The sequence below is a fragment of the Protopterus annectens genome, chromosome 2.part1 (genome assembly GCF_019279795.1).
Source record: "Protopterus annectens isolate FY-2018-M chromosome 2.part1, PAN1.0, whole genome shotgun sequence".
NCBI lineage: Eukaryota > Metazoa > Chordata > Ceratodontiformes > Protopteridae > Protopterus > Protopterus annectens.
In genome coordinates this window covers 1,267,802,228-1,267,946,406 of record NC_056729.1, presented here as the reverse complement: position 1 = coordinate 1,267,946,406, position 144,179 = coordinate 1,267,802,228, and positions in this window count along the sequence as shown.

Sequence of the window (144,179 nt, the reverse complement as noted above, 5' to 3'; positions counted from 1 at the left end):
TATAAAGGCAGAAAACTCAAAACAGAGAATCACAGATAATAGAACAAAACATACTTCTCTCCCACTAACAAAGCTGTATATCAGTGAATCCCAGCTACAAAAACATGATCAAGTGCCTTCGTGCTAGTGATCATGTTAAGGAAGATGTGTATGGTTATGGGCAGGGAAAGGGTTATGGCTATCATGCACATATGAGTAAGGTGGGCAAGATGGTTTTACATGTAAATAGCATGTAAAAGAGATCACTGTCCTTTAATTATCATCTGGACTTTACATCGCAGTACACTGATATGAAAATGATATATTTGGTTTTACACATTATTATAATTTGTACACTTTTGTTATATTCTAAAAGCAAAACTGTATAAGTGAAACATAATGGACGAGCATCTTAGAAACTAATGCTAGTAAAGTAAGCAGATAACACCTGCTTTTAACTTGTGTCCATTTATTCTCTTACCTGTAAGTATGTTATTGGAGTAAATACAGTAACTATCTTCTATAACAAATAATGTTTCTTATATTGCAAAAAAAAGAAACTGGTCACTGTAGGGTCTCACACATATATATTTATATCTTTACATTTCTGACAATATCCTGTTGTATCTGTTCTTTAACTTTTTCCCTCTGTGCGTCAAACTTGTTTTGAAGCTATTGCTACAGTTTTGGTGTGCATAATACATGAACTTATGGTTACTATTACTTGTTTCATCAGCTCTAACTACTTTATTACTTGAAGTTCACTCATTTTGTCTTTATCATTGCAACAGCAAAATATTCTGATTAAGCAAAAAACTCAAAAGGCTAGGATACTAAAGGATCTCTCAAAGTGCATGTTAATATAAGTATGAGATATTGTTTTTCATGTTCTCAGGAATATGCTATGAAGTTTTACATTTAACAACACCAGATAATAATGGGATCACAGCTGTGAGCCTAAGAGAGGTGGCAGTTTCCAGAGTGTCATTTAAGGAACAGATGCTTTTCTCTTTGATGCAGAAACTAGCATTCCAGACACACCAGACCAGTAAACCTTATGAAGGTTCATGCAATGAAAAGTGTTTCATAAACAGTTTAACTACATATAAAATTGATCAGCAGAAGGCAAAATACCATAGTAATGACTGCAGGTGGAAACAAAAGAGGCACACTTAAGTAGATTGCAAAGCATTTTGTATTCTACAGACTATTGCAATTGGAGGATCCAGTGTTATGTAAGAGGTGGTAAAAAGAAGTCAGATGTAAAACAGCTTTGCAGAGAGGGGTAATGATTATAAAAGAGGAATGCCGCAGACACTTTTGCTGGAAAGACCAACCTACTGCTTTCTCTTTTTATTTAACACATCTGCTTTCAAGGCAAGTTTGAGATGTGCATAATATATTTGAGAAGTCTGCCTTAGTTCAGGCTTCTCCTACAACAAACAGATCATAAAGTTTATTTTATGAACTGAAACAGCATGTAAATCATGGCTTTCATTAACTTATACTTTTTTATATATCATTCTTAACAGTGACAGTCAATATGAACAATTGCTCTATATCCCTGGTCCTCCATGCGTAATACAAAATATCATTCCCTGAGAAGAAAAAAAAAGAAGGAAGTGTCACATTTTAATTTACTGGCTTTAATAAACAGGACCCCAACAGCAATTTATTTTTATTGTCATTCTCATATTGCACAGAAGTCATGACCATGAAAACGTCAGTTCAATGAAAAAAATATAATCATGTCAGTTATTGACTAAATCCTCCATACCCTTCATTTCAAGCTGGGTTGAAGGTTATAGTAATGTAGTGCAGGGAAAAACAATGTCAGTCTTTTTATTACTGTTAGCTCTTTTTACACCATATGTGACCATGTTATTGATTGCATGAAAACTGGAATTGTTCTACAAATGTCAGTTATACTCTTCCGTCATCTACCATTTTGTTTGCAGTAGTGTAACAGAGACTTCCTGAATGTCTTACACACAAAATATTTGACTTTTTCACTTTAAACTTTTATGTTTATCTGCAACCAGTGAATACAAAAGACAGCAGATAATGGCATATTTGAACCTTAAAGTAATGTATCAAAATGCCCATCCCCTCCTAGGAAGGACAGTTAGATGCCTTTGTAGAACTTAACCCACATTATTTACAGGCAACGCCCATTCTATGTTAACAGAATAGTTCATAGGGAAAACAAATTAAATGGGGCTTTGATATAAATCTCAACATTTATGTCTTCTGAGTTGAAACATGTCCCATACATTAGTGCAAGTTCCATTACGATAGTAATCTTTCTCAAAGCAACACCAGATCTGTAATAAAAAAATAAAGGTTTAGAAAGACCTCTAGATGTTCAGCTAGTCATTGTAAACTACATTCAAGGACAATTAATAAATCAGTAAATATGTCACTTGCCAGTCTGCACTGACAGGGAAAGTATTTCAGACTATTTCTGCGGGCAAAATATTGTCATTTGGATCATCTTCTGGCCAGTCTGTCTACATTCACAACAGTTTCCTAGGGATTTCAGCATATTACAAAGAAACTGACATACATTCTAATAAATAAACAAGTCAGCTGATTTACACAAATAAACAAGTCAGTTGATGCAAACTCCCTGCTAAAACAAAAGCAAAACCTACTGTATCAAAGTTGCTACAGACAGTACTGCCGTATGAACCTAAAGACATCACATTATATCTGCAATGTTATTTCAGGGAGGTGCATCATTTTAATGCTGCTGTTTTTCATCTTCTGAATCACTGGTTCATTCCTGGTCTACTGATGGTATCTGTGTGGGCTTAGCATTTTTTCTTTGTGTCTGCATGGGTTTCCGCTGGGCATGTCAATAGAATTCCTATGGAATCATAGTACTTACGTTAACAGGCTACACCAAAAATCTTTGTCAAGCTTTATACCTTAGCTCTTCTAAATTCAATAAAAGAGTCTGTAGCTCAGAGTGGTTCAAAAATTTAAAAAAATACAGTAACTTATTTATATTTCCACATGGCAGCATTATGAGTGTTCCAGGAGGTATCCATGATTATCTAAGCAGCATTTGACAGAGTTCTAATGGAGGGCATTTGTCAACTGTGGGTCTGAAGGTCAACATGTAATATTCTGATATGACATATCTTGATTGAGAAGGAGTGCAGGAAAAACAAACCAGATAGGAAGGAACACTGGTTAGCTAATAAAAAGATAGCAAAGAACAAGGCATAAGAGGTACTCTACCAACTCCTGGAAATACACTTAGTATATGCCACAAAGAAACTATATCAGGTTGCAAGGCAAAGATAAAAAAAAAAACAAGAAGTTAGTCAGACACCCTTCACAAGGCATGCCAGCAACAGCTTTCTCATGAGTTAACAGGACATCAAAGGCAGATAGAAGGAACACTTCCAGCAGCTTCTGAATGAAAAAAAAAAAAAACACAGGAGCTGTACTGCCCAGACACAGCCTACAATCAGAGAAGAGGAAGAGACCACCATAGAAGAAGTAAGAAAAGCACTAATGAAAATGAAGTTAGGGAAAGCAGCAGGCTCAGATGAGATCACAACACATATGATAAAAATGCTGGTTGAGATAAGACAGAAATACCTCCTGAGGGTACTCATAGCAGTATGAAGAGATAGGCTTATCACAGATGACTATAAAATATCCCAAACTGAAAGCACAAAGCATGGAGTTGGAGGGAATCAGTAAAAATCAAGTTTATTAAAGGACCACAATATAAAAATAATAAATATAAGGTTAAGCACTTTCGCCTTAGGAATACAAGACTTCATCACAACAAATAAATGAAAAAATAAAATACACATATATATTCCCCTTTCACCATATGATCTAAAGTAACCAGTCATGAAATTCCATCAGTTAACATCCCATTCATCAATTAAATATAATTAATTAAATGAACCACTACCTATAATCATCACTGTTATTTAAAATTGCTGAGACTTGTTTATAAAATAAATATATAAATAACTAAATACCAACCTATTCAAAGAATTTTTCAAAAAAATATTATGCATTCTAAAACACTTTCACAACTTTGCCACATGCAGTTTCAGGACACCGACAATTGAGACATTGTCATTCATTCCTGGGGGTGTCCCTGCATCCAATTTATGCTGCCCCATCAATTCCCTGTACTCGATTCTGTTCTACCAGGACCCCCCCCAATACACAGGGGGTAATCTGTTCAAGTACATAAAATGAGAAGACTGAGAGGCATCTTAAGAAATGTATTTATGAACATATGTATGACATGTATGACACTGAACATGGGAATGGCAATAATGCCCTTTATAAACACACTAGGGCATGCACCCAGAGTAAATTCTCATTTTCAATTATACCATTTCATTCAACCCAAAGCCTGGATCTGCTTGATATGTCAGGTTCCCTCTGAGTTGATTTCTCTCAGTTAAATTAAGTCACACAAATTCATACTTTTATCCAATTGTTTCAAAACCAAAAAGACAAAAAAGTATGAGGTTAGGTTCATTCGCTGACAATTGATGCCTTTGTTTTGTTTTATTATTTTTTAAAGTTATGTCTTAGGATTTATGAGGCATTGAAGATTTGCTGTGGTATGTGAAATTCATTCCAGTGTCATTCATTTTAACTGTTAGGTTTATTATTATCATACATATACCTTTTCAAACTTGCATTTGTTTTCTAGAGTTGTTATTCTGTTGTGTTCCTTTTTCATGTGATGTGTTAATTGTATTTTGATTTGATATTACATAATTTGCCAATATATTTAAATGTCACAGTTGATTTCTGTTTTAGTAATCTGAAGAAGCGCCCTGGTTGGCGGGCAAGTGCTCATTATATTACTAAAGGTTTTGATGGTTTATACTCGGCTGTGTTTCTCGTCCTCACTTGTTTATTTTTTGAACATGATTTTTTTCAACAAAATACAAATGCAGTGATCAAAGGTCAAGTTTCCGTCAACATGTGTTGCCAAATCCCTGACCACTGCGTCTACTTTTAGGGATGCATTATAAATGTGGTAATTTCCAGGGAAGGCAATCTTTCCAAAGAGTATTATTAAGCATTTTTTTTCATATTGAGCTTTAATCTATGGCTCTGGCATGACCTGTTTATTTGTTTTTGTCAGGTATTCCTGTGGATGTGGTCTGTGTGTTACTGACAACCTATCTGGTGTTATTTGTATGGGTAAGTGAGAACATTGCGTCCAGTGAAAATGTGTAACTACATCTCTCATGTACCGCATCAGTTTGTATTAGAATTAGGTTGTTGTCAATAAGCATGAGATAACTGCTACATTGCCTCAAGATACCCATATCCAGCAATTCAAGGGTTTAATAACACAACAGCAAAAACAGAGTGAGAGGAAAAAAAATATTAGACTCCTAGCTCTGAGCTGACTGACCTGGAAGTGCCTTGGTGCAAATACAAGTCCTGAACTAATCTGACACATGCTCACTGCATAAGAAAGAAACTAAAGTTTAATACCAACAGTTATTCTATTTAAATAGCAAAATGCAGTACAACTATGTACTGAAATTACTACTATAGGCTTAAAGACCTTAGCTAAAGCAAATGCAGACTGCTAAAATGAATTTAAAAATGGAAAATGAACATGTGATAGTATAGTGAAACCACAATGCTAAATAAAAAGCTGCTCATCTAAAGAGGAAACTTATTTTGTTTACCCAAAATGACAACATTTGTACACAAATCACTGCCCAGTACCTGCTGCAGTAACATTTTGTGGATCTAATTATAGAGAACAACTGAATAAACTATGAAACTAAAAATAAATGAAACAACACACTATTATCTTCATTTTCGCAAATTCACTTTCAATAAATTTGTTTCATTGGATAGTTTCCTGTGATCATGTTCTTTTTTAGGTTTTCTAACATTTACTTATTTTTATTGCTTGTAAAGATTGACCAGGTAACCCAAGGATTGCGCTACATTTTGTTTAAAGATTTCCTGATTACCATTACTTAATATCTGAGCATATTTCAATGCTCATCTACTCCAGTATGTGTTTTCACAATGTGAGCATTGAATGCAAGAATATCCCTTTTGCTTACTCTCCCTCATATCTTGACTATTTTCAATATGGGTGATGAAACACAGAAACCTCTCACTTAAAATCATAGTTGTTTCCCAGACTAATGTACATTAGTCTATTACACCAGCATAGATCTGCATCTCTCCAAACTAGTCCTTTGTCACTGGAGGTGTTAACACCTAATGCTCACTACCAGATTTTCACCCTGTTGTTGAAACCCATTATACAATGTCTCACACGTATACTCATGTTATATATGAGTAACTTCCCAGGGAATTGTACCGTGTCTGCTATTAGAGAAAGACTCGCTTCCCAAAATTTATAAGGTCTTACTGTATTTCTTGTTGTTTTTTTTTTTTTTATGATGGACAATGATATACTTCTATACCCCCTGCACTTAGTCCTACATTTCTTAGGATTTAGTCCTTCTCCAACCTTGTCATGGTATGAGGGAGGCAGCCTATATTGCCGTCATCACTTTGCAGTAGTTTTACAACCGAAATAATGAACTGTCAGTCAGAACTTCGTTTTTTTTTTCTCTTTTGTCCCAAGTCTTCTTGTCTGTTTGTATTTTCAGGAATAACCCTGTATGTACTTGTATAACAAAAGACTTATGAAGTTGTGCATCTTTGGGGTTGCTCTTCCCTGTCACCATCAACACTGTCCCAGATCCCACGTCTTTCATGGCAGCACTTGAGGTAGCTGCAGAATCATATGTAGTTCCTGTGTGAGAAAAATTGCACCCTGTGAACCAGGGCCATCTCTAATCAAAGACATGAAACCTTTCTTCTTATTCCAGAGAGATGCCCACAGAAGGTGCTATATGACATCTTCAAAAATGCCTCCTAGAATTTTTGCCACATCTCATTTCTGTGCAGCTATTTTTTTGTATCTGCATTAAATGTACATCAAAAACACTTCATACTAATGGAAACAAAAATGTAGCTGAAGAATAAAGGGTATTGCTAATGCTGGTGCTTGAAAAGTAGTGGCACCTTAGCTGGTAGAAGGCAGAAATTGGGAAGCACTAAAATGGAAGAAGCAAAAGAAAAAAGAAAAAGAAGATCAAATTTCAGACAATGAGAGGAATGGGTGTAAAATCATGAAAATCTAAGAAGTATGGCTACATTATTTAGTGGGAAAAACAAGGTATAAGTACCCGTTTAGAATTGAAACATAGCTTTTTTGTTTCAGTATGCTTATACCTGAACATTCTTTATTGATTTCTCTTGCATAATTGCATAGTAATGCAGACTATTTTGGAGAGTCCAGTGTTTTTGGTTTACAGAATATAAGGCCACCAGTATGTCATTACAGTTTTCAGACCTGAAGGCCAGTTAAAGAAATTAACTGCCGTTTGGCATGCATCAGATGGTCAATTGGCCATCCATTTATTTAACTTATATTTAGATAAAATTATATTTTCTGAAATATGCATTTTGTATGGTAATTTTTTCCACATGCATTATATGCCTCGAGTCAAATATGACACCATTAGTTTAGTTTTATTTAATGGTATGACAAAATTTACATTCATAAGCGTATGCGCAGAATTATGGTACATCACCAAAATTAAGCTCACTTGTAGAATTTCATCCCTAAAGGCTTTGTAAATAACATAACTTTTCTTATAAAATAGTCATACTGAATTGTAAACAACTTTAAGTTATTGCATCGATTCAAGTAATATAATTCAAGAAAGAAAGAACTGTAATAAATTGACATTGGACCAATTCAAGCTTCTTAAGTTGTTATACTGAGGTTGTAAAAAAAATATTACATTTAATTATTAGGCAAATGTGTTATCTAATAATTTATTCTCATCACATAAAGAACTGTTTCTTAATATCAATCCTAATTGCCTCAGAGCTTAACATTTTATATATTGTTTGATGAAAGTAATTTATTCAACTTAAAAGTATTCCCAGATCACTGTAATCAGTTACCTCATCTAAAATATTTTCTTGAAGAATGGCAGTCTTTTGCATGTTACATTATACAAATATCATTCACACTTCTCAGGGCTAAATCGTAATCCTGTATCAGTTACTTGCTTTGCAGTTTCATGCAAAACATTTACTATGAATTAACCTTCTTTAGTTTCCAATGTGAATCTTATTTTGCAGTTATCTGTATATGTTCTTATCCAGCAATGATTATTTCTTCAGAGATCTGCAAAACCTAGATTATACAATGTGAGACCCAACATCCCTATATATAAAATTCACAGGCAATTTTGTTGTGATTTTATGTTGATATATTGGTAATAATAAATGATCCTACAGAATCTTGTCTTTGGTTTGAAAATGAATATACTTTCTGTAAATTTTTTGTATTCTCAGTATCACATGCATGTTTTCTTTTAAACCTTAATTTTTCATCTTTTATTTCATATTGCATAGTTTTGAAACTTTATGTTTGCTGTATTTCTATTAGTTGTGTATTTGTTATTATTGTTTTCTTTGTGTATAATGTTTTGATCTGATTACTATATCAGTGTGGTAAATGTATGCTGCCTTTTCCAAAATTAGTGATTTTTGAAGTAGATTCTAATGATTAATAAAATATGTTTTCTAATTGTGTATATCTATAATCTGTACCCATATTTCACATAAATATGCATAGCCTGCCCTCTCCTGTTCTGTCTTTGCAGATTTATAATTTTGCTTTTCAAAATCTTATCTTTTGTTTTTGTGTGTTAGCCTTAATTGACTCTTCTTTTCAAATGTGAGTACATTATGATGGGATATCCTAAGGTTAAGTAATACTAAAATTGATAAAATTACTAGCATTTGTTGTAACAATGTCTAGTATATTCCTTTCCATTGTCTTTCCTTTAATTAGCTGTATAAGACAATGGAAAGACATAATATCAAAAATAAATCCTCTTCAGACTGAGTTACTGCAACTTGTTTAGTCAAATCAATGTGGGGGTAATTAAAGTCCCTTAAAATTAATAAGCATTTTGAATCAAAAAATGTTTGTCTTAACTATTTTGGAGAAGAAGTCATGAGGTATCTTTGCATTCATTGAGGGCCTCCAAAAATTGTCAATGTTTTCTAACTTATTGCAGTCTATAACATTAGTACTTTCCACCACAATTATTTTGAATTAACTGTCCATCAAGACATAGTGAAATTGGATAGATCAATGAATACAAAGTAATATGCCACTGACCTTTGAAGTTTCTCTTAACCTTTCTAATTTATTAAAACCTGGCACTAATATATTAATGGAATCCCAAACATCAACTCTTCCAACAATCATATATATTTTTCTAAAACCATTGTCACAGTTATTATCATTTGTTCTGAATGCTTCTTGCATTATTTGCATTATAATAGTAACCTTTTACAAAACAGTAGAACAAACTAATTATCTGAAGCAAGTATTAAATCTAGAGGATTTGTAGTCTCATAGGTAAGTGCTAATCTAGCTGCCCTTATTGGCCATGTTAAGTCTTGACAAGTTTCCGTTTTTATAGTTGAATTAAACTATCCCATTTGGTGCTACATTAGCCTTGCCCAGCCCATGGTTGACAATTATATATTGCCACTAGAGAAAATCATGTCATATATAATTTGCAGGGACCCATATCTGATATAAAACATTTGGAAGCTGCTTCTTTCAATTAGTAGTACTACAGGGGAAAGTTGTATGTTAAATTTCTATTAAAGTTGCACTTGAATATGGACAGGGATGTGCATTGATTTATGTGAATGGGGATACTGTTCTAGAGCAATGGTGTCCTCTGAATGCTATACCTGTCCCATTTTAGAAGAAATATAATCATTGCTTCTTACTGATGGAATTAGTTCATTCATCACAACATCAACTTTGTATCATTGAAGATATTCTCCAGTGGCTAATATTGTAGGCTTCATGCGATTTGCTTGTGTTTTCCTGAGATCATTGAAAACAATGTGTTTGCATTTATATAAACCCTTTGATAGTGAGAACAATAATTCAACTATAAGCATAAAATAAAGCACTTGCTCAAGATCAAAAACCAGGCACTTAGTTCATATAGGTAACACTATTCAACTTCCTTTAAGGTATTATCAGGTTATTAGGACCGGACATATGTCAATAAAGGAATTTGCTATATACAGTATTCAAGATGGTCTTGAGTTCTTAATTTAAAGGTGATATTATATATGGTCTGAAGAGACTCCTAGTAACTTGATAATACCTTAAAGGAAGTTTTTTTTTTTTTTTAAATACAAGTTTGGAATACTTTTTCGCTGAAGTCTGAAAAGATTTTTTGTGTGCTCTTATATGCTGTAATGTTACCATTGTTGTGGTAACTATCCTGAATGGACTGGTCTGAAGAGACTTGAATCATTACTACTATCCGAACTTGAATAGTGTTTCCTATATGAACTAAGTGCCTATTTTTTTATCTTGAGCAAGTGCTTTATTTTATGCTTATTTTTTTATCTTTTCTGCTCAAGACCATTCATTTGTTTGTGGTATTGGTTTTTATTTGGTTTACTAATAATTCAACTATATCAATTAACGTAGACCAGAAAGTGAGTAGAATGTTATTTCATGCTTATTTATTTTATCCCTTTTCCTACATATTGGTTTTAATATTGAATCATGTAATGTATGTAAGTCACTTTCAAAACCATTTGTGTCCACCGCTACTATACGGGTAATAGAAGTGCTATTCATCTGCACTTTATGGTTATTGTCTATAATGTTTTATCATTTCTACATATAGTCTTACTAAAAACATCTATTTTATTCAATCCACGCAGGGCATATTGTTTCATCATTTTGTAACTAGCTTCTGTGTCATACAGCTGCTCTAATTCACTATCTGATTCTCTTACAAGTTTGCTAGTGCAAAGAGTATCCTTACTTGCCTTGAGATTCATTTTACTTGCTAAGGAAGTATTTTGTTTTGAGGAATGCCCTCTCCTAGTACAGCACTATTTGTATACAGTACTGATGGTACTAAACTAGCAAATTCATTTGCATACCCTAATAAATTATTACTGAGCCATGGGTCACATTAAGTTACAATGTCTTATTTTGTCCACAAGGGTATGTATTAATGGATGCCACCTCAGTTTCCTGTATAGAATGAATTACATTGTTTGAATGCTAACTAATTTACCCGTTAGTCACTAAAGCTCACTTTCAGACTATCTAGTAATGACCCTGCCTAAGTGCAGATTAAATCCTTAGTAGTTTTTGTTGTTTTACTCTTACTTAGAAATGTACTTTTAGTTTGTTCACTTCAGAAAGAAACATACATGCATACACATTAATTTATGAGTTTATTTTTTTTTTACTTATTTATGTATTCTATTTGATGACCAGAAAACTCTGACTGGACATATATCACCTTTCCATCCAAGGCCCAAGGAGAAAAGCTCCAATAAGATAGTCATAATAACATGACATAGAATGCAGTACATTATATTCTAGCACTGACAGAGTCATAAACATTGTATATAAAGGTAAGGGTATCTATATTTATACAAATTAATATAAGCATATTATGTAGGGTGCATAAATAAGCTGTTGCAAAGAGTAAGAAGTAGTTCTTGAGTAGAAATTGTTAAACAAAGTTAGAATGATGAAAATATCAAGCTTACCATTTTACCATGTTGGTAAAACTATGCCAATGGAGTAAAATGCAAATAATGTAGGCTGGGTTTAAGGAAGAGATGTGAGATGTGGTATAGTAGGACATGTTGCTGGGAGATGGGGACTTTTTCAATTAAGATAGACCTGTTTTCCTGGTATATCACAGAGGCAGACTCAGGTATTTTTGAGATGTTTTAGCTTAGACTTGAAAGAGCTGATGTTATCTATTTGTTTCACAGTTAATGGGAGGATATTCCATTTTTTTGGAAACATTATTTGAATATAGAGCATCATTTCTGGTTGTAGATATGTTAAGTAGCATTTTGTTATCTGACTTAAGGGCTCTGCTCGGGGAGTAGAGAGAGAAGTGGTTGAAGGATAGGACATTTGTCTGGATTATTAAACTGTTTATATGTGACAAGAACCTCTGTGCAAGTAAGGTTATGCAGGAGTTCAAGCTAGTTGAAATTATTTAGAAATGTGCAGTGGTGGGATCTGTGCGGTAGGTTAGTGGCAAATTTGGCAGTTTTATTATGACACTGCTGAAGCTTCAGTTTTAAGGAAGAATTGTGGTTTGTTATGATAGGGGAGACATGTAGTAAGGTAGGGAGAAGATCATTTGTTGCAATGGTTTTCCCAGCTGAGTCCAAAATGGCTTGGCTCGGTACAGACTTCTGAGTTTCTGGTTAGTTTTTTTTTTTTTTTACTACTTGTAGGATATGCTTATCACAGTCAAGAGGAGAATGTTAACACCTGCACCACACCACACTCAACACATAGTCCTTCAAAACCCACACTACAAAATCCACACATAGAAACACAAAGCACACACCTACATTCACGGAGGCTCTCAATAAAAATCTGCCCAAGCAACAGAGACCTCCCAAGCTGAAATGCAGACAATCACCACCCCCCCAACACTACCCAAATGACACATAGCCCACAAAATCAGTGTGCCACTCAACCTCAGTCCATAAGGCAAAACAATGTACCAAACACACTAGTCATAGGTGACTCTATAGTCAGGCACACTGATGTCCCACTTACCGGGCTAAACAAGGAGAAAGTTACTGTCAGCTGCCTGTCAGGTGCCAGGATCCACCATATAATGCACGTACTCAGGTCACTCCACAACAAGTACAAATATGACTCTGTCATTGTCCATGGGTGTGAATGCCCTGAAACATTCCTCCCTGGACTACATGAAAAGAGACATGAAGGAGCTCTCGGATCTTCTAGCTGAGGCAGGTATGATCCTAGCCCTGAGTAGCATCCTGAAATCACCCATAATGATAGCACAGTACAAGGGCAAAATGATTGACTTCAACAATTGGCTAAGCTTCTGATTTCATTCTAAGGGGATCCAGTATCTGTCTGCCTGGGACGACATGGTCGACAGACCACGATGCTTTGCAGAGATGGCCTGCAACTGTCGCCCCTGGGATTCTGGATACTGGCTAAGGCTCTTGCCACCCCTATAGTGCCTTTTTTAGGCAAGGTTCAAATGCTAAATTCACCACCGCAACAGGTACAAGCAAGAAAACTCTGAGGGTAATGCTACTCAATGCTAGAAGTCTAAACTTCAAAATGCATTCACTTGAGTTATTCCTTAAAATGGAGAACAGCGACATCTGTGCAGTGACAGGGACCTGGTTCAAGGCTCCAGAGAGCATGCCTGCATTACTGGCTATAACTCATACCACACCTTTCGGCCACCTAACCTGGACCAAAACACTAAAGGTGGAGGCGTGTCCATATTCTTTAAGGATATCTACATCTCCAGGCTAGTTGCTCAACATAACTCATCTGAAATTATCCAAATGCAACTAACACTGGGCAAGAATGCAACCCAGGTTGTAGCTTGTTACAGATCCACCACCATGCCCCAGGATTCCCACTCTTCATTTCTTAAGATACTGGAAAATTTTAAGGTACAACCCAATACCTTAATTATGGGCAATTTCAGCTACCTCACCATCAACTGGGAAAACTACTCATGTACCAACTCATTTCCTCAACATTTTCTGGAATTCATAAATTCCAATGCCTTGGATCAGCTTGTCCACACCCCCACCAGGGGCAGCAGTATCCTGGACCTGGTCATTACCAATATGGATAACCAGTGTTCCACACCAGAGGTCAACTCCTCGCTGGTCAGATCCGACCACAACCTAATCACCCTAGACATCCATATCCTACCCCCACCCCCCATTAAGGAAACCACCATCAACAACTACACCAAAGCCAACTTAATGCTTCTTAAGACATAAGTGGCAAACTTCATGACACCCAAGCAGACGGAAAATAGTGGTACAAGTGCGGAATCTTACACAAATGCACTGTATAAGCACATACACGCCTGCATGGATTGTGCCATCCCCAACAGAACCAAGATGCTATCCTCCAAAAAAACAAAGCCAATCTGGTGGTCCCCTGCCATAAACAAACTCTACAACAGAAGGAAGAAGCTGTTGCAAAAAAGAGTAAAATCCCAAGATTGGAGGAACTCCCTGGTCAGCCTCTGCAAGAAGCTGAGATCCCTCATAAAATCCTCCAAAGCCAGTTCTGAAAATAAAATCACCACTGATTCCAAAGACAACCACAAAGCATTCTACAGCTATGTCAAGATTCTCAATGGCAACACTCAGATCTGCTCTGAGCTACAGCACAATGGCAGTAAATATACAGAACCAACTGATATTGCCAACATCCTGGCAGATAGGTTCAGTGCTAACTTTACCCTCCTCTCACCCTCCAAACGCCCATCTTAATACCAGAAGAATACAAAGCCACTGTAATCACAGATGAACAAGTAAAGACCGCACTCTCCAAAGCCAAGAACACAGCATCCATGAGACCAGACAACATCCCAGGCTTCATACTGCATGAACTACAGAACGAACCGGCACCCCACCTAAGTACCATGTTCAATCATAGCCTCATCTCAGGCTATGTGCCTACTGAATGACAGATAGTGATGGTTATCCCACTCCACAAAGGGGGTGCAACCACAGACCCCAGAAACTACTGCCCCATTAGCCTGATGAGCCTGTTCTGCAAGGCCATGGACTGTATCATCTTGGAGCTTATAAACAAAGACACAGGTAACCTCCAAACCCTGGACCCCACTCAGTTTGGATTTGTAAAAGGTATATCATAGGTTCATAGGTTCATAGGTTTATACTAGGCTATCTGCCCTAAGGCATTTATAAGCCTAAAGTTTTTTTTGGCTACTGCCCCCCCTTATATGAAAAAAAACTGCCCATTAGTTTGGTTGTTGTGCTCTGTCCAGCAGTGACATGAGAGAGATCAACCTACGATCTCCATCTACGTCTAGATTTCTCTTAGTCAGAGTCAGCGAGGGACAGTGCCTCTCAGCCAGTGTGGATTTTATTCCACAGGATTAGGAGTTTATGAGTGATAGGGAGTCTCTCCTCTCCAATCTATTCCCATCAGCGTCGTAAGTTATATCGATGCGTGCTTGCAGAGTGGTTTGCTCTTTGGTTTTTTTGAGGTGGATTTGGTTTTATTCATGGCCTTTGATCCGGGTTGGATGGGACCTGGCCTGTCAGGCACATGTCATGAACTGAGCTGGAGTTTCTTCAATCTGGCAGCATTGGACAGATTTTGGATTTGGTGAGGAACTTTGGGTCTCTCCCAATTTGCAGCAGATGTCGGTGAGATACATCCCCCGAATGGGGCGTATACTGATCATTGGTCCCCAGTAAAGAGAAGAGTACAGAATAACAGCCTCACTAGATCTGGATGCTTCCTGATCTTCATGATCAGGTGGGCAATGTAGAAGGTCTTTCCTATGTGGAGTAGCAAAAAAGTGTGCGTCAAAGAGGGTCCCTGTGTCCCTCTGATAACCCTTCTATGCTTAGTGGATTGCCAACTATATGGTAGCTTGGTGGCTTTTTTCCTTCAGACCATGGCTCTGGCACCAGCTATCTGTTTCCGGTGAGTCTTCTCTGAAGGATCCGTGTTGGTTCGCACTTTCCACTATGGCGCCTTAGTTGCAGTCGCCTGCACTTGTCAATAGCTATCCTCCTATGTTGGGACTACTTTCCTGAAGTAGATGCCAAACAATAGGGGGGGGGGGAGACTGAGCCCTGTGGGGACACCACTTGTGACCCGGCTTATGGCCTGACATGACTTTTGCCTGCTTAACCCTGTGGGTTCTGTCCTTAAGCAGTTTTGCAACCCATCAACCCATCATATGGGTTTGGTTTTTCAATGGTAAGCTTTTAGTTACCGAGTGGTGAAAGTATTGTGTTTCAAAAGGGAGGCAAGGTAGGCGGTATGTGGGCTGTATGGCATGCCATCAATAGCCTTGGTGACTGTTTCTGTTTCAAGAACAAAACCAAGTCTAAAAGGTCTTCCCTTGACAAAGCCAAACTGGGCGGGTCGTCCATAAAGGCCTCGGAGGGTGGTAGGTTTAGAATTTGAGCCTTGCCTAAAAAAGGCACTATGGGGGTGGCAAGCCTTGCCCAATATCGAGGAATCCAGTGACAGGTGCAAAGCCGCCCTGTTACTTGAGCAGCAAGTTGTCAAGCATGTCATCCCAGGCAGATGACACTAGCAGCTTACTGTGACCCTCTCCTTTGTCAGCCTGGTGGTGGGGACATGGAGTGTCGTGTCCTGACTATGGATGACAAGTATGTTTGGTGTTGTTTTGGTTGTATGGCTGGCCTTAAGCTGCTTTTGTGACTGCTTTTTTGGTTGTGTTTGTTGTTTGTTGGTTGTCTTGGGGGTGTGTGTGGGGTGGCAGTTGTTAAATTGTCTGCTTTGGCCTTTGCTAGAGTTTTTACCCAGAGCCTCCAATTATCCAAGTATTATGTATTATGTTCAGTGTAACATTATGTGAGGCTGTAGCATTATTATGTGAGGCTGTTGTTGTGGTGTGTGTAGTTGCCTTCTCCTCCCTGGTGGAGAGAGCTCAGCCCTCAGTTTGGAGCTCAGCCTCTGTTTGGCTAAATAGTATTTGTTCTATGTGGGAGGAGGAACATTCACCAGCTGGACCGAGAAGATTGACAACTGACCTTTGGACATGCTAGAATAATATTGGGAATTCCTTAATTGAAAAACAGGGCCAGTGGGGAGTGAGGGTGTAGTGCTTTTAATTTTTAGTGCTGACTTATATAATTGCTTTAGTGAGCAAGTGCCAGGTAACAAGTAACTAAATGCAAAACGACAAACAGTTTCTTTCAAGTGAAACAAGGAAATAAGTACAGTAAGCAATGCAGATATCACTAGTGATCCACAGAAGCGCTGAGAAAGTTATTAGGTGGAATTAGCTTCCAGGAAATAACAAGCAAACAAACAACAAGCATATAAACAAAGCTAGATTCAGCAGGCCTGGATCTAGTCTATGCTAGAGAGCACAAGGTGAACCAATTTCAGTAAGATACAGTTCAAATATTCAGGCACTATAAACCTTTAACCAGAAATTCCCAGCTCAGAAGGGCAGAGTCCAGCCTCTTCTCCCACAAGAGTGCAGACCACGAACCTTCTTAATGTAAAATAACTGGCCTGAAGCCCAAGTGCCTAAACCAGAACTAATACACTTGGACACTGGGCTCTCAATCAGCAGTTCCCAACTTAGAAGGATGAAAGCTACCTGTCCTGCCACCACAGTGCTTGCCACAAACCTTCCTAATGTAAAACAACTGGTCTGAAGCCCAAGTGCTTAATCCAAAAGACTTGAATGATAGCTACACTTTAATCAAGTTACAACCAAGCAGTAATAAATACCATTGAATACTTTAGAGAATGTCTGGATTAGTGCTCAAGTTACACAAACAAAGCTAGATCCAGCAGGCCCGAATCCAGTCTATGCCACAGCAAACAAGGCGCACCAACTTTCAGTAAGAAACAGTTCAGATATGCATGCACTATAAGCCTTTAACCAGAAATTCCCAGCTCAGAAGGGCAGAGTCCAGCCTCTCCTCCCACAAGAGTGCAGACCACGAACCCTCTTAATGTAAAATAACTGGCTTGAAAGCCCAAGTGCTTAAACCAGAATTAATACACTTTTAGAATAACAGACACTGAGCCCTCAATCAGCAGTTCTCAACCTAGAAGGATGTAAGCTACCTGTTCTGCCACAACAGTGCAGACCACAAACCCTCTCAGTGCAAAACAACTAACTGGTCCGAAGCCCAAGTGTTTAAACCAAAAGGCTTAGAATGAGTTACACCAAGCAGTAATAAATACAATTGAGTATTTTAAGATGATGCAAAAGTAAAAAGAAGTAGGTAAAAACACAAGTACAGTTTTTTCTGAACAAGTGCTGAGATCAAAGAAACAGATTTGAGTGCTGAAACTAGAAAACTGGCTAGTTATAAGAAAAAAAACAAGCTAGAAGGCTTCCCTCAAACACAGAAGGGCTTGGGGGCTCAGAAGCCTACAAATAGTCTGTACCACTTAACAAGAAAGGCAGGAAATAAGCTTAATTTTTTTTTTTCCCAGATGCTCTCTTTGTACACAGTAGGAGTGCCTGAAATCAGAATATGATCTCACTGCACTCAGTTGAGTGAGCAAATGAGATGGGCCCAGAGGCAGGCTGAGGGGCTGGCAGTTTCAATGCCACTAAGATTAACACCAAAACAAAAACAGGGCTATCTACTAAACTTTATTGACTTCTTTGAAGCAGTCACTAGAGCTGTAGATGATGGCAAGCTAGTGCACATAGCCTATCTTGACCTCGCCAAGGCTTTTGATACCATTCTCCACTCTGGAATTATAGATAAACTCACTAAACTGGGCATAAATCCCTATGTCATAAGATGGGTGGCCAACTGGCTCACTGACAGAACCCACACAGTAAAAGTAGCTGACTCCAAGTTCGACTTCAGACCAGTGATGAGTGGAGTGCAACAGGGTTCATTCCTGAGTCCTCTCCTGTTCAGCATCCACTTCTCTGAAGTGCAGGCCAACACAGAAGGTCTTTGGCTAGCAAAGTTCACAGATGACTGCAAACTGGGAGCCATAATAGAATCACCTAATGATGTAGACATTCTGCAAAAGGGCCTCACAGAGACAGATGCTTGGTGTCAAAGTCATGGCCTCAAGCTGAATGCCAAGAAGTGCATTGTCATCCACTTTGGGAAAAACTAGGTACCCATGAACTACCACATAGGCGGTAGTTCACTAAACACTGAAAGTGTGATAAGAGACCTCGGGACACAGGTGAACAGTAGTCTCTCCTTTGATAACCATATCGCCACAGTAGTCAGGAAATCCTTCTATTTGGCACACCTCATCACAAAAGGGTTCTCCTCTAGAAAAAAGGAGGTCATTGTTCCTCTCTACACATCGCTCATCAGACCGATTATAGAGTACAATGCCACATTTGGCATGTATCTCACAGGACACCTACAACAATTGGAAAGGCCACAAAAATACCTCACTAAGAGGATTACCAGCCTCAGACAGATGCCATATGCAGACCGTAACAAAATACTTCAGCTCTACTCCGTTGCATATCGCCTACTCAGAGGCGATCTATGCCTAACATACAAAGCTATGTAAAACCCAGAGCTGTTGGACATGCTACACTTAAAGAAATCCCAATCTCTCTGAACCACATGCTGCAGGGACGTAAACCTTGTCACCACAATAAACAGAACATGCTGGAAGGATAGATTCCTGTCCCAGAGACTTCCCATACTCTGGAACAAACTACCTGTTCATGTCAAGCAAAGTTCCTCATTGGCCCTCTTTAAGAAAAATCTTGATGACTGGATGGGAAATAGAAAATTCACCCCGGGATCACTTCTGTGGCACTGCTTGATAGGGACACAGGAAAATAATTTTCTTGGGTGGTGAAAGCCAGGGAACCTTTTTGGCTAGGCTGATATATGCTCCAGGGCCGATAGCCTAGTACCTACCTATGAACTTATAAGTAGGTGATCAATGTGAACAATGAGCAGTTTGGAAGTTGGCACTATTTCTATTTTTGTATTGTTTTTTGAGGAAATGAAGAACTGATCATATTGCAGGTTGAACTGCTCTGTGTTAAAAAAAATGAGTTTAGCTTTGTTGGTGTTGAGTACCAGTGCAGATGTTTCTATAAAGCTTTCTGTTGAAGAGAAAGATTTCTGTGTTAGTTGCTGGAGAGTAGGGAGATCTGTCGCTGAGCAAATCAGTCATATTGGACAATTGTGGCATGTTTTGAGACCATGTTCAAGTAATTTATAAATACATTAAAGAGTAATGGTGCCAGGGTGGATCTCTTAGAGTCACCCAAGTGAAAAGACTGGAAGGAAGAGTATTCATAGGTTCATAGGTTCATAGGTTGGTACTAGGCTATCAGCCCTAGGGCCTATACAAGCCTAGCCATAACAATTCCCTGGCTATTTCTTCCCACACTATTTACTTCCCTGGACCCTTGTGTAGCAGGGCGACTGATGTGATCCCTGGGGTGACATGCTACACTTAAATATCCTTACTTCCTCCTTGCTAATCCACTGCACTTCATGATTCACTATCTGCACATCATCCAACCTTCTCTCCTTCTCATTTTCTTCATTCATCAGCCCCCTGTCTGACTGATGTTTATTTGTTATGTAGCTGTGAAACCAAGGTAGGGCTGGATTACATAGGCCTATTGAATTAAGATTATTTAGTATTTTCTGGTGATTGACAGTATCACATGCTTTGGAAAGGGCTAGAAATAGAGAAGATTCCAGGTTACCTAAGCTTCAAAAGTGATTGATTGTATTGGTAAAGCTTAGTAAGGCTGTGTTGGTAATGTGATAAGACCTGAAACCGTACTGGGTGTGGGGAATGAGATTATTCTGGAGTATGAATTTTAGAAACTGGGTCACTTTTGTGCAAAGGAATAATATATGATTTTCTTTTTTACAGAGAATGAGGATATAATTTCCATTATAAAGCTATTAGTTAATATAGATATGGGGTAAGAAATGGCTTTTAGCAGCTATTCTGATGTATTTAGGGGGAAATTGCCAGGAGCTACAGTGGTGGGTATTAATTTAAGGAGAAGACTTTTAATAAAGGCGGTGGGAACAGGTATGATGTTGAAAAGATTGTTAGAAGAAACTGTTGATGGAGGCAGTAGTGGACTTACTGGGGAACCTTTTGTTATTATGGATGTTACAAATGATATAAAGTGGGAGTTAAAATCAATAGCAATGCTCTCATTAGATATCAGGATGTTTGGTGTAGTTTGTATTTTGTACTGGGTTTTATTAGATTATTGATTTATGACCAAATGCTTTTGGGCCAACTTTTTTCAGAAAATTAATATAGTGACTTGTTTGCCCTGCCTCATACAGTGTTTCATTTTGGTTTCTTATTTGTATGTGACATCTGGAAAGAGGAAGGAGGACAAGGAAACCTGGTGGTGGAATGAAGAACTACAGGAGAGTATACAGAGAAAGAGATTGGCGAAGAAGAAGTGGGATTGTCAGAGAGATGAAGAAAGCAGACAAGAGTATAAGGAGATGAAGTACATGGCAAAGAGAGAGGTGGCGAAGGCTAAGGATAAGGTGTATAACGAGTTGTATAAAAGGTTGGACACTAAGGATGGAGAAAAGGACCTGTACCGATTGGCTAGACAGAGGGACCGAGCTAGTAAAGATGTGCAGCAGGTGAAGGTGATAAAGGATAATGAGGGAAACTTACTCACAAGTGAGGAGAGTGTGTTGAGCAGATGGAAAGAGTACTTTGAGGGTTTGATGAATGAAGAGAATGAGAGGAAGAGAAGGTTGGATGATGTGCGGATAGTGAATCATGAAGTGCAGTGGATTAGCAAGGAGGAAGGAAGGATAGCTATGAAGAGGATGAAGAACGGAAAGGCTGTTGGTCCAGATAACATACCTGTGGAAGCATGGAGGTGTTTAGGTGAAATGGCAGTGGAGTTTTTAACTAGATTGTTTAATGAAATCTTGGAAAGGGGGAGGATGCCTAAGGAATGGAGAAAAAGTGTTTTGGTACCGATTTTTAAGAATAAGGGTGATGTGCAGAGCTGTAGTAACTACAGAGCAATTAAACTGATCAGTCACAGCATGAAGTTATGGGAAAGAGGAGTGGAAGCTAGGTTAAGAAGGGACGTGATGATTAGTGATCAGCAGTATGGTTTCATGCCAGGAAAGAGCACTACAGATGCAATCTTTGCTCTGAGAGTGTTGATGGAGAAGTACAGAGAATGTCAGAAGGAGTTGCATTGTGTCTTTGTGGATTTAGAGAAAGCATATGACAGGGTGCCTAGAGAAGAGTTGTGGTATTGTATGAGGAAGTCGGGAGTGTCAGAGAAGTATGCAAGAGTGGTACAAGATATGTACGAGGGTAGTGTGACAGCGTTGAGGTCTGCAGTGGGAGTGACGGATGCATTTAAGGTGGAGGTGGGATTACATCAAGGTTCAGCTCTGAGCCCTTTCTTATTTGTAATGGTGATGGACAGGTTGACAGATGAGATCAGACAGGAGTCCCTGTGGACTATGATGTTTGCAGATGACATTGTGATCTGTAGTGAGAGTAGGGAACAGGTAGAGGAGACCCTGGAGAGATGGAGATATGCTCTAGAGAGAAGAGGAATGAAGGTCAGCAGGACTAAGACAGAATATATGTGTGTGAATGAGAGGGAGGATAGAGGAATGGTGATGATGCAGGGAGTAGAGGTGGTGAAGGTGGATGAGTTTAAATACTTGGGATCAACAGTTCAGAGTAATGGTGAGTGTGGAAGAGAGGTGAAGAAGAGAGTACAGGCAGGATGGAGTGGGTGGAGAAGAGTGTCAGGAGTGATTTGTGACAGACGAGTACCAGTAAGAGTGAAAGGGAAGGTCTACAAGAGGGTAGTGAGACCAGCTATGTTATATGGGTTGGAGACAGTGGCACTGACAAAAAGGCAGGAGTCAGAGCTTGACGTGGCAGAGCTGAAGATGTTAAGATTTGCACTGGGTGTGACAAGGATGGACAGGATTAGGAATAAGTATATTAGAGGGTCAGCCCAGGTTGGACGGTTTGGAGACAGTGCCTGAGAGGTAGGATTACATTGGTTTGGACATGTGCTGAGGAGGGATGCAGAGTATATTGGGAAAAAGATGCTAAGGATGAAGCTGCCAGGTAACAGGAAAAGAGGAAGGCCTAAGATAAGGTTTATGGATGTGTTGAGAGAGGACATGCAGGTGGTTGGTGTGACAGAGCAAGATGCAGAGGACAGTTAGAAATGGAAACAGTTGATCTGCTGTGGCGACCCCTGATGAGAGCAGCCAAAAGAAGAAGAAGATTTGTATAAACTGCCGGAGTTTAAGTTCTGTTTTTTTTTTTGTTTTACTTTAGTACATTTTTCATATTTTGTGCTTTTGACAGGAGCAACGTTATTCAATGTTTTTAGGAATATGTTGTTAAATTCTAGAACTACATCTTCTAGAGGAAGCTGTTTTGGCATGTTCCATTTCCACTGTTGCAGGGAGTTAATGAAAGCATCTTTTCTGAAAGTTAGTCAAGTTCCTAGCTTCTTACAGAAGATGCTTACATAGAGTATGAGTTTGCTGTCGAATAAGATGGGTGGGGAAATAATCACTTAGGAAAATTTGTAGTGTACCTTCTGTTGAATACTTATCAAGAAGTGAGACGAGTATCCAGTCTTATATGGTTTCCTTGGATGAGCATAACAGATTGGGGTGTTGATAAGTTGCGTGAATCCATATAACTGAAGAGACTGAGCAGTGTTGTGCACATTAAGTGTAATCCAATATATATTAATCTCAACTGATATAATGTTTTGCTTATGTTAGAAGAAATCTGATGTAGAATGCATTTTAGAGTAGTGATGTTGTTTTCTGCAGGAATGTATGGTCCTATAATAGCTAAGGTTTTGTTGGGGGTTGAGTCTGAGGAAGGATATTAGTAGTTCAGTATTCCCAAAACTGAGGGATGATGAATTTGGCTGGGGATAGATCAAGATTGTGTTTTATTGGATGGCTACACTGCAAGTTTTCTTGTTTATAACCAGGTAGAAGGATTTCCTTATCTGAAATATTGTGTGTGAGCCAAGTCTCAGTTGCGATTAGCATGTCTGGGAAGTTCATATCTATCTAGTCATGCACCTCTGGTAGTTTGTTACACATGCACCTTAGATTGTAGTGCAATATTTTTAGACTTATGCTTGGGTGTGAATTACTTGCATTTAGGGCATTATTTAATTGTTTACATGAATTGCTATTATTTTTTCCTGGGATGGGATGCATAACCCCACTAATTTTGAGTCTGATTAGAATGCTTTGATAATAGGGGTACTGTGTATGTTTATTAGTAAATTTGCTTTTACGTTTAGGTATTTGATATCTTACAGTGGATATAAAAAGTTTACACACCCCTGTTAAAATGCCAGGTTTTTGTGATATAAAAAATGAGACTACAATAAATCATTTCAAAACTTTTCCTAACTTTAATGTGACCTATAACCTGTACAATTCAATTGAAAAACAAACAAATCTGTTAGGGGAGAAATATAAAAAATAAAAAACATGCAATAAGCCTGTTGCATAAGTGCACACCATTACACTAATACTATGTTGAAGCACCTTTTGATTTAATTACAACATTCAGTCTTCTTGGGTAGGAGTCTATCAGCATGGTACATCTTGAATTGGTAATATTTGCCCACTCTTCCTTGCAAAAGTACTCCAAATCTATCAGATTGCAAGGGCATCTCTTGTGCACAGCCCTTTTCAGGTCACCCCACAGATCTTCTATTGGATTTAGGACTGGGCTCTGGCTGGGCCATTCCAAAACTTTAATTTTCCTCTGGTGAAACCATTCTTTTGTTGATTTGGATGCATGCTTGGGGTCATTGTCATGTTGAAAGGTGAAATTCCACTTTGTCTTCATCTTTCTAGCAGATGCCTGAAGGTTCTGGGCAAAACATGACTGGTATTTGGAGCTGTTCATAATTCCCTCCACCTTGACTAAAGCCCCAGTTCCAACTGAAGAAAAGCAACCTCAAAGCATGATACTGTCACCACCATGCTTCACAGTGGGAATGATGTTCTTTTGGTGATACAGTGTTGTTTTTGCGCCAAACATACTTTCTGGAATTATGGCCAAAAGGGTTCAACCTTGGTCTCATCAGATCATAACACATTTTCCCACATGCGTTTTGCAGACTTGATGTATTGTTTTGCAAATTTTAGCTGGGCCTGGATGTTTTTCTGTGTAAGAAAAGGCTTCCATGTTACAACCCTACCCCATAGCCTAGACATATGGAGAATATGGGAGATTGTTGTCACATGTAGTACACAGCCAGTGCTTGCCAGAAATTCCTGCAGCTCCTTCAGTGTTGTAGGTCTCTTCGCAGCCTCCCTGACCAGTTTTTCTCTTGTCTTTTCATCAATTTTGGAGGGATGTCCAGTTCTTTGCAAATTCACTGTTGTCCCATATTTTCTTCACTTTTTGATGACTGTCTTCACTGTGTTCCATGGTATATCCAATGCTTTGGAAATTTTTTTGTACCCTTCTCCTGACTGACACCTTTCAACAATGAGATCCCTTTGATGCTTTGTAAGCTCTCTGCAAACCATGGCTAATGCTGTTGCAGGGAACTGACTTAATGTCAGGGAAATCCTACTAGGACAGCTGGACCTTATTTGGGGTTAATCAGAGTCTCTTTAATTGATGTCAGGTGTGTACTCAAGAAGACTGAATGCTGTAATTAAATCAAAAGGTACTTCAGCAAAGTATTAGTTTAAGGTTGTGCACACTTACGCAACCAACTTATCGTATGCTTTTTTTAATATTTTTCTCACTAACATATTTGTTTTTCAATTGAATTGTACAGGTTATAGGTCACATTAAAGGTGGGAAAAGTTTTGAAATTATTTATTGTGGTCTCATTTTTTTATATCACAAAAACCTGGCATTTTAGCAGGGGTGTGTAAACTTTTTATATCAACTGTATGCTAGCAAACTTTACTCTAAAATAGTCTTCCATAGTGAAATTACAGGAGTGGGGTAAAATGGATGTTATTGTAGATTGGGATTTTCCTGGAGATAATAGAAGTAGAGGAAGTAGGCATGAGGAGGTTGAAAGAGTGGGGGTAGGTTGTAAGGCAAGCAGCTGAAGTTGAAAGAACAGGATAATTAAGGTGACAGGCATAGTAGTGGCAGTGTGATAGATACTAGTTGCAGATAGTCCAAACCTGCTGTTATAAGTTTTACAAGGTGAAGTTGGAAAAGGAAGACGGAAGAGGAATTGGCACAATGATAGGATAGACAGTAAATGATGTAAGTAGGGGGAGAGATAATGTTAGGGGCACATGTTTTGGAGTATGTGAGGTTAGGTTGGAATTGAGGATAGGATAGGGTAGCACAGTGAGCCCAAAAGGAGTGAGAGAAATGCCATCCTCTGCAAAAAACTGAGATTACCAATTTAAAAACAAGATAGGTCACTAAAAATGATGAGAGAAAATATGACAGTGATTTACAAGAAAAAAAGTGGTAGAAACAGACCAAAAACCTGACTGTAATTACAAATTAAACTACTGTAGATGAATTAAGTATAAACAAGTAATCACTAAATTCAGTTTTAATATAGTGAACAAGAAGAAAGCAGCATTCACATAAAGCCAGCATGTGATACTGACTAGGAAATTTATCAAGCCAGCTGATGACATTGTCTAGGCAATAAATCTGGCTTGTTTAAAAGCAGAATACTGTTTTTTCTGCTTAGAAACTATCCTCTATTATTAGTGGAGTTATCAGGCCACACTATTTCTTAGTAAATGCCTATTTGTCATGGGCCATTTGTAAGCATTTATACCTCAAGTTTAATACTGATGAAAGGGAAGAAGAGGGTTAGATAAAAATGCAATTTTGCAGATGCTGGCAGCATGTCTATGGGGCTTCTAGAAGCAGAGAACGATGTGATTAATGAAGCGAGTGAGAGCACTTTAGTTGCTACAAAAGCTTCTGTTTTTACAGCTGCGAGCACTCTGATTTCATTTCAATTACTATCACATCTCAGTGAAATTATATCAAGATAAAACTTAAAGGAAACTTAAGGAAAACTTGCTATTGATTGGAGTGTGCTGTACTATGTAATTCAATAATTCAGATTAGGTTAACTGTGTCAAGAAGCATCTGCTGAAAGCAACAATTTTTAATGACTAGTTCCACACAGAAATCAAACTACAGCGCAAATGCAGAATTTAAAAGATGATTAGCCAAGCTGTTTCAGCTACTTTAACAATTCATTCTCTTAGCTATGTGATTGCAGAGTCTACAATTAGTATGCTATACTTCATTTTTGTTTAGTAATCAGAAATTGTTCGTCTCTTAGAAAATGTTGTAAGATGCTTATTTAAACATAATATGAGAGATAACGACTACATTACATAAATATACAGGAAATTGAGAAACATGTCAAGAAAAGCACAACAGCTCAGCATTTTAGCTACTTGAGCAAATAGTACAGAAAACAAAATAAATAAATAAATAAATGCATACATAAATAAATTAGCAGTGTACAATGCCACCAATAGTTCTAGAGATATTAACAAATAGAGGTGAGATGCAAGTAACATTCGCTCTTTAAAAATGTTCAGATCCATATATAAAAACATATGCTTAAATTTGTTACATTAGAGATGCAATGGCTGGTTGACATTATCATTATCCTAGGTTTGTGTTAAGATACATGATTACGGATTTTATACATAACACAAGCAAAAAGGTACAATTCAAATTGGAAAGGGATGATGATAAAATGGAGGGGGGATAATTGAAGTAAAAAGGAAAGAATGGAATTTTGGACACAGATCCTCAAGGAGAATAACAACAGTCATGCATAATATTATATTTATAAAGTAGCAGGAAGCATACTAAGAACTAAGCCAACACAGTAGTAATTAAAGGAGATTCTGCCAATAGGGATGACTGCAATTAGGGGTACAGAGAATAGACATGTAGGGGCTGGAATTTACTTGAGGAAGCTGACAAAGGAATCAAGGTATTCAAAACAAATAATTAGAGAAGGAAAGGTAATAGAATGGGAAGAGGCCAAGAAGACATTTGGATTGCAGGCTACTGATTACCTTTCCTATCAATAATTGATATCAGACCTGTACTGGTTGAGTTTTAACTGAATCTAGAACAGAAGCTTCAGTTAAAAAGAAATAATTAGGGAATTTAAAATATTGCACAATAACTGTAGGAATCAATCAGAAGAGGTCAGAAAAGATTAGGAATAGAGATTAGATATGCAATTCACAAATAAATAATGGGAAGACACCTGCATGGCTCCCAAATATGCAACAAAATCCAGAAGATTTAGAATTTATGTCTGGAATTGTTTGCATAGATACTTTTTATATCTTAAGCAGATTCTAAAGAATTTTTCATCTGATAGATGGCAAAAGTTGGAGGTGTGATAGGGAAGAAAGAAGTAACTAGGAACATATGTGTTGGAAGTATAATGAGTTGGCAGACTTTAAAAATTCCCTACAGAGTACTTTGTTAGGAATACTGGGCAAGCAAATGAGTGTAACTAAAGAAATTATTTTTTTCCTTTCAAAGCAGCTTCATTCTTGTTACTATTGTTACAAAATACTTTGCAGCATTAATGTTGGTACTCTGTTTTCTGGTCTGTGACCCTTTTCTTCTTTTAACGGTCCATTTTAAGTTTTATACATAAGGGTCACCCTTTTAACAGATCATCGTTGCAATTCTTTTTATATTTTTCAAATATTGACAGTGTTATTAATCACATTCATGCCTGACCTTTTAAGAAAAACAGTCAATGTACCCAAATCTTAATCATGATATTGCTTTGGTTATATCCTTCTGATGAGTGACCCTGGTTTATTATTATCTTTATTGTTGCCAAACTTGTTATGTAAAGGGTACAGTGCAGAAGCAGATCATTCCTCTTGTAATGAAATATTATTTTTTACCTGTAATGTGCCCTCTTTTGCTTGATTTGTTTTAATCTGTTGATGTCTAGTTTATTGCTTCTCCGTTACCTTCTTTTTTCCACTGGTCTCCATGCTACATTTCCTTCCTCATTTACTCTCTGTTCTAATTTTGCCTTTGCTTACTGCCAAATAATCCATGTTATAATATTAACTGCTCTTTTTTTTAGCAATTTTAACTCCCGCTTACTTCTCTATCATCACTTCCTTTACTTGTTTTATTGTTGGGAGTAGAGTTGACTTCCATCTTCTCATGATTGTATAATCTTTTCTTTCTGCACATTTCCTGATCTACCTTCTCTTAACGCTGCACTTATTAAACTCACTCATTTTTTCCTGAGTTGCATTTATTGTTCTTGCCTCAGCCAGCAATCATATTAATCCTCGTCTTTCTTTGCACTCCTTCTGTGTCTTTTTATCATATTTTAAAGTTGTAATTAGTACCTTGTAATATAACCATTCTATTTTGTTTTTTTGATATAGTTGCTTGAGCTCTATCCAATATATAATTTCCCTGCCTGTCCGTAACTGTTCCAAGAAATGTATTGTTGCCTTCCCATGGGGCATCCCCACTTGAGGTCTTTCTGAGCATATAGACCTGTTTGACTTATTCCTGTTGGTTAGAGCTCCATTACCCAGCAGTTATTTGCTCCAGTCCTAATATATTTATTGATTAGGTTTATTAATCGGTTCCAATATTCTGATTTTATTGCCCTGTCTGTTAACTTTCCCCAATATTATGCACTATCACTTATCATCTTTTCTGCTCTGTTTGTCTTAATAAGTCTTTCTAATTTACACTGTATTTATTGCTTGGCAATCAATAAATTAGTTTTTTTTCTGGGTCATCTTAAAATATTTTTCTTATTCTGGTACTCCTCTACCACTCCTTCCTGAGTTTCCACCATATATTCCCATGTTACCCTTGGATTCTTTTTAGACCATATAAAGCCTTTAATCAGGTTGTTCAAGTCTCTCCTTTCTTGTGATTCCATTGTGTACAGAAAAGATTGGGCTAAATATAATAGTATCAGAGGGATCACCAAACATTTTTAATGTCTGTATTCGCATTTCTAGGTCCAAAGTTACTGTTTTCAACTTCTTTATTAATCCCTTAAATTTGCTCAGCACCTTATTCCATGTTTTTACTGGGGAGTTTCTTCATTGCTTAGCCAGCCAAATGCCCAAATATTTTAGTTTGACATGCCCCCATAAATTGGGAAAGTTTATACTAGTTGCATTGGTGGTATATTATTTACTGCTATTGTTTTTGTCTTGCCCTCATTCATTTTGTAACTTGCCATGCTGGTAACTGTCTTATTATTTCAAATAACTAATAAATATGATCCCTGTCCAGATCAGTTAACATTAATATAACATCACCCACAAACATGGACATTTTGAATTATCTTTCTTCCTCCTGCCCAGCCCTTTATGTCAGACTGATTAGTTTCTCTGTGAGCAGTTCTAGATATACCACAAAAAGTAGGGGAAAGAGAGCACACCCCTGTTTAGTGCCCCTACCTATTTGTGTTTTATTCTGTTACTCTGCCATGGCTTTTTAATCTGGTTTCTGAGCCGGTATGCATATTTTTTTATTCAGTATATTAAAAGTTGGGGCAATCCCATAATCAGCAGAATTTCCCAAAGATATTTCCATTCTCCTCTTTCAAAGGCCTTTTCCACATCCTAACTTATTAGACGCTGCTTTTTCTGCCATTCTACCATCTACCATTTGATTTGCCAGATGTATATTGTCAAACATTTGTCTGTCTTTAATGAACTATGACTGATCTTGATTTATTAGGCTGTGTAATATTTTTGCCAGTCTCTCTGCTATAATACCTGCAAATATCTTATAGTCATGATTTAGTATTACTATTGGTCTATATGACGCTGGATTCAGTAAATCCCTGTCTTCCTTGGATATAGCTGATATAATCACTTGCTTCCATGTGTTGGGTATTTCATGCTGCCCCATTATTTGGTTAAACGAACTGTGCCAATTCTGTACCACTATCTCAGATGCTATTTTCCATATTTCTATCTGAATGCCATCTAGTCCTAGTGTTTTCCCTTTGCTTGCTTCACTATTAGCTGGTTTATCTTTTCTAGTGTTATTTGCCTAAGAATCTCCTTCTATTCTATTTCAGTAATTCTTTTCATTTCAAAATCTTCTATAAAATTTTTCAAACATGGTTTCCCAGTTTTCCCTCTCCCCTTGAATGTCAAAAAAACTTCACATAATATTTTTGAAATACTTTCCCTGTAGCTTCTTGGTGTCAAGTTATCTCTCCTTTTTTGGATTTCTAATTTAATTTTTTTGTCTTTCTATTTTTTTGTCTTAACCTCAGTGTTCATACTTTTTGAAATCTTGAGGAATGCATAAAATATATTTGGCTACTTGCATTTTGTTCAGCTCGAATTCCTCCCACTCAAGCAAATTCCCTTCCAATTTCTGTAGCTCTTCTTCTTTTCAAGTTAGTTTTCCTCTTTTTTTCTGGATATCTCCTATCTCTGCTAGTATTCTCTTTTGCCACATTTTCCTGTTCTATTATTCTGAGTTTACATTTCAAGGAAATCTTATATGCATCCCAAAGTTCTGTTCCTTTTTTCTGTTTTGAGCTCAAAGTTACTTTTCCCTTTTAAAGGAAGCCTATTAATTTCTCCCTTTTCACCAGGTATTCCCACCAGCCTGTTCTTGCTCTCCATTGCCTTTCAGTTTCTATTACTTTGGGTCTTTTAATCTTAATTTCCACTGGCACATGATCTGACAATAGTATGGAATGGGTACTTATACTGTGTACTAAATACCCATGCTTTGCAGATACATAGATTGCATCTAGCCTTGCCTTAGTTGTATGTCTGCCTGAGTAAAATGCAAATTCGTGATTCATTGTGTGCCTCCAGTACCATGCCAGCCAAATGCCTGAGTAAGTCTCTTTAAGAATATCCCTTCTGTTGTTAGGTGCATCCTTTTAGGGGCCCCCATCTACATCTTGTTTGTTTGTTATAAGGTTTCAGTCCCCTGTGACTAATAATATGCCTTAGTCTGCCTTAATGTGCCTCCACTATCTCTTGTATTGTCTAATTTCTGTCTTGTAACTTTTGGGAGGGGTGTAAACATTTGCTAATGTTATTCTGTTGTTGCCCCAATATCACTGTAAAAGTAAATATCTACTTTGTTTATCTCTGAAACATTCTTTAATTTCAAGGCATGAAATGCTTCTTATTAGTGTCATTAGTCCTCTCTTTTATTTTTTATTTTTATTTTACATTTGTTAACTGGGGGTGTGACTGAGCCAAAAAGGTCCTTTTTCAGCAGAGGCCTGGGGAGACAAGCTCCACATAGAAAAATTACAGATACATTTAGTTATTTAGACATGATCAGTATACACAGAAATTACAATAGACATGTTTTTACAGTGGTATGGAGCACATCAATAGTTACAGTGGAGAGAACAAACAAGAAAATATTAATTTAGAAATAAAGGTAATTAATAAATTTGTACTGTTGGCCAACAGGGTGCTGGTGGAATTTGGGCTACTGTTGGCCGAAAGAGGAGGAGGAGAAATGGTGGAAGGCATGCCCAAAGACAGGTAAGGGCTAGGACTGTGATAGTGAGGGTCAGAACTTTGAATGTTGGCAGTATGACTGGTATAGGGAGGGAGCTAGCTGGTATGATGAACCAAAGGACGGTTGGTATATTGTGTGTGCAAGAGACCAGATGGAAGGGGAGCAAGGCTAGGTGTATCGGAGGTGGTTTCAAACTGTTTTATCATGGTGTGGATGGGAGGAGAAATGGCGTAGGCATTATCCTGAAGGAAGAGTATGCTAAGAGTGTTTTGGAGGTGAAAAGAGTGTCAGATAGAGTGATGTTTATGAAGCTGGAAAGGGATGGTGTAATAATGAATGTTGTTAGTGCATATGCTCCACAAGTTGGGTGTGCGATGGATGAGAAAGAAAAAATTTTGGAGTGAGTTGGATGAAGTGGTGATGACTGTACCCAAGGGTGAGAGACTGGTGATTGGAGCAGATTTCAATGGGCATGCTGGTGAAGGGAACAGAGGGGACGAGGAAGTGATGGGTAGGTATGGTGTTAAGCAAAGTAATGCAGAAGGTCAGATGATAGTGGATTTTGCAAAAAGGATGGACATGGCTGTGATGGATACATATTTTAATAAGAGGGAGGAGCATAGGGTGACATACAAGAGTGGAGGAAGATGCACACAAGTGTATTATATCTTATGTAGAAGGGCCAATCTGAAGGAGATTGGAGACTGTAAAGTGGTGGCTGGGGAAAGTGTAGTTAGGCAGCATAGGATCTTGGTTTGTAGGATGACATTGGTGATCAAGAAGAGGAGGATGAGTGTGAGGGCAGCACCAAGGATTAAATGGTGGAAATTGAAAAAGGGTAATTGTGAGGTGAGGTTCAGGGAAGAGTTTAGACAGGCACTGGATGGCAGTGAAGAGTTACCGAATAGGTGGGTAACTACAGCAGAGCTAGTAAAAGAGATGGCTAGAAGGGTGCTTGGTGTGACATCTGGAAAAAAGAAGGAGGACAAGGAGACCTGGTGGTGGAATGAAGAAGTACAGGAGAGTATACAGAGACAGAGGTTGGCGAAGAAGAAGTGGGATTGTCAAAGAGATGAAGAAAGTAGACAAGAGTATAAGGAGATGAGGTGCATAGCAAAGAGAGAGGTGGCAAAGGCTAAGGATAAGGCATATGAAGAATTGTATAAAAGGTTGGACACTAAGGAGGGAGAAAAGGACCTGTACTGATTGACTAGACAGAGGGACTGAGCTAGTAAAGATGTGCAGCAGATAAGGGTGATAAAGGATAATGAGGGAAACGTACTCACAAGCGAGGAGAGTGTGTTGAACAGATGGAAAGAGTACTTTGAGGGTTTGATGAATGAAGAGAATGAGAGGGAGAGAAGGTTGGTTGATGTGCGGATAGTGAATCATGAAGTGCAGTGAATTAGCAAGGAGGAAGGAAGGATAGCTATGAAGAGGATGAAGAACGGAAAGGCCGTTGTTCCAGATGACATACCTGTGGAAGCATGGAGATGTTTAGATGAAATGGCAGTGGAGTTTTTAACTAGATTGTTTAATGAAATCTTGGAAAGTGAGAGGATGCCTGAGGAATGGAGAAAAAGTGTTTTGGTACCGATTTTTAAGAATAAGGGTGATGTGCAGAGCTGTAGTAACTACAGAGGGATTAAACTGATCAGTCACAGCATGAAGTTATGGGAAAGAGTAGTGGAAGCTAGGTTAAGAAGGGAGGTGATGATTAGCGATCAGCAGTATGGTTTCATGCCAGGAAAAAGCACTACAGATGCAATCTTTGCTCTGAGAGTGTTGATGGAGAAGTACAGAGAAGGTCAGAAGGAGTTGCATTGTGTCTTTGTGGATTTAGAGAAAGCATATGACAGGGTGCCTAGAGAGGAGTTGTGGTATTGTATGAGGGAGTCGGGAGTGTCAGAGAAGTATGTAAGAGTGGTACAGGATATGTACGAGGGTAGTTTGACAGTGGTGAGGTCTGCGGTGGGAGTGACAGATGCATTTAAGGTGGAGGTGGGATTACATCAAGGATCAACTCTGAGCCCTTTCTTATTTGCAATGGTGATGGACAGGTTGACAGACGAGATCAGACAGGAGTCTCTGTGGACTCTGATGTTTGCAGATGACATTGTGATCTGTAGTGAGAGTAGGGAACAGGTGGAGGAGACCCTGGAGAGGTGGAGATATGCTCTAGAGAGAAGAGGAATGAAGGTCAGCAGGACTAAGACAGAATATATGTGTGTGAATGAGAGGGAGGATAGAGGAATGGTGAGGATGCAGGGAGTAGAGGTGGCGAAGGTGAATGAGTTTAAGTACTTGGGATCAACAGTTCAGAGTAATGGTGAGTGTGGAAGAGAGGTGAAGAAGAGAGTACAGGCAGGATGGAGTGGGTGGAGAAGAGTGTCAGGAGTGATTTGTGACAGACGAGTACCAGTAAGAGTGAAAGGGAAGGTCTACAAGAGGGTAATGAGACCAGCTATGTATACGGGTTGGAGACAGTGGCATTGACAAAAAGGCAGGAGTCAGAGCTTGACGTGGCAGAGCTGAAGATGTTAAGATTTGCACTGGGTGTGACGAGGATGGGCAGGATTAGGAATAAGTATATTAGAGGGTCAGCCCAGGTTGGACGGTTTGGAGACAAAGCCAGAGAGGCAAGATTACGTTGGTTGGACGTGTGCTGAGGAGGGATGTAGAGTGTATTGGGAAAAAGATGCTAAGGATGAAGCTGCCAGGTAACAGGGAACGAGGAAGGCCTAAGATAAGGTTTATGGATGTGGTGATAGAGGACATACAGGTGGTTGATGTGACAGAGCAAGATGCAGAGGAATGGAGGAAATGGAAACAGTTGATCTGCTGTGGTGACCCCTAACAGGAGCAGCCGAAAGAAGAAGAATAAATTTGTGGTGTACAGCTGAAATTTGGAACATAGTTAGAATACATACATAGTACACAGGTATAGTACATACATTGTACATTAGCCAGTGAAAACTATTATCAAGTACTCTAGGTTTAGTATGTGTCCTTATCCGCTTTCACTAACCTGGGGAGCAATCATGGCACTGCCAACTTTGCTTGAGATGTTGCCTAATGAGGTTTTTAAACTAGGCTTTGGACGATATGTTTTGTATGCTAGTGGGGAGAGAGTTCCATTTTTTAGCCACTGAGCTACTATATAGTGTGTCTCCAAAGCTATTGTAGCTGTTAGTGACTTCTAGCAGTAGTTTGCTTGATGATCTAAGAGGCCTTTTGGCTGAGTGATGTTCTACTAAGTTTGACAGAGGCAGAACTGATTGTAGTTTAAGAGGTTGGGCAGTTCAACCTGTGGAGCTGTCTCAAAGCAGTACATTGATGAGTTCTATATGAGCAATTTGCAGAAAAGCAGGCAATTCTGTTATAGCAGGCTTCCATTTTGCTTAGTTCAGTTTTGTTGAGATTAGTCAGAATGGGAGATGCATAGAGTAGGGTGGATAGAAGTTGGGAGTGAGCAATGGCTGATCTTGTGTTGCTGGTAAGATATGGTTTGATACGGTAGAATGATCCCAGTTTGGCATGTACTTTTTTAATAGTTACGTTGAGATGACTATCAGATTTTAGGTGGGAGTCTATGGTTATTCCCAATAGCTTAGCCTGTGCCACTGGAGTGATTTGAGTAGCATTAGTGGAGTAGATAGAGAATTGACTGTTATCAGTGTTTTTGTTAGAACTGGTTATAATCATAAGCTGAGTTTTCTTTGGATTGAGGATAAGTTGGGCTTTGGTAAGGTAGTTTTCAACATCAGAGAATGCTATTTGATTTGTTTGCAGGAGGGTGGGAATGTTTTGTGCAGCACAGATTAAGGTAGTATCATCTGCATACTGAATGATAGATGCATGCTGTGTGGAGGTATGGAGGTCATTTGTGAAGATTGTAAATAGTAATGGTCCTAAGACAGAACCCTGTGGGACTCCTATAGTTATGGGCAGCTGAGGAGAGAGATAATTTTTCCATTTCACAGCTTGGTACCTGTCAGTTAAGTCGCTTTGGAACCAGGTAAGAGTGGAATTTGATAGGTGATATTGGTTTAGTTTGTTTAGCAGGATTTGGTGCGAGACTGTATCAAATGCTTTGGACATATCCAAAAAAAGAGTTGACACCTACAGGCCTTCATTTTTGAGATGGTTTACTGTATCTGTGAAGCAGAGGAGGGCTGTAGTGGTACTATGGGCAGGTCTGAAACCATGTTGAGTAGGTGACAGGATGTCGCTGTCTAGGAGATGGTTTAGCACCTGGGTATGGATGCATTTTTCTAGGATTTTGGCCAGGGGGAAGAGTAAATCAATGGGTCTGTAGTTATTCAGTTCAATGGAGGTCCCATCTTTATGTATGGGTGTAACATAGGATATTTTCCAGAGTTTGGGCACATATTTTTCAACAATTGATCTGTTTATGACAGCGGAGATTGGGATAGCAACAGCATCTGCTGTGTGTTTCAAGAAATAGCTGGGGAGTAGGTCGACTGCTGTTGATGAGGTTTTTAGTTTGGAGAGCATGCTTTTGATTGAAGTGGTAGAAACTGTTTTGAGCTCTTTTGACCACCCCATGCTTCAAATCCATATCTCTGCTTTACTTCCTCTGCTGTATGTGTGTTGTTTCTTCTTCTGATAAATGCGTTTTTTTAAAATGTTGCTACACTAAAATTTCCCCTTCTTGTATAGTTAAATATCTCTTATCTATTTATTTTGCCTACTATTCCATTTACATTCCAGCGCAAAATAAGAAATGTCATGCTTTGTGTACTCTGATAAAATTCTGCCCTTCTTCCCCTGTGTTTGCTTTCCACTTATTTTATATCCTACCAAATCTATGTGTGGTGCTGTGCTTTCCTTGATTTGTAACATTAGTTATTAACTTGTTTCTTTTTGATTTCCTTCCTTGATTTACAATACTTTTTGATCTTTTATTATGTTGCTGTCACTGGTCCCTCTCTAACATATATGACAAGCAGGCAGGATAGTTTGTTTTGATGCTTTAATACATAGAAACACATCAGGATGGATAGCAACATAATAAAATATAAACAAACTGATTAACAGAGACATTACATACATACATGCTGACATTTCAACAGCTTACTACAAAATGGCAGTCATGCTTACACATGCTCACTATTTATGCACTTGTGCAAGCCCCAGGATAGTTTCTTAATGATATATGCACACATATTGATCTACATCCTCCCTCTTAAAAAGCTTGCCCTTTGTAAAAACAATATTAGTGTTAGACATTCATTACTATAGACATTAGAAACAAAACACAGTGTTCATGTCTAAGTTGCCGTGTATCTGCTTTAAGGTTTGGAGATATGACCAAATCTCATAACATAACAATCTTTACTGAATTTAGCAACAAGGATAGTCTTCAGTGAACAACTCATATCAGAAACTTCTGAATTTGTCACCGGAATGGGAATAATCTCTGGAACTTTCTCAGGAATTGGAACACCAGACAACTCATTCTGAGATAAAAAGTCTTCCTCACAGGCTATGTGTTGTGGTATTGGCTCGCACACTGGTCTCAAATGTTTCCAGTTCCACCTAAACTCTGCTCCTTGTGATTCCACAATGTATGATCTCAGCTCTGGGCAAATATTCTTCACAACTCCAATCTGATCATAACCTCTGGACGTTTGCATCCTTACCACTTCTTATAATGGATTGAGTGGTTTGCTGGTCTTATTGTAGTAGGGCTTCTGGATTAGGCATTTCTTCAACAAATTGCTTTTCACTGACTTGCTGTTCTTGACACATGGAACCAACAATTAACTACTGATTGGTAATGTGGTTGTGGATTGTCTCGACAGAAGTCTCTGGGCAGATGAACCAAGACGTTATCATGAAGAACATTTCTGAGATTCAAGAGATTCAGGAAAACATCACTATTATCTTGTTTTGACTTTCCTAGTAACTGTTTTGCACTTTGAACTGCATGTTCTGCCAAACCCTTTGACTGTAGGTACTCAGGGCTACTTGTGATATGAATAAAGTCCCACTCTTCAGCAACTCTTTTGAACTGTTGGCTTATAAACTGCATGCCATTGTCAGACATAACTTTGTACAGACTACCATGTACTGCAAAACAATGCTTCATCTTAGTAATGACAGTACTGGATGCTACATTGGGAAGTTGGTCAATCTTGAACCAGTTGGAGTAAGAGTCGACTAACATCAAATAATGTTGACCATTCCACTTGAAGATGTCGGTGGCTACTGTCAACCTAGGTAGTTCAGGAATCTGGTTTAGCTACAGTGGTTCCTTCTGCTGATGTGGCTTTGTACTATTACACACAGAGCAAGATGAAAATGCTCTCTCAATGTCTAGTGACATAGAAGGCCAAAATACTAGTCCCCTCACCCTTCTTGGCAGAGTCAGTTCCTGGGTGACCACGATGCAAGATAGTAATGCACTCTTGTTGCATGGACTTTGGAACAATTACTTTTGGACCTTTCATAATGATACCATTGTCAGTCAAAATCTCATCCCTGTAAGGAAAATAAGGTTGCACTATTTGAGGTAAACTAGATTGCTTTGATGTCCATCCTTGATTGATAAAGTGGTTGAGCCTTTGCAAAACTGGATCTGTGGCTATGTGATCTCTCAGCTCAAGACGTGTGGAAGAAAAAGTGAATTAACAGAAAGACCTTACATACATACATGCTAACATCTCAAAAGTTGACTACAAAATGGCAGTCAAGCTCGCTCGTGCTCAGTATTTATACACTTGTGCAACCCTTAGATAGCTTCTTAAAGATATATGCATGCATATTGATGTACTGTTGTCATCCCTTTTTACTCCCCAGTTGTTTCACTAAACTTAATTCCCCAGAACATAAAATAAATATTGTTCTAACTATATACAAATACTTCAAACTTCCTGTTATATCCTAAAATGGGTATCTGAGTAGGTACTTTTCTTATGCTGCTTAACCTGTTATACCCCTCTCTGCTTGTGAGTTGCTCCTCTCCACAGTGGGACTTCCTTTTTCATAGCTCACTTTTTTATTGCTAATGTGTGAGTGTAAGATCAGATCTGCATATTATCAATTACTTTTTAATTTTACATACATTTTATTTTACAGATCAACATGAATGTTAATTATAGTCTCAGTATCCATTGAAATGACTTCATAACTTTGCAATAATGTCCGTTCTTTTTTCTGTTTGTTACAGTTATCTATTTTACTGCACTACCCACCAACTATTCTAGTTGTGTTGTTTTCCATTAATTCCTCCTCTTGATCACTGTCTGCTTTTCTCCCTCTTTGCTGATATCAGTTTTATGTCAGCTGTGTACTAGCCAACCTTTGGTTGACTTCTCTGCAAGTCAAACTTCCTCTACCCTTCCGTTATTCCTTCTCTTTCTTATTCATTAATATTTCAGATGTTGTCTGTCAACCTTTTCATGAACTTCTCCATCTCTCTTTTCCTATCTAGTAGTTTTTGTCAAAAAAAAGGAAGGATTTTATCAGCCAGTGTTGTCTCATACTCATTTTGTTTCTTTTAACTTGCATTTGCTTGGTTTGTGTTGTTTCTTCAGTTGGAGTTGAAGAGATAGACTGCTTGACCCCTCAGTTCAGTTCCATAAACGTTTTGGATCCTGATGGAATAAATATTATAATAACTACAGGGTATATCAATTTAAAGTATAGCCCCTAGCCTCGGCACAGTTTGAAATATGGTATGAACCTGGCACTCTTCATTAAGGAATGTGTTGAGAAGTCTTGGTCAACAAAAATTCCATTTGCACCTATTCTTAGGATTTTGTCTTTTTTCCATTGTGCTGCCAGTGACTGCTCTTTTAGTTGGAATCTTTGCCGGTTGACTACTATAGGGTGTGGAAACTGCCTTTTCTTTCCTGCTGGCATGTACACCCTGTGGGCCCATTCTATCTGCTGGTATGCCAGTCCATTTTCCAAATGTTCATTTATGCATTCTTTACAATTTGTCCCTTCTTCTCCTTTTGGTATGTTAATGAAATGGAAGTTTTCCCTCCGCTCCCTATCTTCCAGTTCTACCAGCCTATCATGCAAGACTTCTTACAATGCTTATATTGCTTGCCTCCTGCTTACTGTTTCTTTGCCACCCTTTTTTAATTTCTAAATGCATGAGAAAGCTCTCTTAATGCTCCTTCTGTTTCTTCTATCTTAGAATCTTTTCATGTAGTTCATCAGGGTTTCTCTCGTTTTGAATAACAACACAATGGTGGAGAAAACAGAGAAGAACCAAAAACACTAATAACACAAAAACTCCTCCGCTAGTACAGGATCCCAATAAAGGCAGTCCCACAAAGGTTGATTCGTGGTAGTGCGACAAACACCAAACCAAAAACGATGCAGTCACTAGCCGAATAGTATAAAATAATTTATTGAAACAAAACAGTCAAATGAGTAAGCGCTTTCATTTCCAACCTGGAAACTTCATCAGAATGAACAATACTCATATGCAAACACATTTTATACTAAACTAATTGATTCCATTTATATTAGTTATATTTCAATTAAGTAGTCATTATGGTTGTCATTTTGACCATTTCTTCAAAAAGTTTGTCTATTGTTCCTATAAAGTCAACATTTCTACTACTGGGGCCTTCTTACCTCAGTGGAGTGGCATGCTGTTTTGCTGTTGTGCAACCAGAGGAGACATTTTTAAGTTTTGCTCAATTGTTTTCTTCACTTTTTTGATTTTATCCTCTCTCTTCAACATCTAACACTTCTGTTGATTTTTTTTTGTCACCAAGACATTATTTTTCTACTATTTCTGTTCGCCGATGCAGGGAGTATGACTCATCTACCTCTTATCTGCTGAGAGTCATACCAGAAGTCTCCAAGGAAATGATTTTTTTGAGCTGGGATACAGGATCTGAATTGCCTAAACATAGTAAGGCCTTTTTAAGTTTAATTCTGGTGGCTGCCAGAAAAGAAACTACTGGAAAATGGAAATCAAAATTTAAACCAACTATACTCGAAGTAGTGAATATTGTAACAGAGATAAAAGAACAAGAGGTGGGTTCTACAGAAATGATATGAGTAAATTACATATAAAAATGGAAACTGTGGTAACAATACATGCAGAAAAATGTTTTGGAGGAGGAATGAGGTTTAAGAGAAGGTACAAAATTTAATAATTTATGTAATGTTGCTTAGATTATATGATATATAACAATATATTTGATGTATAATGTTTGTAACTGAGGTAGGGATTTTTTAATTCAATGTAGAAATGTCCTTCTTATCCTCATTTATTACTATCACATCTAGACAAATATCCTTTTTCCAAGTTGTAATGAATTCACAAAAATTTCTGAATGCAGTGCTGGCCCTGCATGAACCTTCTGTGATATGGGGTCATAGGAAGTTACTAGGATATTAGCCCTGAGACCCTTACAAGCCTAGCCAAGAATTTAGCCCATGTTCCAACAAGTCAGCACCCAATGCCCATGTCCAGTAGGGACACAGGTGGAATCCCAGGGGTGTATTTTCTGTTCCCCATTCAGTTATCCAGGTTGCACTTAAAAAGGGTTAATGAGCTACTCTGCTTGTCTCTGGGACACAAATCTGTCCCGTCAACACGTCCTATTGATGTCACAGACCAGGTTGATGATGTGCTTGCAGGTTACTCAACTGGAGCTTGACTTGCGGATATGCAGCAGTCTCATCTGAGATTGCTTTGTATGCCAGAAAGAAGTCACCTCTGATGAGGCTGTAGGAGACAGAGTAGAGGGACAGGGCTTTTAGCCTATCTGTGTAAGGTAGATGTTTGAGGCCCTGGATTCTCCTGGTGAGGAACCTCTGTGGTTTGTCCAGCTGCTGCATGTGCTTTGTGAGGTACATGCCGAAATGGCATTGTACTCAATAATGGGTCTTATAAGGGAAGAATACAGGGCTGTTATGACCACCTTGTTCCTGGATGAGCTACCCTTATTAATGATGTGGGCAATATAGAAAGCTTTGTATACAATGGAGGCAAATATGGTGGTCAAAAGTCAGTTTGCTATCAGTCTGGGTGTCCAAGTCCCTCACGACTGATTGCGTGCTTAGGACCTTGTTATTAATGTGATATTTTATGGAATGGCACTCTCTCCAAGGGGGATGATGATGCATTCTTGGTATTCAGTTTGAGGTCATGTTTCTGGCACCAGTCATATATTTGGGTGAGACCCTCTTGGAAGAGGTCCACATCACTAAGGGAGTAGATGACAGCACCCAGCTTGCAGTCATCTGCAAACCTGGTCAGTCATAGCCCACTGGTTTGGGCCTGCACCTCAGAAAAGTATATCCCAAACAACAAAGGTCCCAAGACCTATCCCCAAGCAGGGGACTGAATATCATCTTGCTTCTTCCTTTCCAAGACACAACTTAGTTCCTCTAACTTGGGGTGCAAGATGCTATTCTGGAATGCTCATTATTTTTAATAAATTCTCCACAATGATCACTTTGAGGTAAACATTTACATTGTAACAAATCTTCTAACTTGTAGCTGTTTAAGAGGTGTGTGACGTCCACCAAACTAGTATTTTGAATATTTATTTATTTATTTCCACTTTGATTACTGGGGAAGTCCACTGGGCACAGGGAGACCATTTTCAGTGGACACCTAGAGAGAAAAGCTCCATATTATAGAATATAGTAGAAATTACAAACAGATACTTAAAAATGTGCCTAATATTTGCATAGAACATGATATTATGTGTATTACAGATTTCAGTTACATCTAACAAAGTATTAAATCCATCAAATGAAAAACTATTTACAATATTTACATTAAGCAAGATAACATATGGGAATTATCAGCTGTTAGATAAAGCAAGTTTGTAAGAGGCTTAAAGCCCTAGGATGGTCATTCAAATTATAATGCCTTATTAAAAAGTAATACCAAAATAAAGTAGAATTACCAAAGTGACTCCAGCTGACACAAATCACAAATTTGTTCTAAAAATTTCAATAAACACAATTATCACATAGCAGGCAAAATACTGTTACTATTTCAAAACTAAATAAACTTGTTAAGTTCAAGTGTTAATGCTATCATGATCCTGAAAGATAAAAGTCTCAGCACAAAGGTATTTATGTTCATAGGTTCATAGGTGTACAGCAGACTAGTGAACATAAGGGCCTTTTAAAGCCTAGATATGCATTCCAAATCTCTGACAAATTTGGGTACCTGTGTCTCCAGCAGGTCCTATTTATATCACAGCCAAGGTTTAAGTCTTTAGAACAGGTAATTCCGGTGCTGTTTGCTTTGTCGATATCCAGGAGGTCCATCAGAGTGGAGTCTGATAATGAATTGCATGCCAGGTATAGCTCTTCCCTCAACAGCCCATAGGAGACAGAATATAGGGATAGGGCCTTGAGGTGGTCTGCATAGGACATGTTACTTATTCTGTGTATTCTTTTAATGAGGAACTTTTGTTAATATTCCAGTTGCTGGATGTGCCTGGTTTGGGTACATACCAAAGGGGGCATTGTACTCAATGATAGATCTGATGAAGGACAAATTTAGTGGAACAATGACCTCCTTGGACCTAGATGACATATTTTTTTTTATACATTGCACAGTGTAGAAGGATTTCCTCACTATTGCAGACATGGAATGGTTAAAGGCTAGATTACTGTCTACGTGCGTCAATAAGTCTCTGACTACTGGATCAACTCTTAGGGGTTTGTTGTCAGTATGATAGTAACCAGGGATGGATGACTTCCTGAAGGATACTATTATGCATTTCTTGACATTGAGTCTCAGTACATGGCTCTGATATCAGTAATTTGTCTGTGTCAATCCTTCCTGGAGAACATTTCTGTCAGTGGGGGGTTCTGTCACTGCTCCTAATTTCAATAATCTGCAAATTTAGTCAGCCAGAGGCCACTGACATTGAACTTGAATTCAGAGAAATAAATGCCAAAAAGGAGAGGTCTCAGGGCTGATCTCTGAGGGATTCCACTTGTGACTGGCATCTTTGTAGAGGTGAACTCCCCAATTCTAAGTTCCTAGGTCCTATCTGTAAGCCAGCTGGCTATCCACCAGGTGACATAAGGGGTCATATCTAACCTCATGAGTTTGTCAACAATGCCCAAGTGGGGTATTACGTCAAATGCCATGGCCAGGTCAAGGTAGACAGTGTGAACCATTTTGCCCTCATCCATTACTTTGGTGACTTTCTCAAAGAAGTCCACCAGGTTGAGTAGGCATGACTTGCTCTTTACAAAAAACAAACTGGGATCGGTCCAGTGTCTGGAAGTTTCCTATGTCATTACTGATCATTCCCATGATAATTCTTTCCATGGCTTTGCATATGAGACTAGTGAGACTTATGGATCTGTAGTTTCCAGGGTTAGTAGATAGCCCACCTTTGTGCAGAAGGATGGCTGTTGCTGTTCTCCAGTCATGAGGCATGAAACGTGTCTGGAGGCTGCATTTGAAATGCAATTCCACATGGCCTGACCGGTCATGATTCATGCTATTTTGAAGGCATCCTATGATATTGCTGCAGTATTCTTGGCCTTAGAGAGACAGCATTAAGGACTTGTTCCCTAGTGATATTAGGGGGAGCAATATTTCATGGCATTTCCTGAGGGGAGGTTGAGGGGGAGAGAGGGGTAAAGTTGGAGCTGAATTTGTTTGTCAGTAGGGTTACTTTATTTTCTGGTTCAGTACAGGTGACTCCATTAACAATGAGCTCTTTACACAATTGTGGACATAGATAAATAATGCTTTGTAGTTGTCCTTGGCCTGGGAGGCCAATGTTACCTCAAATGTGGCTTTGGTAGCCTTTATTTGTCCTCTGAGCTGTTTATTTCATTTGATGAATGCGCTTTTATCCTGCTGGATGCTATACCTTCTCATTTTTGCTATGATTTTCTTGCTTGTGTTATACAACCTATTGATGTGATTGCAACAGGGTGGCTTGTTTTTTGAGTTCCTTCTATTCTTTTTTCTGGTGGGTATAGCTGGCTCTATACAGCCATTAACATGCTTGTATAGGGTTTCTTAATGCTTATGTTATTAATCACTACAAGTATTCTAATTTGTAAAAAAAAAATCTTTTACTTATATACTTGAAAGTATAGTCTTTCATATATTGATCTGTCATATTAATTACTATTATTATTATTATTATTATTATTATTATTATTATTATTTATTTCTTGGAGCTTTTCTCCCCGGGCCTCTACTGAAAATGGACATGTATCCAGCTAGACTAGCCCAGTCAACAAATGTAAAATAAAATAAAATAAATAAATAAAACAAGCAGAGAAAGACTGCCATCCTAGAAGTACTATGCTATTTATATTCAATATTTTTCTGTGAATATTTTGCTAATGGTAGTATGCTGTTTCATAGCAAATTGTGAGGTTACCCATTGTCCCTAAAGCACTTACATTCAGTTTCATTGTGCAAGCATTTGGAAAAGGCTTTTTTGAACTCTGAGAGATTCCGGACTGCTTAATTCAGGTGGAGTCTGTTCCATAATGCTAGGTCTGTTAGGAAGAAGGTTCATTCTTCAGTAGCCATTTTATATGGAATTCTCCTTTATGTGATATTTATTTTTCCTGGACACTTCTTAGAGAGCAAACCCGGTCTAGATTTAATAGCTTCTATCTCAAAAGTATGCAATAGCCACTGTTTAGTATTTTGAGAATAAGAGTTCCTAGCAAATAAGATGACCACCCAGTGACAGGAAAGCATTTTAGATATCATTAGAGGGTGCAATGGTAAGATTTGCTGTTGGCAAGGAGGGAAAATCTGCAAATGATATGTTCTGTGATCTGAACTCTTTGGTAATTTTCTGCTGATTAAAAGATAATCAGAAGACTATATTCCAATTTTGGGAGAAGAATGTATTTGGATAGGGAAAAGTATACTGAAATATAGAGTAAATGAAAGATTCTATAGTAAAGGTTAAGTTGTGATAGTCCTGTATTATTTATATTGTATGCATGATTTGAATAAAGCTAGAGAAGGACCAAGGTTATGTCTTACATATTTATACTCAGAAATTAGAGGAATTTGGTTATTGTGATTATTACTGATGTAAAAAAGAAGTAGATGAGGGAGTTTTTAAGGGGCTGCAAAGAGTGTGAATTTATTTTTTTCGCTTGTTTTTAATTTAAAAATGATTACAATCACCTTACAAAATAACAAACTTAAGAATATAAAGATTAGCATCAAAAGACAATCACGCCTGTCACCTAATAGACTAGCAAGGTTAGAAGGTTAGGTACCGTATCATGAAAACATGAATTAGATGCATATAAATGATTAATCTTCTAAGCTAAAAATGTTTTAAAGGGAAAGAATGAACAAGAATAAAATGTAAACTTAGTCATGTAACACCAATAATATCAGCATATAACAGCATTTACTTTTAACCCAGTATTTCCTTATTGTTGTTTCCCTTTGGATTACTGTAGGCAAGAACAAGTACAGAAGTTTACAAATAATTCCACAAGAACATGAGATGAATGCCAATTAAAAGATAACCCTCATAGTGGAGCTATGCCACAGAAAGAAGACTGAAGAAAAATAAAGTAAAATGTCTTGAGCAGCAGTAAAACGTAAACTTATTAAATTAAATTGAATTATATTAGTAATGTCAGGATTTGATTAGAGATTACTTTTTAACCAATGTTCCATTAATGAGGTCTGCCTTCTGATTTGTATAATCAGTAACAATTTCACAAGGCCAAATATAATATTACAAGTTCATGAGGTAGATGCATACAAAGATATATTTTCTATCAGAAATATGCCACGATGAACAGCTTAGAGTAAGATAAGTGACAGTGCTTAAGTAACTGTAAAATGTGAACTCATTAAATTGTTTAACTGGAGTCATTTTGTTAGCAATAAAATATGCAGTTTAGCTAAATACTCTGTTGAGCCAAAATATGCTACCATACATTTTAAAAAATATAGAAATTAGCCGCAGGATAGTGGAATATGCTGTTTACCATCACCCATTCCTGGTTTACTAATTCATACTCTCCAGTGTACAGATTTTTGAAGAATGTCCAGATTTTTGACTCATATTCTTGGTCTGTTTCTCATAAAATTCTGGTTTTCTGGCAAACCATTGGTAAATAATTGAGGGTTGAAGTCAGAAAATACTGACAGACATTTGAGTTTCAGACTTCATACCCATCAGAAAATTCATGCTAATGCAGACCTGTTATTTATCAACTTTCTAAGTTTGTAGAAGCAATATTTAAAGAGTGTTTCTATCTTTGGGCCTTTGTCCTCCATTATTTATGGCTTTGTCAGGATTTTTTGTTCTAAGAGGTTGAGAGGTATGTTTATGATTATAATATTATCATGCAAAGACACACAGTCTTTGCATCGTTAAGCTAAATCTTGTCTTGCGTCCACTAAACAAGCGATTGTCTAAATAGTTGTTGCAGTGTGTCTACTGGCTGATTGATCTGTCTGTGAGCTTCTGCATAACTGTCCACCCTGAAGAAAAAGAATAATCAAAGAGTTTTCCAAGCAACTTTAAAAAGAGGTAAAGAGAGCATTAAATAATATAATAAAAACACGAATGCTATATCCTCAGTATCCTTAACAGAATATGAAAGAGGACGCAAAAAATGTTGGCAGCAGTTTACTTCTTATTTAGATGTTTATATTGTCTTTCAAGTGCAAGTCAAACACAGCTGTAAACCATGTCAGGAAAAACAGCTGCAGATGTAAAAATGAAAATCTTACTACTGCATATAGCTAAACACACAGTTACTCAAACTTGCTTTGTAGTTATTTGCTGCTGCTGCTGCTTGCATTTTATGTCTGTACACTACCCTGATGAATTGCTATCCTTACATAGCTTTTCCTACACTTTAAGCACATGCCTTAATACTGTATCCTTATCAGACAGGTTTCAGGAGAGCAGTTCAATAAAATATGTACTGGATTCAATCACTGAAACAACTATGTTGATGGCAAATGTTAACTTGTATTAGTGAATTGCTGTGCAATATGGTCTTGATTACTGGGGCAGGAATAATTAAGAGGCAACATGCATAACAAAAGTTGTAGTATGTAAAAGTAAAATGTCAGGTGACACAGCTTTTGTAGCTAAATGGCTGTAATATGAGAAACCATTTGGCATAATGGCTAAGATCTTCCCCTCCCATGCACAAGATATAAGGTTCAAGCCTGACCTCTGGATAATGTCAGGGAAAGCAGTCTATTTGGAGTTTGAATGTTCTCCTTGTGTCTCTATGAAGCTATTCCCACCTCCAAAAATACTGAGTGTTTCTATCTAAAACTCACCCAAGAATGGAGCTGTGGGTAGCAGCAAAGACTCTACAGCGTGCATGGGGTGTATGTACCCCTATTGGCCATTGTGTGCTGTCATAAAAGCCTAACAGCCCTGAGACAATAAGGTACTAGCTGGCTGGTGTCCAGTTGCCCAGATTGGGTTACCTGGGGCAAGTTAAAGCTGGGCATAAAACCAATCAACCTGCCAAACATAAACTAAGAATTGCTACTCTTGATGAAGTTTCACTGACAGGATAGAGCTTGGAAGTGGATGACACATTGGTAAGGAGAATGCTGGACATCCTGTGTATACAAAAGACAAGATGGAATGGCAGTGCAACAAAACCAATTGGCTTGGGATCCACAGTTTACTACTCAGGAGGCGGACAGGATAGAAATGTTTTGGGAATTGTGATGAGGGACAGGCTTCAGAAGGCAGCGAGGGAGGTTATTATATTTAGTGACAGACTTATGGCAATCAGACTGCAACCTAATGATAGGGCAGTATTCACTATGCTGCACAGCGGCATTATGATAGTGAGGAAAGCAGTGTGTTCAGACAGCATTTGCGGCATGTACTAGATAAGGTGGGTGACATGATTGCACATATTGGACAGACAGACAAAACAGGGTATGAGGAATGTCTGGGTCCATATGAGTGGGGCAATGGCAATAAAGAAGAAGAAGCCATTCTAGACTTATTGCAAATGGCTTGATAGTAACCCACACATGGTCCAGAAAGACAGCCAGTCACAAGTTCACATACAAGAGTGGCCGACATGCAAGTAAGACTTCCTCCTAGTAAGAAAAGGGTAGAATCAATAACTGCAAATTCATCTCCAGTAAAACAGCAAGCCCACAGAATAAACCACTGTTTGCCATAATCAGCTGCAAGCAGTGATCAGAAAAGTCTCTAAGGTTGATAGACATGAGGCTGAAGACCTAGAAGTTGACTGGAGAGAATGCACAACAATAATTACTCAGGCTCTAGCACCTCAAGAAAAGGAGGTCCCACTCTGATGGACCTCCTGCATATCCACAAAGCAAACAGCACCAGAATTACCCATTCTAGAAACTTAAGCCTTGCCTGTGATATAAATAGGACCTGCTGGAGATATAGGTATGTTTCCCAGAGACTACACCATCTATGAAACAGGTTCCCCGCCCATGTGAAGCAGAGTTCCTATTTAACCCAATTCAAGTGCAACTTGGACAATTGGATAGGAAACCGGAAATTCATCTTGGTTTGGCACCTATATCTCTAATGGACACAGGCAGCCTGTAAATGGTTCATCTCCCAGGCCTACACTTACACTTATCAAGGGTATCAGAGCTTGTCAGAGATTTGGGATGCATGGCTAGGCTTGCGTTAGTCTAGTAAACACCTATAAACCTATGAACTTATGAACCTAAATAGGTGAACAGCAGTGCCTCAAAACTGCCATGTGAGAACTATATACAGCTCAGCAAGCTCCTGCCTCGTGCCCTGCAGAGTTCTGCAGTAGCAGAGAGACAAAAGAGAGACTTTAGATTGATTAAGTATAATTTTTCTGCATTTTCTTGCTGCCTTTAGCTAATTCTGCCTAAAACGCAGATTTGTTAGAGTTTCTGTGATTTTAAATGCTTGTTTCATCTACATGTTGTACTTATTTTAATGCCTGCACTTTAAAAAAGTTGTTTTTTTACTTAAATTACCTGTTTAACTGTTGTAGGCTACACACTCAAGTGTGATAGCCATTAATGTGAATTTAAAGTGTTTTTTTATTGTATCTGCTTTATTTTCAGAAAAAAAAATACTTGTTTTCCCACCTTTCTAAGCTAGTATAGTCCAGTTTTCAGGTTAGTGCTGAATTCAAGGCTGTGTTACAAGTTTCTGTGTTTGCCCATAGCTTACTTGGATAGAAGGACATTTCTCTGTTCACCTGTGAGAGAGGGGAACTTTGAGCAGCCTATCTGTCTCTGGAGGTTTCTGCCCAGAAATAGTAGTTTACTGGCCATTTTGGGCTAATATCTATCTCTTTCATTTCCCTGCTATAAAACCTGCATTTGCGAGGTGTTTGTGCTTGGATACAGCTCAGCAAGCTGCTGCCTGGTGCTCTGCAGAGTTCTACAGCAGCAGAGACACAAAAGAGAGAATTTGGAGGGATTAAGTATCATTTTTCTGCATTTTCTTGCCGGCTTTGGCTAATTCTGCCTAAAACGCTGATTTTTTAGAGTTTCTGTGATTTAAATGCTTGTTTCAGCTACATATTGTACTTATTTTACTGCCTGCACTTTAACAGAGTCGTGTTTGTGTTTAAATTGCCTGTTAACTGTTGTTGGCTACACACTCAAGTGTGATAGCCACTTCTGTGCATTTAAAGTGTTTTTTTTTTTTATTGCATCTGCTTTATTTTCTGAAAAAAAAAAAAATATATATATATATATATATATATATATATATATATATATATATATATATATATATATATACTTGTTTTCCCACCTTTCTAAGCTAGTATAGTCCAGTTTTCAGGTTAGTGCTAAATTTATGGCTATGTTACAACCCATACCTTACTTGGATAGAAGGAAGTTTCTCTGTTCACCTGTGAGAGAGGGGAGCTTTGAGCAGCCTATCTGTCCCTGGAGGAGTGGTTTCTGTTCAGAAATTAGTAGTTTATTGGACATTTTGGGCTAATTTCTATCTCTTTCATTTCCCTGCTATAAAACCCACATTTCTGTGGTTTTGCGCACCGGGCAGCACCGGTTAACTAGGGTATAACTATTCCCAGCACCACAAAGTCTACTCTTCAATTTTTCCCTTTGAACTAGACAAACTTTCCACTTAAGCACTCAAACCATTCACTTCTCAGCCTAGCACTTGCTCAAAACTCATAGCAAGCACTAATAAACCTTAGCACTAGACCCCCCCCCCCATAATGTAGAGATGGACAAGGCTCTCTATTCGACCCTACCAGCCATTCAGTAAAACAGTTCACTGTACCTATCCAGGCATGTCCAAATGGCAGTTTCAGGTGTACTCTCCAGTCCAACTGGTGAATCTGGGCATTTTGAGGCAGGGTTACAACTGTCTCATGTACACAGACAACCTTTTCCTCCTACCACCAAACACTAATACATGCAAGAGATGCAATTATACAGCCAAACTGGAGGCTAAGCTCTCTCAACCCAAGACTGGACCAGACAGTCTGGAGGAGAAGGGAACTACTTGCATCACACCACCAGTCTCACATAGACCTATGAAACCAGCACCGGTAAAAACACACACATAAATGCAGGAAAACATACTCGGAGGGTCTAAATAAAAATCTGCAAAAGCAACAGAGACCTCCAAAGCAGACACCCAAGCAACCTCCACCCTCTAACATGAACCATGAAACACATACTTTACAAAATGTGTGTGACACTCAATCACAGCCCTTAAGGCAAAATAACATACCCAATACACTAGTAATAGGTGAATCTATAGTCAGGCACACTGACGTCCCACTCACTAGGCTGAACAAGGAGAAGTTTACTGTTAGCTGCCTTTTGGGTGCCAGGATCTGCCACATAACACAAGCATTCAGGTCACTCCAGAACAAGCACAAGTACAAATACGACTCTGTCATTGTCCATGTTTGTGTGAATGACCTGAACCGTACCACCCTGGACTACATGAAAAAAGACATGGAAGAGCTTTCCGGTATGACCCTGACCTTGAGTAGCACCTGCCTCACCAAGAATGATAGTACGGTATAAAGAAAAATTATCAATTCCTACAATTGGCTAAGCTTCTGGTGTCATTAAAAGAGGATCCAGTGTCTGTCAGCCTGGGATGACATGCTCGACAAGCCATGCTGCTTTGCTAGAGAGGGCTTGCACCTGTTACCCTTAGGTTTTGAATACTGGCCAAGCCTCTTGCCATCCCCATAGTGCCTTTTTTAGGCAAGGCTCAAAAGACAAACTCACTGCCGTAAATAGTACAAGTAACAAAAAACTGAAGGTAATGCTGCTTAATGCCAGAAGTCCAAACTTCAAAATGCATGCACTTGAGGCACTCCTCAGTATGGAGAAAATCGATATATGTGCAGTAACAGAAACCTGGTTTAAGGCTCCAGGGAGCACCCCAGTACTACCAGGCTACAACTCATACCATACATTTTGGCCACAAAACCCGGACCGAAATACAAAAGGCGTGGGGGGGGGGAGTATCCATATTCATCAAGGATACCCACACCTCCAGGTTAGTGGCACAGCACATTGCTTCAGAGATCATCCACGTGCAACTTAACAATGGGCAAAACTGCAATTCAGATTGTAGCTTGCTACAGATCACTCACCATGTCCCAGGACCCCCATTCCACATTTCTGGAAACACTGGGAAACATAAAGGTCTTACCAAACACCCTGATATTGGGTGATTTCAATTACCCAAACATTAACTGGGAGAACTACTCAAGTACTAACTTCCTTGCCCAACATTCCCTAGAATTTATAAAATCAAATGCCCTGGATCAACTGGTCAACACCCCCACCAGAGGTGACAACATATTGGACCTGGGCATCACCAACATGGGTGACCGTTGTTCCACACCGGAGGTCAACCCCTCACTGGTTAGATCTGACCATAAATGAATCCCTCTGGATATCCATATTCCACCCCAACCCCCGGGTAAAGAAACCACCATGAAAAACTTTTCAAAAGCAAACTTCACATTACTTAAGACCGAGGTAGAAAGTTTCAAAGCCCCCATGCTAAAGGATAATGCTGTCCAAGCTGCAAAATCATTTACTAATGCACTCTATGGGCACCTACAAGAATGCATGGATCATGCTATCCCAAGCAAAACCAAGATTCACTCCTCCAAGAAAAGGAAACCAGTCTGGTGGACCCCTGCCATAAACAAGCTATACAATCGAAGGAGGAAACTAGTACAGAACAGAGTAAAATCCCAAGAAGGTAAGACATCCCTGATCAGTATCAGCAAGAAACTACTAAATCATCCAAGGCTAGGTTCGAAAGAAAAATTGCCAAGGACTCCAAAGATAACCACATGGCATTCTTTAGCTATGTCAAGAATCTAAGTGGCAATTCTCAGATCTTCTCAGAGTTAGTGCAGAATGGCACAGAATACACTGAACCGACCGATATCGCCAACATCCTGGCAGACAGGTTCTGTGTAATTTTCATCCCCCTCTCACCCCTAAAAGGGCCCATAACTATACCAAAAGAATGTAGTGCCCCTGAAATCACAGACACTCAGGTTAAAACAGCCCTCTTCAAAGCCAAAAACACAGCATCAATGGGACCGGATGGTGTCCCAGGCTGCGTCCTACATGAGCTCAAAGATGAACTAACCCCTCACCTAAACACACTATTCAAACTCAGCCTCTCCACAGGCTGCATGCCCATAAAGTGGAACACAGCAACAATTATTCCACTCCACAAAGATGGAGCCACAACAGACCCCGGGAACTATCACCCTATAAGCCTGACTAGCTTGGTCTGCAAGGCTATGGAGCATATCATCATGGATCTCATTAACAGAGACATTGAGAACCTCCAAACACTGGACCCTACCCAGTTTGACTTTGTTAAGGGCAGATCATGCCTCCTAAACCTGGTGGACTTCTTTGAGACAGTTACTAAGGCTATAGACAAGGGAAGGTGATTCACACAGCCTACCTAGACCTAGCAAAGGCCTTCGACACCATTCCCCATTTTGGTAATATAGACAAGTTCACCAGCCTGAACATAAACCCCAACATCACGAGATGCATTGCCAACTGGCTCATGGACAGAACCCACATGGTAAGAGTTGCGGGAGCTAGGTCTGACTCTAAAATGGTTACAAGTGGCATTCTACAGGTCTCAGTCCTAGGACCCCTCCGGTTTGACATATATGTCTTCAAGGTACAGGCAAGCACAGGAGGTTTATGGCTGACCAAGTTCACAGATGACTGCAAACTAGGGGCTATAATTGACTCTCTGTCAGACACAGACATCCTCCAAAAGGGTCTCACTGACACGGATACCTGGTGTCAAAACCAAGCCTCAAGCTAAATGCCAAAAAGTAAATAGTCATCCCCTCTAGAAAAAACAAAGTACCCACAAACTACCACATAGGTGGTGGCCCCCTAAATACGGAAAACGTAATAAGGGATCTGAGGACCCAAGTAGATAGTAATCTCTCCTCTGATAATCACATTGCCAAAGTGGTTAGAAAATCCTTCTATGTGGCCCACCTAATCACAAAAGGGTTTGCATCCAGATCAAAAGAGGTCATTGTGCCCTCTACACATCACTCATCAGACCCATCATTGAGTACAATGACCCATTTGGGATGTATCTTACAAGCCACCTGCAACACCTGGAAAGACCACAGAAGTACCTCACCAAGAGGATCACTGGCCTCAAACAGATTCTCTAAGCAGCTTGACTGAAGAAACTCCAGCTGTACTCAGTTGCATACCACCTACTCAGTGGCGATCTATGCCTGACAAACAAGACCATATCCAACCCAGAACTGATGGAAATGCTGCACCTAAAGAAAACCATATCCCCTCGAGCCACACGCTCTAGGGATCTAAACCTCACCACAACAATAAATAGGATGTGCTGATGGGATAGATTCCTGTCCCAGAGACTTCCCATGCTCTGGAACAAGATTCCAATCTACGTTAGGCAGAGCTCCTCAAAAACACTCCTCAAGAGAAACCTTGACAAGTGAATGGGAAATAGTTTACCCCAGGGATCACTTCAATGGCTCTGCTGGACAGAGGCACAGGGAACTAATCTAAGGGGGTGGTGAAAGCCAACACATTCTGGCTAGGCTTATAAATGCCTTTGGGCAGATATCCTAGTACCTACCTATGAACTTATATGCAGTTGAGCCAGGTATGAAAATAAGGTACATAAGGAATACTGCTGGGGGAATGCAGAAGTCCAGGACATCATCAGAAAAAGGGAGTGCAGGAAAAAGTGGGGGATAGAAAGGACAGATTATCCTAGGAAGGAATAGTGGTTGGCAAAAGAAGAGGCTAAGGAAGGAATTGCAATAGTAAAGAATAAGGAAAAAGAGGCACTCTTCCAGATTCAGAAAAGTAACTTAGTAGATGGCACAAAGAAACTATATCAGGTTGCAAGGCAAATACAGAAAGATAAAGAAGATAGTCAGACACTCTTCATAAGGGATACCAGCAATAATCTGCTTAACAGCCCACAGACATCAAAAGTCAAATGGAAGAAGTACTTTTAAACAAAGAAAACCCCACAAAAGCTGTACTACCCCAGACATGCCTTCAATAAGATAAATAAGAACAGCACTAAGGAAAATGAAGTCAGGGAAAGCAGCAGGCTCAGATGATATCACGGCAAATATGATAAAGATATTTGGTGAGATAGAAAGGAAGTGGTTCCTGAGGATACTTAATGTAGTGTGTAGTGAAAGGCATATCCCAGATGACTTGAGAATAAGCATACTCTTGCCAGTGTACAAGAAAAAAGGGGACATCCACAACTGTGGGCAGTGCAGAGGTATCAAACTCCTATCACACTGCATGAAAATTTTGAAGAGGGTGATTGATATATGGATATGCCGTGTAGTATAAACTACGATGGGAAGTGTCCAGTTCAGATTCAGATCAGGATAAAGCACAACTGACCTGATATTTGCAGTCAGACAGATAGGTTCATAGGTGCATACTAAGCTAACGGCCACTAGAACCCTTAAAAGCCTAACTGTGCAATCCATATTTGATCCACAAATTTCATTTATATTTGATTTATAGGGAATGATTTACTGACTGCCTTTGTTCATCAGAGACATAGAAGCCAGACCAGGGGTGAATTTCTGTTTACACATCCATTGGTCCAAGTTGTGGTTAAACAGGGATAGGAAGGAACTCTTCTTCAAATGAATGAGGAGCCTTTTCCAGAGAATGGGAATTCTGTAAGAAACGTAGCTGCATCTCCAACATGTCCTATTTATGTTGCATGCAAAATTTAGATCATCTAATCTATAGTTCTGATGCTGTTTGCTTTGTGGATGTGCAAAAGACTCAACAAAATGGGGCCCTATTAGAACCAAGAAAGTGTAAAATGTCGAACGGCTGAAAAGTCGAATATTCAGTTACTCAAAATCAGTTTTGTGGGGGGCTGTGCCCCCCAACCCCCTGATAATTATATATACCAACTCCGAGATCGCACTCCAGTGAGGAAAGGGCAAATTTTTAGACCAAACTTAGCTCTCAATTGTAGTTTCCCTTTTTTCCTTCTTAGGTGACTACTCTGCCTCACACTATTTATAATTTCCTCCAATCTATACTACCATCTCTGTTTCTTCTTCCTCACTCTCTAACTGAAAATTCTCATCCTTCAGACACACCTCTCTAAAACTAGTTTTCCCTGTGTTTTTACTGCCTAAGCAATAATGTTTTTATCTCCTATCTATTTATAACTAATATATATCTTTTGTCCTTGCCCAACTATTAACCTTATAGAGATCCTTGTAACCTGCATTTTTTAAGTAGTATAAATAGATTCATTGTGAAATTTTAGATATGCTATTATCTAAATTTTTATTGTTACTAAATTTTTCATAACTTGGAGCTTTTCTCCCCGGGCCTCCGCTGTAAATGGATATATATCCAGTCGGACTTTTCCCAGTTAACAAATGTAAAATAAAATAAAATAAAATAAAATAAATAAATAAATTTTCCAATCTTCACTGTACTGCAATCTCAGAAAAATGATCTCGATTAGCTGAAAATTTGGTTTTTCAGCCATTCGACATTTTACACTTTCGTGGTTTTAATAGGGACCCAACAAAACAGGATCCAGGGATGCCTTGTATGCCAGGTAAAAATCACTTCTTAGAAGTATTTATGATACTGAATAAAGAGACAGTGGTTTGAAGTAATCAGTGTAGGACATTGTGTTTACTCCCTGTATTATTTTTGTAAGGAAAATTTGTGAACAGTCCAGTTGCTGCATATGTCTGGTCATACCAAACGGGGCATTACACTCTATGATGGGCTTGGTAATGGCAAAGTACAGTGGTATGATGACCTCACTGGACCTAGATGCCATGCACTTGCTTATAAGTTGAGTAACACAGAAGGATTTTCTTACTACCTTGGACACATGTTGGTCGAAGGTTAGGTTACTATCTACATGAGTTCCCAGATCGCTCACCATGAATCATCTTTTAAGGGTGTGTTATTCATGATGTAGTTAACTAGGGTTTTAATCTTCCCAGCATGTATTATAATGCTTTTCTTGGTGAACTGTTGGAAAACAGGTGCTGACTTTGTGGGAACATGGGAAAAATTCTTCGCTAGGCTTATGAGGACCTCTGGGCCAATAGCCTAGTATATGAACCTATGAACCTATTGAGTTTTAAGCCATGGCTTTGGCACCAAGAATTTGCATTAGACCACCCTGAAGGGTGTTTTCATCTTGGGAGGATTCAATGACTGCTACAACTTTGCAATCATATGTGAAAATGGTTAACCAAAGGCCTTTGACATTTGCTTTGACATCCGAGAAGTAGATGCCAAAGAGGAGTGGACCTAGCACAGCTCTCTGGGGGACTCCACTGGTGACCAGCATCTTTGTGAAGGTGGCCTCACTAATTATAATGTCCTGGCTCCTATCAGTGAGCCAGCTTGCTCTTCAGTGTGTTATAAGTTTGCTTACAATGCCCGAATGGGGTATTGAAGCAAATGCTTTAGCCAGATCTAGATAGGCAGTATGCAGAGTTTTCCACTCATCCATTGCCTTAGTGACCTTTTCAAAGAAATCTTCCAGACTCAGTAAGTATGACCTACCTTTTACAAAGCCAAACTGGGATGGACACAGTGTCTGGTGGTCTCTTAAATCATTACTGATAATTTCCATGATGATTCTGTTCTTGGCTTTGCAAATAAGACTAGTCAGACTAGTGGGTCTGTGGTTTCCAGGATCTGTTAAAGGTCATCTCCTATAAAGAGGCATTACCATCAGAATCCATTCACATGGCATGAAGCCTGTTTTAAGACTATAGCTAGATAATGACTCCAGGGGTCCTTATAAGTCATTTTAGACTATTCAGAAGGCATTCTGGATATTATCAGGGGCAATTGAGGCCATGCTCTTGGCTTTAGTGAGTGCATCCAGTACATACTTCATAGTTATATTTGGAGGGGTTATCTTTGAGGGTGTTATTGGGTGGATGGTCAGGGGTGAGAGGGGATAAAGTTGGAACTGAATTTGTCCACTAAAAGATTTGCTATATCGGCAGGCTCAGTAAATGTGGCACCATTAACCAACAGTTCAGCACATTGCTGTGTGCTAACCTTGAGGTTTCTGACATAGCTGTAGAAAGTCTTGTGGTTATCTTCAGTAGGGAGGATATCTTACCCTATCTTAATCTCAAAGTTTGTTTTGCTTGACAAAATAGAAAGATAGATAGATAGATAGATAGATAGATAGATAGATAGATAGATAGATAGATAGATAGCCTCTTAGTTGCCTATCTACTTTGATGAGAGTGTTCTCATTTTTATGGGAATTATCCTCCCTAATTTTTGCCATATTTTTATTTCCTTTTGTTGTATATCCTGTTTAATTTGGGCTGCCATCAGGGCAGTTTGTTTCTGGAGCTATCTCTGGCTTTACTTTTGGTGGGTGCAGCAGCCTCTATGATGATATTTATATGGTCGTACCGAGTTTCTGAGAACAATTCAACAAAGCTGGTGTGTTCTCGGGGTTTGGAAGAGGACTGAGTTTTGACAAATCATCACTTTATAACAGGTAATTTGCCTTAGAATACTTCTTAACTGTTATTGTTTTTAATTGGATTTTGGAGTTGATTTTGATTTCAAAGGTGACAGCTTTATGGTCTCCAGGGAGGATGAGACATTTGGGGGTACAGCATTCTCCCATGTTTGTGAACATGAGGTCCAATATGTTGGAGCCTCTAGTGATTATATTCACTATTTGGTCAAAGGTGTTTGTATTTATAAAGTCCAGGAATTTCTATGCCTGTAGACTTGAGGCTATGTAGGATTCTATATATATAGAGGGGTAATCAAAGTCTCCCATGAATAGGGTGTTAGGTTGGATAGTAAGTGTCTCTAGTAGATCCAAGTATGCATTGTGAGATTTTTGGGATGTGAAGGGTGACCTATAGCTGGCTAGGATATGGTACATTATTTTGTCTGTGACGATCTGTATGTGGAGGAACCCCAGCACATCATCCTGTTTGACCACCCTGTAGGTATACTTGCTATTGATGTATATTGAGACACGTCCAACTTTAGCCCTTGTCTGTGCAGCTACTGGTCTAAAAGTGTGGAAGGCACTGAAACCTTGTACTGCCAGGATACTATCTGCCACTTTAAACCATGCCTCAGTAACTGCACAGATATCTACATCTCAAGTATGAAGAGTGCTTGGCAATAGTTTATTTTTTTTATTTGAGAAGAAGCTAGAGATGAGGAAAGAGTCCAACTGGGCATTGCTAGACTTGGAGAAAGCATATGACAAGGTCCCAAGAAAGCTGATTTTGTAAGTCTTACTGTGGTAGAAAGGCCCAGATACATTGGTAGAGTTAGTTCAAGCTATATACAAGGACCCAGTGACTCAAGAACAAGCAGTATTCAGTTACATAGTGGAGTTCCCAGTTGGAATGGATATCAATCAGTGCTAAGCCCACTTCTGTTCATACTGGTGATGAACTACTTTAGCAAACAGGTCTGCAGACAATGTGGCATCACAGACAGACTCTGACAGGAACTTCAGCAATGGTTAGGGAAATGGAATACAAAACAGAAGGCACATAGGATGAAACTCATTACAGATAAGACACTTGTAATGGCAGCAAATGGAGGAAATCAGAAGAAACTGAGAACTGAGATAGAAGGAAAAATAGTGGAACAAGTTAACAGCTTGAAATGTCTGGGAGATGTGGTTGAGGAAAAGGGAAGTCTGAATGAGGAGGTAAAAGGTAGAATCAGAGGGACTGTAGCCAACTGGCACAGAGTGCCAGGTGTAGTGTATGACAAAAGAAAGCCAAAGAAGCTGAAAATTAAGGTGTTCAAAACAGTGGTGCAACCAGTACTACTGTATGGTATATAAACCTGGGCATTAAAAGCAGAGCAGTTGAAGAAGGTAGAAGTGATGGAGATGAAGTGTCTGAGCTGGATGGTAGGATGCACACTGTGGGACAGATGAAGAAATCAAGATGCAAGAGCAGAGGCGAAAATAGCTCCACTTGCTGAAAACTTCATAGAGAACAGATTATGATGGTTCAGGCACATGTGCTAAAACACAGAAGACAATCCAATGGATAAGATTTGGGAAAGACAGGAAGAATGCAAGAGGAAATGAGAGTACTCAGCAAAGAGGTGGGTGGTCTGTGTGAGGGAAGACCTGTAGCAGTGAGGCATGAGTGCTGAAGAGGGTAGAAAAATGGCATTGAGTAGAGCGAGAGATAACAACAGCTGATGTAACACCCAAAACCCATATAGAAAATGGAAAAAGGGGGTTGCTGCTGCTGCTGCTCGTGATGATGATGAGGATGATGATGATAAAGGCTGTATGATATTCATTTTTATGTAATGCTTCCCTGTGTGATGCATTACGCAGCTTGTATAACTAATGTACAAATTAATTCATCTAAGTATGCTATATTAACTGCTAGCTGTTATGTCTTAAACCCTGCCTCGAGTGTTTGATGAGAAGGCTGATTTTGCTGTTTAGATACGTCTACATTGTATAGTTCTTCTTAGGGGGACCATAATCAGTGCACTTTCCTCAAGTTATATTACTGAATATGCAGCTTTCTGTAGTGACTAAGTTAAATAAGATACCAATGCTTTAACTTTAACAATACTTTACTTGTGCAGATTAAACCAGGCACCTTTTATGCATTTTTATCATAGACATTCCCTGCCTTACCTGATAGCACAGAGGCATTTTACACATCATTAATGCAGTTTTGGCAGGTAAAATGCTTAAGGAAAAGATGGAAAACAAATGTTAAGTGTAACATCCAATGTGATTCCACTGGGTAAAAAAGTAACTTGTGTTGTCCCAGAACAAATTAAATGATTATGTTTATGAATTAATTTTTACAACATGACCTGTATGTCACATGCCTTTTTATAATTTGCAGTCTATTGCCCTTATTCATGACATGTAGCAGTGAGGGTAGGAACTTTGAATGTTTGCAGTATGACTGGTATAGGGAGAGAGCTAGCTGATATGATGGAGAGAAGGAAGGTTGATATATTGTGTGCGCAAGAGACCAGATGGAAGGGGAGTAAGGCCAGGTGTTTAGGAGGTGGGTTCAAATTGTTCTATCATGGTGTGGATGGCAGGAGAAATGGGATAGGGATTATCCTGGAGGAACAGTATGCCAAGAGTGTTTTAGAGGTGAACAGAATGTCAGATAGAGTGATGTTTATGAAGCTGGAAATTGATGGTGTAATGATGAATGTTGTTAGTGCATAAGCTCCGCAAGTTGGGTGTGCGATGGATGAGAAAGAAAAATTTTGGAGTGAGTTGGAATAAGTGGTGGTGAGTCTACCCAAGGGAGAGAGACTGGTGATTGGAGTGGATTTTAATGGGCATGTTGGTGAAGGGAACAGAGGGGATGAGGAAGTGATGGGTAGGTATGGTATTAAGGAGAGGAATGCAGAAGGTCAGATGATAGTGGATTTTGAGAAAAGATGGGACATGGCTGTGGTGAATACGTATTTTAAGAAGAGGGAGGAGCATAGGGTGACTTACAAGAGTGCAGGAAGATGCACATAGGTGGATTATATCCTAAGCGAGTGGGTCAGTCTGAAGGAGATTGGAGACTGTAAAGTGGTGACAGGGGAAACTGTAGTTGGGCAGCATAGAGTGGTGGTCTGTAGGATGACGTTGGTGATCAAGAAGAGAAGTGTGAGAGCAGTGCCAAGGATTAAATGGTGGAAGGTGAAAAAGGGTGATTGTGATATGGAGTTCAGGGAAGAGTTAAGACAGGCACTGGGGGGCAAGAGAAGCGTTACCGAATAGCTGGGTAACTACAGCAGAGCTAGTAAGATAGACAGCTAGAAAGGTGCTTGGTGTGAAATCTGGACAGAGGAAGGAGGTCAAGGAGACCTGGTGGTAGAATGAGGAAGTACAGGAGAGTATACAGAGGAAGAGGCTGGGATTGTCACAGAGAGAAAGAAAGTAGACAAGAGTATAAGGAGATGAGGCACATGGCAAAGGTCCTGCTTATGTCACAGGCTAGATTGAGGTCCCTGTAATGGGTGACTCTTTGGGTTAGAGATAGCCCTGTAAACCAGACATAAGTTTCCTCTAAGTGGTCTATATGCTACTGAGTACAGTGACAGTGACTTCAGTCTGTCAGTATAAGCCATGTGTTGGAGACCCTGAATTTTCTTAGTTAGAAATCTCTAGGGTCTCTCAAGTTGCTACAGGGTTCTGGTAAGGTACATTACAAAGGGAGCACTGTTGTGAATAATAGGCCTGATGAGAGATGAGTATAGGATAGTTATAACCTCTTTTTGCCTTTGCTAATCAGGTGAGCAATGTAGAATGCCTTCTTCACCACAGTGATCACATGGCGATCAAAGCTGAGGTCACAGTAAACTTGAATTCCCAGGTCTCTCACTACTGAATTGGTAATTAGGGCATTATTGTTTATTTTGTAATCAGCAAGGACATTGTTTTTACTGAAGGGAATGACTTTTTAGCATTTAGTTTTAGACCATGGCTATGGCACAAATCATTGGTCTGTGGAAGCCCTTTCTGAAGTACACTGACACCACTAGGGGACTAGGAGATTCAATGACAGCACCTAATTTGCAGTCATCCACAAACTTGGTTAGCCACAGCCCCACTGTTTTGACCTGGAATTCTGAGAAATATATGCCAAACAAGAGGGGGCCCAGCACTGACCTTTATGGAATCCCATGGTGACAGATCTGCTGGTAGAAGTAAAGTCTCCCACTTTGACTGAGAGTTGTCAATCTGTAAGCCAGTTTGCAACCCAACTGACAACATAGGGGTTGATATTCAACTGGGTTAGTTTTGTCATTGATGTCTAAATGTGAGATACTGTCGAAGGCCTTGACCAAGTCAAGATAGATTCACTTGTAATAGTAGGCAGACAAACTCTAACACGCATCCATGCACACCAGCTGCATTCCCACGTGTACTGCAGTGGGTGGTGGTGCTCCACCAGGAGGGAGAGTCACCATAATTACAAGACTCTACATGGGCCAGTCAGTCACGGACATCATCATGTCCAGCTTCTGATGTCCCCACATCATTAGAGTGGCTCACCACATTATCCTCCATATCTTTGGCTACAGCATAATACATATGGCTGTCCCCTTCAGGGCTGGACAATAAAACTAATTCATTGGCTTGTGTGCCACTGGCCTTGCTGTCACAGTGAGGCACATCACATCCCACTACAGGAACAATGGACAGGCTACTGGTGGAGGCAGGCAGTAAACATGCTACAAGAAGGGAAGGGTAATACAAGTTACAAAATTTCATACAAATGAAATAATCCAGCTTAGTAATGACTTCTGGGACAACTATATAACTAAAAAGGTAATGAGGATATGAACTAGCCAGAAAGTCATGGCTGTGAGTGGTTCAGGGATCCTATATAACAGAGACAGTGCACATTACATACTGAACACATATGTCCCCTTGTGACCACCACTAGAAGTGAGGGTTGAAATGCAATCAACATGGAGAAACATAGACATAAATGCATCATCATTATGCACATAAGGGACATCATGCAGCATTCCAGCAGAGATATAACACACAGGAGATAATATAGACACATAACAGATTGCTGGAGCTTGTGTGCAGATTGCTGGTGTCCTAGGCAGGTAAAGAAGAGCACTGTACTCAGAAAGGGCACAGATGGGATTGTCAGTATTGACATCTAGTAAGCCTATGCAATAATTTACCATTTATGTCTTCCCTGTTTGAGGAATGTATCACCTGTCATAATGTGGATCCTGTAATATAACAAGGTACACAAATGTTAACATCTAGGTATGCTCCGCAGTCATGAATACAGGCAGAGGCACAAGTCTTCTATGGTACGCAGTAACAGGATGTGGAGGTGTTTAAGTGAGAAATGGTGCACATGTCTCCCAGATATGCCTGTGCAGGGAACATGGAAACATGAATATCATACATCTCAGGTGTGCTGCAAAGTGCTTCATCCTATAAACAAGGTGGCCAATTATACCTGCTCTGTCTGCAGCTGCATGGCCCATGTCTTGCGACAATGTATCTGTAGGTTATAATGGCTGGAAAAAAATCAACATGTGAGTATACTCCACTGTCATGACAGGTGACAGAGGCAAAGAAAGCTATGGATCATAGTTATAGTATATGGAGACACTTAGCTGTCAAATGAGGCATATGTCATTCAGATATACTTGTGTATGGAACACATTAAAATTAATATCATACATCACACTCACGGTGTTGCATCCTATAAACAAGGTGGCCAACCATACTAGTCTGTCTGTCTGTATGTACAGCTGCAAGGACCATGTCTTGCAATTATGTATCTGTAAGTTAGAATGGCAGGAAAAATCAACATGTGGCTATACTCTGTTGTCATAACAACAGATAGACACACAGAAATGTATGGATTACACTAAAAGTATATCGTAACATGTATGCGATATGTTGTTACTGTGCAGATGTTGATGGACTATGCAACTGAAAAACAAAGATATACTTGTTGCTGGGAGTGTTGCGTATGTACTGTGTTGGAATAACATGCCATAACACTTACGTTGTGCATCCACATCATGTGAGTGTTTCCACATTCTCAGTGTAATTCTGCTACTGCAGCACAAATATAACAATACATTAATATTTGTGAAATAATGATCCTTAATGAGGTAGTGTGCATACTCAATGTTTTTGAACATAGGACATACATGTACATCCTGGGCACCTGCTTCATTACCTTCATGGGTATCTGACGATCATGACTCATACATAGAAGGCAACAGTCACTAACCTCCAGTGCATTTCTTGCCCTCTCATAACAGCATATTCTGTCAGAGCAATGCCTCCGACAGGCCTCCCTAGATCTGTTGTGACCACTCACAGTGCTTACCATGTTTGTCAGGTCTGTCTACACATCATTTCTCCACACAGTATTTCCATTCCTCCAAGAATGTTGCGGCCATGCTGGCATAGAGCCTCAATTCTAATTTCATTCTTTCTGTGCGAAAAATTGTCTCCCCATCCTCTGCTCGACATCTAGAGGACAGTGTGATATGTACATGTTATACTTGATATGAGGGCGCACATATTGACATGATGATGTTACAAGCATGTGGCAGTTGACTTGCTCACCTGCCATTTCATGTATATTACTGTTATCTATAGAAAAACAGAAAGGACAGTAAAACAATGTCTGAATATTTAATACATGTAACAATATCATCACATGTAGCAATCAATTAAAACTATTGCATAGATTATATGCAAAATTTGAACACATGGCAGTGGATATCACAACAAATAAAGAATAACCACACAACCCTTGTGCCACACGCCCATTGCTATTTTAGTGGTGTTTCAACAGTTATATGCACATCCAAACATAATGAGCATGTGTACTCAGAATGTCAGATGCCTCCCATATACATCCAGAGTCAGTGACACAAATCATAGCAAATCTTACTGTTATTATATGGTATGCAACACACATAGTGGAAGTTATACATAAATAGTGCAGTAAATAGTCATTTATAGTAAAATGAGCTGTTATGCACTCGTGGCTACATATCAAAACCAAACACTAAAAAAAAGTCACACAGGCAAACCATTCAGCAAAAACTGCAAGTAAGACTCAGCCAAGCTAGACTTTTTCTTGAATGGCTACATATCAGTACAATAAACAGTGAACAACCAAAGCCATATTCATGTTGCTTCTATCGGACTGAATGTACTAACAATGACTACTATATTACCAAGCATCACATAGTATCCATAAACTAATCAGTGAACATGTAACTTATGGAAATTCTCAGAAGTCATCAATTTCCATTTTAGTGTAGGATAATTACAGACTCCGCACACACCATTGGATTGCACAGACAGTACAGGTTAAACAGAAATGATTGTGGACGTATTTTTATCCTGGCTATACACATAGTACATATATTAATAAACATAAATAAGTATCCTTAAATTGCTCAGTGAATATACAAATTACGGACACCCACAGAACTCACCGATTTCTGGAAACATATCGCAGACATTGCAGGTTACTCAGAGATTACTATGGATATGTTTTTATTCCATCCTTATCTACTGTTCATTGGAGCTGTTTCCTTTTATCCATTCAACTGCATATGTGGAAAATCTTCTTGTCACTGATGCTCATTTACCTCATTCTATGCATATTGTTCAGTTCTACACTCCTCCTTTCTGTCACAGACTGATTGTGTTGCAGACAATTTGGCTCAAAAAATGAATGACAACATGTCTAAGTTGATTTATATAGATTAATGATCACATAAGTGTGTGATAAGAGAAGGCTGTTCTCCAACAGCAATGCCAGCACATGGCAGCTTACCTTTGAAGCTTGCTGTACATTAGCTACACCCAGGGTCCAAATGGAGAGATGATAAAATCAGCAAGCAAAGGAGAGTAGTACTGCTGGAACTGAATTCATTCTGAAATCTTGGTGACTACCTTCATGAGGTGGACTCTGTTTTCACAAAATCTCACCAAGGGTAGTACTGATATATACACTGTTATATACTATATATCATCGACAGAAGTAGCTTAAAAAATAAAAAAAGACAGCTGGGTGCACAAATCCCGGGATAAAAAAAAGTCTCAGGGAGAGAATGCCCCCCCCCCCATTGCAGACGAAAGTAGTAGTTTACAAAAGCAAATCACAAAAGTGACAGGCCAAAAAGGACCCATATAGATGAATGAGTGGATTATCGAGGATAAGAAATGACTTATGTATTGTTACTAATGCAGAAGAAGCCTGGAATTTCCAGATAGAAGTTTTTAAAAAAGATTAAGAGAGAAATTAGAGGAAAGAAAAATACTTACACAAGAATAACTGTCAAAAGCTTGAAATGCAAATATGTGTTCATTAATGCAACCAGTTCATGAATAACATTATATAGATCAAGAAACACTGGGCCCTTTGAAAAAGGAAGCTACTGGTGAAGTACAAAAATATAAAGAACAAAACCAAGAGATTTTTGAATGGTATAAAAAAGAAATAAGGACATGGGAAACAGAGATCTGATATGGTGCAATATTTAGACAAAGGAGAAAGCCAAAATAATCAATACAAAAAAGAAGCTCTAAAGATATTTGAAGAAAAATACAGGCAAAGGCACCTAGATATGGAACATTTCACAGTACAAAAAGTAAAATCACAAAAGGGGAATATAGAACAGAAGATTAGTAGAGCAGACATTAAAGAGAAGCTGCAGTTATGGAATACCTATAAATTGAATGATTTAATATAGAAACTCTAACACAGGTTATGTCACAGTATGATGAAACACTGAGTCCCCAAAATAAGGAGAAACAGTTACAGTGGGAGACATCTGACAAAGAAATATGGACATGGGAAAGAAAAAGAGATTTAATATGGTACAATATTTATGCAAAAGAGAAAGCAAAACTGATCAATAAAAAACCCAGCACCGATGATATTTAAAGAGAAATACTGGTAAAAGCATCCAGATATGGAAAATTTCACAGTACAAAAAGGAAATGTAGAACAGAAAATAAGTAGAGTAGAAGTTAAACAAAGAGAAGCTGCAGTTATGGAATATCTGTTAAGTTAATGATTTAATATAGAAACTCTAACACAGGTTATGTCACAGCATGATGAAACACAGAGTCCTCAAAATAAGGAGAAACAGCTAAAATGGGAGAATCTGATGAAATATGGACATGGGAAAGAAAAAGAAATTTAATATGGTACAATATTAATACAAAAGAGAAAGCAAAACTGATCAACACAAAAGAACAGCGCCGAAGATATTTAAATAGAAATACTGGCAAAAGCATCTGGATAAGGAACATTTTACAACACAAAAGAAAATAATAAAACAAAGGGGAAAAGTAGAGAAGACGACTAGTAATGGAGATGTTAAAGAAATAGAAACTGAAGTTATGGATTACCTATGAAGAGAAGGATTTAATCATACACGTAACCCCATATGAATCACAGAAGGAGTCACTTCTGGGCACATTGGGGGTGCTGCAAAATGTACTGTTGGCTAACATCAAAGATTAATTACACCAATTTCATGAACTTCAATTATACTTGAACTTAGGAATAAGGTCCATTCCTGTCATGCTATAAGACACCTAAAACATGCAGCTTTTAAGTAATACTTGTGCTGTACATAATTAATGAGATTCATTAACATTCAATGTTTTGGAATCCCATTTGTGCACATTGTGTAAGTTTTTCAAATTTGGTGCACTACGCAATAGCTTGGTATGATGAAATGGTGCTTTACACAACTACCCTATAAGTATCAGTAAACTGGAATATCTGTAACATATACCAGATGCCCTCAAATGGTCTGAAACCATCCTATATGCACCAAGTTTAAAATAAGATATTGAGACATTACTGCTCATACCATTGCTACCTGCGAACTGAGTGGGACCTCAGCATTTTAAGAAGGGTTTTTTTGAAGTAGTTTCAAATTCCATACTGAAGATGCTGACTGAGTGGATACATCAAAGTGTCTAAGCACTGGACTGGACTGAGGAAGAGACCACCCAGATGCACATTGTCCATGCTGGACATGAGCAAAGGATGTAAATATGCCCCAGGAATTTCACCATGATCAAGATATGGAACCTGATTGCAAGGTAGCATGGCAGATGGACTGGGATCTACTGGACTGGAATGCTAGTTAGTCACTGCTGTGATGCCCTGCATCAGAGGGATGCAGAGATCTTCACCATAGTGTCACAGAGGTCCAATTGCAGCCTGTGGATTCTTACAGTAAGTTTCATGATCCACACCTTAACGACTGCATTATAATAAATTTATTTGTTACATATATCTGTTTAAGAGAATGTTTCAATTGTATTTAATGGGGGTCTGTACTGATAATAGTAATTCAAATATATTTAACATTACCATTTCAATGACATCTGAGGTTATCGTCAACTATACTTGGCCAGTTTACATAGTTAGAATAAACTTTGATTATGACTGTACATTCATACATACATTACACATACAGCTGTGAATGATAGCCCATAAATTTTCTTTAAGATGCAGTAATGGACTGTTCTGTCAATTAGTTCAAACAGTTAAGCAATAAGTTGAAGGGACTGCGGATTTCCTATGTGTAGATTCAAATCCAACTGTAGGTTGTTTGCTAAATAATGCCAGATAATATTGAACATAATATATGAAAGACCTGTGTTTGTTCGGCAGCTTAGTAGAGCTTTTTACACATCTAGCATGGCTGTGGTTCAATGACGCCTATAGCACTTAGGATACAGATGACTACACAGTTCTCTGTTATCCATAATGGTAATGCTGAGAAATATATAAATGCATTATTAGGCTCAACATTATAGAGAGTGAATTATTCTTGATTTGAACCAGCAGGTGTCATAGTATTGTACTTCAAAATAAAAACAGTTTCTTTACTTAACAAAAAATAAATAAAAAAAGATCCAACCACGAATGAAGGCAGAATGACCTTTATATACTATGTACAAGCGCTTTTGTCTGGACAAGACTTCATCAGATACAAAAAACCCACAGGTGCTAAAAACAACTTTTATAATGCCTCACGAAACTATCAATTAATCTTTTAAAGAAACACACACATAAAGAATATGCATATATAAAATATACTAATATTAAATGCTTTTAACCAAAAACATTGACATAAGTAAAACTAATTATTTCTACAATATAATTCATGTTAAGCCCTAGCTGCTTTGGCTAGTAAAACTGGTTTAATACTAATGTATTCATTGAGACCAGGAGCAATATGTGCCCTCAGCCTAAGTTGCCATTTGAGTTCTTTATTTAATAAAATGTTTTTACAATCTCCCCCTCTAACATTATCTCTAACAACTTCAATGATGCCAAATTTATAACCAGAAAAAGAAGCACATATCTTAGAATGTTTAAAAAGTGCACTGCTTTCCTTGGCTATCCTAATATCATATGTGTGTTCATATATTCTATCTCTGAGTGCCCTCTCAGTTTTTCCTACATAGAATGCAGGGCACCCACCACATATCGCCAAATAAACCAACATCCTGGTTCTGCAGTTGCTCTTGCAGAATCTCCCAAAACTATTGAGCCCATTCTTTAATCTGATATGTGCATCACTGACGATGTAAGAACATTGGCTACAACTACCACAAGGAAAAGTATTCTTGTTGAAATATCTTGCATTGTTGTCAATATATTCAAAAACTTTTTTTAAACATTCTGAGATATGTGCTTCTTTTTCTGGTTATAAATTTGGCATCATTGAAGTTGTTAGAGATAATGTTAGAAGGGGAGATTGTAAAAACATTTTATTAAATAAAGAACTCAAATGGCAACTTAGGCTGAGGGCACATATTGCTCCTGGTCTCAATGAATACATTAGTATTAAACCAGTTTTACTAGCCAAAGCAGCTAGGGTTTAACATGAATTATATTGTAGAAATAATTGGTTTGTCAATGTTTTTGGTTAAAAGCATTTAATATTAGTATATTTTATATATGCATATTCTTTATGTGTGTGTTTCTTTAAAAGTTTAATTGATTGTTTCATGAGGCATTATAAAAGTTGTTTGTAGCACCTGTGTGTTTTTTGTATCTGATGAAGTCTTGTCCAGACGAAAGCGCTTGTACATAGTATGTAAAGGTCGTTCTGCCTTCATTCGTAGTTGGATCTTTTTTTATTTATTTTTTTGTGTTTTGTGCCTTTTTCAGTGAATTCTTTACTTAACAACTTATTTTTTCAACTGAATGACATTAGCAGCTTTTATTTGTTCCAGAATACACCCTCTGAAGCCTGTATAAACTCCCCCATGAACTGAATTAAAATGACAAGCAATGGGACTTTCCTCTTTGTTGTTTCTGATATCCGTAATATGCTCCTGCAACCTGACTTTAAAAGACCTTTTACTTTCATCAATATAAAAAAAGGTTGCAGGAACATTTTAACACATGAACTACACCCATTGTATTACAAGTGTATTCTGCTGCAGGACAAAATCTATGACCATTAATTTTCTCAAAAGATTTAACAATATAAGGGCAAACAGAACAACCTCAACATGTCTAAGACCCTAGTCTACTAATACTAATACTGGGACTTTCTTTAGGTATAGAGAATGTCCCATGTACTAGCGTGTCTTTTAAGTTATGTCCCCTTTTAAAAGAGATCAAAGGGACATGCCACAAACTGGCAACCTTATGTCTACCTTCCACAAGAAATTGCCAGAAATGTTTTATACTGTCTTTTATTTCATTAGACAATACATTAAAGGATGTAACAAAATAAACTTTTTTTATTTCTGTTATTACTCTGCCAATGGGACTCATTTTTGTTATCATAACATTTTACCTCATTATTATACTTATAGTCTTTCCAAAGCTTTTTTAATAATATCCATGCTATATCCCCTTTGTTTAAACATCATACAATTATTAATTATTTCTTTCTCTAATTCAGTTCATGAGGGTGTTTATACAGGCTTAAGAGGATGTATTCTGGAACAAATAAAAGCTGCTAATGTCATTTAGTTAAAAAATAAGTTAAGTAAAGAAATTGTTTTTATTTTGAAGTACAATACTATGACACCTGGTAGTTTGAATCAAGAATGCAACTGGACGTATCTTTCGTAATGAGAGAATTTTATTTATTTATTGTATAATTGTTTAATAGCTTAATTGATAATGATATATAAGGTGTGTATTTCTGTGGATATTATCTCCTGGAAGGCTGTAAGCCGAGGTGCTAGAGAGTTTGTGAGTTTATTAAACTGTTACTTTTTTACTGGTTTCACTGGTTTTGGTCATTTTGTTCTGTAGTATTATTGAGTAGTTTGGTGTAAACATCAGAAAAAAAATATTTTTCTTTTTCAATGTTTCACTCATTCATTGTTACATAATTTGATGTTATGAATGTTCAGTTTTAATTTTGTCTTAACATTTTGTTTGACTTTAAGTAAATTCAATGATATGTAGCAAAACTACGAGCAAGTGTCCTTCACATACTGCATAGGCACTCACTGTTCTATTAGTTTATCTACAGTGGAGTTGATGTTTTATTTAGAATCATTCCTGAATGCCTTTTTGTCCTTATTTTATATTAGGACATGCATAAATAGATGTGCATACATGCCCCTGTTTATGCACTTGTAGTACATATGCAATAATTTATATTCATGTGCATATGTATATATGTATTATGATCAAAACACAAATGCCCTTGGAAACTGTGACTGTGTACATGCAGTTATTTCATTTTCTTGAGCTGTACTGATGTTCACAAGACTATTCTTTAATGAGACCTACACATGGATGGTGCTATTTATATCAATAACGATATTTGAAGTGCCTGTTGTATTATAATGTTTGCATGATAGTGTACATGTGTGTGTAATAATCAAGAAGTACTTGTGTTGTGTACCTGTGCATCTTTCTGTTTAACTGTTGCAGATTAGTGTGTTTGTGTCATTTGTACACAGACCTTTTTAGAGCCATTAGAAATGCAGTTTGCCCATGTGACATGTTTACCCTTTGCTTCAGTGTAACTAAACTGGACTTCCACACCACCCTATATGGTGAACACATGCATGTGCAATGTGCCCCCATAGGTAAGGTCGTCCTGCTTTATTATGTGCCTGCATTTTGTTGCTGGCATTTCCTAACTGATGTGGGCCTGTGTTGTCCATCTCCCTTTCCTCTTTTAGCTTTGGCATATATGTTGCATGCATACATGACATACGTTAACCTTTGTCTACATTATCGTCATTGTCATGTAGTTGCTCTGCTACAGTACCACCTTGTGCCAATATTTTGGGCATAATAAACATGCAAAGCATATATGTGCAAGGTACTGGCAATGGGTTTATATTAGAACATCGAAGTGTCAGGTCTTCGAATGTTCTAATATCGACACTTAGTAACCGAAAGATGAAAATATTGAATTTTTAGATAACCAAATTCTTTCCTAGGGAAAGAATTTGGTTGTCCATTATTGTCACTTCGCTATTTTCAGCTCTGTGGTGGAAAGTTAGGGTTGGGTTCAGGTAAGTGTGCGATTGTGTGGACGTGAGGTGTAGGGTGGGATAGGTGAGTTAGGGTTAGGGTGCGGGTCAGGTAAGTGTGCGAATGTTTGGACGTGGGGGTTAGGGTGGGATAGGTGAGTTAGGGTTAGAGCGCTGGTGAGGTGTGTGTGTGATAGTGACAGACCTTAGGGTTAGGGTTTGGGTTAAGGTAAGTGGGTAGATAGTGGTGTATGTACAGTTTAGTGTAGGTTTAGATGTAAGATTTTAGGGGTATGTGTGTGGATTGCTGTGTGTTTGGTGTATTTGTGTTGTGTATGTGTTTTGGAACAGCAAATTTTTTCCCTAGGAAAAAATTTGATGTTCTAAATTTTCAGTCTTACCGGTTTTCGGTTACTAGGTGTCGATATTAGAACATTCAAAGACCTGAAATTTCGATGTTCTAATATAGACCCAATGGCAATTGCTTGGATTCCATCATTGTTCCTGTTATACTTTTGTGTTGAGCATTACCAAGGAATTGGTTGTCTTCCTTCCTATGCACAAAGCTGGCATTCCTTATCTAGCATTACTCATACATCTTATCACTGAATAATGCATAGGAACATATGGAGTTCTGCATTGCAGATTCCATTGGATTTCATAAATTCTGGTCAGTGTATTTACATACATCTGTTGATGAATTCTGACAATATCTGTAACTGTCTGTGGATATCTGTCACTTTCTAGACAGAATGTGCACATTTCTATTTCTTTGGTAATTCTCTGTTAGTTGCACCAAGCTTGTATGATTTCAATAGATGTGCATTGCTAATACACATCCCAGTTTATGAAAAAGTTTTCTTTTTTTTTTTTAAACCAAATTTATTGTTTTTAACATACAAAATAAATATCATAACAATCTTATACAAGCAATTAAAATGTAAATAGTTATAACATTTAATAAAATAACCAAAGTATTTACAGAGACATCCACTACAAATCAAATCAATTGATTTAACTGTAATGTCTTACTATTGAAACTAAGATTTTTTTAACAGGTTTTGTAAAGTATCCCATATAATATAGTAAGACGTTTTTCTAGTAGTTCTTGATTTTATTGTCATCAATTCCATATGACACACTTCAGTCATAACATTTTTAAATTCATTAAATGAAGGAGGAGTATCTGAAATCCAATTTCTGGTTATTATTTTTCTAGCTACTGCTAGAATGGACCATAATAAGGGAAGTTTAACTTTTTTAACACTTTTAGGAACGGGAGTGTTAAATAATATAAGTGATTTAGAGACAATGAAATTATCTGTGTAAAGAGCCTGCAAAAAATCATTGATTAACTTCCAATATTCCTTCAATTTTATACAGTCATAAAACATATGTGCCCAATCAGCATTTATTTCTACATTACATCTCTTACATAAGTTGTCTTTATTATTTATTTTATTCATCATTAAAGGTGTATAGAAAGATCTATGTAAAAATTTCCAAGTAAAAAGTCTCCAATTAATGGAAGAAGTAGTTTTATAAGCAGATTCCAATATATATTGTTTATCTTGTTGTTTTGGTGATTCACCATTAATGGAAATGAAATAATTCCAATAGGTATCTGAACTGTAATGAGTTTCTTCTCTAATAATTTTATGTATGTGTGAGAGCTTACCTTTATCAGAAACCCTATGTTGTAAATTTAATATCAAGTAATCAATCAGAGTTGGAACAGATTCTTTAACTGTTAAAGACATTAAATCAAGTTTATTAATAAGATGTTGTCTAAAAGTCTGAATTTCTAACCAACATGTTTCTCTCAAATCAAATTCTTGCTTTAAGAAGTCTAAATTTTTTACTTTATTATCAGACAGCAACTGATACCAATACTTTAAATCATTCTCTGTGACTAAAAGAGTTCTTTCAGAGGTGGTTGATAAAAGAATACCTTGTGTATACATTATAGGGAATAGGATAAAATTCCATTCCTTATACTTAGGATGCATAAATATAAAATTACGATAACTGATAATAATGTTTAATGGGTAACTAGCTATATATTTAGGTGTAATAGATGAAGTACAAAATTATTTTAGTAACCATAACATGGGGTTATTTACAATAATATTTTTATGTATTAAAGTGATTTTCATGAAGTGAATGCTAATTAGTTCCCAATAATCTTTCCATCTTGCAACATATGACTGATCTATTAACAAAGTAATAACTTTTATAATAGAAGAGATAGTATATAAATTAAGGTCTGGAAATGAAATGCCCCCTTGAGACCAGCTATTAGTATGTTTCTTTAATGCAATCCTAGGTCTATTAGGTGCCCATAAGAAATTTAACATTAGTGAATTCAAATTCTTAATAATTATTTTTGTAGGTGGGAGTATTATTGATTGTATTAAGTATAATATCTTAGGGAATATTATCATTTTAATAATTGTGAGTCTCTCTTCCATGGTAAAAAACATATTGTTACAGCTATTGAAAAGATTTTGTATATTATAAAGACAGTTACTATAATTATTATGTATAATAGATTTAATATCTTTAGTTAATATTATACCTAAGTAAGTTATCTGAGCTGAGTTGGGTATATATTTGTTAAAATCATTAATGAGAACATTTTTTCATGTGTATATCGGTAATATTTTAGTTTTTTCTTTATTAAATATCAAACCAGAGATATTTTTAAAATCCATCATTTTATCAAATAAGGACTGCATAGAAGAGTTAGTTCCTGCTGACGTAATTAGAACATCATCTGCAAAAAGTTGAATTTTAGATATTGTATTTTCATCTATATCAAATCCTTCTATATTAGTACTGTTTCTAATCAAATTAGCCCAAGGCTCCATTATTAAAGTAAATAATAGTGGAGAGAGTGGACACCCTTGTTTTGTACCTTTTAATATGGGTATTTTTTGTGAGACATATGTTCCTGTCTTAATGTAAGCCAATGCTCTTTTATATAGATGCTCAATTAGATTTACAAATGCATCAGAGAAATTTGTGCACTTCATTAAGATAAACAAGTAGTCCCAACTTACTGAATCAAATGCTGAACTTATATCAAGTCTAATAAGTGTTAAATCTTTCTTTTTCCTGTTTGCATAATCAATTAACGTTAAAGTTCTCCTTATATTATCAAAAGTATTTCTATTTATAATAAAGCCTGTCTGATCTATATCTATTATGCCTGGAATGATTGTCTTTAATCTATCAGCAAAAATATTCATAAACATTTTATAGTCAACATTAAGTAATGAAATAGGTCTATATGAAGTGCATCTGGTTGGGTCTTTATTGGGTTTTAAAATTGGTGAAATAAATGTGTATTGCCAGGATGGGGGAGTTGTTAACTCATTTTGAGCTAAAATGAAAACCCTATGTATTAATGAGTAAGTACTTTTAGGAATAATTTTATAAATCTCTGGTATAATACCATCATTACCTGGTGCTTTGTTTGATTTAAGTTTGTTTATTTGTGTAATAACCTCTGTATATGAAATATTTTTATCTATTAGTTTAGTCTGTTGTTTGTTAAGTTTTTTGTTCATGTTTGTAGTTATAAATTTCTTTATTTTATCTTTAGGATCCATGGTAATGTTATTGTGATTAATTTTATGAAAGTGATTTCTAAATTCATCTAATATTTCTGGTAAACTAGAAACATTCTTTTTTTTCCCTGGAGAGAAAATTTCTTTGATATGATTTTGTTTATTCAGCCTTTTGTTTTATTTTTAAGTCTATGTAAGTATTTGGGACTTATTGAGTAAGACAAAACTTATATTTCTCTAATGTTATTTTGACTTTATGGGTTAAAATTTCTTTGTATTTCTCATTTAATTTATTTATTTCCTCAATGACTTTTTTGTCCATAATATTTTCTTTATTATTATGTTTGTATGAGTCTAATTTGCTTTGAATATCTAGTAATTCCTTGTCCCAAGATTTCCTTTTATTATTATACCATCTGATACTTTGTCCATATAAATATGATTTTAAAGCATCCCAAATGTAAACAATGGAGACATCAGGTGTAGTGTTTAAGTCTAAGAAATGTTGCACTTCTGTAAGTATATAATCTTTATAGTCTTTTAGTTGAGTTAAGTATGCTGGTATTCTTTTGATCTGGACATTATAAGTACTTTTTTACCATAAATTCAAAGACAATTGATTTATGATCAGATATAGGACACAAAATTATTTTGGAATTAATTAAGTCTGTTACCATTTGGTTAGAAATAAAGACTCTATCTATTCTTGAATAAGTTTTATATCTGTTAGAAAAAAAAGTGTATGGTAATGATTTAGAATCTATCTGATTATTAATATCATTCAAATGATATAAATTAATAAAATCATTTAAATGTTTTGCATTAGATGTAATTTTCCTTTTTCCTATAGTAGTAGTATCTTTTTCATGTAGGATACAATTAAAGTCACCTGCTAAAATAATATCTCCTATAGAAAATGATATGATCTTATCAAGATGGTGTTTCACTGTATTAATGCCAATTCCTGGTATCCATTATGCATTGATTAATGTATATACCTTCCCATTAATCTGTATTGTAACCATACAAAACATTCCTTTATCATCTTTATAAGACTTAATAATTTTAGGTATGGGCATATTTTTATTCCATAAGATAGCCACTCCTCTTTTTTTCTGTGTGTGTTCTGAGCTAACCAAGACTGTATATTTATTAGTGGCTAATTTATCTATATCCTTTTTCAGGAGATGTGTTTCTTGAAGGAATATTAAGTTGGCTCTATGCAAATTAATATATCTCATTAAACTTGCCCTTTTACATGGGTTATTCAATCCATTAATGTTTAAAGAAATTCCTTTTAGAGATACCATTTAGCTTTTATAAACATATAAGACATATAATCAGAATAACAATTAACAAAATAAGTGATATTATGTCTCCTCCTTTAGGTGTTCCATTTATTATAGCTGCATTTAATGAAAATCTTATGGAATTTTGTGTAAGTTTCACTTTTATTTGTAGTGACAATGAGTTTATAAAATGTGATGTGGATGTCAAAACTATATACATACAATAATCAGGTGAAAATAATGTTTGGATTAAACATTGCATCCAGCCTGGAGTTGAAAACTCCAACTTCGAGTAGCACATACCACTCAAGTTATCCCCCTATCCTAAGCAGCAGTACCTCAGCTGCCACCAAATTAATTTGATACTAACTATTACTAACTAAAGTTAACCTCATTTAATTTGATTATCTATTATAACAGAGCTAAACAATTTATAAAACAGCTTCATATAAACATATAAGAACATTTAGTAATGACTCATATTACTATGTACATCTATTCTGTATAATATACTCATAATCAAAATAGCATTCTAACAATCTTGATAATGGGAGCAGAGAAGAGAGAGAGAGAGAGAGAGAGAGACAGAAGAATAAGTTCTTATTATATGTTTATGTTCATTTGAATTCAATAACATATATTATCTTAGGCTGTTATGGTTCAGACATTACTTATATTAGAGTATTCCCACTTTCTGCCATAGTAATGCAGTTAACAGTTTTTAAAACTTTAAATTACTTGCATCAAAAGCTTTCTTCTCATATTTATTATTGCCAATTAAATAAAATATTTATTCTCATGCATAAGTTAAAAGATCATACTGCACAGCAATGTTAATTCCTAGTTATGCATAAATCATTGTGATGAAGCCATCTGTATTTTATATATCTGAACTGCAGCTTTAAAATATGTCACATGACAATTTCTTCTTAAATATAATCATAATGATATATGTGCTTGTCAGTTAGTCAAGGCAAATGATTTATAATATTATATATGTTTAAATCATAGGTATTTATAGACATTAAAGTGCTGCAGTCATATAAGCTTTCAAAACAAGTGCATATGTATTTTACCTTCTATGCCTTCTAAAATATCTCACTTGTTTACTATGGCATACTAAGTCATTTAAAATCATTATAACTTTTATATTTTATAAATTACATCTTAAATAAGTAAGTTGTTATAAAGAATAACTCACATTTAGGTGTCATAAAGTTAATTTTTCATCACAAAGTCGCATTTGCAGCAGTTCTACTTCCTGAAACAGTACACTTCTTGAATCTGTGATGTGTCAGTGTGAAATCAGGGGTCAAAGTTCAAAATGACTGTTTTCAGCTTCTCTGTGTGAATTCTGAGTGTTGAAGCTTTTAAAACGACTCGAGGACACTATTCATGAGGAAACCCACATCCCAGATTGTCTCCCATAACATTCTGGCGGGAATTTTAGCAAAAGCAAGTGACTGACATTCATTTTGTAATACAAATAAATCTAAACAGTGCAAAACCTTCTCGAAGTATTTTACAAGTCATTACAGTCTCTTTGACAGTGAAACCAAGCCTACAGTTATTTAACATAAATACAACTTATTTTTATATGCCCCATTTCATTTTCTCATACAGATCTTATTACATACATATATCAGTATTATCAGAAGCATATAACTGTATATATAAGAGAAAGAGAGAGAGAGAAAGAAAGGAAAAAAAAAGAAAGAAAGAGAGAGAAAAGAAAGAAAAAAAGGGACCTACAAAGAGTATCTACAAAGATATATTACTTACTGTTTGTTTTAATAAATTTGAACATGAGACATATTACTTACAACTACTTTAGTTCTAATTAATTGCAATTATATCATGACATATTATTAGAAATCATGTATAAGCAGTTAAGTCATGGTATAATATTTAGCAACAGTATTTAAACAGCATAAATAATTTTAAAGAACTAATAAGTTATTTTTCCCCTTATTCCATATTTTTCATCAAACTTCTCTCCCTGCCCTCCCCCACCCCTCACTAAATGCATAGTTTAGAGAGAATGCCATTATTTAAAACAAGAAGAGAAAGGAAATGTATCAAATTACTAACCTTAGGTCTCTTTATCACAAAGAGAAACAAGTTGATTCATAGCAGGTTATTTGTTCCTCAGAAAGTTTGATTATTTATAAAACAAAAACAGTTCTTTGCACACAAAAAAGTAACTTTGAATAAATCTTTAAGATATTTGTGGCTTTCCTGAAAATGTAGTAACTGTAATTAAAGAGTTCAAAGAAATATAGAACATGTCATTTGTTTTTTAGTCTTTTTTGCTTCTCTGAAGTCTTCCAAGAAGTTCCTGTTGCCATCCTCTTTAGCGAAGGACTTCCCCATTCCATATCTTCTATTTTATCTAATATTTTATTTTTTTTTAATATACAGCAAAGCAGAGTCCAAGTCTTCAAAAATTCTAGGGCCATCAGGTAAAAAGATTTTTAGTTTGGCAGGAAATAAAAGATGAGTTTTGAACTGTGCTTTCTTAAGCTCTCTTATTAATGGCAAAAAACTTTTCTTTTAGTTATTACCAAGGAAGAATAGTCATTGTCAAAATGCACAGTTGCCTCATTAATTTTTATAGGTGCTTTAGCCCATGCAGATTTTAATACCATCTCCTTGTCATAAGATGATAAAAATCTTACAATAACTGATCTAGGATACTTTTTATTAGTATTAGAATTAGATAAAGACCTATGGGCTCTTTCAATACCAAAAGAAAATGCTTCTGACAGATCTAAAGTTTTGGGAAGCCAAGTATTTAAAAAGGAAGTAATGTTGTTACCTTCTATATTTTCTGGCAGTCCAAAAATCCTAATATTATTAAGGCCTGGATCTGTTTTCCAGGTCATCAAGTTTGGATTGAAGGTGTGTGTTCTGTTTCAGTAAAAATTCAATGTTAAGTTCTTCTTCCTGAATTATGTTGTCCATATCATTAAGAGTCTCTTCTATACCTGTAATCTGAGCTTTCTGATGTTGTAAGTCTTGATGTAACAAATCCATTTGTTTTGTGTTTTTTTCTATAAAGTTATCAATTTTAACATCCAGTCTGTCCATTTTAGTTGTTAGTTGCTGAATAGTTGATAGTAAAGACTGAAGCTCTTTCTTGATGCTGGAATCCTGACTGTTTGCCTTACTGGAACTCATTCTGAACAGAGGTGATGAAAGAGAAATTTCCAAGATGATTTCTGACAGGAAAATTATTTAAATTTTCTTTCTTTTTTAGATATTATTCAAGATACTGATATTCCAAACGTATTTAGAAAGAAAATTATTACATTAGTTGAATTTTAAAGTAATTATTTCCTGTCAGTGTAGTTATGTTGGTGGAGCTGAAGAAATCTGCTGCTATCCTATGTTCATCCTTGGCCACGCCCCCTGAAAAAGTTTTCTTGACATACAAATTTGATGTGATTGCTTCAGTGCACACAGATGTTGCTAGAGAAATCTGTTTTGCACTAAGTTATTCTCTCCACACTGAGGCATATTTGCATATTACTTGGTTATCTCAACTTTTGCATGGAACTCTGTGAACTGTGTCAGATTCTGTAAACTTTATGGAATCTGACCTGTATTGTACAATGGAGTACTGAGAGATGGAAACACTTACTATGTAATAAGTACTAAAAACAAATATCACCCACAGATGGCACTGCTTGAAGAAAAAGAAAAACTGTAGTTTATTAAGCTCTTTCATCCAACACAGGATTTCATCAGAATATTTTTTTTACCATTTCTTCCATTTTTATAAAAATAGTCGACCAGTAAAAATACAACTTAATCATTCAATTAGCTGCATTCATAAATATTCAAAGAAATAGTGTACTCAAGTAACATATATCACCAACTCATTTAAAAAATAATAGTTATAGTTTTTTTCAACCCAAGGAACTTAGCATGTAGCCTTAACTGCCATGCATTTTATTTCCTTTCAAGATAGGTTTTATAACATCCACCCCCAAAATCCATAGGTAAATGTTCCAAAACAGCAAATTATTTTTAAAGACTGCAGGTCTGGGCAACTTTGACTAGAGCATTATTTTTGTCTTCTGTTCTAATGGCATATAAATGGTCTTTAATTTTCTTAGATAGCTTTCATGTGGTCATGCCTATATAGAATGCTTCACACCATGAGCAGACTGCAATATAAATAATTCCCACAGAATTACAATACAAAATGCTCACTGATTTTAATTAACCTCTCCAAATGCTTCAAGTAAATATTTGGACCTTCCAAAATAAAATTGTACCCACTACAAAAAACACATTAAAACACGCCCTTGTTTTTATTATTATATACTAAAATTATTTTGTGCTCTCACTTTCTAAAAACTGTTTGACTGACTTGGTTTTTTATAAATAAAACTAGGAACAGGACTTAGAACATTGTTTCATTCTGCATTACCCTTGTAAATCTTCCAGTTGTCAATACTGACATTTCTAATGTTGGAATCATCTGCAGAATGAAACTGTTCTTGTAACTGATATTAATACTGACATGAGATTTATCAGGGATACCTCCAATCAAAATCAGAGGAAAATGGTTATCCTTCTTATGTATAATCTCTGCCGCAACACATTGTAACATGATATGATTATAACCTGTAACACAAAACATATTGACAAGTTCCTGAATACCATCTAAAAAATGTTGTCAGTAGTGAGCCTTGTAAGCCTAATCATTTGCCCCCGGGTATATACTTTTCATTAAAAAAAGACTGTGCACTAGTATAGTGTTGAAAAAACAAGGTTTTCTAAAAATCTTGCTAGAAAAAGTACCTTTAACAGAATCCTGACTGACCAACACATCTATGAAGGCTACACTGGATCCCTTGTAACCCAAAACAAAAAACAAAATATCAGTGTTATCTACAATAAAATGTTCAGTAGCTTCTTTAGATGCATCAGTAATAAAAATAAATCAACAAACCATTAACAAACAAGTTAACTGAGAAGTTCCTGCTTTAAAACTCCTCAAAAAATTCAAAAAAATTCCAGGAATCTATGATACAACTGTCTAACTTTTAAACTAAAAGATTCATAATGTGATCCACAAAAACTGAAATCCTCTCAGTGACGCTATCAGAAGTTGAAACTTAGATATCCCAAAATGTATAGCCATCCTTGGAGCTTCAACGTTCATCAACTGAAAACAATCAAATGTTATAGAATTGTTAGCTAACTAATCTAATAAAATGTTATTAATATACTTATATTTGCAATAAATTTCTGACAATGTCACATTTTTATATTCTAAAGGTCTATTTAACATTTTCCATTTCTTTAACAGTCAGTGCAATACATAATAACAAGATCACTGTCCTTGTCTGCTTTCATAAACCTTAAATCAGTCCTTTTGTTTAATTCCATTAGTGAATCTCTTTATATATAAAAAGTGTAGACGATGCCTTGACAGGAAAGAACACTGTATGCCATTTCTGTAAATAATGTCTCTACCTCCCTACATCATGTCTAAATATTATGAATCCTAGTTTAGTATTACACTGTCATGGATTTCACATCATAAACAAGTCTCTGTGTACTTCTCTGGTTAGGGATGCATTGAAATATCTTGCCCTAACAAAACTTTTGTTTGCATTAATGTATGCTAGTTTTACAAAATGAGGTATATTTCTCTAGTAACTAGCAGAATCTGTGACTGTGGATAGCTGTGTGTTGGTAGGCTAAGGTATAGAGGCAGGTCTTCACTTGGAATGGATGGGGTAGGTCCATATGTTTATTTTTTGAGTACTGTATACAAGGGATGCATATATGGATTTATCTCTGTTTATATTAATGTATTGTGTTTGATGTGGTGGGATGTGGTGTGTATAATATGAAGTGATTGAAAGATGGCCTTATGTGAAAATTATGACATTGCTGGTTGATAAACAAAAGTGGTTTGCTTTATGTAGTATATCTGTTCTGAGATCACTGCAACAGGAGACATAATGTAAGCTAGTCATAAATAAGCAACTTGTAATAGATTTAGTAGCATGTGACCAAAATAGTAGCCTCTTGAGTATAAGTAATACTATCTGATGAATGTATATCAGTATATACAGAGGGAGAAGAGGCAGTCTGTCTTAGTGTGCATTTTACTTCTATAATACATTTAGATTAGGTTTGACACTGCTAAATTTTAAAGTATATTTGGTAGACTGAATGAGATCAGCAGTATCCTCTATTAAGGTAAGTGTGGTCTACAGAATGGGGAGAAAAGGTCTGTGCATCTCAAAGGTTGAGCTAGAACCATAATTAGGGCAGGCCTAAGGAGGTGGCTACCCCAGTAGTAAGGGGTTAGGGTGTGTGATTTTCAGTTGCTAACAGTACACGAGTTGTGTATGGCTTTGGGAACAATATGGTACACTGAACTGCTCAGTACAGCATACTTCCCTACAGAGCACAGGGCACTGTTAGAAGTTAATCAGCAGCTTAGAAAAAGATGGCAGATATGGAAAGCTGCAGAGTATGTCAGTCTGCATGTCCAGCATTGTTATACTGACTGAGTATTGATTTATCCCATAAATATATAACCTACCAACATCGCATGGTATCTCCTATCCCAGCAGTATAGTGGATGTGTGATCATGTGGGCAACTAGCAATGACAGCATCATAAGCAAATACACACAGGTATATGCAGATTCAGAGAATGCCTTTTTTAATTACATTTTGTGTGTGTGTGTGTGTGTGTGTGTGTGTATGTGTGTGTGTGTGTGTGTGTGTGTGTGTGTGTGTGTGTGTGTGTGTGTGTGTGTGTCTGCAAAGCACAGGCACATGTGGACATTTGATGGAAAGAGGAAGGTGTGTGTGCGTCTACGTTTAGGGTTTAAGGGAGGATGTGTGTGTGTGTGTGTGTGTGTGTGTGTGTGTGTGTGTGTGTGTGTGTGTGTGTGTGTGTGTGTGTGTGTGTGTTTGTACATGGGTGTATTTGCATTTGATGAATGGGCAGACATTGTGCACACTACAGCAGACTGTGAAAATTAAACTTTATGGTACCATGACACTTGCTAATCCCTGAAGTGTAGCTTATGGAAGAGAGTCACTAAACAGCAATAATGGAGTGAAGTGTGGCTTGTATGGGTACAAAAAACAGATCGAGTCATTCACAAAACTAATTCCACCCTGGTATGCCATACATTTTTAGGGTGACACCATGTACTGTTACACTGACTTGGTACCCAGCAGTGAACATTACATGACACCTGCAATGTGTGTTGATGCAAATGTGGCATCATATTTTTCTAGATTATGACCTCCAAAGTGACAATGGCTTCTTAAGTTGCTGACTGTGGCAAGCTTCCCCGCAGGTGTATTAAGGAATCAAAAATATTTCTGTACTTCATGAAGATCTCTATTAAAAGATGGATGCCTGCCACACGTATCACTCTTACAGCTAAATAGTGCAGGCATGACTACACTGACTTGAAGATGTACCTACTTGAACTTCCCTGCCAATAGAAAGGAATCTAGGGAATTTTCCTTTGAGTCGACATTAAATATTCATGACAGCTGCACTGTTATGCTGTTGCTAGTAGTGGAAACCCTTCCTACAGGAAATACACAACTCTTGACATAGATGCACTCTATATAAATGCTGCCTTGCTGTCTCACCCACGCAACATTTGGATGTGCTCATGTTTAATTCAAAGATAACCCTCTGTACTTAATACTGTGTGTATATGTTATTGTGTATCTAGATAACTATATATAACTATTTAGATGAAAATTTTATGAATAATGACTATCTCAGAAGTACTCACAATTGTTTTACTCTATTTCTCTCTCCCTTTCACACACTGCCTTTATATATCATCTCTTGCCTCCTGTCCTTTCCTGTCTGTCTCCTACATGTCACCTAATTCCAAATCCATTTGTTTTTTTCATATTCAATTTATATTTCTTTTTCACTTTTCTGTACATCTTTTTCTCCTTTTTCTGTCCTACTCATTTACATAACCTGGTAACCTGCACAGGTCGGAAACTCCATGGAGAAAAAACAGCATTGTTGTCAAATGAACAGCAAGAAAAAAGCAAAGATTTAGTGTTGGAATAAAAGTTAAGCGCCTTTGTTTTATAACAATATCCAGGACTCTATCAGAACTAAATAATCCATGTTAAAAGAACCTTGTATACCCTTGAGTTAATTAGCAATCATAGCATTGAAAGTAACAACAGTCTTATTAATTGAATTCATTAAGACAAAACTGAGTTTTAAAAATGTAAATAAACCTCAAATAAAACATATAAATATATATGTATTCAAAATAATATAAATGAATGTGCAACATCAAAGAAAACAGGCACTTTTTTAAAAACAAAATATATTTCTAGTCAAAGTGAAATGCACCTTTGTGTACAAGCCCAGCTTGTATGATGTTTACAGGCACTTTTTAAAAACAAAATATAATTATAGTCAAGGTGAAATGTACCTTTGTGTACAAGCCCAGATTATATGATGATAGTCTAAACAGTATGTTTTGTGAAAAAGAGGAGGAAGGAATGCCAACATCTGTTACAATTTAGCTGCCTGTATTAGAAGTAAAGAGGCTAAATAAATCTGATCATTTAAACCAGGACTTTGGGAATCGTTCAATCTAAATTGGCATAGCAAAGCCTTGTATTTATATAATTAAATATAATTATACTCAAAGTGAAATGTCCCTTTGTGTACAAGCACAGTTTGTATGATGATAGTCAAAACAGTGTGCTTTGTAAAAAAGGAAAGCCAAAATGTTACAATTTAGCTGCCTGCCTTAGAAGTAAAGTGGCTAAAGAAATTTGTTCATTTAAACCATGGTTTTAGGAAGCCTTCAATTTAATCTGCCATAGCATCATCTTGTATTTAATTCTGTTTTCCCAGGCTCCACCTCTGGGTTTGTGATCAACAATTTCCAAAATACAAAATAAAAATGTTGTGAACTCCCTTAGACACGGTACCAAGTAGAAGCTGTCACAGGTGGAGCATATGGCTATATATAACAATCATTTGCTATGGTGGTTGCCATTAATTGGTGTAATAACATAATTGCCTACTATTTTAATAAAGTACTGATCACCGGTATAAATGTAGGAGCATTGTCCATAACTCCTGCATTTCTGGGTACCATTGTTCATAATGTCCCCAATGTGTTTACAAGAAGGCTTGTTTTAACTAATTGTTTATATATATCTCTGAAGCACTTCTAAAGCTGCCATTCACTCCAAGTTTTCTGCATTCTACTTTTGTTCTTTAATCTTAATTTTTTATTCCCATCTTAACTATTCTTTCTCTTTATTCCAATTACTAAAAATCAGGGAAAGTAACATACAAAAAAAAATCAGTTTTCTTCAGTACCGTTTTTGTAAAATGTGTTATTTTTTTTCTCAATTAGATTTCAGCTACTTCATTTCCTGTGTAGGTAAACTTTTTACTTTTCTGCGTTAAATGGCTTATTTATTAATTGTTTTATAATTTTACTATGTATTTCTTATGTTTTACTGTTCATTTCTCTGTGGGGCTTTTCTCCTCAGGAATTCATTAAAAAGTGATTTTTCACCCATCTGAATTTATTTGGTAAATAAATGCAAATGAATAAAAAATGAATGTGTATGTTGTGCTGGATCATGATCAAATGGGCCCATGAGTAGGGTAATGGCCTGGAGCATCTCCAGCAATACCAATTTCCCATTACTTGTCTCTCTCTCTGTCCCCCCCTAAAGTGCCATAAAACACTGTTTAAACCTGCCAATGCGCATGCTATTTTCTTCTTTACTTTTACAATGATCACTGAGATTTGCGTTTAATTTAAAACTTTAATTTCAAATTTCACAGCAAAAACACTGACAGCTATTCGCCAAATAAAACAGAACAACCAAATGTACCACAGGGAAATGTCCCACTGCCTAGGGGCCCAAGCCTGATATATTTTTAGTTGCAAACATTATACATCACATATAATCTTCTATGGGTTATTTAAAAAAAATAAGAGACAAAGATCTAAAATCAGGAACAGGTTTTAAATAATAGTATATACTTAGAAAGTTGCTAGTATAACATACTTTGCATTAGCAAATACATTTTGAATGGCGTGAAGTCTAAACTTTTGTTATTATGTAGGAACTGTAGTCTACAAAACTTTATCAAAAAAGCACATATTTTGCAAGAAGCAGCCCAAAATATCTTTCCGCTTCTTCATTCATGAATTCTTGACATATCAATAAATAAATAAGTAAATAAATACTGGAGGGAGGAAAGCCCAAAAAGGGACATATTTAAAATATTATGTTATTTATATATGAAGGGAACCCATAGAACAAATTATTGGTTGACTTTAATACTCACTAATTTAACAGAAAATCAAATATTTTAGGAAGCACAGCAAAAATATGAGGCAAAATCAGAAACATGCTGCAAAATTGTGAAAAGCTGAAAAGTTAAGCTTTGCCCTCTATCCAACAGCAAACACAGACACACACAAGCATGCACTCACATATTCACACAATCAGATATGTGCACATGGCCACAGATCCACACACAAGTGCTCACACTCACATACGTGAGTGCACACACACACACACACACACACACACACACACACACACACACACACACACACACACACACACACACACACACACACACACAGCTGTGGCTGTAGTGTGGCAGCGGTCTCCTCTCTGAACTGCCCTGCCATTCCCAGTTGGGACTCCTGCTGCCTGTAGACCTGCCTATCTGCAAAATGTCAATGATGATTCAGTAAAAGTCAACATGGAGGGTGTGATGGTGACTTCTGGTGGTCTGTCATGGAAGAGGGTTCATCTTTCCCTATGAAGATGCTTCTGTTAGAAGCAGATGTTATTAGGCAGAGGTTATGGGTACGGTGATGAATTGGTGTGGTGGTCTGACAGTTTGACACCTGTATAGGCCTCTTGTAGAATATCCTTGGGTTACTTGCAGAGGCACACCTCTGCCTGGCCTTGACCATCAGGCCACCATTAATGGAATCAGTTGGAGGGCAATCACAGAGGTGACTGACCTCCGGCTTGGTACAGCATTGGACAGCATGAAAGTCATCTTTCACCTCACTGTATCCCCCAGCATGCCATCCATTTGCTTGCATTTCACTTCATTCCCCATTTTCTTGTCAATACTACTCATCATGACTTGCCTTTCCCACTGTTCGTCTTTGTGCCTGAGTGCCTTTTTGTGGCAGCACCAGTCCTGCTTTTTCATTGTCTATCTATGTTTGTTTATTCAGCCACATTACCATCCTAATAACCATTTTTCTTGCACACATCTTCCTATTAATTAATTTCCACTCTACTTTTCTAAAAAAAATGTGCATCTGTCCTCCACCCAAAATATGCATATCTTCGCCACCAGCATCTGATGATTCCCTTTCCATTGTGTGTGTTCCTCTAGTTGTTCTTCTCACTTTCTGTTTGTCCTACACACCCACTTCCTTCCCGATAATAAGAAAACATTGGTAAGTACATTGCTCAGAAGCACTTATGATGGCTCTCTGTAGTTCTTAGAGTGTCGTATTCTTTTGCTTGTGAAGGTGCATCATCTATGGTACACTAAGTACACACTAAAGTGTTCCACAGACACGTGACAATCATCAGAAGTGTTCACCTTTACATGAGCTGTGAGGTTTTAACCCACATATTACACAATTAATTCATTTCCATCATAGTAATTTTATCAGATTATATAGTTAATCACCTTTGAGCCACATCATACTACTTTGATCTAACTAATTTGCCATCATGTGGCATTGAAACCAATATTTCTAAATCTCAGGGATTGCAAAGAAAAGACAAGAAACCAGGGAGCATTAATGTTTTTAACACTGGCATAAAGGATGGTATAAGGTTTATGGCAGGGCTCCTGATAGTTTGTACAGGAAGAGTGATTAACAGCAGACAGAAAAACACTGCACTCATGCTTAACTAGCAAACCTAGCCCTTGAAATTTGGAATCTGTGATTCAGTTCAAAACCTGCAATGTGTAAAAAATACAGTGGTAGCAATGCAAAAGTAGGATCAAACGTTGATCACCATCAATAGATTTTGGTGTTTAATAGTATGCTAAGAGCTCCTGAGCATATTTCTTTAAGAATAAAATGTGGATGGAGGCACGGCAGAAATATTCTAATTGAAGAATATTATTAAGTAAGTGAATAGCAAGTGTTTTTAAACTTATTGAAATTGGAATCTGTTATTATCCTGGAAGAATGAGCATCAGAAATATGAGAAACATAATTTGTGATGTGAATAACAAGTGTTTTAAAACTTATTATATTTGTAGTCTGTTTTATTTTGAGAAAATCTATTGTTTATCTGGACAAGCAATGCTCGGAACACAGTTACTGGAAAGTTGTCATGTTGCTTAATTGATGTCTTGAATGACAGAACTGCCAAGGTCACAGCATTATTGCTGGCTTAGAGTTAGAATACAGGAAGAAAATGGGCTTCATGTATTTTTCCACTTTCTCCTATTTTCTGAAGCTTTTCTACTTCATAGTTACTATACATATACGGATGGCACAGTGGAGCAGCGGTAGCGTTGTCGCCTCACAGCAAGAGGTTCTCCGGTTCAATTCTCGGTTGGGGTACCTTCTGTGTGGAGTCTGCATGTCCTCCCTGTGTTTGTGTGGGTTTCCTCTAGGTGCTCCGGTTTCCTTCCACATTACAAAGAGCCTTTCTCCCCGGGCCTCCACTGAAAATTGGCTTTGCTCCAAGTCAGACTTTCCCAGTTAACAAATAATAAATACTTCAAGGTTATGGGAGCATTCCCCCATGTTTGGGGGGGGGGTACAGAGGGAATTTCCCATGTTAAAATGTTTTTAGTCAGTTTTATAACCTTGAGATTTGATTTACATACAAACATGAATGCACACACCTGGGAAAGGCTGGCACAGGTTTATTAGCTATGCCCCCTTCTGCCCAGACTATAAGGTAGTTCCAGCTGCCACCAGCCAACTCTTTATCAGCTACTCTAAGGCCCTTAACAAAGGGTGTCCAATCCTACTGTGTAATGTTACTATTAACCAAATGGTAGTCTAACAACAAGGCTATTTAGGAGTGGTCTGTACAGTGTCACCATATAGATATGCAAGTACTCTAAGAGCTTAAATATGTCTCACAAATATCAGGCGCAAAGGTTTAAATATATTTAATAATAAATAAAAGAAGAAGACAAAACTAAATATATATTCACAGTGACGTCAAAGTTTTAAATCACAGGAAATATTTAAAACAACATTGCAGGACAGTCTCAAATAAATAAAGACAAAATTTAAGCAACACTTTACTATATTCCTGTCTGAATCTAAAAATGTTACTATGCCCTAAAAACTTACTTACAGCAAAGCAAGTGCAGAAAGTGGTGATGAGTAGATATTTCTAGGTCAAAGACGAGACACAAAATGTACAGTCTCTCTCTGAGATAGTTCTTAATTTAATATCAAATATTACTGCTGGGTTAGCTTGGATGACATCACTTTTTGACACCTGACTATAGTTCCCAAGCTAAACCCCCAGTGTAGCATTTGACATCTCTTTGGGAAAAATACATATCTCTTAGATGTTTGCAGATCCTGGACAACATAAAACAATAAAACACTTCTACATCTCAAACCTAGTAATTACTTCTCTTTCAAGACAATACAAAAAACTTCTAGCTCTAGACATTGTGTCTGCTACTGCACTGAAATTGAGAGATAACATTTATAGCACAACCATAAAACAATTTACTTTCAACTATTTTCTTGAAGTTTTGCAAAATAATTCTGTATGTTCTAGTTTCTACTGTTAAAACATATGCATTTGCACAGGTATATACTTTATATACATTTCTGTTCTTTTCCAGTAGGGTACACTGTGGACACATCCTTCAAGCTCAGTACTGTACAAACCCTGATCAACACACATACTTCTGTACCTGTAGTTTAATATACACATAGCCTATAGTTCTAATACATTTGTAAGACAAGCATATGAATCATGTTGATATTTGCAAATGACATATGATTATTTACCAACTTCCAGCTAGCTGGGCTGGTCGTATTCCCCATTTGTCACATGGTCATTGTATAATTTATTTGTCTGTTATCAAGAAAGACAGACTGGGTAATATCCACTTTCAGTGAAGATGTAGGGAGAAAAGCTCCATTTATTTACATTGCATTATGCTTAGTTCCAGTTAAACACAGAGTAGTTACATTTTTATTTACAGTTATATACATACAGTGGTTACATTTATACGTTCTAAGATTTTACAGAGGTAGGAGTTACTGAAGAGAAAGCCCGTGTGCAATTTAGTGGTTTGTACAGGCAGCATTTATGTATAAAAATTATTTTTTTCATTTCAGAGAGAGGTTGAGAGTATTCTGTTTAAGGAGAGTATGTGGAGAGTATCGTGTATTGAGAAAAAAGTCTTAACCTGTTGATGAGCACGTGCAGGACCATTGGTTAAGATGTTGGTTAAGTAATGGTTTAAAACCATGATTATTTGAATTTTTTTTCATTTGACTCCCACTCATGAGAAAATGTTACATAGCCCCATGACTCCAACGTCGCTGTTCTCTATGTTCTCTATGTCCACATAACATCCTTTCTGCAGAATTGACAATGTCATCATCTCAAAGATCATGCATGCATTGTGAAGCAGAGCCCCTACATTACACTGAACAAGTCATCTGCAGACCACTGGATGTGTGATCACTAATTCTGTCATTGGGTCATGCACATGTCACATATGGACAAAGGCAGTCTGTAATAAAATCAAACAATATTTCACACATGCACCTTCTATTTACCATCACATAGATATATCAATTTTGTTTTAAATGAAATAAAAATGGCTAGGATTTTATGTGCTCCTGACCATTAGCCTATTAATGCCTTATGACCCTCTGAAGATTGCACATATCACTGTTGTTGTCATCCACATGTGTTATGTTGAGGTGTGGATGTACGGTAGCCCTACAACAGTGTATTTACATCTCTGATCTGAGCTATTGCCTTGATGTTTGCAACTGCCATTTGGTTACATGTTCCTTCTATAACAGATATAGTAATATGCCTCCTGAGGACTGTTGACATTAGATGATGTTAGGTATATTTTTGCCTTACGAAGGCATGTGTTCTTGCAGTGAAGTATATGAACATTCTACAAAGTTCACATTCAACCATTACTGTGACAGATCTAGTGTGGCACACTGGATGCATGGATGCCTAGCATGGAAATGTTATCTGACATATAACAAAATTACATCATACTGATTACATGGGCACATATTTCTGGGTTCATCCCCATGTTGTAATGCTATTATATACATAAACATATGACATGCTCAAATTCACTTATAACCTTGGGGAATTAAATGTATGTACAATGGTCTTACTATTCACAAGGATTATTCATGTGCTCCATAGAAGCATTTTGGGACTGTCAGCATTTGTGTCATGAAGTGTTCTGCATGAGCCACATCCACAACAGCTGTTATATGTCCATATATGGTGCTATGGCCATCACCCACACATTTGCACTAACAAATATATAGACATATGATGTACAACTGATGTGATGACATGAAATAGGTCAAGTTGCATGATTGTGTTAACAGTTCCACTATACTGCATATGATTCATACACAATGTTATATTTGGAATTGATGTCGTAAAGCATTTAGTAGCTGCAGCTGAAATCTTAAGGGGAATACTCATCTATGTGCAGAGCTGATTGTGGATGGCACCACCCATACTCAACCACAGGAAACAGATAATCTACTAGCTGACAGATTTGCATCAGGCTTCAACCCCTTTTCCTCACCTGTCATCATCCAAATTATAACTGCCACCATTCCACAGCATATTGTTTCAAGAGAGCAGGTTGTCTCTGACCTCTCTAAGGCTAAAAAGGTCATCAATGGGCCCTGAAAACACCCCAGGCTACCTTTTAAATAACTTCAAATATGATTTTGCAGACTCACTTGGATCCCTATTTAAACACAGACTCAAGGCAGGCTATGACAGCCAGAGATGCTTTAGTTAAGTGTATCACTTTTGGCACAGTGAGCTCTCACACATCTGGTAGGCCATATGGAACTATTCTTTGGAATGTATACCCATTAGGATTTAACAAAGCAGACTTCCCTTCAAGCTATTCTACTAGATGCTTTTGTGATACATCTTTCTGTGTTGAACCCAATAAATACACAGCTCAGTGACAACATCATACCTCTCAACTGTACTGAATTCCTCAGCATTTACCGGTTTGAGGTTCAAAAAATGAGGTGCCATAAATTTCTGATCGGTCCCCTTTTTTCCCAATTCTTTCTTGGCTTTTTTTTTTTTTCCCCTTTGGCAATTTTCCACTGGCGTCATCACATGCAGGGCATGTGCAATGATGTCATTGTTGTGAGCAGCCTGCTAACCTGTTGGAATTCAACTGAGGGCTTGAGGGGTGTGACTGACTGACTCATCGGGTGTACTTTATGTGAGTAGCATGTAACATGCATCTTGGACTTCACTGCAGCCAGCACAGCTAACCTAAAGGCAAGCACAGAGCACTTCTTTCAAATTACAGAGCAGACAGAGACAGCAGAGTCAGTTAGTTAGTTTAGAGAGGGTCGGGTTGGAACTCGGGGACTGGACTACACAGGCTACACTACTACTACAGCTTAGAGTTGGACTGTGAGAGAGCAGTAACAGACCCAAGTCACCCAACAGGGTGTTTTTTATTTTTAATTAAAAGTTTGAATTACAGTTAGTCAGTGACAGTCAGCAAGGCTACTCCATCCCCAAGCAAGCCGTTTGTTTCAGACTTCAGTGCAGCAGGGCACCAAGCAGCAGCCGGCCAGCAGCAGTCAGACTTGGGTCAGAGCGGTGGTGCAACTACCAGACATGAATAAATATTTTGCTTCTTCCCCCAGCTCCTCCAGGTAAAATGATAAAAAGAATTGTTAACCAATACTTGCCCTGTAGCAGAAGGAAAGTAATACTAAAGAGACCTAGGGATATCAGTTTGTCACAAAGCCATGTATTTTCATCGTCTGTGGTTCCCTAAGTCTTGAGATGCTATGTATGATGAAGATGATCTGCAGGTGAAGTCCAGTAATTGCATGCACAGTGCACTGAGCTATTTATTGTTTACAGGCAGTTTGATATATTATTTTAGTAGTTAGGGAAAATGTTTAGTTGATGATTTTTTACCTTTTTTTCTTTTTGGTTTGGCAGGCTGTTTTTAACTGACTTTATTTTACATGAAAATGCATATGCACACAAACACACATACACATAAATGCACACATCTGCTCACTTTCACAGACATGCTCTAGTATGTGATATGTTAAGTATATTGCACTATAAGTCCTTTAGGATTAGGAAATAAGTTACCTGACAAGTGGCAATGCCAAAACTCATGAACCAAGTCCCTTATCATAGGATCATAGGAAGTTACTAGGCTATTAGCCCAGAGGCCACTATAAACCTAGCCAAGAGTTTAGCCCATGTATAGACAAATCAGCACCTGATAACCCTGTCCATCAGGAACATGGGTGGAATCCCAGGGATGCATTTTCTATTTCCCATCCAGTTATCCAGGTTGCACTTAAAAAGGGGTAAAGAGGTACTCTGCTTGACGTAGAGAGGGAGTCTATTCCACAGATGGGGGAGCCTCTGGGACACAAATCTGTCCCACCAATAAGTCATATTGATGTCACAGACCAGGTTGAGGCCACATGTGCGGGTTACTCTAATGGACCTAGACTTGTGCACATGCAACAGTGCCATCAAGGCAGGGTCCAAGATCGCCTTGCATGCCAGACAGAGGTCACCTCTGAGGAGTCTGTATGAAATAGAAGAGAGGGATAGACATTTTAGCCTATCTGTGTATGGATGATTTTTGAGGCCCTGCATTCTCCTGGTGAGGAACCTCTGTGGTCTCTCCAGCTGCTGCATGTGCTTTGTGTGGTACATGCCGAATGGGGTGTTGTACTCAGTAATAGGTCTTATAAGGGAAGAATACAAGGATTTCTATGACCTCCTTGTCCCTGGATGAGATGCCATGTAGAAAGCTGTCCATAGAATGGAAGCAACATGGTGGTCAAAAGCCAGGTTGCTATCAATCTGGGTATCTAAATCCCTCACGACTGACTGCATGCTTAGGACATTGTTATTAATCTGATAATTTGTGGGGACATCACTTCTCCTAGGGGAATTGATGACAGTGCCAAGCTTGCAGTCATCTACACACTTGGTCAGCCATAGCCCACTAGATTTGGCCTGCACCTCAGAAAAGTATATCCCAAATAACAGAGGCACCAAGAACAAACCCTGGGGTATGGCAGTTGATACAGGTCTACTGCTTGAGGTGGCTTGCCCTATTTTGAACAGGTGGGTTCAATCAGAGAGCCAGTTAGCTACCCACCAGGTAACATACAGATCGATGCCTAGTTGAGAGAGGTTATCTATTATGCCAGAGTGGGGAATAGTCTTGAAGCTTTTGGCCAGGTCAAGGTAGGTGGTGTACACTGTCTTCCCCTCATCCATGGCTTTGGTGACTTTCTCAAAAAAGTTGACCAAATTTAACAGACGTGTCCTATCCTTGAGAAAGCCAAATTGTGAGGGATTGAGTGTTTGGAGGTTGTCACTGCTTTGTTAATGAGGTCCATGATAATCCATTCCATGGCCTTGCACATTAGGCTAGTTAGGCTGATGGGTCTATAATTTCCTGGATCGGTGGATGCTCCATCTTTGTGTAAAGGGATGTTAGTGGCTGTAGCTGGGACAAAGCAAGTACTCAGGCTTTGGTTGAATAGGGTGCCTAATAGTGCTGCAAGTTCCTGCCTGAGTTCATGTAGGATGCAGTCTGGGATGTTATCGGGTCCCATGGAAGCTGTATTTTTTTTCCTTTGAGTGAACAGTGATGACTTGATCCCTAGATATAAGGGGAAGGGGGCAGGTACTGGGAATGTCCTGATTTATTGATGGTGGGGAAAGAGGGGTGAAATTTTCCCTGAATCTGTCAGCCAGCAAGTTTGCTATATCTATGACATTTGTATATATGGTGCCCTTGACCACCAGTTCTGAACATATCTGTGTGCTTCCTTTGAGATAATGGACATATGTGAAGAAGGCCTTATGATTGTCTCTAGTAGATGTGGCCAATTTGGACTCAAAGTTTGCTTTGGAGGATTTCACTAGTGCTCTTATTTGCTTGTTTTGGCTAAGGAGAGATTTCTTCCAATTGGGCATCTGCTTCTTCTTGGTCTTGGACAGCATTTTTTTTCCCTTTGTTATAGAGTTTATTTATTGCAGATGTCCACCACACAGGTTTACTCTTCCTTGTGGAGGATGATTTAGTCCTGTCAGGTATTCCTGATTCCATGCATCTATATAAATGTTCCTATAGTAATTTGGTATAGTTTTGGATACTGGTGCCAGATCCTAGAGAGGGTGAGGGGACTGTGAAGCTGTATATACCATCCCACAGGAGGCTGTAATCAGCTTTGGAGAAGTTTTTTGTTTGGCCCTATCTAAAGGGGGGGGGGGGTCAATGGAGATGGTGACTTTGAACGTGACCAGTTTATGGTTGGATCTTACTAGGGAAGATGATACTGCAGGGATGCTGCAGTGGTTACTTATGTTGGTTAATACCAAGTCCAAGATATTATAACCTCTTGTGGGGGTATCAACTGTTCCAAAGCATTTGCATTGACAAAATCAAGGAATCTCTGGGCATTTGTGTTCTGGCACGAGTAGCTCTTCCAGTCAATGCTTGGGGAGTTAAAGTCACCCAGGATCAGGGTAAAGGGTTGAATCTTGATAGTTTTAAAGAGGCCTAGATAGGCAGTTTGGGCACCTTGAGTCAGATTTGGGGGCCGGTAGCTAGCTATGATTTGTATAGGTGTCTTGTCAATGGTTAACTGCACCTGGAGTGTCTCCTGTGCATTATACTGTTTGACCAGTGTGGAAGTGTGCATGTCTTTAATGTATATTGAAACTCCACCTGCTTTGGCTTTATTACCCACAGTTTGGGGTCTGAATGTATGATAAGATGAGTAACCAGGTATGGCTGGGGTGCTCTCCACAGCTTTGAACCAGGTTTCTGTGACTGTGCAGATGTCAGCATTTTCCAGGGTTAAGAATGCTTGCATGAGTGCAGCTTCATGTTCAGACTCCTAACGTTAAGCAGCATGACTGTTAATTTCAGTTGTGTTGAAATTTTTATGTTGGTGTTTTTAACCTCATCACATTTTTCTAAAAAAGGCACTACAGGGGGGCAAGTACCTTTGCCATAAGCCTGAAGCCCAAGTGAGACAGATGCAGGCCATCTCTAGCAAAACATTGTGGTCTGTTGATCATATCTTCCCAGGCTGTCAGGTACTGGATTACCCTAGAATGACACCAGAAACTAAGCCAATTGTTAAAGTCAATTATTTTCTGTTTGTATTGAGGCATCATTCTGGGTGACAGTAGAATGCTGCTTAAGGCTAAGGACATACTTGCCTGGGACACATATTCAGGGAGTTCAATCATGACTCTCTTCATATAGTCCAGGAAGGTATGTCGTAAGTCATTCACACCAACACGGACTATGACAGAGTCATAACAGTGCCTGTTGTTGAGAGACTTGAGTGCGTGTGTGATATGGTGCTTCTGGCCCCTGACAGACAACTAACTGTGACTTTCTCCTTATCCAGCCTGCTGAGTGGCAAATCTGCATGTCTCACAATAGAGTCTGACTAATATGTTGGGTTTATGGTTAAGTCTTAGTGGTTGTGAGTCACAGATGTGTGAAATATGCATGGTATGTGGAGTGGAGGGCTGTGGAAATTGTGCATGTTTTTCCTTCGGAGGTTTTTGCCTCAGAGGTCTCCTTTGTTTGGGTATGTTTTGTTTGAGAACCTCAACATATGTGGGGGTGTGTTGTTTAGGTGTGAGTGGTGTTTGTTGTGTAGTGATTGTGTTGACAAACTTCTCAGTGCCAGATATATTGGCTTGTGAGGGAAAGGACATAGACTCTAGGTTCCTGATGTAACTGCATATAACGCAAATTGTGTTCCTGAGGATAGTAGTAAATGGTTGTCTGTGTACATAAGGCAATTGCTACACTGTCTCAGGATGCCCATATCAATCATACTGGCAGGAGAAACTGTAGGAAATTGTTCATCCATATCCTTCAGAATCTGAGAAAGAAGGCCAGGGAAAGCAAAGGGGTAAGCCCAAAGCCTAAGTGCTTAAACCTAAAACTAAAAGGCTTAGAATAACACAATTTAAACGGGCTATAAACAAGCAATAACAAATCCAACAGAAAATATGCAACTAAACACTTGAGAACAAGCTGGAGCAAATAGCAGAAAAGTAAGATTAAGTAATGGAGCAAGAGGAGGAAACACAAATACAGAAAAACAGGTTGAATACAGTATTTTTTTGTTCTTGTTAGTAAAGTGGAAAGAGGGAAAGAAGGAACAGAAGAGAATTCAAGGTAAAGGAACTAAAGGGTTTGACCTTCCCAAATGATCTCTGTATTAGGCAGAATGAGATTATGAGATGGGACTTGGGGGAGTGTCTCTAATCAAATTTATAGTAGAGGCGGGCAGCAGCAAAAGCTGCAAACTGTAAGAATACAACAGCAGTTGGGTGGGAGAATGAGAAAAGAAAAATTCAACCAGAGATCAGCAAATATATAAATGGAGACACAGAAAAGTAAATAATTCAGTCAAACATATAAATAAAAACAGTGCAGTAAACTACTGCAGAACTGTTAAACAAATAAGTAAAAATCAATGCAGTACTGATAAGCAAATAAATACAACCAGTGCAGTGCTGATAAGAAACACTGAACACTTAGATAAAGTGCAAAAAATATACGTAGGTAACTCTGTAATTTAGATTGTTTAAGAAGCACTCCCCATCAGACACAAATGGAGCTCTAGCAAGATAAGCAGAAATTCACTCACTTGTAATATTTTTATATCAACAATATAAAAGACTCTTCTAAAGCCACACCCTGAGACAAACAGATAACACAGAAGCTGTTGGACCAGTTTTTTCTCGCTGGATTGAGTACACCACAAACACAATAGGGGCGTGCAGTAACAAAAGCCACCAACTTTATGAACACAACAGCATTTGGGTGGGGGGAAAGGAAAAATTCAACCAGAGATCAGCAAACATATAATGGGAGACCAAGAAAAGTAAATAATCCAGTCAAACAAATAAATAAAAACAGTGCAGTAAACTAGTGCATAACTGTTACACAAATAAGTAATAAACAATGCAGTACTGATAGGCAAATAAATACAGCCAGTGCAGTGCTGATAAGAACCACTGAACAGTTAGATAAAGTGCGAAAAATATACTTATGTAGCTCTGTAATTCAGATTGTTTAATAAGCTCTCTCCATCAAGCACAAATGAAGCTCTAGCGAGATAAGCAGAAATTCACTCAATTGTAATATTTTTTTTTTTTACCAGCAAGATAAAAGACCCTTCTAAAGCCACACCCTGAGGCAAACAGATAAGACAGAAGCTGTTTGACCAGTTTTTCCTCTCTGGATTGAATAAACCAGAAACTCATATTAGGGACAAGCAACAGCAAAAGCCACCAACTTTATGAACACAACAGCAGTTGGGTGGGGGTGGGGGGATTCAACCAGAGATCCACAAATATATAAATGGAGACACAGAAAAGTAAATAATTCATTCCAACAAATAAATAAAAACAGTGCAGTAAACTAGTGGAGAACTGTTACACAAATAAATAAAAAGCAATGCAGTACTGACAAGCAAGCAAAGATCACCAAATATAAAATTCAAACAAATAAATAAAATCAGTGCAGTAAACTAGTGCAGAACTGTTACTCAAATAAATAAAAAACAATGCAGTACTGATAAGCAACCGGAGATCAGCAAATATAATGGAGACACAGAAAAGTAAATAATTCAGTCAAACAGATTAATCAAAACTGTGCAGTAAACTAATGCAGAACTGTTACACAAATAAGTAAAAAACAATGCAGCACTGATAAGCAATGAATATAACCAGTGCAGTGCTGATAAGAAACACTGAGCAGTTAGATAAAGTGCAAAAAATATACTTATGTAGCTCTGTAATTCAGATTGTTTAAGAAACACTCTCCATCAGGCACCAATGGAGCGCTAGCAAGATAAGCAGAAATTTACCCAATTGTAATATTTTTATACCTACAAGATAAAAGACTATTCTCAAGCCACACCCTGAGACAAACAGATAACACATAGATTCATAGATTAGTACTAAGCTAACTGCCCTTGCGAGCCATTTTAAGCCTAGCCAATTATCCCTTGTGAGACTCAAGCCCCGCACCTTGTGTTTGTAAGGGAAACACCTTAAGCATTAGGCCACCCTCCCACAGAAGCTGTTTGACCAGTTTTTCCTCTCTGGACTGAGAACACCACAAACTCACAGTAGGGGTGGGCAAAAGCCACCAACTTTAAGAACACAACAGCAGTTGAGTGGGAGAAAAAGAAAAACTCAACCAGAGATCAGCAAATATGTAATGGATGGTGCAGTGGTGCAGTGGTAGCATTGTAATTCTCGGCTGGGGTGCATTCTGTGTGGAGTCTGCATGTCCTCCCTGCATTCGTGAGGGTTTCCTCTGGAGCTCCGGTTTCCTCCCACATTACAAAGACATGTGTATGGAGCATTTCTCCCAGGCCTTTGCTGAAAATTGACATTCTTCCAAGTCAAACTTTCCTGGTAAACAAATGTTAAATAAAAAATGGATATACAGAAAAGTAAATAATTCAGTTAAACAAATAAATAAAATTAACTGCGGTGGTGGTGCTGCGGTACCGTTGTCGCCTCACAGTTAGACGTTGCCCGTTCGATTCTCAGTTAGAGTGTCTTCTGTGTGGCGACATGCGTGAATGGGCGTTCCTTCATTGAAGGTTGTGTGTTAGGCCCGGCAAGCCAGCACGTTAAAATCTGCTGCCAATCATTAGCGGACCGGAGTTCCACTGTGACGACCCCTAACCGGGAAAAGCCGAAAGGAACAAGTGCAGAACTGTTGCACAAATAAGTAAAAAACAATGCAGTACTGATAAGCCAATAAATACAACCAGTGCAGTGCTAATAAGAAACACTGAACAGTTTGATAAAGTGCAAAAAATGTACTTATGTAGCTCTATGATTCAGATTGTTTAAGAAGCACTGTCCATCAGGCACAGATGGAGCTCTAGCAAGATAAGCAGAAATTCACTCAGTTGCAATATTCTTATACCAGCAAGATAAAATACCCTTCTAAAGCCACACTCTGAGACAAACAGATAAGCCAGAAGCTGTTTGACCAGTTTTTCCACTCTGGACTGAGTACACCACAAACTGACAGTAGGAGCAGGCAACAGCAATAGCCACCAACTTTAAGAGCATAACAGCAGTCGAGTGGTGGAAAAAGAAAATTTCAACCAGAGATCCACAAATATATAAATGGAGACACAGAAAAGTATATAATTCAGTCAAACAAATAAATAAAAACAGCACAGTGAACCAGTGCAGAACTGTTACACAAATAAAAAACAATGCAGTACTGATAAGTAACCAGAGATCTGCAAATATATAAATGGAGACACAGAAAAGTAAATACTTCAGTCAAACAAATAATTAAAAACAGTGTAGTAAACTAGTGCAGAACTGTTACACAAAAAAAAAAAACAATGGAGAACTGATAAGCAACCAGAAATCAGAAAATATATAAATGAAGACACAGAAAAGTAAATAATTTAGTCAAACAAATAAATAAAAACAGTGCAGTAAACTAGTGCAGAACTGTTCCACAAATAAGTAAAAAACAATGCAGTACTGACAAGTAAGCAGAGATCCACAAATATAAAATTCAAACAAATAAATAAAAACAGCGCAGTAAACTAGTGCAGAACTGTTACTCAAATAAATAAAAAACAGTGTGGTACTGATAAGCAACCAGAGATCAGCAAATATATAAATGGAAATACAGAAAAATAAATAATTCAGTCAAACAAATAAAAGCAGAGCAGTAAACTAGTGCAGAACTGTTACACAAATAAGTAAAAAAATGTAGTACTGATAAGCAAATAAATACAGCCAGTGCAGTGCGGATAGGAAACACTGAACAGTTAGATAAAGTGCGAAAAATATACTTATGTAGCTCTGTAATCAGATTGTTTAAGAAGCACTCTCCATCAGGCACAAACAGAGCTCTAGCAAGATAAGCAGAAATTCACTCAATTGTAATATTTTTATACCAGCAAGATAAAAGACTCTTCTAAAGCCACACCCTGAGACAAACAGATAAGACAGAAGATGTTGGACCAGTTTTTCCTCTCTGGACTAAGTACATCACAAACTCACAGTAGGGACGGGCAACGCCAAAAGCCACCAGCTTTAAGAAAACAACAGCACTGGGTGGGGGAAAAAGAAAAATTCAACCAGCTATCAGCAAATATATATATGGAGACCCAGAAAAGTAAGTAATTCAGTCAAACCAATAAAAACAGTGCAGTAAACTAGTTCAGAACTGTTACACAAATAAATAAAAAGCAATCCAGTACTGATAAGCAACCAGAAATTTGCAAATATATAAATTCATTCAAAAAAATAAATGAAAATAGTGCAGTAAACTAGTGTAGAACTGTTACACAAATATGTAAAAAAAAAACAATGCAGTACTGATAAGTATCCAGAGATCAGCAAATATATAAATGGAGACACAGAAAAATAAATAATTCAGTCAAAGAAATAAATAAAAACAGTGCAGTAAACTAGTGCAGAACTGTTACACAAATAAGTAAAAAACAATGTAGTACTGATAGGCAAATAAATGCAGCCAGTGCAGTGCTCATAAGAAACACTGAACAGTTAGATAAAGTGTGGAAAATATACTAATGTAGCTCTGTAATTCAGATTAAGAAGCACTCTCTCACAGGCACATATGGAGCTCTAGCAAGATAATCTTAATCCTAGATGACAAGATATTTCATCTGTCATGCAAATCAGACCCACATGTATTAATTTTTCTTTCTGCTTGAACTTTTGTTTCCCATTTCTGTTCATTTTTCTGGACTATAATAATTGTGCATATTGTTTTATAAATACATTGAATAAGGCTTTACATAGTTTCTGCAAGCTTTTATGAATGAGTTCTCTTCTCATAGGTGGATCTAAGCTAATGTTGTGGTAAGAAGTAAATTCAGAATGATTCAGTCATCAACAATTCAACATGAGTATTGAGTTCCTATTAAAGTTCCTAACTTCCTTCCTACTTGTTTCAAATTTAAAAATGGTCATGGATGTGGACATCATAGTAGCATCCTGTACCAAAGAAAATAATTTGTGCGGCTAGGTAATGGGCATCCACTATTCGCATATGTTATAGTGTTGTAGTGTTAGTGTGTGTGGTCTGGATAGTAGTTTTATTGTGCCTGAGATGATGTATTCAGATTGTAGAATTAATATAGTAAACATCCAAGTCTTAAGTTGAACAGACATTACTTCTAGGTAATGAGGTGTTGATAGCTAAATGATCCTTAATGGGTACTTATTCAGAAGTGATGTTAACTTGGGGAGAATGTTTTCAGCCTTCAGAACTTTTCTTAACTCAGGTGACTTGTCTATTCTTCAGTTTGCATTTAAAAGTCTGTATCCCTCAATTCCATTGGAGTGGGCTGGGCTACTTAATTATGTACGCACATTTTATGTTAATCAGCGTACAGATTTGCACCTATTTTTCATGAGCCTTTGTCCAGATTTTTGATGTTTCCAGGATGAGAGGGAGGGACGACATTGATGTCATGAGTTTGATTCTTGCACATGGTGATTATGGCTTATGAGTCATGCAAACCTTTTAACTGGTCATGACTGACCCTGATTTCAACTCCACTTTTAACAAGGTCCCTTTTAAACCCTCCAAACATGGCTCATTTTGGGGGAAGGAGTGGTGAATTCCACTCATAGAATACTGACACTCATTACAGTTGTAGATGTCTGTTCCTGAAGAATGTGTCTAAGTTACACTCACATATTCTATCAATGCTGCAGATTAATGGTCATGATACTATCAATGATTATGCTGTTTTTGTCTATGTTTGTCCAGGAGTCTGTTGCTATGTGACCCTGATTGGTTCAGAGTTATGGTTACATGTCATTTTGAAGATCTTCAGAGTATGCACATATCCCTAATTTATATACCGTCCTTGCTAAATGCCCTCTCCAATAAAAATGTCAGTGATGTTTATATCACAACCATTCACCTCCACTGACATGTAACCTGTGTGACAGTCATATAAACTATAATGTGTGTTTATATCATAATATACTTGCTTAGGAGGTGTAAACAGCAATACGCACTGTGCTATCTACATATGTGCTTAATATTATGCTGATGACGTGCTGGAAGTGTGCATAAATTTACATATCCTATTTTTGGGACATTGATGTATTTAACATGCCTTCTTCCTCTTCATTCATTTCTATAATTCATGTCTGTGCCAATTTGCATCAGCACACTTTCATTGCCCAGTGTATGTTTCCTTGTATTTTCCCTTCCCGTTAACCCACCTGCTTCCATTATTTCATTCCTCAAATATTTTTTTTTAGTATAAATTGCACTTGGTACACTTTTCTTTACTGTTATTAGTGCTGGTATTGCAGTATTTTTATCCCTGGTAGTCATTGTGGCTATCAGAGCTATCTTGCCAAAGAAGTTTGCTAGTAAGCAAATTTGAATTCATCTTCTTTCAGTGCCCATGTCGTTCTACATGGTTTCCTGGCCAGCAAACCTGTTGCTCACCACAGAATTGTTCTTGAATTCATGTAAACATGATCCCCAGCATGAATATGCAGTTAGCACTGCTGTTGCTCATCATGCTAACACAAAACTCTGTGTAGGCTTTGCGTGAGGCCTACACAGAGTTTATTGAATCCCTGGGATTGTTTGTGTTCCTAAGGAAATGACTGTTAATTCATGTTAAGTTTTACCGCTGTTGGTGAGCAGTGCTTATGGGGTTAAGTTGCTGCAAATCTGAAACCTAAGCCTATACACAGAAGATTAATAACAGATTATATGGAAGCTAAACCTAGGTAAAACAAATTGGAGTGATGTGTTCAGTGGAAAAACTGCTGAAGGAATACTGCAAGTTGAAATTATTTGAATGCAAATATTAAAAAAAAGGTTTAACATCAGGATCTAGACACACAGTGTCAGGGGGATATACTTCCATTTGAACAAGATACTTGATTAAGGTGAGAGACAAAAAATATAAGAAATGGAAAGGAGGTTAAACTATAACTTTGAAAACTGAAATAAACAAACTGGACAGGCAAATTAAACATACTGTGAGACAAGACCAAGAAAAATGTGAAGAAAATTTAGATAAAGATATTGAGCATAATAAAATAACATTTGATAGATACTTAAGATGTGGTAAGAGTAAAGACATACAAATTTATAAACCGTGTGTTGATTCTAAAATTTATTCTCAGACAAAACAGTTATAGATATATTTACAAAATGTTATGCAGTGCGGTTTGTCTCCTCAAAGGGGTGATGAATTGTCCTAGTAACATCCAGGTAACCAAAGATACACAAATCAAATTAGAGTATACTAAAAAAGAATTAGGCAAACCTGACTCAAATAAAGCACAAGGAAGAGATGGAATTATCTCGGAATGGTTTAGCATAAACTGATAGTACCATTATATATATTATCCACTAGGGTTGCAGACATGCAGTTGTTAAACCTATCTTTAAGGGAAATGTAAGTAGGACAAATGCAGAGCCATACAGACCCATAAGTTTATTTTAATGTTGTGGAAAAATAATGGAGAAGATTACTTTGGATTAATTATTGCCAGAATTGGAAACTTTGGGACTTGAAACCATATATAAACATGCATATGTTGAAAATAGATCTATAACCAGCTGTAACATGATGTTCTATAAATAAACATATATACATGAAAAAATAATCTGTGATATAATTTATATAGACTTAACTTCAGCATTTGATAGGGTCATTCACAAAAACACTACAATAAATTAGAACAACTGAATAATGATGTACTATTGATAATGTGGACAGCTGCATGGCTTACTAATAGGACATGGCAAGTATCATACAGCAATTGGATAGGTGAAATTCTAGGTTACAGACAGAGTTTCCCATGGGGTCCTGTCATGGGCCCATACTTGTTTAGATTGTATCTTTCAGATCTATCTTTTTTCATTTCAGATGTCCTACAGTCTGTATACAGATGACTTGAATAGATACATTGATTATATGTGTTACTGATAGTCCATGTCTACAGAATAACTTGACCAGGAGAATAACATGCTGATTAAAACATCAAAAAGTATGCATATGAGATTTGGGAGACATAGATTGAAAAGTAAACATTTAATGTAGCAGACTGTGAATTAATTTAAGGACTAGGTATATGAGTAGATCCAGCTTTGATTTTTTTTCTAAGCATATCAACCAATTGGTTAATAATAGTTATTGAACTACAGGTTGTATAAAAAGATTTATAAAGTCTAGAAAATCAGACATTCATACTAGGATAATTGCCCTTGTGAGCCATTTTAAGCCTAGACAATTATCCCTTGTGAGACTCAAACCCTGCACCTTATGTTTGTAAGGTAAACACCTCAACCATTAGGACACACTCCCAATCCTGATGAGTTGCAGTATACCAAAACTTGAGTATGGAATAACAACATGAAAATGTTAGAAGAAAGCAAGCATGAGTAAATTGGAATGAATACAGTGGAAATATACTGAGGTCATCCATGGATGTGAAAATGTTAAGCTATTATGACAAATTAAAATATCTGAACGTGTGCAGTGTCTCATAAAAACATAAGAGGAGACCGTATTTAGGCATTTATAGACAACTACCCCTTTGAATGTTTGAGGTTATCAAAAAGTAGTAGAGAATCATTAGGCTGCCTATGTAGAAGCTTATATAGGAATGAGAGGTGTACTAATTGATTCTCTGAGACAGAAGCTGATGCATGGAATAGAGTAGCATATGACATTAAAGGAAGCAAAAGTTTTTATGTTTTAAGAACAACCTGGCACTTATTATGGGAATAACTGTTTAGGTATATTTGCAGGATGGATGGACATTATTGCTCATACATGGGTCTCTATTTTTATTTCGTATCTGGCTTTCATTAATTTGATCAGGGTCTCGAGTTCTCTGCTAAGTATAGCTAGACTGTTTTTAGAATCTTGAGAGTTACATTTATTTTTGCATGCAGTAAGCTTTTTTTTCTTTTTCATAGACCCTGGTTATATGTGGGTTCTACCAAAGAGAATTATAAGTTGCATTTACTTCAGAGGGACAGATGTGTCTATGTAGTTGTTTACATGTGCATAGAATTTGGTAGGAAATGATTCCCAGTATGAAGTGCAGTCATCAGGCTTGAAGGAGATTTTAAATTTAATCAAGTCATTGCTCAGTTTTAGCAGATTAGTCTTTGTATAATCTCTAAATACTGAGGTATTAGAGAATGCTTTTGGATGCAGTTGTATAGTGTACATGCTGGTTTGTGGTCCAGTTTGACAAGGTACAAAGTGATGTTTGATAGGGAGAAAACGGTCTACAGTACTGGTAAGGACTAAGCCCAGGATTTTATAGTTCATTTTTGGGTTGTAGACTTGCTGGTTCAGGGAGTTTGAATTGATGAAATCCAGAAAATCTTGAGTATACATATTTGAGGTTGCGTAAGTCTCTCAGTTAATGTAGGGGTGGTAGAAGACTCTTAGAAGAATGGTGTTTGGCTTAATGCAAAGGGAATCCATACAAGTTAGGTAAGAAGTATAGGCTAAGGTGGACAAATATGTGGTTTTATATTTGGGTATGATATAATAAGGGGTTTTGTTAATACTAATTTGGACATGGAGGAGTTTTAAGTTTTTAATCTTGTCTAAACTTGTGAATTTCTTTTTTAAGAATATGAGGACACTGTCACCTTTAGTGCTTTCATCTATTTTGGCAGCCCTAAACCTGTGGTAAGCATTGAAAGCCTGCATGGACAGAGTGATCTCACTGGTATTGGAATATAGCTTTATGTCATCTGGATTCTGTTTTGTTTTGTTGGATGCTTTATAAGACTGATATGGCCTGATAAAGCACCACAGGGCAGGATAAGGATTCAGCCAATATTCCAAAGCCTTTGGTGTAGGTGCAGGGCATCCATGGTGAAGCAGTCAAAACTGTCTAGCATCTCCTCCCAGATGCATATTTATTGTACCTCTTTAGAATGAGATCAGAAATTAAAGCAGTTGTTGAAGTCCTTAATCTTATTTGTTTTTTTTTTATTATACATCATCAAAGACTTGGTATGTACCTACCTTGAACACATATTCCAAGAGTGCCGTTACAGCTCCCTTCAAATGGTCCAAGGAGATACATCTCAAGTCATCTACACCCATGTGTACTATGACTGTGTCATGTGTACTTGCAGTTCAGGGACTTGAGTGGATGTGTGTTTTGGTGAATCTTGGCTCCTGATAGGCAACTGACCATGACCCTCTCCTTGTGCCACTTTGTGCATCGTGCATTGGTATGTCTCTGTATGGAGTCATCTATGACTAGAATATTGGACTGTGTGGAGGTTTCCCTTATGGGCCTTTGATTTGAAACAATGTGAATAATAGATGTTTGCTTCATGGTGGATACCATCATTGTTGTGTGTTTGTGAGACTGCTGTAAGTACTTATTTTATAGGTTACATTTAGGAGGCCTTTGTGCTTTGGCTACATTATTTTTAAGTTCTTCAACATATGTACATCTATGTGTTTGGTCTGTGATTGGTTTTGCATGATATTGTGTGGTACTGACAACTTGCTTCTTGTATGTAGTGGCTTTGTGTGTCAGCTTTGTTTCCAGTAAGATTATATAACTACATCTCTCACACACTGTGTCAGTTTGCTGAAGTAATAAGTGATTATCGGCAAATAAGGCAATCACTGCATTGTTGCAGAATGCCCATTTCAGTCAATACAGAGACAGTTGGAAAGTGCAAATCTATGGTTCCAGATGAGTACTAATGTGGCTGCAGGGGGAATAGGCACCTATGAGGTTTAGTGTTGATTTACTGGAGTGTTATTTGTCTAAAACAAGCAACTGAGCTACACACGAAGAGCCATGTGCCTCTTACTGCAAACAAGAGCCTTTTTACAGAACTAGTCAGGGAGCATTTTAGCTTGTTGTTTTTCTGGACAGGTTATGCGATTGTCATTAGAAATGCAACACTGTACCACAGCTTAACTCTGCAGTTTATGTAACTACATCTAGGAGGTAAAGTTAGCTAACTTTCTTAAGACAGACTTTGACAATGAAAGTACCTAAATCTTTCAAACCTATATTACACTGTATGGTGTTCTACCCACCACTGTTAAGATGAGGAGGGGTCAATTCTAAACTCCTTGATCTCTCTCTCTTAAAACCCGGCTGCCTCGTGGTTTTGGCATCTTTTCAGGCTTGCTAGTTGTTGATGAAGCACCTACCAAGGGGAGAAAACGCTGAGAGAAGAAAAGGAGCCACATTTGTGATTTTAAGTATTTTCTTCTGATTTTTTGTTAAGTTTTACTGCTTTGCCGCCTATTTTTTTGGCATTTTCCAGCTTGCTAAAGTTTATATCTCTAACAGTAACAGTACTTGGAACACATCAAGAGCCTGTTTACTGCATTTCCTGTGTTGCACTTAATTTAAAATCGTTTTTTTTCCCTAAAATCTGCATTTTACCTGATTTTGACCTAGCACTCAAGTGTGGGGTCATTTATTGCAATGTTGTGATTATTTTGCTGCTTGTCTATCTCTGCTACCTTTAAACTACAACAAAAAGAAAAAAAAAATCTTGCTTTTTTCCCACTTTCTGAAAGTTAAGAAAGTTCAGTTACAGATTTGCTGTTCTTAACTGTTAGGAAGTTTCTAGAAGGCCACTGCTTGCTTGGGCTAAAGGGAAGTCTCTGTGTTCATCAGTGGGAGTGGTTAACACTGAACAGCCTGCCTGTCCCTGGAGGAGTGGTTACTATCTAGAAGCTGTAGTTTTATTGGCCATTTTGGATCAATTCTAAACTCCTTGATCTCTCTCTCTTAAAATCCGGCTGCCTCGTGGTTTTTGGCATCTTTTCAGGCTTGCTAGTTGTTGCTGAAGCATCTACCAAGGGGAGAAAACACTGAGAGAAGAAAAGGAGCCACTTTTGTGATTTTAAGTATTTTCTTCCGATTTTTTGTTAAGTTTTACTGCTTTGCCACCTATTTTTTTGGCATTTTCCGGCTTGCTAAAGTTTATATCCGTAACAGTAACATTACTTGGAACACATCTAGAGCCTGTTTACTGCATTTCCTGTGTTGCACTTCATTTAAAATTGTTTTTTTCTCTAAAAACTGCATTTTACCTGATTTTGACCTAGCACTCAAGTGTGGGGTCATTTATTGCACTGTTGTGATTATTTTACTGCTTGTGTATCTCTGCTACCTTTATACTACAACAAAAAGAAAAAAAAAATCTTACTTTTTTCCCACTTTCTGAAAGTTAAGAAAGTTAAATTATAGATTGGCTGTTCTGAACTGTTTGGAAGTTTCTAGAAGGCCAGTGCTTGCTTGGGCTAAAGGGAAGTCTCTGTGTTCACCAGTGGGAGTGGTTAACACTGAACAGCCTGCCTGTCCCTGGAGGAGTGGTTACTACCTAGAAGCTGTAGTTTTATTGGCCATTTTGGGTCAATTCTAAACTCCTTGATCTCTCTCTCTTAAAACCCTACAACTCTCTTTTGCGGTTTTATGACTGAGCAGCATCGGGCAGCGCCGCCTAAACAGGTTTAAACTATTCCAGGCTCCACAAAGTCTGCTCTTCACTTTTTCCCTTAGAACTGTTCAAACTCTCAAGGTAATCACTCTATTCTCTTTCTGAAGCCCTGCACTTGCTCAACTCTTACAAGGAAACACTAACTAACTAAAGCACTACACCCTCCTTGACTTCTCATAAGTATTAGGCTCCCGATTGGTCCTTGATGATCAAGTGAAAAATCAGTTCCCTTCCCTAATCTGATCAGTAAAAAACAGTTCCCTATACTAATCTGGTATGTCCAAGGGTCAGTTTCAAGGTTACTCCCCAGTCCAGCTGGTGAATCTGGGAATTGTGAGGCAATGTTACAATTGCCTTATGTACACAGACAACCCTCTCCTCCTTCCAACAAACTTTAATACATGTGAGAGATGCAGTTACACAGCCAAACTGGAGGCAGAGCTCTCTCAACCCAAGACTGACACAGTCAGTCAGGAGGAAAAGGTAACCACCCACACCACAAATCCAGTCTCACACAGACCTATTGCATCTGCATACCCAACACATAAACACACAAAAACATACTCGGAGGCTTTAAATAAAAATCTGCCTAAACAGCAAAGACCTCCTAAGCAGCTATCCAAGAAACAGCCACTCCTCAACAATACCCATGAATCACATATCTCACAAAATCAGTGTGCCTCACAGTCACAGCCCTTAAGGCCAAACAACACACCAAATACACTTGTTATAGGGGACTCTATTGTCCGGCACACTGACGTTCCACTCACCAGACTGAACAAGGAGAAGGTCACTGTAAGCTGCCTGTCAGGTGCCAGGATCTGCCACATAATGCAAGCACTCAGGTCACTCCAAAGCAAGCACAAGTATGACTTGTCCATGCTGGTGTGAATGACCTGAGACGTACCTCCCTGGACTACATGAAAAGAGACATAGAGGAGCTCTATGACCATGTAGCCCAGGTTGGTATGACCCTGACCTTGAGTAACATCTTGCCCTCACCAAGAATGATGCCACAGTATAAAGACAAAATGATCAGTTTCAACAATTGGCTAAAGTATTGGTGTCATTCAAAGGGGATCCAGTGTCTGTCTGCCTGAGATGACATGCTCGAAAGCCACATTGATTCGCTAGGGACGGCTTGCACCTGTCACCCTTAGGCTTTCGTATACTGGCCAAGGCTCTTGCCACCCCTATAGTGCCTTTTTTAGGCAAGGCTCAAAGGACAAACCCACCTCCATAGACAACCCAAGGATAAAAAAACTAAAGGTAATGCTACTCAATGCCAGAAGTCTAAACCTCAAGATGCACGCACTCGAGGCTCTCCTCAGTATGGAGAAAATTAATGTATGTGCAGTGATAGAAACCTGGTTCAAAGCTCCTGAGACCACCCTAGCACTACCAGGTTATAACTCATACCATGCGTTTTGGCCCCAAAACTCGGACCGAAGCACAAAAGGAGGGGGAGTATCTATATTCATCAAAGATGCCCACACCTCCAGGTTAGTGGCACTGCACAAAGCATCGGAAACTATCCATGTGCAACTAACAGTGGGCAAAACTGCCTACCAGTTTGTAGCCTGCTACAGAACACCCTCCCTATTACAGGAACCCCACTTGGCATTCCTGAGAACACTGGAGAATATGAAGGTCTCTCCAAACACTATGTTATTGGGTGACTTCAACTACCCAAGCATTGACTGGGAAAACTACTGAAGCCCAAACACCCTTGTCCAACGGTTCCTTGAATTTATAAACTCTAAATGCAATGGAACAACTGGTCACCACTCCCACAAGAGGGAAAAACATATTGGACCTGGTCATAACCAACATGGGGACTCTATGTTCCACACCAGAGGTAAACTCCTCATTGGTAAGACCAGACCATAAACAAATTTCCCTGGACATCCATATCCCGTCCCCACCCCCAGCCAAGGAAATAACTGTAAAGAATTTCTCAAAAGCCAAGTTTGCACTTGACTGAGGTGGAATCCTTCAAAGCCCCTGGGCCAGAGGATAATACAGCCCAATCTGCAGAATCCTTTACAAATGCATTCTATGAGCACATGCAGGAATGCATGGATTATGTTATCCCAAATAAAACCAAGACTTACTCCTCCAAAAACAGGAGACCAGTCTGGTGGACCCCGGCCATAAATAAGCTATACAACAGAAGGAGGAAGCTACTACATGACAGAGCAAAATCCCAAAAAGGGAAGGCATCTCTGATCAGTATTAGCAAGAAACTTCGATCCCTCATAAAATCATCAAAGGCCAGCTTCGAAAGAAAAATTGCCCTAGACACTAAAGATAATCACAAGGACTTCTTTAGTTATGTCAGGAACATGGGCGGAAACTCCCAGATATGCTCTGAATTGTTGAATAACGGTACAAAATATACCAAACCTACAGACATAGCCAACATCCTGGCAGACAGATTCAGCGCAAACTTCTCCCCCCTTCCCTCCAAAGGAGCAAATGCCTGTCCCAACTGAATGTAACCTCCCTGACATCACAGATGCACAGGTGAAAGCTGCCCTCTCCAAAGCAAAAAACACAGCATTTATGGGACCGGACGGTGTCCCAGGCTGTGTCTTACACGAGCTCCAAGAAGAACTGAACCCTCACATTAAGTCACTGTTCAAACTTTGCCTTACTACAGGATATGCACCCAAAGAATGGCGTACAGCTACAGTGGTCCCACTCCACAAATATGGTGCCACAATGGACCCTGGAAACTATCGCCCCATAAGCCTGACTAGATAAAGCTATTATCATGGAACTCATAAACAAAGACATTGGGAGACTCCAGACACTGGACCCTACCCAATTCGGCTTTGTTAAGGACAGATCTTGCCTCTTAAACCTAGTTGATTTCTTTGAAACAGTTACCAAAGCCATAGATGAGGGTAAGTTAGTCCACACAGCCTACCTGGACCTCGCAAAAGCCTTTGACACAATACCCCACTCGGGCATCATAAATAAGCTTACCAGCTTAAATATCAACCCCTATATCACAAGATGGGTTGCAAACTGGCTCAGAGATAGAACCCACATGGTCAGAATCACAGGTGCCATGTCTGAATCCAAACCAGTTAAAAGTGGTGTCCCACAGGGCTCAGTCCTGGGACCTCTCTTGTTCGGTATATACTTCTCTGAGGTTCCGGCTAACACGGGGGGGGGGTTATGGCTGACAAAGTTCGCAGATGACTGCAAACTGGGGGCCATAATCGAATCTCCAGCTGACACAAGCATCCTCCAAAAGGGTCTCACAGAGATGGATGCTTGGTGCCAGAGCCATGGCCTCAAGCTAAATGCTAAAAAGTCCATAGTCATCCCCTTTGGGAAAAACAAGGTGCCCACAAATTACCACATAAGTGGTAATCCATTAAGTATGGAAGAAGTAATTAGAGATTTGGGGACCAACGTAGATAGTAATCTCTCCTTTGATAATCACGTTGCCAAAGTGGTTATAAAGACCTTCTATATAGCCCACCTTATCACAAAAGAGTTCGCATCTAGATCAAGAGAGGTCATTATGCCCCTCTACTCGTCACTCATCAGGCCCATAATTGAATACAATGCCCCTTTTGGGATGTACTTTACCTGACACCTGCAGCAACTGGAGAGACCCCAAAAGTACCTCACCAAGAGAATCATGGGTTGCAAACAGATGTCCTATGCAGCTCGACTAAAGAAACTCCAGCTCTACTCAGTTGCTTACCGCCTACTCAGAGGCGATCTATGCCTGACGTACAAAGCCATGTCAAACCCAGAATTAATGGACATGCTCCACCTCAAAAAATCCAAGTCCCTTAGAGCTACACGCTCCAGGGACCTAAACCTCAGCACAAAAATAAACAGGACATGCTGGAGGGACAGATTCATTTCCCAGATTCTCCCCTCACTCTGGAATAGAATCCCAATTCATGTTAGACATAGCCCCTCACAGACCCTTCTTCAAGCGAAATCTGGACGCATGGATAGGAAATTTTAAATTCACCCCTGGGATCTCTTCTGTGTCCCTGCTAGACAGAGGCACAGTAAACTAATCTTAAAAAGGTACCTTCTGTGACCTACTTTACAGAGGCACAGTAGGCTAATCTAACAGGGAGGCGGAAGCCAATACACTCTGGCTAGGCTTATAAATGCCCTAGGGCAGATAGCCTAGTATCTACCTATGAACCTATGAAAGAACCAGTTAGAAGACAGCTAGAACACCGACCAGTGTTGTCAACCTAAGGAACAGCAGTAAATTAATCCCTGCAGAAGACATTTGGTGTAACAAAAGAAAGGTCTATTAAACACACAAGTAGTCAGTGGCACAATGTAAGTGCTTTTTACTAAAGATCAATAAACTGTGAGTAGGTCTGGCAAAATGGTTAAGATATTCACTTCATAAACACAAGGTTCAGGGATTGATGCTCATCTTGGGTTATTATCTAGGCTTAAAATGGCCTTCAAGGGCAATTAGTCTAGTACTTACCAAAGAACATGTTGCACTGGAAAGTAATTTTATCAGTTTAGAACCCAAAGATTGGAGGAAAAGTTAGTACAATCGAGTTGTTATTATTATTATTATTATTATTGTTATTATTGTTATTATTATTATTATTATTATTTGATTCTGTGGCTGGTGTCAGTGAACTTATTAATCAACCTTTTTAGGTCTTTCGGATTTGAGTCCTTTTAGGGTATGTGCTCTTACACATATGATTCATTTCGGGTTTGTGGTAATTTGGCACCCAAGCTTGGGGTATATTGGCTATGCATGAAAGGGCACTAAAGCCATTAGCCTAATAATCTCCTATGAACCTGTAAAAAAAAAAAAGTGGAAAAAAAGGTGCAAAAATGTTTTTGCCTTTCTATTTTAGCTCTATTAGAGCTAAGTAGCAGAAAACTTAGAAAAAACATATCTACATATCTATCTTAAGATGAAGGGAAGGATTAAGTAAACCCTACACGGCTCACTAAAACCATTGCACGTACGCAGCATCAGACACATGATAGCGCACAAGTTCGTATTCAGTAAGTGGCTCTGTGTAGAACTATGCAAACGTGGTAAACATCATGGCATGCTAATTACTGCATAAGTAGCTAAACTGTATGCTAATCAACAAATTCAGGATGGGGGTGCTACTCAAGAAGGTATAAAGCAATCGTGTACACTTAGTAGATTTCTGTCTTGTATTCCAAAACCTATTGGAATACAGCCATGGAAACTACACAAGTGGGAAAGAATATTAGGGGCTGCTGCTGCTCTTCTGCATGAGTATGTATAACATAGTCAAGGCTATGCTGCTGCTGCTGCTGCTGATAGACCACAGGCAAGGAGGAGAAATGTATTTAGACCCCGTTTAACCTTTCATGGTCTGCTTGAGGTTGAAATAGAGTGCTGCAGGGTTGATAACGACACACTCTAGGAACACTGCAATGTCTGTCATCCACACCTGAGAGCAAAGGCAAACAGATGGGAATCAATACTTATGGAGACCAAGGTATATGTAGCACTTGGAATATTACCTACAGAAACCTATCAATGACCTACGGGGGACATACTGGGGGTGTCACAGGCATCAGCATGCAGGATCCTACACCAGTTGCTCAATGCTATGTTACAGCATCCTAATGATTATATATATTTCCCACCTATGCCCAAGAACAGAACTAGAACTATGTAGGAGTTCTACCCATAGCACACATTCCTGAAGTCTTGGGTGCCATAGACCACATGCATATTGAGATCAAGCACCACTTGGGGAAGAAGGAAAGTTCTATATCAACAAAAAGGGGTTCCATACCATTGTCAGATCATGTGTAATGCTAGGGGAATTATCCTGAATGTGTGTGCTGGCAACCCTGGCAGTTACCATGACTCCCATAGCTGATACACCTCAAAGCTGTACCAGAGGTTTGCAGGGGTGATGTCCCACAAGGCTATTTACTGGGAGATGCAGCATATGCACTTGAACCATGGCTGATGTCACCCATCAGAAATGTATATACATCCACAGAGTAATGTTATAATGAGGCACATGCTCAAACAAGAAATATTATAGACTGTGTGTATGGGCTGTTGAAGGCACGGTTTTAGTGTCTACATGCATCAGGGGAGGGTCTGCAGTATGATCCTAGTAATTTTGCAGAAATTACCACAGTCTGTGCTTTCCTTCACAATATCATCCTATGCAGACTGCTGCAGCAGGAACAGCAAGGGCTAGGGATAAATGCTCCATCACCACTGGCAAGGTCACCACATACAAACACAGGTGCGGAGTCAGAGGGGGAACCCGCAATTGCAATGGGTACAAGTATAAAATCTCACCTGGACTCTGGCACAAATTTCTGTAAAGGAAAGGTTAGTTTGTTTTTGCCTTCTTGTATTTTGTGTTGCTGCATGGCGGGTCTAGCCACTTGATGGTGTAAAATATGGCTCTAGGTGATTCAGTCATGTTGACTAATGTTGCCAAAATGGGCATGAGTAGTTACCAGTGATAAGTGGGTTGTGGACCCGGCCTACTCAGACCTACACCAGGGACCCTTGCTAATGGTGGGAGGGGTATAAGTGCCCTATTGGCCAGTGTGTTCCCACCATAAAAGAAAAGCCCAGCGGCCCTGGGTCAATAAGCTACTGGCCGGACGGTATCTAGTTGCTAAACCTAGGTTACCTGGAATAGTTCCGTTGAGAGAAAGTTGGACATAAAACCAACCAGCCTGCCAAACATGAACTGAAAATTGCTATGCTTAATATAGGTTCACTGACAGGACGCAGGCTGGAAGTGGATGACATGATGATATGGAGGAGGCTGGACATCCTATGGATCCAAAGACGAGATGGAAGGGTAGTGCAGCAAAGCCACTTGGCTTGGGATCCAGACTCTACTACTCAGGAGAAGGATGGCCTAGAAATGGTGTAGGAATTGTGGTGAGAGAGAGGCTTCAGAAGTCAGTGAGGGATATCATCAGAATTAATGACAGACTCATGGCAATCAGACTCCAGTGTAATGATAGGACAGTATTCATAATCTCAGCCTATGCCCCACAGCAGGGTTGTGATAGTGAAGAAAAGAGTGCATTCAGACAGCAGTTGCAGGACCTACAAGATAAAGCAGGCCAACATGAATCAGTGTTGATAAAGGGTGACTTGAATGCACATATCAGGACAGACAGAACAGGATAGGAGTACTGCCTGGGTCCACATGAGTGGGGTAACAGGAATAAAGAAGGAGACGCCATTGTAGACTTCTGTCTGGCAAATGGATTGATAGTAGCCAACACATGGTTCAGAAAGAGAGACAGTCACAAGATCACATACCAGAGTAACCAACATGCTACTCAGCTAGACTTCCTCGTAATAAGGAAAAGGCACTAGGGCAGAATCCATGATTGCAAAGTCATCCCCAGTGAAACAGTTGGCCCACAGCATAAACCACTAGTTGCCACAATCAGCTGCAAGCAGTGGTCAGAGAAGGCTCTAAGGTCGACAGAGACCAGGCTGAAGACCAGGAAGTTGACCAGAGAGAAAGTACAACAGTTCAAGGAATTACTCAGGGCTCTAGCACCCCCAAAAGAAGAGGAAATAGGTGGATTTGAACAAGAATGGCAGCTACTAAAAACAGCATGTGTTAGGACTACAGAAAAGATATGCGGCTGAGCCAGGTATGGAAATAAGGTACATAAGGAAATCTGGTGGTGAAATGCAAAAGTCCAGGAAGTCATCAAAAGAAAGAAGGAGTGCAGGATGAAGTGGGAGATAGAAAATAACTGTCCAGGCTAGGAAGGGCTAGTGGTTGGCCAGCAAAGAAAATAAGAAAGAAGTTGCAATAGCAAAGAATAGCGCATCGGAGGCACTCTACCAACTTTTGGAATGTGACTCATTAAGTGGCACATTATATCAGGTTGCAAGGCAAAGACAGAAAGATAAAGAATGTAGTCAGATACCCTTCATAAGGGATGTCAGGAACAATCTGCTCATCAGTCCACAGGACATCAAAAGCAGATGGAAGGAGTATTTCCAGCAGCTTCTGAATTAAGAAAACCCCACAGAAGTTGTACTACCCCAGAAACAGCTTACAATGAGAGAAGAAGAGGAGCCCAACCTAGAAGAAGTAAGACCAGCACTAAGGAAAATAAAGTCAGAGAAAGCAGCAGGCTTAGATGAGGTCATAGCAGTGGATCCCTTCAGAATCTCGAACATTTGAAAACCAGAATGTCATATGGTTGAAACCATATGATCGAGTTTTCAGAAGCTCGAAATTCTGAACGGAGATCTGCATACAGAGTGGAATGGGAGATTTCCCTTTTCCTTGCTGTAGTGTGATCTCAGAGTTGGTATATTTAAGTAGCGGGGGTATGGAGGGTGCAGGGGGGTTGCCCCTCCCCTGCAGAAATGTTTTATTTATTTTTTATTTATTTATTTTTTGTTGGATTCATTTTAGGGTTTCGAGCTTCTGAAAACTCGATCATATGGTCTCGACCATATGACATTCGGGTTTTCAGACATTCAAGATTCTGAAGTGAATCCCACAGCAGATATGATAAAGATGCTGGGTGAGATATGGAGAAATGGCTCCTGAGGGTATTCACAGCATTGTGGAGAGAAAGCCATATCCCAGATGACTGGAGAATAAGCATACTCATGTCAGTGTACAGGAACAAAGGGGACATCCACAACTGTGGGCAGTACAGAGACATCAAACTCCTATCACATTGCATGAAAGTTCTGGAAAGGGTGATTGATAAATGGATACACAGAGTAATAGAATGCAAAATGGGAGTTGAGCTGTTCAGATTCAGATCAGGATGGAGCACAATTGACCCAATGTTTGCACTGAGGCAGATACTTGAGAAGAAGCTAAAGATGAGGAGAGAGTCCAACTGGGCATTCCTAGACTTGGAGAAAGCATATGACAAGGTCCCAAGAAAGCAGTACTCCGGTGTTTTGAAGTCCCAGAAACATTGGTAGAATTAGTGCAGGCTATATACAAGGACCCAGTGACTCAAGTATGAACAGTGTTTGGCCTCACAGAGGGTTTCCCAGTGGGAGTGTGTACACACCAGGGTTCAGCTCTGAGCCCACTGCTGTTCATACTGGTGATGGACTATATTAACAAACAGGTCGTAGGGGGCAGATCAACAAAGTTGCTGTATGCAGACAATGTGGCATTACAGACAGACTCTGAGTTATAACTTCAGCAAAGGCTAGGAGAATGGAATGCATAACTGAAGGCACATGGGATGAAATTAAGCACAGATAAGATGGTGGTAATGGCAGCAAATTGGGGAAATCAGAAGAAGCTTAGAATATGGATAGAAGGGAAGGTAGTGGAACAGGTAAACAGCTTCAAGTATCTAGGAGGGGTGGTTGAGAAGAAGGGAAGTCTGAATGAAGAGGTCAAATCTAGAATCAGAGGGTCTGCAGCCAACTGGCATAGAGTGCCAGGTGTAGTATATGAGAGAAGAATGCCAAAGAAGCTGAAAAGTAAGGTGTACAAGACAGTGGTATGATCAGTACTACAGTATGGTACAGAAACCTGGGCAGTAAAGGCAGAGCAGTTGATGAAGCTAAAGGTAATGGAAATGAAGTTCCTGAGAAAGGTGGTAGGATGCACACTGTGGGACAGATGAAGAAATGAGGACATAAGAGCAGAAGCCAAAGTAGCTCCAATTGTAGAAAAGATGAAAGAGAGCAGATTACAGTGGTTTGGACATGTGCAGAAAAGTTGAAGAAAATCTGGTGAGGAAGATTTGAGATAGATAGGAAGAAGATAAGAGGAAGTGAGGATGCCCCACAAAGAGGTGGATGGATTGTGTGAAAGAAGATTTGCAACAGTTAGGCATGAGTGTTGAAGAAGGCAGGAGTGTGGTACTGAACTGAGAGAGTTGGCAACAGTTAACACGATACTCTGACACCATGTAGAAAAACTGGGGAAAGGGGGCTGATGATGATCATGTATTTTGTGTTGCTTTGTCTTCTTCTATTTCTTGTATTGTGATTAATTTTCTTTACACTGTGTTTTACTTGTAGTCTGCTTTTAATTGCATATTTAAACTGGGAAAGAGACCACAGCAGTGTCTCTTTTCAGTAACACAGAAATTAGAACAGGTCAGTTGAGTTTTATTACCTGCAAACAGAGGGTGGAGCTAGGAAATAAACCTTCTGTTTAAGGGGTAAAATGCAACATTCCAACGCTTTACTAGAAAAGCTCTCCCAGACTCTGTCACAACTTCCTGTGAGGGAAAGGTTAGTTTGTTTTTGATTTCTTATATTTTGTATTGCTTTATTGCCATCTTCTATTTTGTATGTTGTGATTTTCTTAAGACTGTGTTTTACTTGTATTCTGCTTTTAATTGCATATTTAAACTAGGAAAGAGACCACAACTGTGTCTCTTGTGAGTCATACAGAAATTAAGTTTTTCCACACCTTCCCATACTGGTGCTGCTGTGTTTTTAAACTGAACTATCTTTCTAGTTGCCTGACCCTTATGTTAATTTGACCATGTATCTCTTTCCTTATCCTCTTTCACTGACTACTGTGAGTAAGCACAAAATTATCATTTTGTGAATTCACTCCCCTGCAGCTACTAAAATCTATTGGCCATCCCACTGTATTCCATGGAACCAGAATACAAACTGCCTCACACATTCCAATCTATCTTGCTCTTTTAAAATTACTGGTTCTCCTCTTAGATAGCTAAAGCTTAAGTTAGCCCCTCTGTCCTATCTAGTTGCTTAGTACATACTGCAGCTTGTAGGATATTAACCCATTTTCCATCTTACCTTTAAAATCTGAATCATCTACTCCAAGACTACCATTTACTGGACAGCCCACATTCTGTATCTCAGTAGTTATCTTGGGTTAGTGCTTCTGTTTTGCTCCTGGTAAGAGAAGGAGCAAAGCGACATTATTTTTGGTGTCTGCTGATTGCCATAAAGCATAATAACTGCTTCACAGGTGCCAGTTTGGAATTTGTGCTTATATCTTGCTCCTGGTGAGAGAAGGAGCAGAGTGCATACAGTGTGACTTTTTCTAGTTACAAAGTGAGTGTCTGTGCTTGCTTTTCCTGATTGGTCTGGTTTCTATTCATGGCATCTACCAGATAAAGACTACAACAAGTCTACAGATCCTTACATCATCTGGGGCAAGACTGTGGATCATCAAATAGGCTGAGACCTGATTCTCATCTTGGGAATAGTGCTAGTGTTTTGCTTCTGGTACGACAAAAGGCAAAGGAACATTGTATCCTAGCAGAGTGAAGCTGTGGTGAGAACAACACTAGTAGTAGTAGGCAGAAATATGAGTAGTACAAAAGATTAAGGACTCCCCTCTTTTCATCATACTTGAGAAGCTATTTTTTTTCTTTTCAGTAAGTCCTGCTTGATTTCCTTCTAATATCAGAATATCTGTCTAAATACTTTATCTATAAATCATCAGGCTTTACTTATTACTTTCCCCTCAAGTGGTTGGCAGTGCCCTGTATTTTTTATTTATTTATTTTACATTTGTTGACGGGAATGTCTGACTGAGCCGAAGCCTTTTTTCAGCAGAGGCCCGGGGAGAAAAGCTCCAGTACATACATATAACATTTAGTCATTGATTACAGATATTATGGAAATGGCATTTTTGAGAGTTTACAGATTACTTTAGTCATCATACAAATATTAAAGTAGAAAAAAATTTTAAAAACAGATTACAGCCATAACAATTTTTTAAAAAGTAGTATTTAGTATAAAACAGCAACATAGATGTTTTTCTTTTTTTTTTCATTTATCAAACAGGATGCAGTACATGTGTAATGAAGAGGAAGACTCAGATTAGAGAAGGTAAAGTCGATAGTTTTAAAGGAGGGTTTGAGCATTGGCAGATCCATTTCCAGTTGAAATATTCTTTTACAGTTTGTTTAAAATTTTTGGGATGCGTGTGTTCTAATTTCGGAGGGAAGTTTGTTCCATTCAGTAGAGGGTTGGTAGCTGTATAAGTTACATCTTGCTTTAGATTTAGTCTTATAGATTTTTAAGAGGTCTTGGGAAGAGCTTCAGGAGCATAGTGGGAGATAATAGAGTATAAGATTGGACAGAAGGATGGTTGGTAAAGAATTGAGTGCATGGTTTGGAGTTGAGAGAGAAGGAGGAGGTGGGGTAGTTCTAGCCAGTTTAAATATCTTTGAGAGAGACAGTGGTGTGATCTATAGGATTATTGGGTTGCTAATTTGGCTACTTTGTGATATGTAGTCTCAAGTCTAGTAAGCAGAGAGGAGTAAGTTTAGTAAGAATTTGTGAGCAATATGATAAGCAGGGAAGAAGGTAGGCATGAGTGAGGGCTATTCTAGATTCCTGAGTAAGAAATTTGTTATTTATATATAGAAGACCTAATTTAAGGTGAGTTTTCCTGATACATTTATTTATGTGGAGGTCGAATTTTAGTTGGTCGTCAATTGTGATACCAAGGAGTTTTGATCTAGGTTCAACTGCAATAGGAGTCTTGTTGAGTGACAGGATAGCAAAAGAGGTCTTTATGTGGTTGGCTGTTTTAGGGAGGAAGAGTAGAAGTTTTTTTTTTTTTTAGGGTTGAGGATGAGTTGGTTGTTTGAGAGCTATGTTTCTACTGAGTTAAAGGAGAACTGGGTAGCTGTTAAGAGTTCAGAGTAGGCATTAGCTATTGTTAGGTCTGTAGAGTCATCGGTGTATTGTATAATAGAGGAGTGTGGGAAGGAGGTATAGAGCAGGTTTGTGAAGATGTTGAAAAGTAGTGGCCCTAGGATGGATCCTTGATGGACATCCATTTGTACTGGAAGGGGAGTAGATAAAGCAGTGTCCCATTTTACAGACTGGCGTCTATCTTTTAGCTAGCTTTCAAACCATGCCACTGTTTCAGGGGAGAAGTTGAGGTTAGGCAGTTTGTTTAATAGTAAAGAGTGAGAGACAGTATCAAAAGCTTTTGAGAGATCAAGAAAGAGACAGGAGATAAGTTTTTGGTCATCTCTAGCCAAATAGTATTGAGAAAGGATAGAAGTGCAGTATAGGTGCTATGCTTTGGTCGAAAACCATGTTGTGTAGGAGTAAGTAGGTTTTCTTGAGAGAGATGATCCATGACCTGAGTATGTATGCATTTTTCAAGAACTTTCGACAGAGAGGAGAGGATGGCAATAGGTCTAAAGTTTCAAATTTCAGTGGAGTTACCTCCTTTGTGGATAGGTAGGTTATAGAACTGTTTCCAGATGGATGGTAATTTGGATTCAGAGATTGAGTGGTTAATGATAATAGAGATGGGAAAATCAAGTGAGTGGGCAGCTGTCTGAAGAAAGTAAGAAGAGTTGTTATCAGCAGATACTGAGCATGGTTTTAGTTTGGAGAGTTGGATTCGGACCTATGTTGTGGAGATGGGCTTGAGGGAGATGATTTTGGGAGGGGTAGTTGTTGAAGAGGAAGCTGGGTTTTTTGGGTTCATTGTATTTGAGCTATTTGAGTTAAAGAGTTTGGATATAGTTTCAACAAAGTAAGCATTGAAGGTGTTGGCAGTTTCAAATGGTGTCTTTTCTGGGCTAGGGTTGGGTGGGGTAGGGTTTCCAGGATGAAGTATTTGATTGATAGCATTCCAGAATTTTTTTGGGTCAGATTTTAGTGTTGTAGGGGGATTGTAGTAGAATTCTTTTTTGTCTTTATTAATTTGTCTTTTGGCCTGGTTTCTTTGTTCTTTATATCTTTGTAGGTCATTTGGGTCTTTTGTTTGTAGCCAGTTTTTTCAGGACTTATCTCTAGAATTCATGAGAGTTTTTGTGTTTTGCCACAAACACCCTGAGTTGACATTTTCCTGTAAAAGCACCACTGAAATTTCACTGATACCTAGTTGCACACAGGACAACTAGTTTGCAGTGACAAGCACTGCTTCCAGAGTTGCAAACTGGATACACCTGACATTACTTAAAAAGAAAACAAAAAAAACGCTAATATGAAAACACGCCAAAGAAAGCTCACACTATAACTGGCAAAAGCGAAATGATTTATTTAAGAGCTTTTCATCTCTCAAAATTGAAGGGCTTCTTCAGATAAAATTGCAAAGCATACACACAGTTTAAATAATCAGCTGGTAAAGTCATATGATCATTGAAGCCAATAAAATTTTACTAACTAGAAGCCTTCTCATTAATGTTTCATTAAAAGCTCAGAACCTGACATCACCTTATAATCTCACTCCAACTATCTAATGAATAAAAAAGGGTCTTCTGTCATAGATACTAACTTTCCTCTCTATCTTCATTATCATCTTTGTAGATATGGGCATCCTGAGGCAATGCAGAAATTGTCTCATGTTTACTGACAACTGGTTAATTCTCAAACAAACTGATATGGCACAAGAGAGATGCAATTATACAGTGTCACTGGAGGCAAAGCTCCCACATAAAAGAACTCCTAATGTCAGTAAGTTGTCAGTAATACACACGTTGCACCCATCACACACAATTCAAAATAGATACATAGACCCACATATGATGAGACACTTAAATGAAACCTTCCTAAACCCCAACGACCTCCTAGATGAAGTACATATAACAAACACCTTCAGTAATCCCTAATGTATGCTTTCAAAACAACACCTGCATCAACACATATAGCCATATCTCATGCAGCCTCTACTTCAAGCCTATAAAGCAACCCACCACAGAATCAAACATTCTAGTCCTTGGTGACTCTATTGTGAGACACACTGATGTCACCTCTCACCAGGATGAGTAAGAAGAAAGTCATGGTCAGTTGCTTATCAGGGTCCAGGATCCACCACATTACACATACACTCAGGTAATTGAACCAGTAGTACCAGTATGATCCAGTCATAGTCCATATGGGTGTAATGACCTGAGACATACCTCCCTAGACTATATGAAGAGAAATATCATGGAGCTCTTGGAATATGTGTCCCAGGCTGGTATTAACCTAGCTCTGAGCAGCATTTTGCATTTTCTACGAACAAAGTATGACTGACTTTAATAATTGGCTTAATTTCTGGTGTCATTCTAAGGGTGTGCTGCATTTGTCAGCATGAAAGGAGATGGTCAGCAGACCATGCTGCTTTGTCTGGGATGGTCTGCACCTCTCTCCTCTAGGCTTTTGAATATTAGCTAAAACATTGTCCTTCCCCATAGTGCCATTTTTAGGCAATGCCAAACTAAAAGTATTTCTCACATAGGAAATCAAAACCAAGAAAATCTAAAGGTGTTACGTCTCAATACTAGGATTCTAAACAAAAAACTCCACTCCCAGAATACTGACATCTGCACAGTCACTGAGATATGGTTTAAAGCCATTGAGAGCACACTGACAGTGAAAGGTTATAAAGCCTTCCACACATTTAGACCAGCTACAACACAGACAGGGACTAAAGGTGTCTCAATTCACTTCAAAAATAAATATACCTCAAGGCTGGTCAAACAGGACAATCCACTTGAGGTTCTCCATGTTCAAATCAACATAGGTAAACTTTAATGCCACTTCCTTGCAAGATATAAGTCCCTGTCTATGACCCAGGAAACCCATGACATGTATTTAATCTTATTGGAAACACTCACCATCCAATCTAATACCATATCTATGAGTGACTTTGATAACCACACTATTAACTGGTAATCATATATGACTCAAAACCTACAGACACAGAAACTCCTGGTTTTGTAAACACAGACTCCATGGACCAGATTGTTAATACACCAACATGGGAGCAGCCATACTGGATCTGGTCGTCACTAATATGGAACAGTGTTGCACATTCCCTTGTGTAATGTCTTCTTTTGTAAGGTCAGAGGTCAGACCACAAAATGGTCTACTTTGAAGTAAAAATAAAACCTGGAACCCTAGCTAACCTTGAATATTCAGGAACTACTCTGAGGCTAACTTCCTACTATTAAGTAATAACCTGGCAAACTTTCAAGCCCCCATAAACCCTGAGAACACTGTTCACAGAAACCATATACAAGCATGTTAATAGCTGCATAGAGGCAACTGTACCCACCAGGAAGAAGTACAGAACTAACTGAAAAAGCAAGTCACCCTGGTGGAATAACAAAATCAATAGGCTGTATAACAGAAGGAAGAAAATCATGGCAAAAATTAGGAGGTGCAGCACCCAGCAGGATAAAAGCACTCTCATCAAACTAAACAAACAGCAGAGAGCAAAAATAAAGTCTACCAAAGACAAATTTCAGGTATATTTGGCCTCCCAGGCCAAGGACAACTACAACATAAGGCATTTTTTTACTTATGTCCGCAACGTCGAAGGCAACACACAGTTATGTGCAGAGGTTATTGTAAATGGACCCATCTATACAGAGCCAGAAGATATAGCAAACCTACTGGCTGACAAACTCAGCTCCAACTTTATGCCCTCTCTCCAGCAACCTTCCCTCAGGAAATAAGATCAGATATAACTCCCTCTGCTTCACTAGGAAACAAGTCCTTAATGCTCTCTCTAATGCCAAAAATACTAGATCAGTGGGTCCAGACAATATCCCAGGATGCCTTCTAAAAAGCATGAAACATGATCTATCAGGCCATCAGGAATGGCTATTTAACTGTAGCCTCCAAACAGACTTCACACCTTATGAATGGAGAACAGCAACAGTCATCCCTCTGCACAACGTTGGGCCATCTCCAGACCCTGGTAACTACAGAACCATAAGTCTCACTAGTCTCATATCCAATGCCATGGAAATAATTATCTTGGAAATGATCAATAATGATATAGGAAACCTCCAGACACTGGACCCAACCCCATTTGGTTTCATCAAGTACAGGTCATGCCAACTCAACCTGGAGGTTTTTTTTGAGAAGGTCACCAAAGCAATGAACAAGGGCAAAATGTTTCACACTGTCTTGATTGACCTGGCCAAGCATTACTGAAAAAACAAAAGGTTAAGTACAAATCCTTATATCACACAATGGATAGCTAGTAGGCTCACAGACAGGACCTAGGAAGTTAGAAATGGGGAGTCCACATCTACAAAGAGGCCAGTTACAAGTGGAGTCCCTCAGAGATCAGTCTTGGTACAGCTCCTTTTTGATATTTACTTCCCTGAAGTCAAGGCCAATGTCAATGGCCTCTGGCTAACTAAATCTGCAGATGATTGCAAATTAGAAGCTGTCACTGAATTGTCTACTGACACACATGTTCTCCAGGAAGGGCTGACACAAACAAACAACTGGTTCCAGAGCCATGGACTAAAACTAAATGCAAGGAAATGCATAATAGTATCCTTTAGGTAATCATCCACCCCTGGAAACTATCATATTGGCAACACATCCCTAAGAGCTGGCCCAGCAGTCAGGCACTTAGGAACACACATAGACAGTAATCTAGCCTTTTGCCATCAGTTGCCTACAGTAGTGAGCACAGCATTCTATGTTGTGCAACTTAGAAACAATGATATGGGATCAAGGTCCAAAGATTCATTTTTCCACTATAGTCAACATTTGTTTGACCTATCATCAAGTCAATGCCCCAACTGGTGTGTACCTAACCAGGCATATCCATAGGTTCATAGGTTCATAGGTGTTTACTAGGCTAATGACCACAAGGGCTTTTTTAAGCCTAGCAATGCATCCCAAATCTCTGACAAGTTCAGATACCCTTAATAACTGTAAACATGGGCCTGTGAGATGAACCATTTACAGGTTACCTTTGTCAATTAGAGACATAGGTGCCAAACCAGGGATAAATTTCCAGTTTTCCATCCAATTGTCCAAATTGCACTTGAATTGGCTTAGGGAGGACTCTGTTTCACATGGATGGGAGCCTGCTCCATAGACATGGTGGTCTCTGGGATACATACTACTCTCTCCAGCTCTGGGATACATACTACTCTCTCCAGCAGATTCTATTTATATCAAGGCAAGGTTTAAGTCTTTAGAATGGGTAATTCTGGTGCTGTTTGTTTTGTGGATCTGCATGAGGTCCATCAGAGTTGGGTTTGACAATACCCTGTATGACAGGCATAGATCTCCCCTTAAAAGTAACAGCAAAGAACAAACTGGGTATAATGGCAACTGAACAGCTTAAAGTCCACTTAATCCACCACAACAGATTATATGATAAACCAAAACAAGATTTAATGTAAGAGCTTTCGCTGGAAAAATGTTCCGGCTTCTTCAGACTACAAACAGTAAAATACTTAGAAAAAACACCTTTTAAAACAATTCATAAAAACGAACTGCCAATAGAATTCGTTACCCTTCCTGATGTCATACACAAGCATTTAAGAAATAAAGCTATAAGGGGTTACTCCAACTTAAAACACACTAGGATGCCTAAGCAACCTCACAGTACCATCATTAAAGAAAATAAAGAATTTTTTTAAAAATATTTTTTTTAAAAATAAAAATAACATTAATGACAATACTGAATTTGTTTAATATAAATAACACCTTAAAATTATATCCTTTATATGGTCGAGATACGGCTATGTTAAGTCACTCACAGATCTAATATACTATATTTTTATGAAGTAAACTATGATATGTGAGACAACAGCTTGGTCTTTAAAATAATTTTTGAAGAACTACTAGAACAATAACAAAGGCTTTTTAAAAAAATTCTTTATTTTCTTTAATGATGGTACTGTGAGGATGCTTAAGCATCCTAGTGTGTTTAAGTTGGAGTAACCCTCTGTAGCTTTTATTCTTAAATGCTTATGAATAGTTTAGTGTTATGAGAATAGGTGGACTTAAGGCATACATGCATACATCCATCAAGTATTATTAATTATTAATATTACCTGCTTAGTCCACAGTATCAACAATGTGTATTATCTCATATGTGCCTAAATGTTGGTGATTTAAACTGTGTTGTAATGCGGTCTTTAAGTGGGTATGGTTTGTATACATTGGCAAAGCCTTTGTTTATAAGGTTTATATATAGGAATAATAAAAACCTTAAAAGGCTTCTATGTAAAACATATAAGAAAGAAATGATTATGATTTCAGGGTCTAATATGAACAAAGGAACCTTTGCATGTAATCAATGCAATATGTGTCAGTTCATTACAGAGGTTCAGAAATTTACACATCCCACTTTGAAGTATGAGTTCAGACCCAGTTTCTATGCCTCATGTAATACTTGTAATGTTATCTATTTAGCAACATGTGAAGATTGCACGGCATTCTACATAGGGCTGACTAAAAGAGAATTTAAAAAGAGAATATACAACCATATATATGATATAAAGAAAAACAATGAAACTAATGCTCTGGCAAAACATGTAAAGCAATACGAAACACATAGCTTTAAGTTCAGGGTACTACAAATTATTGAAAAAGATAGAAATGGGGGAGACATAGTTAATACTCTTGAACAAAGAGAATTACATTGGATACTAAAGATGAAAGCACATTATCCACCTGGTTTGAACCAATATGTCCCCATGAAGCCCATGTTAAGATAAGATCAGGTAGAAAGAATTTAATATGGTTAATATGTGCATACCACTCATTTCTAGGTTATATGAGATGATTTGAACTACATAAACATATCATACATATATCGATTGATGTATTATTTTTGGTTTTTTAGTCATTGTTGATTAATTGATTTATATCTATATTTACACTGCAGCATCATAGGATTTTGAATTTTAATATATTTATCTATATTTATATATGTGTATATACAATAGTACTATAGGATTTTGGTTTTAAATATTTAATATTTATATATACATATTTATAGAGCTAGTTGCAATCATTTATGTGTATTTACATTTTAACATCAGCAAATATACATTATGCTTACTTAGATGTGCTATTTGGTATAGTTCGTCAGATTTATAAAATATAAAACACTTATATTCATAAGTGTTAAGGGTTTGTTTGCAATAATTTGTAGGCACTAACACTTTAACAAAATAATATATCTGCTCTATTTATGGGGTCATACAGCTGTTTCTTTTTTGATATGGACATCTTTTTTGATATAGACATCTGACATATAATACACAAGATATAAATTAAGAAATGTCAAAATGTGGAGGTTACTGGCTTGCTATGTGGTTTTTATTATGAAGGAAAATTTAATAATGTTAACTGATATGCTACTTTTGTTATACTGTCTTATTATTCTTATTATTTATTTCATCTCATTTTACTTTGTTATATTATATTAAATATGATACTGCATTTGGGCTAACAGTTATATAAATGAACTTGATTCCGCAAAAGTTTGGATGTGATGCTGATGAATTGTTTGATATTGTTATATTGAATTAGAATGTATCTAATATAGCCCTAAGAATCAGCTATACCTTTTAGAAAGAGATAGGAGTGTCACTAATTAGCAAAGTAATTGTGTTAATTGAAAGATGAATAACACTATATAAACTGAGCTGCTTTAATGTATAATGAAATCTGATGAAGCGTATGGTGCATACGTGAAAGCGCTCATTTCATCCTTTTTTCGTTTGTGGAATAAAGAAGAAATTTTAATTCTAAACTGGTGACTACTTATTGAATGGTGTGATTGCAGTAGCCGTTTTGTTCTGGTTCACTTGTGTTTTATATCAATGTATGTATGTATAACATTTTAGAGTTCTTTTTTTAATATCCCTAATGTGCTTCATAATTCTCACCTTCAATCTACGTGTGGTTTTACCCACGTAGAATGTCGGGCATCCTAAACAGGTTGCCACATACACAACCATCCTACTGTTGCAATTGCAGTGGGATGGACATCTGATGGACCTATTGTAATGGTGAATAGATGCATAGGGATCATCATTAATAAACTTGCAACTGTTGCACATACTACATTTAGACATCCTAGAGGCATGGTGCTGTCCAGAATGATAGTTTCTCTCTAACAATTTGTTTACATTACTACTCCTACTATATGGAATCTGTGGTTCTGTTCCTATAATTTATTTCAATTCAAGTGAAAACACCAGTTCCCAATTAGATTGAACTACAGATCTCAAAATGGGTGCCGTCTCATTGTATTGCAGCACAAATGCTCAACTCTTATTATTGTTTGTTTTGTTTGAGCTAACCTCCACTTCTGTCCTTAATATTGGTGGAAAGGAAATGTGCCTTCTCCTTGTAACCTCACTCCTAATTTTCACCAACAGTTTAAGGAGGAAACCCATATTTTTAAACATGTCAATGAGGTTAAACATTTCCCTTTTGAAAATGTCATCTTCACTGATCAACCTGGAAAGACTTACCATCTGTCCTTTGACAATGTTCTTTTTCTGGTAAGATGGGTGGCAACTACTATAATGGAGCAGTGAGTTGGAATAAGTCTTTTTATGGAAAATGTTTGAACACTATCTCTTGTTACAGTCACTTTTATATAACAAAATGTCCAAAAAAAATCAATTTGGTCCTGATTAACCGTACTTGTGAACCTCAAAAAAGTGGTAGTGTTGTTAAGATAGACAACAAATTTAACAACAGATTCTTTTCAGCCTCCACAAAATTAAAAAATCATCCAGAAAACATAAATATACAATGATCTCTGACATATATTGTGAGCTGAAAACATAATTCTTCTCCCACTTTGCCAACACCAGGTTGGCATAAATTGGGCACATTTGGCCCCATGGCTACCTCTGAAGTTTGGTGGTAATATTCCCCTCAAAAACAAAAAGTTGTTGAGCAAAACCATTTCCATTGTCAAAAACCCTTCATTGATAAATTCAATTGTCTACTGACACACATGTTCTCCAGGAAGGGCTGACACAAACAAACAACTGGTTCCAGAGCCATGGACTAAAACTAAATGCAAGGAAATGCATAATAGTATCCTTTAGGTAATCATCCACCCCTGGAAACTATCATATTGGCAACACATCCCTAAGAGCTGACCCAGCAGTCAGGCACTTAGGAACACACATAGACAGTAATCTAGCCTTTTGCCATCAGTTGCACAGTGAGCACAGCATTCTATGTTGTGCAACTTAGAAACAATGATATGGGATCAAGGTCCAAAGATTCATTTTTCCACTACAGTCAACATTTGTTTGACCTATCATCAAGTCAATGCCCCAACTGGTGTGTACCTAACCAGGCATATCCATAGGTTCATAGGTTCATAGGTGTTTACTAGGCTAATGACCACAAGGGCTTTTTTAAGCCTAGCAATGCATCCCAAATCTCTGACAAGTTCAGATACCCTTAATAACTGTAAACATGGGCCTGTGAGATGAACCATTTACAGGTTACCTTTGTCAATTAGAGACATAGGTGCCAAACCAGGGATAAATTTCCAGTTTTCCATCCAATTGTCCAAATTGCACTTGAATTGGCTTAGGGAGGACTCTGCTTCACATGGATGGGAGCCTGCTCCATAGACACGGTGGTCTCTGGGATACATACTACTCTCTCCAGCAGATTCTATTTATATCAAGGCAAGGTTTAAGTCTTTAGAATGGGTAATTCTGGTGCTGTTTGTTTTGTGGATATGCATGAGGTCCATCAGAGTTGGGTTTGACAATACCCTGTATGACAGGCATAGATCTCCCCTTAAAAGTAACAGCAAAGAACAAACTGGGTATAATGGCAACTGAACAGCTTAAAGTCCACTTAATCCACCACAACAGATTATATGATAAACCAAAACAAGATTTAATGTAAGAGCTTTCGCTGGAAAAATGTTCCGGCTTCTTCAGACTACAAACAGTAAAATACTTAGAAAAAACACCTTTTAAAACAATTCATAAAAACGAACTGCCAATAGAATTCGTTACCCTTCCTGATGTCATACACAAGCATTTAAGAAATAAAGCTATAAGGTCTCACATATCATAGTACACAAATTCAGTATTGTCATTATTGTTATTTTTATTTTTAAAAAAATTATTTTTAAAAAAATTCTTTATTTTCTTTAATGATGGTGCTGTGAGGTTGCTTAAGCATCCTAGTGTGTTTTAAGTTGGAGTAACCCCCTGTAGCTTTAATTCTTAAATGCTTGTGTATGACATCAGGAGGGGTAATGAACTCTATTGGCAGTTCGTTTTTTGAATTGTTTTAAAAGGTGTTTTTTCTAAGTAGTTTACTGTTTGTAGTCTGAAGAAGCTGAAACATTTTTCCAGTGAAAGCGCTTACATTAAATCTTGTTTTGGTTTATCATGTAATCTGTTGTGGTGGATTAAGTAGACTTTAAGATGTTCAGTTGCCAATCTCCCCTTAAAAGCCTGTAGGAGACAGAATACAGGGATAGGGCCTTGAGACAGTCTGCATAGGACATTTTACTTATACCCTGTATTGTTTTAGTGAGGAACCTCTGTGGATGTTCTAATTGTTGAATATGCCTGGTTAGGTACGTACCAAAGGGAGCATTGTAATAAATGATAGGTCTGATGAATGCCGAATACAATGAAACAATTATTTCCTTAGACTTAGATGCCATACCTGGAATGTCCACAGAAGTTCCTCACTAAAGGAATACTGGGCATAAGTATCATACCCTATGCAAACCTCTTCAAGGCCTTATCACTGTATTCTGCCTCCTGCAAATTGTTGAGTGGAGCTCTATACCTGGCATTGTTAGACCCCACTGTGATTGACCTCCTTCATATCTGCAAAATGAACAGCCCAAAAATTACCCATTCTAAAGGCTTAATCTTTGCCTGTGATATAAACAGGGTCTGCTGGAGAAAGGCTATCTCTTCTCTTGAACAGGCTCCCCATTCATGTAAAGCAGAGTCCCCCCCCCCCCCAAACAAATTCAATTGTAACTTGGCCAACTTGATAGAGAACAGGTAACTCATCTCTGGTTTGGCACCTATGTCACTAAAGGACACAGGCAGCCTGTAAATGGTTCATCTCCCAGGCCCTTGCTTGTAAATATTTCACCTCCCAAGCCCCTGCTTACACTTATCAAGGGTACCAAAACTTATCTGAGATTTTGGATGCATGGCTAGGCTTAGAAAGGGCCCTTGTGTTTGTTAGCCTAGTACACACCTATGAACCTATATGCCCTTTTGCTGGTCAAGAGGCCAAACATACAAAGAAGAAGAGAGCTTATGAAACAGCAAGGATAATGTGGGGTTTGGCATTGATTTATGGCATGTGTGCTGCAATGCCCACTGACACTTTCTCCAAAGCTCAACAATGAAATGTAAGATGACTTGGGTTTTAAGCCATGACTTTGCAGAGATCAATGTGGTCATGTGACACATATTTTGTGGGAACTTACACACTGTTAAAGATAATTTGTACAATGTGGGATTCAAACATATATAAAAAAAGAAAATACATACATTTTCACATAGGTGATTATGCCTCATTGCCACAGAAGAAGTGTTTACCAATCATGGTCATCACAGATATACAATTTAAAGAGTAACTGTTGCTATACTTAAGTTAAGCCTGTATGTTCATGACATACAAGGTCCTGGCTTAAGTATTCTCATCTGTGATGCAGGACTAATGTCTGACAATATACTGGAAATGGCTAGACTTGCATTACTTTAGTAATGGATTTGTGATTTCTGTTACCTACCTCACATAGCATTCTGTTCTACATTTATACCTGGGTTAAGGGAGGTCTGTAGATGAGTTCCAGTAAACTATTGTGCCCATCACAGATATGTAACTGCATTTTTATTACATAATCATCATTGTCATGAGATGCCAGTTACACACATAATACATGATATCTACAAAAGTGTGGGTGTGCTCAATCAACATGCTGTACACAGCAATTGGTATGTAGTATTACTTTTATAATAACAGTTTTATGAAAAATTACAATGGGACACCCTTCCTAAAAAGTAGTTAGTGCTGGATTTGGACCCTGGCTCACATGGGGTCTGACCATGAACTTATTGCACCTACACTTGGTGCCACAGGTAAAGGTAGGCTGTAGATGTATTTTTCACACTCAGTACTGTCCAGATTGCTGATGGCCATGCCTTTCCGTTGAGTCTGTTTGTGTGAAGGAAGGCGAACCAAGTTATAATTTTACACTTTTTTTCCTTAAGCAGTGAACCCTGTTTGCACCTAGGTAGGTAATGTGCAACTATAAAAGGAAAAAGCAAACATATATTACTTGTGTAAATGCTCATTATGACACTTCCTCATTAAAAATAACTACTATGAGACTCCAACCCTACTTTACCTATGTTCTCTCTTTCTTAGCTCAAGGCATTTACACTGCATCCCACAGAGACATTCTGGGAAGAAGTGGAATTTCTGCCGTCATTACCATTCATGTTGCTGACCATCACACAATGCTGCTTAGAATGTTTGTGCTTTGTAAGGAAATGGACATTACATTTTCAATTTTTAAGCAGTTAACTGTGTTTGCACTAAACCCCACACTGCACAAATGTTAAAGCCAAAAATAAAGAAAAGATTAAAAAAAAGTGAAACAAAAATTAAACAACTAGACAGCTCTGGATTTTAAACTTAAAATTAAATCCACAAACTTGCAATAATCACCGCACCAGTTTATTTAAACAGAAAAATAAAAAAACATTCAGTAAGTGCTTTCGGCCTACCAAAAACAGGGCTTTATCAGAGTGAATTAAACAAAAAGACATTCTACTTAAATAGTAAACATTACAGGTGTTAATAGAGTCAATTTGTAAACCAATGAACTGAATGAGCTGAATGAATGAACAATGAACAAGGAACTACAATCCAGTAATAAAGCCCTGATAGAAGTCACTCCATGTAAAAATAGCTGAGGGGAATTCCTATTCCCTTATGAAGTCGCAAAAATATGGAACACCCTGCCCCCACACCTCAGGCTGCAAAACCACACTACCACATTCAAAAAACTCCTTAATTCACACCTTTATGGAAACCATATATGTAAATCTAACAACCCTCTCTGAACCCACCTCTTCCAGCCTATTACTAATAACTAACCCTGTAGAGCATGATTCCACTGACCAATACTCTACTTAGGCAGACTTGAACATAGTGTAGTCATAAAAAACAATACATAAACCATTTAATTCCAGAATAAAATTGAACCTTAGTACATATAAAATGCTACCAATGTTCCATTGTAAAAATAGTACATGATGTTTAGAAAGCTTTACAAAACTTAAAATATGAATGTATTTACTCAAATAAAATTAGACCTGTATTTTAAAATACTAGCTATGGAGCAACATTCATTGATGCCAGGATGTTTAGTAGCATTAAGCCTTAACTGCCAAAGGCATTTTTTACTTCCAACAATATTTTTGAGTCACCATCCCTTTCATTTTCAGGCACTTTGTCTATAACAAAGAATAAGAATCTCATAAAATTGTTGCACTTTGTACTATGTATGTATAACATTTTAGAGTTCTTTTTTTTAATATCCCTAATGTGCTTCATAATTCTCACCTTCAATCTACGTGTGGTTTTACCCACGTAGAATGCCGGGCATCCTAAACAGGTTGCCACATACACAACCATCCTACTGTTGCAATTGCAGTGGGATGGACATCTGATGGACCTATTGTAATGGTGAATAGACGCATAGGGATCATCATTAATAAACTTGCAACTGTTGCACATACTACATTTAGACATCCTAGAGGCATGGTGCTGTCCAGAATGATAGTTTCTCTCTAACAATTTGTTTACATTACTACTCCTACTATATGGAATCTGTGGTTCTGTTCCTATAATTTATTTCAATTCAAGTGAAAACACCAGTTCCCAATTAGATTGAACTACAGATCTCAAAATGGGTGCCGTCTCATTGTATTGCAGCACAAATGCTCAACTCTTATTATTGTTTGTTTTGTTTGAGCTAACCTCTACTTCTGTCCTTAATATTGGTGGAAAGGAAATGTGCCTTCTCCTTGTAACCTCACTCCTAATTTTCACCAACAGTTTAAGGAGGAAACCCATATTTCTAAACATGTCAATGAGGTTAAACATTTCCCTTTTGAAAATGTCATCTTCACTGATCAACATGGAAAGACTTACCATCTGTCCTTTGACAATGTTCTTTTTCTGGTAAGATGGGTGGCAACTACTATAATGGAGCAGTGAGTTGGAATAAGTCTTTTTATGGAAAATGTTTGAACACTATCTCTTGTTACAGTCACTTTTATAAAACAAAATGTCCAAAAAAAATCAATTTGGTCCTGATTAACCATACTTGTGAACCTCAAAAAAGTGGTAGTGTTGTTAAGATAGCCAACAAATTTAACAACAGATTCTTTTTCAGCCCTCCACAAAATTAAAAAATCATCCAGAAAACATAAATATACAATGATCTCTGACATATATTGTGAGCTGAAAACATAATTCTTCTCCCACTTTGCCAACACCAGGTTGGCATAAATTGGGGCACATTTGGCCCCCATGGCTACCTCTGAAGTTTGGTGGTAATATTCCCCCTCAAAAAACAAAAAGTTGTTGAGCAAAACCATTTCCATTGTCAAAAATCAAACTCCTCTTGACATTGTATAAACTCTCAACCCTCATTAAACTTTTGTTAAAGTATTTCTAAACCCCTATCATGGGGTATGACAGTGAACAAGTTAACCATATCGATTGTCACAAACAAAAAAAATCTTCTTTACAATCTAGCCTTCTCAAAACATCTAAACAGTGCCAAGAGACTTTCCAAAATATGTTCCATACTATTTAGCACATTCTTACAACTTAAATCAATGAATGAGGCTAAGGGTTCTGTCTTTGAGCTCTTCACTGCAACAATAGGTCTAAATGGGGGGGGGAGGGGTTCACATTTTTGTGAATTTTGGGGATTCCAGAAATTGAGGCAATAACTGATGTGTCTACAACTAGATATCTATACTCAGTATCATTAATAATGCCATCACACAAAAATTCATACATTAACCAATCTATTTTAGAATAAGCTCTGTAAATGTCTAATTTTGACATACTCTCATATGATTGTATCACTTAAGACGTCATACATTCCAGATGTATAATCGTTTGACATTATAACCACACCCCTCCCTTGTCTGGCTTCATAACCCTATAGTCATTTGAACTAGTTAACTGCTTTAAGCAAATTCTTTCATTAGTAGTTAAGTTGTCTTCAAGGTGACTTTTAGTATTTAGTTGTTTCCTAATTTGCTGCTCACACAGCTGTTCAAATATCATAACATTTGGATTTGTTGATGGAAGAAAAATAATTTTTATTTTTATAGAAAAGACATTATCAATCTGGGAGTTACCATTATTTGAGAAATAAATTTTTAACTGTCTAGTAAAAAGTTTTAGGTTAACCAACACTTTATCAACATCATGTAAAAAAGCTGGTACAAAAGTAAAGCCCTTTTTTAAAAGGGAAAAATGATCAGAACCAATGTCCATGTCAGTGAATTTAAAAGTTGAAAAACCATCAGACTGTAAATGTTTAAACACATTAAAACATCCTTCAACATCAATAGTGTCCATTTGGCATGTCACAGCAAAGTCATTTGGGGTAGTTATCTCTCCCTCTGGTTCTGCTTGTAATGACCACCCCTTCCCCTCCTCCATGATGTTTGTCTCCTCCTTGTTCCCACATTGTGTACTGCCTGGTGTTGGTTCTGGTTTTGGTTTCTCAACCATTCTGAACGCCTTAATGGGGGAGAGGAATCTAAAAAAATTTCACTGTCAGTTCTTTCTCTAAATGGATTCTACCCATCACAGACTATGCCACTTACAAAACACAACTGTATTGGGTTATCCCCTTTTTGCCACAGACAAAGCATTGCAACACCAATCAATTCATATGCATGCAAGCAATTCACATTTCATATCCGGTATTAACAGTTATTCAGATGGACATTCTCAGCTGGCTGTACATGTGTGGCTAACATATTTAATGAAATGAGTGATCACACAAGCATTTATGAATATGTTTGCAGAGGTACAACTCTGTATTCTGGTCATTCTTCCTTTATCTCTGCTTAACTGTCAGACATGCACTTTGAAATGCATTTTATATCATTTTGCTTTCAAGGTGTAACAAAAATATGTAACAGCAAATAGGTTTCATCAAATGCAGGAGACTTCTGCTATTATGGCCAGAAAATATACATGTAGGGTGTTTTGCTTCATTTAAAATCTCAGTGAAGTTAGTTCCACACTTTGTAAGCATATCATCACTGAAACACCCATTGCAAGGAAGGGTGTCTGAATTGCTGTTGTGTTTTCCTTCACTCACACTAACCATTAACAGTTGTGAACCATTAGCACCTAAAAGTAGTGCAGAAGCTATACTATGTTTACATGTGCTACATGAAGTCAAAAGTTTGGTATTCAGCATTTCTGATGTGCCCAAATATCATTTGCATCTTCACAGTGCTCAGAGGGCTGCATCTTCACTATAAAATGGTAACAGTGTAGCTAGATAGCTTGATGGTGAGGAAAATTATGTATTTAGACAAAACAGAAGATTGGTATTTCTTTGAAATTGATTTTTCTACAGAGAGACTCTTATTTTTCTAAGGTATGCTTCTATTATTCAAGAACATTTTAGATTTTGTGAACTTATACAAATATATTTATATTTCCAGGATAAAATTAACTTTTATTTGTCTGCTCTTCATATGCTGCACTGGTGGCTTAGACAGTTTTGGCAGGCGTTTACATTTGTCAGATAGACAGGTTATGCTTTCAGCACAACTATGTTCTTACCATTTTCTTTTGAAATTTCATATGTTATTGAAGAGAAATGTAATATACATGTCACTGACACTTGTGTTATGCTTCTCAAATGACCCAGAGTAACCTCCACCATATGGCCAATTCAATGGATCAGATGAATACCACAATGGAACAGGCTGTGTCTATGATGGAATATCTACCAGGAGAAGGACACCATTAACATGGTTGTAGGGCCTCAACATCATCTGGTGTTAGCAAACATGGCTGTGCCCAATCCCACTCCCATAGTGGCAGTACTTCCACTGCTCCATCAGTGGTTGAGGTGTCCATACCCAGATGTCATAGGCCATGGGGTCATGGTTCTGGCCATAGTCATCAGGAGAGCTTCTTCAACAGACATAGTTCTCATTCTGGTAGCACCACTACACCTGACCATTGACATGAATATGCCAGTGCAACTCCTGGTAAAGCCAATTCTCATAGCTGGGAGCGATGATGATGAACTGATTCCTCTATCATGCATGGTTCACCACTGTCTGACATGCCAGGACATAGTTCTAGCACAGAGCTTAGCTGTTTTAATGCAGAGACTCACATACACATTTCACATAGAGTCCCATAACAGACGCCCACACTTACCAGCTACATGAGACATCAATGAGGGTTGCAGGTCATTCTGTCTCCGTGGCCATGTGATATTATCTACATTTCTGCTTGTCTGTGTTTCTTACTTGCCCACATTCACTACTTTGGAGTCAGCCTTGGCCTCTAGCCCACTGACCCTCACCCTGTGGAAATGATGATAAATGTGCCATCCCTTTGTTTCTATCTTTTTGATTCAGGGTTACACATCAATATTGTTTGATGCACAGTTTAGATAGCTATCTGAGTGCTTAGAATATGTATTGGTGATGTTATTTGGAAATTATTTATGATTACAGCATTTTACGTTGTAATTCTTACCTTGAAATCATTGATATGGCAGTCATGGTTATTGCTCTACTTGTGAGAATATAGAGACAAATAGTGTTTGGACTGACTTTTCTATACTGGTTATTTTAGATGCATGAGTCATATTAGATGATAAATTGCATATATATTACTTAAGTCAATCATGTCACATATTAATGTCATTGCTGTACATTTCACACATATTCTACTTAGGTACATTTTTAAGTAACTGTATGCAGGTATCTGCCATTCATTCATGTTCTTATACATTTATTTTTCTTTTACAGGTTCAGCACTTACCTTGACAGTTCTGCAGCTATAAATCTCGTCATTTGGAGATGGTTCTGTCTGTTTCTAGAAGTACATGGCCATTGCATGGGGTAAGTAAAGTTTGTGAGCAGTGCCTGGCATCAAATTTAATCTATGTATATGTATGTGGATAGGATGAAACATGTGTGCTTTCCTTTGTCTCTTGACCAGGATGAAGGATACTATGTACAGCTACATCTACCTACACCCACAGCTGATGGGGGTTTCCCCTCTGACTTCTTACCTATGTGTGAATGTGGTGACCTTGCCAGTGGTGGTGGGGGAACATTTGCTCTCAGCCCTTGTTGTTCCTGTTGCAGCTGTTTTCACAGAATACTATTATGTAGGATAGCACAGACTGTGATAATTTCAGCACAGGTACTAAGATTTTACTGTACAGTACCTCCCCCCCCCATGTATCTAGGCACTGAAACTGTGACTGCAGCAGCCCAAACACATTATCTCTGATATTTCTTGTTTGAATGTGTCCCTCATTTTAGCATTCCTCCCTGGATGTGTGTGCATTTCTGATGAGCATCATCAGCCATTGTTGGAGTGCATACCCTGCATCCCCTGTAAATGGGCTTGTGGGACATCACCCCTGGAAAACTTCTGGTACAACTGTGAGGTGTGCCAGATATGGAAGTCGTGGTAACTGCTGGGGTTGCCAGCACACATGTTCAGGATGCTTCCCTTAGCATTGCACATGACCTGGCAGTAAAAATAGTGGAACCCCTTTCTGTTGGTGTATATCCTTCCCTGTTCTCTGCGAAGTGCTTTGATCGGAGCAGCAGCTGCAGCACAGACTTGAGCCTCTTGTATATGCACATGTGGAAGAGCAGCAGCAGCTGCTAACATTCTTCCCCTCTTGTGTAGTTTCCATGGGTGCATTCCAATACGTTTAGGAACACATGGCCGAAGGCTACACTAAGTGTACACAAT